The sequence below is a fragment of the Nycticebus coucang genome, chromosome 20 (genome assembly GCF_027406575.1).
Source record: "Nycticebus coucang isolate mNycCou1 chromosome 20, mNycCou1.pri, whole genome shotgun sequence".
Taxonomy (NCBI): Eukaryota; Metazoa; Chordata; class Mammalia; order Primates; family Lorisidae; genus Nycticebus; species Nycticebus coucang.
The window spans coordinates 11,511,924-11,656,102 of record NC_069799.1 but is presented as its reverse complement, the minus strand read 5'-3'; the positions used below and the strand labels follow the sequence as shown (position 1 = coordinate 11,656,102).

The window sequence follows — 144,179 nt, the reverse complement described above, 5'->3', positions numbered from 1 at the left end:
CTGGAAGCACTCTCCCCTCAATGTGCAGCCCAGTGGAGTCTGGCCTATTTCTGAGGGGGATGAGGTTATCCAATTATACTGAGCTACTCTATGGAAGTGGGAGAATTCGCCTCCTGAAAAAGAGATGGATAACTGTTTTTAAAAATACTTGTTTTTGTCGAACTAAGTGGGAGCCAAAGGGGGAAAAAAGACAAACTGGAAAAACAAGTTAGCACCCTAACTCCTGAGCCATGTGATTTAATTTTCTCATTCAGTATTTTTTGAGGAATTTCCATGTGTCAAGTATAATGGTAGGTTAGAGTGGAGAAGCAGAGATGAATGAAAAGAATGTCTGCCTCTTTTCCCTCCTCCCTTTGGTAAACACTTCAGTTTCCCTTTGAGGGATACTCCCCCACCTTTTAGAGCTTATGTAGAACATGATACATTCTGTACAAGTTTTTTTTTTTTTTAAGTGTTAATGCAATGTTTGAACCAGAAGATGAGTTCCCTAAGGAAGGATATACTAGTTAAAAAGAATAACCTGTACCTGTTCTTTGCATTTAAGCTGTTATGTTACTGCTACATGTAAGTTTGTAGAGTCTGAGTTAATATTCAAATGATCAGAATTTAGGTGGTGTCAAGAATATATAATAGCAATTTCATTTTGCTAGCAAACTGATGTGGAATTGATTTAGATTAGAGGGCATGATTCTACAAGGGAAGGTGAGAACTTATTTCCAGCCTTGTCAAGATAAGTAAATTTCCTTACGCTTACTAATTTCCTATTTGAAGTGAAAAGAAAGCTTATGCTTGTGTGATGCTTGAAGTTCCAGCCATCCTGAGAGTATTTTCACAGACCCTTGATGGCAGGTGTTGACAGATCATTCAAATTGAAACCATTTATGGTTTTGATTTCACAAAACTGATTTTTCTTATTTTATTCTCAGTCACTGTTAGGCAAAAACATGAGCTATTCTTGGACATTTTATATTTTCTGAATTTATAATCTTTGTACTTTTTTGGGGGGACAGAGTTTCACTTTGTCGCCCTCAGTAGAGTGCTATGGCGTGGCAGCTCACAGCAACCTTCAACTGCTGAGCTTGGAGTGGCTGGGACTATGGGCCCCTGCCACAATACCGGCTATTTTTTGATGTTGTTATTGTTGTTGCAGTTTGGCAGGGGCTGGGTTCATACCTGCCACCCTTGGTATATGGGGACAGTGCCCTACCCACTGAGCCACAGGCACCACCCTAATCTCTATACTCTTAATAGTAACACCAAAGTGTTAATAGAGATACTTCTAATTTTTTAAATGTACTCTTTATCATATGCATTCATCAGTTACTATTCTGTATCTTTGATTTATGGCCTATGTACCAATTTAAATAGCATGTAAGTTTGCCTGTTGTCCTTGTCTTCTAATAGTATGTCAGGTCTCCAAAATGGAAGCTAAATGTTGAATTTGGCAACTATTCCCCACCCCAGATTACAGAGTTTGTAAAGTTTGAAAAAAAAAAAAAAGAATCCATCCAGGGTTTCCACCCACCCCCCAGAGAATTCATGTCCCTTGGACTGCAGCAGATCTTCTGAATTACAAAACCCCTTTGCCCATGCTTTCAGAAGATCCCACCAAATCTAGAGATGAATTAGAAAGGCTTGTTTTCATTCATAATCTCACTCACACCGATCTTGACTGGTTGCTAATGGGTGTTATTCCCACACATGATTATGCTACAGTCATTAGATAAGCCACAAGGCTTCTAGGAGAAAATCCTATCCATAGAGGAAACAGATGGCCAGATCCTTTTCCTGGATCCCCTACAAATGACCAAGAAATTGCTCAGCTAAATTCTGACATTCAGAGTCTATTAGAAGCAACATTAGAGGCTATCCCTCCTAAAGTAAATTGGTCTAAAGTTGATTTATGTTCTCAGAATGAGGGAAAACATCCTAAAGCCTTCATTAAAAGATTTATGAAATTTTTCCAGAGACATACATCATTTACTCCTGAAGCACCAGACCATAGAAATCTTTAAATATCTGCCCTGCTTGGAAATTTACTTCCAGAAATTAAGAAAAAAAAAAAAAAAAACAAATTCCAAACACTGGAGTTGCTCTTTCTAGACCTGACCAAGCAGATGTCACGATGATATGACTTGATTCACCACAACAAGCACCAAAAGGTTCATTACAAAGAGCCCAAAAGCTAGGTCATTTGCCTAAGGCTGCTGGTCAAGCTGTACAGGTTTCTGGCCAGACACAACTGTACTTTCCAGCAGGTGGTCCTGAAGATGTTGTTTATGAGTCACACCAATTGGCCACCACTATGTCTTTTGTGGATGATCTGGAGCATGAAATTTCCTGGCCAGGAAAACAAAACATCTGTATTTGTGGAAACCAAAACTGATGTTGTGTGGATTCAGGAAGTGACCATCCTGAGAGTATGTGCTTTGCACATGAACAGCTGGGCCCACACCAGCATCCTCAAGACTGGGAACAAGATCCTCACGTTCAGCCAGATGGCCCAGCACTCTCACAAGGGCAGTGGCAGCATCCTTCTTTCGGGACCTCACAAGGGCCAGGAGATGTACTGGCATTTTGACAAGGACACATGAAACCCACACAGGCACACCAAACCCTATGTCCACTGGAAGGGCTGGAAATTCAAGTGTGCCAGAGGCTTATGGGCCAGCAGAAGCTACAAAAACTAACCCTGGAAACTACTGTCTTATTAAAAAGGTTTTGGATGCAAACAAACAAACAGAAAACAACAGTGTAGTTGGCTAGATTGCTCAACCTCTAAGTGTTATCATAGAAACAGCTGCACAGTTTGTTTTTTTTTTTGACAATAACTTACAAGAGAAAAAGAAAAACAAAGACTTAAAATACTCAGTCCCTGGTTTACATATTGAATCATAGCAAAAGCAAAAACAGTTCTCTGAAAATGAATTAAGGTCATCTTGTTTTATTCCTGGGGATATATGCAGATACTGCACAAAATCTGGGCATTGGAAAGTTAACTGTCCGGTCATTTAAAAAAGAGGGGGAGGAAGAATCGGAGCAAGATGTCGGCCAAGTAACAGCTTCCATGCATCTGGACACCATGAGTCTGAAGAGATAAGAGTCCAGGCATCACTGGATGGTGGTCATCCCTTTGAGGATACAGGGAGTCAGTGAGAGACTTATGGACCCCAAGAGGAGAACAAAAAAAGTGGAAAACTGGCAAGTGGTCGCATGTGATTGATCGGTCTAATCCCGCCAACAGCTTCCACAGGCATGGGAACTTAAAGAGCAAGAGCAAGTGAAAGGAAAATTAGGGCAAGGAAACAGATAAAAGAAATCACTCATGAGGAAGAATCAGCAGAAAACTCCAGGCAACATGAATAACCACTCCAGAACAACCACTCCAAGGGACCATGAGGTAGCTACTGCAGAGGATTCCACCTATAAAGAAATGTTAGGAATGACAGAAAGGGAATTTAGAATACACATGATGAAAACAATGAAAGAAATGATGAAAACAATGAAGGAAACTGCTAATAAAGTGGAAAAAAACCAAAAGGAAATCCAAAAACAGAATCAAACAAGAGATGAACGATATGAAGAATATAGAAAGGATATAGCAGAGCTGAAGGAACTGAAGCAGTCAATTAGGTTACTTAAAGATGCAATGGAAAGTATCAGCAACAGGTTAGACCATGCAGAAGAAAGAATTTCAGAGGTAGAAGACAAACTTCTTCATAACTCACATAGTAAAAGAGGCAGAAAAGAAGAGAGAGAAAGCAGAACGTTCACTGTCAGAATTATGGGACTTTATGAAGTGTTCCAACATACAAGTTATAGGAATCCCAAAAGGGGAAGAAGAATGCCCCAGAGGAATGGAAGCCATACTAGAGAATACTATAAATGAAAATTTCCCAATATCACCAAAGATTCTGACACACTGCTTTCAGAGGGCTATCGGACCCCAGGTCGCCTCAACTCTAACCGAGCTTCTCCAAGACACATTGTGATGAACCTGTCCAAAGTCAAAACAAAAGAAAAGATTCTGCAAGCTGCCAGGAGTAAGCACCAGTTGACCTACAGGGGCAAATCCATCAGAGTGACCGCAGACTTCTCTAATGAAATTTCCAACCAAGAACACAATGGTCATCTACCTTTAATCAACTTAAACAGAACAATTTCCAGCCCAGAATTCTGTACCCTGCTAAGCTAAGCTTTAAAATTGACAGAGAAATCAAACCATTTATGCATATACAAACATTGAGAAAATTTGCCACAACAAGACCAGCTCTACAGGAAATACTTCAACTTGTTCTACACACTGACCATCACAATGGATCAGCAGCAAAGTAAGAACTCAGAAATTAAAGGACAGAACCTAATATCCACACTGATGCAAAAGATAAAACTAAGCAATGGGCTCTCACAAATTAAGACGAATAGAATACTACCACACTTATGAATTATCTCAATAAATGTTAATGGCTTGAATTCCCCACTGAAGAGACATAGATTGACTGACTGGATTAAAAAACACAAGCCATCCATTAGCTGTCTGCAAGAAACACACCTGACTTCAAAAGACAAATTAAAGCTCTGAGTCAAGGGTTGGAAGACAATTTTTCAGGCAAATGGAATTCAGAAGAAAGGAGGAGTTGCAATCTTATTTTCAGATACATGTGGATTTAAAGCAACTAAAGTCAAAAAAGACAAAGATGGTCACTTTATATTGGTCAAGGGAAAAATACAACAAGAAGACGTTTCAATTCTAAATATTTATGCACCCAATTTAAATGCTCCCAGATTCTTGAAACAGACCTTACTCAGTCTGAGTAATACGATATCCTATAATACCATAATAACAGGGGACTTTAACACTGTTCTTACAGAGCTGGACAAATCCTCTAAACAGAAATTAAACAAAGATATAAGAGATTTAAATGAGATCCTAGAACAACTTTGCTTGATAGACACATATAGAACACTCCATCCCAAAGATAAAGAATATACATTCTTCTCATCACCCCATGGAACATTCTCCAAAATTGATCATATCCTGGGACACAAAACAAATATCAACAGAATCAAAAGAATTGAAATTTCACCTTGTATCTTCGCAGACCATAAGGCACTAAAAGTGAAACTCAACTCTAACAAAAACATCTGGCCTCACACAAAGTCATGGACATTAACAATCTTCTGTTGAATAACAGATGGGTGCAGGAAGAAATAAAATAGGAAATCATTAACTTCCTTGAGCATAACAACAATGAAGACACAAGCTACCAAAACCTGTGGGATACTGCAAAAGCAGTTTTGAGAGGAAAATTTATTGTTTTAGATGCCTACATTCGAAAAACAGAAAGAGAGAGCATCAACAAACTCAGAATAGATTTATGGAATTGGAAAAAGAAGAATAATCTAAGCCTAAACCCAGTAGAAGAAAAGAAATATCCAAAATCAAATCAGAGATCAATGAAATTGAAAACAAAAGAATCATTCAGAAAATTAATGAAACAAGGAGTTGGTTTTTTGAAAAAATAAATAAAATAGATAAACCATTGGCCAGACTAATGAGAAATAGAAAAGTAAAATCTGTAGTAACCTCAATCAGAAATGATACAGGGGAAATAACAACTGATCCCACAGAGATACAGGAGATCATCTCTGAATACTACCAGAAACTGTATGCCCAGAAATTTGACTATGTGAAGGAAATGGATCAATATTTGCTATCACACCCTGTCCTTAGACTTACCCAGGAAGAAATAGAGCTCCTGAACAGACCAATTTCAAGCACTGAGATTAAAGAAACGATAAAAAATCTTTCAACCAAAAAATGCCCTGGTCCATATGGCTTCACACCAGAATTCTATCAAACCTTCCAGGAAGAGCTTATTCCTGTACTGCAGAAATTATTCCAAAATATTGAGGAAGAAGGAATCTTGCCCAACACATTCTATGAAGCAAACATCAGCCTGATACCAAAACCAGGAAAAGACCCAACCAAAAACGAGAATTTCAGACCAATCTCACTCATGAATATAGTGAGTATATATATATATATATATATATATATATATATATAACAAAAATTCTCAACAAAATCCGAGCTAATAGATTACAGCCTATCATCAAAAAAGTTATACATAATGATCAAGTAGGTTTCATCCCAGGGATGCAAGGCTCATTTAACATACGCTAGTGAATAAACATTATCCATGATATTAACAGAGGCAAAAATAAAGATCATATGATCCTCTCAATAGATGCAGAAAAAGAATTTGATAAAATCCACCATCCTTTTCTAATTAGAACACTGAAGAGTGTTGGCATAGGTAGCACATTTCTAAAATTGATTGAAGCTATCTATGACAAACCCACAGCTAATATTTTACTGAATGGAGTAAAACTGAAAGGTTTTCCTCTTAGAACTGGAACCAGACAAGGTTGTCCTCTGTCACCTTTACTATTCAACATAGTGCTGGAAGTTCTAGCCAATACAATTAGGCTAGACAAGGAAATAAAGGGAATCCAAATGGGAGCAGAGGAGGTCAAACTCTCCCTCTTTGTTGATGACATGATCTAATGCTTAGAGAATCCCAAAGACTCAACCACAAGATTCCTAGAAGTCATCAGAAAATACAGTAATGTTTCAGGATATAAAATCAATGTCCACAAGTCAGTACCCTTTATATACGCCCATAACAGTCAAGATGAGAAGCTAATTAAGGACACAACTTCCTTCACCATAGTTTCAAAGAAAATGAAATACCTAGGAATATACCTAATGAAGGAGGTGACGGACCTCTATAAAGAAAATTATGAAATCCTCAGAAAGGAAATAGCAGAGGATATTAACAAATGGAAGAACACACCATGCTCATGGATGGAAGAATCAACATTGTTAAAATGTCTATACTTCCCAAAGCAATCTACGTATTCAATGCCATTCCTATCAAAATAACAAACATTGTACTTTCAAGATTTGGAAAAAATGATTCTTCATTTTGTATAGAACCAGAAAAAAACCTGGATAGCTAAGGCAGTTCTTAGTAATAAAAATAAAGCTGGGGGCATCAGCATACCAGATTTTAGTATGTACTACAAAGCCATAGTGGTCAAGACACCATGGTACTGGCACAAAAATAGAGACATAGACACTTGGAATCGAATTGAAAACCAAGAAATGAAACTAACCTCTTACAACCACCTAATCTTTGATAAACCAAACAAGAACATACCTTGGGGGAAATACTGCCTATTCAACAAATGGTTCTGGGAGAACTGGATATCCACATGTAAAAGACTGAAACTGGACCCAGACCTTTCCCCACTTAGAAAAATAGATTCAAGATGGATAAAGGACCTAAATTTAAGGCATCAAACAATAAAAATTCTCAAAGAAAGCATACGAAAAACACTGGAAGATATTCGCCTGGGGAAAGACTACATGAAGAAGACTGCCATGGCAATTGCAACAACAACAAAAATAAACAAATGGGACTTCATTAAACTGAAAAGCTTCTGTATAGCTAAGGAGACAACAACCAAAGCAAAGAGACATACTACACAATGGGAAAGGATACTTGCATATTTTGAATCAGACAAAAGCTTGATAACTAGGATCTATAAAGAACTCCAATTAATCCACATGAAAAAAGCCAACAATCCCATGTATCAATGGGCAAGAGACATGAATAGAAACTTCTCTAAAGAAGACAGACAAATGGCTAACAAACACATGAAAAAATGTTCATCATCCCTATATATTACAGAAATGCAAGTCAAAACAACCCTGAGATACCATCTAACCCCAGTGAGAATGGCCCACAACACAAAATCTCAAAACTGCAGATGCTGGCGTGGATGTGGAGAAAAGGGAACACTTTTACACTGCTGGTGGGACTGCAAACTAGTACAACCTTTCTGGAAGGAAGTATGGAGAAACCTCAAAGCACTCAAGCTAGACCTCCCATTTGATCCTGCAATCCCATTACTGGGCATCTACCCAGAAGGAAAAAAATCCTTTTATTGTAAGGACACTTGTACTAGACTGTTTATTGCACCTCAATTTACAATTGCCAAAATGTGGAAACAGCCTAAATGCCCACCCACCCAGGAATGGATTAACAAGCTGTGTTATATGTATACCATGGAATACTATTCAGCTATTAAAAAAAATGGAGACTTTACATCCTTGGTATTAACCTGGATGGAAGTGGAAGACATTATTCTTAGTAAAGCATCACAAGAATGGAGAAGTATGAATCCTATGTACTCAATTTTGATATGAGGACAATTAATGACAAGTAAGGTCATGGGGGGGGAGGAAAAGCAGAGAGAGGGAAGGAGGGAGTGGGGCGGGGTCTTGGTGTGTGCCACACCTTCTGGGAGCAAGACATGATTGCAAGAGGGACTTTACCTAACAAATGCAGTGTAACCTCAATGAATCCCCAACAATAAAAAAAAATAAAACAAAAGGGTGGAGGAAGGGGCAGTGCCTATGGCTCAGTGGGTAGGGCACCAGCCCCATGTACCAAGGTTTGCAGGTTCAAACCCAGCCCCAGCAAACTGCAAGAAAAAATGGCCAGGTGTTGTGGCGAGTGCCTGTAGTCCCAGCTACTCAGAAAGCTGAGGGAAGAGAATTGCCTAAGCCCAGGAATTGGAGGTTGCTATGAGCTGTGATGCCACAGCACTCTACTGAGGACAAACTCAGAGAAAAGCTGCCCCAAGTCTCAAAAAGGTAATATTTTTGGCTCGGCGTCCATAGCACAGTGGTGAAAGCACCAGGCACGTACATTGAGGCTGGCGAGTTCGAACCTGGCCTGAGCCAAAAGGTAATATTTTGGCTCGGCGTCCATAGCACTGTGGTTACAGCACCAGGCACATACATTGAGGCTGGCGAGTTCGAACCTGGCCTGAGCCAAAAGGTAATATTTTGGCTCGTCGTCCATAGCACAGTGGTTACAGCACCAGGCACATACATTGAGGCTGGCGAGTTCGAACCTGGCCTGAGCCAGCTAAAACAGCAATGACAACTCCAACAAAAAATAGTTGGGCATTGTGGCAGGTGCCTGTAGTCCCAGCTACTTGGGAGGCTAAGGCAGGAAAATCCCTTGGGTCCATGAGTTGGAGGTTGCTGTCAGCTGTGATACCATAGTCCTCTATGCAGGACAACACAGTGAGACTCTCTCTCTCAAAAAAAAAAAAAATATATGTAATTACATATATACATATATATATGTAATTTTTCTCCTGTAGGACAGTGTTGGGTCCTTAGGGAAACTTTACCTTTTCTCTTAGGTTGGTTCATTGAAAAGATCAACTCACACTTATGATAGGTTAATAAGAGAAAGATTTGTTTCCAAATACTATTCTCAATTTCTTGAGAATCAAAAATTATTTCTCAAAGTCCCAGGGATAATCCATGGCCTTTAAAGATGCATTTTGGAAGGGAGGGGGGAGAAAAACTGGAAAGTATAGGTGTGGTAAGTGCCTGCTGGGGGGAATGGGTAGATAGAGGGGCAGCAGAAAGACAGGTATTGTTCTACAAATAACCTTATCACAGGTCTATTAGCATGCGATAAGGAGTCTAGCAGCCCTTTAAGAAAGAGGAAAGTCTTCGTTTAAATTTCCCTGATTATGAATAGCCTTTAATTCAAAATAATCTTTGTACCAAGGATTCATATTTTCGGGTGAAATTTCTTAGCTCCTTCATTCCTCTCATCTGAAATTTCCCTAGAAGTTTCACACATTATGAGCTGAGGTAGTAACACTGGAGAGAGAGATCAGGTTAGTAATTTACTAATAAGATGTTCTAAAAGAGATATAAGAACATAAATTACGGGGTGGCACCTGTGGCTCAAAGGAGTAGGGCATCAGCCCCATATGCCGGAGGTGGTGAGTTCAAACTCAGCCCCGGCCAAAAACTACAAAAAAAAAAAAAAAAAGAAGAACATAAATTAAAATGAGAATAAATAAGCAGAAAAGAACAGATGTGAGCACATTTCCCCACACCCTATTAAACCAGTCTCCCATTTCTGGGAAGAGTTCAGTCCGAGACATGGTTTGCTTCATTAATTTGCTGAAGAATGTTTTAAGAGATGTACATCAGCCTCTATTTGCCCTGATTGATTTGCATAAAAACAACATTTTTTCCCAGTAACATCACAAATTCCTCGCTGTTGAGCTGTAAAGGTGTCCAGGATGCGTCAGTTTTGAATTACAAAAGATGGTAGGCTGTTAACCTTTGGTTGGAGTGTTCTCAATGCCTGTATGGTGATGTTGAGCTCTTCTATTACTATGGAGAGATTCATGACCGATCAATTTCATAAATTCTGAATGCTGGGTAAAGGATCCTGAGCATTGAAAAGAACTTTTGAGTTATGATGTACAAGGGGATATATTATAATGTTATGTTTCATGTGCTTACAAGGTACAACCTTATGAGCAAAAGAACCCAAGTTGGTAATTTGACTAGTATTCATAGTGGAGTACTTGGTAACAACAGGGTGTCAAATAAATAAGTTCACAGGATCCTGACCATTTGGGTGGGAACCATTTGTGTACCTTGTTACCACAGAAGATAAAAAGACCAGTGTTATTTATGGATAGAGTCAGGTTAGAACCTGTGACTTTCCAGCCTGGAGTTTGCTGTGTTTTCTTCTTCTCACTGGCACGTTCACATATCTGGTTGTTAGGTGTTCCTGTTAATTTGTAGGAACAGAACAGGTTGAGGAATATTTGATGTAAAAGGCCTTTTGTCTGCGTCTGCCTTTGACAGTTATATGGTTTGCTGCTGTTGCCTAACTAAGACAGTCCAGACTTTTGGTCTATCCAGATGTAATTGTCAGTGCCTGGCAGTTTAACAAAGGGAGAGAGTGAACTATTCCTAGTCTCACAGGCCTGGCCTGTGAATGACAGATGGTGACATCTGTTAATGACAGATGGTGATTTGACATGTATTGTCAATATGTAGGCTAGTGTCGGCATCATCTATGATCTTTGTGAGAGGTGCAAGAATGCCATTTGTGCAATTAAAATGTAGAGTTTGATCAGAATAGTGTTCCAGGATATCACCTACAAAAGATTCAGCATCATCCTGATTTTCAATGCAAAGGGGAAATTTGTTTGCCAGTGATTTTACCTGCAAAAAAGACAGTTCCACAGTTTTTATGTGTCCATTTATCTCCCCAGCAGGTGAAGTCAGAAGTTGCTGCTTCTCTGGTCGTAGATGCCACATCTTATCATTCGTCCATTTTCCACATTGGTTCCACAGGCACTCACATCAGTAGAGATAAAAATGAATTCAGGTCCCTTTGAACGATCTGGATGTTGACATAACCAGCAATCAGATTGATTAGTTAGTGTGGCCAGGGTTTGAAAGACTGGTGCAAAGGGTGCTGGGTCTGAGCTTGACCTGCTGGAGAAATAATAAGGGTTAGTAACAGTAAGGTATAGGTTGAAAGAAAAGCCATAGGGGAAGATTAAAAGAAGAGAGAATGGAATAGATTGAGGCAACCTTCACTCAGCTTTCAATGTGTTAACTTCTGAGAGTGGAGGGGGATGCTTAAAGGTAAAAGTGTTCAAGAGTGACTATTGGAGACGTTCCTATCAGCTCAGGACTGCGGATGTGCCAGCCAGCGCCCAGGTGTGGGGACCGATTCTGCAACCCCTTGGAGCAGTGCTGTGATGATGACACTGTCCTACCCTTGAACTGGATCCGTCTCTGTGGACCTGACTGCACCTTCTGGCCCTGCTTTGAGCTCTGCTGCCCGGAGTCCTTTGGCCCCCAAAGGCAGTTTGTTGTGAAGTTTCAGGTTCTGGGTGTGAAGTCCTAGTGCTCCTCTGCCCCCATCTCTCACACCTGTCAGCTAAAGGAACGAAGGAGGGATGAGCAACACTGCAAGACTTCCTGGGAAAACAGCAAGAGAAAGAGCTACAGCCTCAACAATATCTCCAAGCCAGAATCACATCTTCTGAGATAATCCCATCTTCAAGGAAAGGCAGGGATGGGTGGGAACAAGGAGCCAGCTCTTGGACTTTGACATCCTAGCACGGGTTTTTGTTATCTACTTGCTATGTAGGGATGGAAGGAGGTTAAAGGGGCTACAGGGAGATGGGAGAGAATTATGGTCTTATCCACCATAAGAAAGGGCCCTAAAGTGAAACAAGGAATTTTGAGTGGGTGTGACCTAGTCAACCAAGTATGTGCTGTTCCTGTGAAAGGTAACTTCTAGCCTGTGACCCAGGACCTCTAGCCTGTGAATGATCCCACCATAGAACAAAGATAAGGATCCCTGTCCCAGAACAATGTGCGCCATGGTTGCCATGAACATCGGGAGACTAACAGACCCCATACCATAAAGTAACAGTTAATAATTATTCATATGGAGCAATGAAAATTGGTTTTATGTGACAGTTGACATAATCTATAACCAATGAAACCAGACGTGAAGGCCTGAGGGGAACCAGTAGGAATCCCTATATATGAATGTAGGAGGAATTGGGGTGAAAGTACTTATACTTGGCATCTCCTCTCACCAGGGAGAACCTTTTCTACTCTATGGAAAAAAGCCTATGCTTATCTCTGCTTTCCTTTAAATATAATATACTCTTTATCTTCAGTTTAAATAAAAATTTTACTTCTGTTCTGCCAAAAAAAAAAAAAAAGTGAGTATTGGGGGGTTTAAAAGCAAGGAAAATAGAATTTAAATGAGGTTTCTTGATCTGCAATCTTGGCAACAGCTGTCTACTTCATGGAGTCATCTGTTTCAGGGGCCTGGGGGATTTGCTCTGGAAATCCTTACTTTCAGGTCACCTGTAAGTGTAATCTGGCGTAGCTCATGTGAATCCAGAAGGGTTTTTCTTTTACTTTTATGGCGGTATAGGTGTCTTAGCAGTACTTCAGAAGGGCCTTCCCAGCGGGGTGACAGTGCATCTTGTCTTCTAAAACCTTTGATATATACAAGAACTGGCTGAAAGGCATGGCAAGGCTTGTCAGTTGGCAGAGGCCATGCTCTTTTCACCTGTTGATGATATGCTCCAAGTACATTAGTTAGTGTATATAGCTGGTCATGGTACCAAATTGTTCACTCAGATCCCTATACTTCCAGTCAGCCCAAGAGGTTTAGAGGTACCAATAGACATAGGGTGACCAAACACTATTTCAAAGGTTGTTAATCCATGTCTTCTATTTGGGGTATTATGGATTTTTATAAGCATCAGAGGTAATGCTTCTGGCCATTTAATTCCAATGTTTTGACATGTTTTGCCAAAGTTCTCTTTATGACTAGGTTTTTATGTTCTACCTGTCCTGAGGGTTGAGGGTGATCTGGGGTATGAAATTTTAATGAGTACCCCAGATCCTTTGCAAGTAGATGATTTATTTCTGCTGTGAAATGCATTCCTTGATCTGATTCAATCCATAAAATTATACTAAATCGAGGAATAATTTCAGTTACCAATTTCTTTACTACTGTTGTAGTATCTGCACGTCTGGTTGGGTAACATTCAGTCCACCCACTAAACATACAGACAAAAACTAAGCAGTGAGAAAAGCCTAAAGCTGGAGGTGAATCTATAAAATCAATTTGGTGGGCTACAAAAGCCATGCGGTTCTTTAGGCGCTCCCTAAAGAAGATTTGTCTCCTCCAGAGATTTGTTGAGATTTACAAATAGTACACTGGGAAATTTGTTCAGAGATTTTATAGATTCCAGGGTAGTACCAACTATTTTTTAGTTCTTTAATTATCCCCCGTTTGCACATCTGTTCCATTTGGTGGGACATAAGTGCAAGTTAAAAAGTTAAAAGACAGGGAGATATGGGAAGTCCATTTGGTACAATATATAATCCATTTGATAACTGTTTAGCAACATTATGTATCTATCTTTTTTAGGTTGTGAAGTATTAATCTGATGATTAATGATGTTAGACAAAGATAAGGGGAGGGTAATAAGTTGAATGGAAAAAGGACAGGGGTCCCTTTTTGGTGGTATGTTTTAGAGCTCTGTCTGCTCTATCATTTCCTAAAGATACAGGTTTTGTTTCTTTAGTGTGGGTTGGGTAATGAACAATAGTAACCTCGTGTAAATCGTGGCAATTTTTCTTTTCACCAACGTGCAGGCTCTACTGAGAGCTATAAGTACAGCAGCTTGTGCTGATTTTATAGTAGGTAGGGAGTATGCTTCCAGGGTTTCATATGGGGAATGTACAACCAGCTACTACCTTTGAAATCACATTTGCGAGAGTTGTCACAAAAGAGAATTCAGTCTGGGTTGTCTAAAGGAATGTCTGAGAGATCTTCTTATGGTTTTGAAACCACATCAACAGTTGCAAGGTAATCATGTGAGATGGAGTGGGGGTCTCCATCATCAGGAAGGTGTAAGAGTGTAGCTGGATTTAAGGTGTTACAATGGTGAAAGATAATTGAAGGGTTGGTTAGTAGGGCTTGTTCATAGGTTTGTTGTCTACTGGAGAGATGCTATGTTTTGTGGACTTGTAGGAGATCAGACACAGCATGGGAAACATACAGATGGCAAGAAAACCTAATGTGAGGGTGCCGGCTTTGTCAATTAGGGTGGCAGCTGCTGCTACTGCACGTAGGCAAGGGGTATGCCAGCGGCCACAGGATCTAATTGACATGAAAAATACACTACAGGACAGATTTCAGAAGACAAAGGCCGTAATAAAATACCAGTAGCAATTCCATAGTTTTCATGGCAATATAGATGAAAAGGTTTATTAAAATTGGAAAAACCTAGGAGGAGAGCAAGATGACGGCCGAGTAACAGCTTCCTTGCACCTGGGCACCCTGAGTCTGCGTAGATAGGACTCCAGGCATCTCTGGCTGGTGGGATCTGCCTATTATCACCCACGTGAGGATACAGGGAGTCAGCAAGAGTCTTCTGGACCCCAAGAGGAGGACTAAAACAGTGGAAAACCAGCAAGTGGTTGCGTGTGTTCAATCGGTCTAAACCCACCTGCAACTGTAAGTTCAGTAGCAGTGAGATGGCAAACTGGAAAGGCCTTACCTGTAAACTGTTTTGGTGTCTTTTGACTTGGCACTCAGTTGAACTGCCTTGGGGAGAGCCTGAGCGGGAGTATGGAGAACTTTGGCTGTTGTCTACGGCTCCAGTCTGAGCCGCTGAGCCAGATGGAGCTAATAGTGTTTGGCTGTGGGCCACAGGGAGCCATTGTAAGTGATCTGCCCCAGCAAGCTCCGCCCTCAGGGTCACAGAGCTAGAATCGGGTGGGAACTGGTAACCTAGTGACTAAGTAGCCTAAGGGTGGGATCTGACCTGCCTTGCTGCCCTAACCCTCAGGAGCAGTGTGAGACCAGTTTTGGCACACTGGGTAAGTGGATAGCCACTCCAGCAGTGATTCCAGTGACAAGCACTTTCCTGGGAAAGCTTCTGCTCAACAAGTTTACAAGTTCAAAGTGCCTTTTATGTGGGCTGAAGAGAGATTTAGGGTGTCTACCTGGTGGGGTCTGAGAAATCAGCAGCCTCCAGTCGTATCAGAACTGCGATTAACATCTCATATCCCAGAAGACCACCTGTTGCCCAGACAAAATTCAACAACATATACATACTGCTTTGTGTTTGGTTGTGTTTTGTTTTTTTTTTGTTGTTGTTGTTTGGTTGTTTTTTGTTTATTTTGATGCTGTTGATGTTGTTTTGTTTTTTAATTTCAACCTTTTCCATACAGATCTTTTTTCTTTCTCAATTTTTCTAGTTTAATTATAATTTCCCATTTCTGCCTTTTTCAAGAACTAGAACTGCACTTTTGCTAGTGTTTCTACTGCTATTATTTGGTTTTTCACAAATTTTATCCCGTAAAGTTTTCTGTGTGCTTGTTTTGGTTTGATTTATAGCATTTTTGTCTTTCCTCTCTACTTGGTGGAGGTGGGGTACTGTGTCTGATCAGGTTAGCAAAGAGCTGCTGACCTCAAGGGAACCAGCCAACTGGGCATCCCCAGAAGGTGGGTTTCTTTTTAAGGTTGTGTCAAGTACCCTACTGTACACCTATATTGCTCTGTCTCCCTCTTTCTGTGCCTCTCTTCTTTTTGTCAATATTCCTTTTACCCACCCCCTCTCCTTTCTCTATTTTTTTTTTCTTTTTCACTCGGTCCTCCTTTCTTTCATCCCTTTCTTGCTCTTAAACCTTCTCACCCTTCTGGTCCTGTACCAAAAGGACTCATCAAACCCTTAGTCCACAAGCACGAGAACTTAAAGAGCAAGAGGAAGTGAAAGGAAAATTAGGGCAAGGAAACAGATAAAAGAAATCACTCATGAGGAAGAATCAGCAGAAAACTCCAGGCAACATGAAAAACCAGTCCAGAACAACCCCGCCAAGGGACCATAAGGTAGCTACTGCAGAGGATTCCACCTATAAAGAAATGTTAGGAATGACAGAAAGGGAATTTAGAATACACATGATGAAAGCAAATCAAAGAAATGATGGAAACAATGAAGGAAACTGCTAATAAAGTGGAAAATAACCAAAAGGAAATCCTAAAACAGAATCAAATAAGAGATGAACGATATGAAGAATATAAAAAGGATATAGCAGAGCTGAAGGAACTGAAACAGTCAATTAGGGAACTTAAAGATGCAATGGAAAGTATCAGCAACAGGTTAGACCATGCAGAAGAAAGAATTTCAGAGGTAGAAGACAAAGTTCTTGAGATAACTCAGATAGTAAAAGAGGCAGAAAAGAAGAGAGAGAAAGCAGAACATTCACTGTCAGAATTATGGGACTTTATGAAGCATCCCAACATACGAGATATAGGAATCCCACAAGTGAAAGAAGAATGCCCCAGAGGAATGGAAGACATCCTAGAGAATATTATGAAAGAAAATTTCTCAAATATGAACAAAGATTCTGACACACTGCTTTCAGAGGGATATCGGACCCCAGGTCACCTCAACTCTAACCGAGCTTCTCCAAGACACATTGTGATGAACTGTCCAAAGTCAAGACAAAAGAAAAGATTCTACAAGCTGCCAGGAGTAAGCGCCAGTTGACCTACAGGGGCAAATCCGTCAGAGTGACTGCAGACTTCTCTAATGAAACTTTCCAAGCGATGATGGTGGACAGGACAGACATGTAGCCAACCTCTCCCAGGCCATCAGGTGAGAGGAAAGGTGGTCTGGACCTTCCCTGTGTGTAGATTATTGGAGTGGACAGACAGCTGGAGACGCCCAGCAAAATGGCGGATTGCTATACATGAGGGGTAATTTAAAATCACAGACTCTGTTGTAGAGATTCTTCCCTGCTCGGCGTGCCAGCCAGCAGACTCCTCCCCTATGGAGGTCAGCAGTTTGTAAATGCTGACAAAACCCAATTGACAAATAATTATTCCTGAACTGAGGGAGGCATCTGAAAGGAGAGCCACTCAAAACCATGCGGAGCTAGGCAAACTGTTGGACAATTGAATGGAAGGAATCCTGCCCGGGAAACAGACATTTTGAACTACCCAAAAGGGCGGGCACCTTTCCCCCAGGTATTGGAGGAGGCTGGCGGTTTAGGCTGCGGGGTGAACTGGTGGGCGCCAATCCATAAGAGAAACTCTGAACCATAAAACCCAGAATAAGTCCCCCAAACGCTCCAACCCTGGGACCCGGCTTGAAGCCGTGGACCTGGCTTTGGCTGCTAAATCCAGGAAGCTACTGAAGCCGTGGACCCAGCTTTAGCTGCTGAGGCCGCGAACTTGGATTCAGCCCTGGGAGCCAGCTACAACAGATAAAACCGCAAGCCCGCCAACGACCACGCGAACTCAACACCACTCCCCCTACAGCCGATTGCAGTTGCCAGTTTGTGGGAGAACCTGGGAACAGAGTGGAAAGACTTGAGAAACGTGGACACCTGCACTGAGTCGGAAGGTCAGTCGCAAGTGCTATCTGGAAAAGAACAGCCGAGGTTACACAATTCTTAGGTGACAAACTTTTGCAGAAATTCCAAAATGGGGATCGGCCATGGAACGTGGTTACCATGGTAACAGTATAAACTGTAAATCAGGTATAAGCCTCGGAACCACTCACAGCACCACCTGGTGTCCAGAAAGTATATTGCAGTATGAATATATTCCTACGAACGTTGATCCCTACAGCAGACATATAGATAAATATAGGTATATTTCTACACGCAAGCATATTTTTGTAGTTGGTGGCTTTTTCTTTTATTTTTTGGTTTTCGTGATTTTTTTTGTTTGTTTGTTCTGGTTTTGTCTGTTTTTTCCTCACCATTTTCTTAGAGGAGATTTCGATAATTTTTCATTACTACTTTTTATATAGATTTTTTTTATTTCTTTTATTTCTTCTAATTTTAATTTCTTCTTTCTTCTCATTTAACATTCCTAATAACACCACTTTTTTCTCTATATTTTTTTCCTTTCTTTCAATTATTTTACAATTATCACTATTTTTATTGCAGTTCTTATATTGCTGTTGTCATGGCTGTTACCTGTATGTCTATGTGTTTCCGTCTGTCTCTATATCTATGGGTCCCTGTGCTGGTAACCTTTGTATCTGTTTATTTGTTCAATTGGTCTCAATGAGCTTGGTGTTATGACCTGCAACTCTGAGCTCCTAACACTCCCCTCCACTCTCACTCCGTGATCTGGAGAACTGCTCCCCCCAGGAGTCCAGATTATTGGGTGAACTCTCGAGAGGTGCAGACAGGACCTGGACTGCAGCTGGCCAGTGCTGACTCTGTAGCAAAGGAGCAAGAAGACGATGGTCGGCTAAGAGGGAATTACACTGGGGAGGTGGTGCCCTGCGGTACAGAGCAACAGCTGTCTTCAGCAATAACAAGGCCCACCCCCAGATATCCCATAGCCTCTCCTCCTATCTTCCCAGATGAGGCCGAGCATCTTCTCAGATGACAACCACCATGGAACAGAACTGGGACTGAAACACAGGCCCCGTGAGTAAAGGGTTTGCCTGAGGCGGCACTAAAATGGGTGGAACACGGGGACTGGAAAACACACCCACAGAGCTTTGAAACTCTTAAGGTGGGGCTGATCCAGAGGACTGCTTGACTGAGCCCAAGATGCACCTGGCCCTCAGGTGATCACCAGCCTATAGACAAAGGAGGCCAAGAGGCTGCACCCGACAACTGATCATGCTGCGAATATAAACATGCAGGACTAAAGACAGAGCCTGAGGCACAGGTTCTGGAAACTCAAATCAGCCTCTCCTCTGCAGAAGAATCTAGCAGGGTCAGAAACAAACTCCCACAGGGTTGTTCCGTTCACCCAGTAACATAAACTAAGGGTGGGGCTGGAACTGAGTGAACACCTCCAGCCTCCATCAAGTGCCTGAGGTTGACAGAATAGATCAACCCCCCCAAGGAAAGATATGGCAGAAGTAATTGAAGATCCCATTCACAAACAACGGGCTGAGATGACAGAAATCGAATTCAGAATTTGGATGGCAAACAAGATTAACAAAATGGATCTAGGAATTCATGGAAAAATTCAAAAGCTGTCTCAAGAATTTAACGAATTTAAAGACAAAACCACCAAAGACTTAGACACAATGAAGTAAGAATTTGCAGCCCTCAAAGATATGAAAAATACAGTAGAATCCCTTACCTACAGAATGGACCAAGCAGAAGAAAGGATCTCCGACATCGAAGATAAAGCCTTTGAACGCTCCCAAACTCTCAAAGGGGAAGAGAAAGGGAGAGCAAAAATGGATCACTCTCTCAAAGAGCTCTGGGATAACTCAAAGAAGGCAAATATCCGACTCATAGGAATTCCTGAAACAGATGAAGTGGTCTCACTGGGCGCAGAGGCCCTTCTGCATGAAATTATGAAAGAGAATTTTCCAGACATACCTAGAGAACCTGAAATTCAGATAGCAGATAGCTTCAGAACCCCAGCAGGACTCAACCCCAATAAGACATCCCCCAGGCATATTATAATTAACTTCACTAAAGTTAATATGAAGGAGAAAATTCTCAAAGCGGCCAGGCCAAAGAAAACTATTACCTTCAAAGGGAAGAACATTAGAATGACTGCAGATCTCTCTACTGAAACTTTTCAAGGTCATCAACGTTTCATCTCCTCCAGCAAAATAACTTTCAACCCCAGATCTTGTACCCAGCTAAACTGAGTTTCATTTATCTTGGAGAAATTAAATATTTTAATGACATTCATATGCTACAGAAATTTGCCATAACCAAACCAGCTCTTCAGGATATTCTCAGACCTATCCTCCATAATAACCAACCTAATCCTCTACTACAAAAGTAAACTCACTCAGAAACTTCTGATCAAACTCCAATTTCCACAATGGCAAAAAGATTACAAATGCCCACTGGACTTTCGAAAAACTCAATACCCAAAATTTCACCAAACTTATCAATACTCTCCATTAATATGAATGGCTTAAACTGCCCTCTAAAGAGAGATAGGTTAGCTGACTGGATACAAAAACTCAGGCCAGACATTTGTTGCATACAAGAGTCACATCATAAATTAAAAGGCAAATACAGACTCAGAGGGAAAGGATGGTCATCGATATTTTAGGCAAATGGTAACCAGAAAAAAGCAGGTGTTGCAATTTTATTTGCGGATACAATAGGCTTTAAACCAACAAAAGTAAGGAAGGACAAGAATGGTCACTTCATATTTGTTAAGGTAAGACTCAATATGATGAGATTTCAATTAATAACATCTATGCACCCAACCAGAATGCACCTCAATTTATAAGAGAAACTCTAACAGACATGAGCAACTTGATTTCCTCCAACTCTGTAATGGTCAGAGATTTTAACACTCCTTTGGCAGTGATGGATCGATCCTCCAACAAAAAGCTGAGTAAAGAAATTCTAGATTTAAATCTAACCATCCAGCATTTAGATTTAGCAGACATCTACAGAACATTTCATCCCAACAAAACTGAATACACATACTTCTCTTCAGCGCACGGAACTTACTCCAATATCGATCACATCTCAGGTCACAAGTCTAACCTCAGTAAATTTAAAGGAATATAAATTATTCCATGCATCTTCTTGGACCATCATAGAATAAAACTTGAGATCAGTAACAACAGGAATCTGCATACTCATACAAAAACATGGAAGATAAATAACCTTATGCTGAATGATGGCTGGGTCAGAGATGAGATCAAGAAGGAAATTGCCAAATTTCTGGAACAAAACGACAATGAAGACACGAACTATCAGAACCTCTGGGACACCGCAAAGGCAGTTCTAAGAGGGAAATTTATACCACTGCAAGCCTTCCTCAGGAGAACGGAAAGAGTGGAAGTAAGCAACTTAATGGGACATCTCAAGAGACTGGAAATGGAAGAACACTCAAACCCCAAATCCAGTAGAAGAAAAGAAATAACTAAAATCAGAGCAGAACTAAATGAAATTGAAAATAAAACAATAATACAACAGATCAATAAATCAAAAAGCTGCTTTTTGAAAAGGTCAACAAAATAAATAAACCTTTGGCCAAACTAATCAGAAAAAAGAGTAAAATCTTTAATCTCATCAATCAGAAATAACAAAGACGAAATAACAACACACTCCTCAGAAATCAAAAAAATCCTTAATGAATATTATAAGAAACTTCACTCTCAGAAATACGAAAATCTGAAGGAAATTGACCATTACTTGGAAGCACATCACCTTCCAAGACTTACCCAGAATCAAGTGGAAATGTTGAACAGGCCCATATCAAGTTCAGAAATGACATCAACCAAACAAAATCTCCCCCAAAATAAAAGCCCGGGACCAGATGGTTTTACGTCTGAATTCTACCAAACCTTTAAAGAGGAATTAGAACCTATATTACACAACCTGTTCCGAAAGGTAGAAAAAGAAGGAAGACTACCCAACACGTTCTATGAAGCAAACATCACCTTGATCCCCAAACCAGGAAAAGACCCAAAAAGAAAAGAAAATTATAGACCAATATCACTAATGAATATAGATGCAAAAATATTCAACAAGATTCAAACAAACAGAATCCAGCAACATATAAAACAAATCATACATTATGACCAAGTGGGTTTTATCCCAGGGTCTCAAGGCTGGTTCAATATACGTAAATCTATAAATGTAATTCAGCACATAAACAAATTAAAAAACAAAGACCATATGTTTCTCTCAATGAATGCAGAAAAAGCTTTTGATAACATCCAACATCGCTTCATGATCACAACTCTTAAGAAAATTGGTATAGAAGGGACATTTCTTAAACTGATAGAGGCCATCTACAGCAAACCCACAGCCAATATCATATTGAATGGAGTTAAATTGGAATCATTTCCACTCAGATCAGGAACCAGACAAGGATGCCCATTGTCTCCATTGCTCTTTAACATTGTAATGGAAGTTTTAGCCACTGCAATTGGGAAAGAAAAGGCAATCAACTGTATCCATATATGGTCAGAACAAATCAAACATTCGCTCTTCGCAGATGATATGATTATATATCTGGAAAATACTAGGGACTCTACTACAAAACTCTTAGAAGTGATCAAGGAATACAGCAGTGTCTCAGGTTACAAAATCAACATTCATAAATCGGTAGCCTTTATATATACCAACAGTAGTCAAGTTGAAAAAACAGTTAAGGACTCTATCCCATTCACAGTAGTGCCAAAGAAGATGAAATACTTGGGAGTTTATCTAACAAACGACGTGAAAGATCTATATAAAGAGAACTATGAAACTCTAAGAAAAGAGATAATTGAGAATGTTAACAAATGGAAAAATATACCATGCTCATGTTTGGGAAGAATCAACATTGTTAAAATGTCCATACTATGCAAAGCAATATATAATTTCAACACAATCCCCATCAAAGCTCCACTGTCATACTTTGAAGTTCTTGAAAAAACAATACTTCATTTTATATGGAATCAGAAAAAAACTCATATAGCCAAGACATTACTCAAAAATAAAAACAAAGCAGGAGGAATCACGCTACCAGACCTCAGACTATACTACAAATCGATAGTGATCAAAACAGCATGGTACTGGCACAAAAACAGAGAAGTAGATGTCTGGAACAGAATAGAGAACCAAGAGATGAATCCAGCTACTTACCGGTATTTAATCTTTGACAAGCCAATTAAAAACATTCAGTGGGGAAAAGATTCCCTATTTAACAAATGGTGCTGGGTGAACTGGCTGGCAACCTGTAGAAGACTGAAACTGGACCCACACCTCTCACCATTAACCAAGATAGACTCTCACTGGATTAAAGATTTAAACCTAAGACATGAAACTATAAAAATACTAGAAGAAAGTGCAGTGAAAACCCTTGAAAAATTGGGTTGGGCGAGTTTTTCATGAGAAGGACCCCCCAGGCAATGGAAGCTGCTTCAAAAATACACTATTGAGACTTGATCAAACTAAAAAGCTTTTGCACAGCCAAGAACACAGTAAGTAAAGCAAGCAAACAGCCCTCAGAATGGGAAAAGATATTTGCAGGTTATGTCTCCGACAAAGGTTTAATAACCAGAATCCACAGAGAACTCAAACGCATTAGCAAGAAAAGAACAAAGGATCCCATTGCAGGCTGGGCAAAGGACTTGAAGAGAAACTCCTCTGAAGAAGACAGGCACATGGCCTCCAGACATATGAAAAAATGCTCATCATTTTTAATCATCAGAGAAATGCAAATCAAAACTACTTTGAGATATCATCTAACTCCAGTGAGACTAGCCTATATCACAAAATCCCAAGACCAGAGATGTTGGCATGGATGTGGAGAAAAGGGAACACTTTTTCACTGCTGGTGAAAATGCAAATTAATACATTCCTTTTGGAAAGAGATATGGAGAACACTTAGAGATCTAAAAATAGATCTGCCATTCAATCCTGTAATCCCTCTACTGGGCATATACCCAGAAGACCAAAAATCACATCATAACAAAAATATTTGTATTAGAATATCTATTGCAGCCCTATTCATAATTGCTAAGTTATGCAAAAAGCCCAAGTGCCCATCGATCCACAAATGGATTAATAAATTGTGGTATATGTACACCATGGAGTATTATGCAGCCTTAAAAAAAGATGGAGACTTTACCTCTTTCATGTTTACATGGATGGAGCTGGAACATATTCTTCCTAGTAAAGTGTCTCAAGAATGGAAGAAAAAGTACCGAATATACTCACCCTTATTATGAAACTAATGTAGGACCTTCACATGAATGGTATAAGCCAGTTACAAGCTAAGAATAGGGAGAAGGGGGAAAGGGAAGGGAGGGAGGGGGATTAATAGGATTACACCTGCGGTGCATCTTACAAGGGAATATGTGAATCCTAGTAAAAGTGGAATGTAAACGTCTTAGCAAAATAACTAAGAAAATGCCACAAAAGCTATGTTAACTAGTGTGATGAAAATGTGTCAAACGGTCTATAAAACCAAGTGTATGGTGCCCCATGATCATACTAATGTACACAGCTATGATTTAATTTAAAAATTAATAAATTAATTCAAAAAAAGAAACTTTCCAAGCAAGAAGACAATGGTCATCTACCTTTAATCCACTTCAACAGAACAATTTCCAGCCCAGAATTCTGTACCCTGCTAAGCTAAGCTTAAAAATTGACGGAGAAATCAAATCATTTACAGATATACAAACATTGAGGAAATTCGCCACAACAAGACCAGCTCTACACAAAATACTTCAACCTGTTCAGCACACTGACCACCACAATGGATCAGCATCAAAGTAAGAACCTAACCTACACACTGATGCAAAAGATAAAACTAAGCAATGGACTCTCACAAAATAAGATGAATAGAATACTACCACACTTATCAATTATCTGAATAAATGTTAATGGCTTGAATTCCCCACTGAAGAGACATAGATTGACTGACTGGATTAAAAAACACAAGCCATCCATTTGCTGTCTGCAAGAAACGCACCTGGCTTCAAAAGACAAATTAAAGCTCCGAGTCAAGGGTTGAAAGACAATTTTTCAGGCAAATGGAATTCAGAAGAAAAGAGGAGTTACAATCTTATTTTCAGATTCATGTCGATTTAAAGCAACTAAAGTCAATAAAAACAAAGATGGTCACTTTATATTGGTCAAGGGAAAAATACAACAAGAAGATGTTTCAATTCTAAATATTTATGCACCCAATTTAAATGCTCTCAGATTCTTGAAACAGACCTTACTCAGTCTGAGCAATATGATATCTGATAATACCATAATAACAGGGAACTTTAACACTCCTCTTACAGAGCTGGACAGATCCTCTAAACAGAAAATAAACAAAGATGTAAGAGATTTAAATGAGACCCTAGAAAAACTGTGCTTGATAGATGCATATAGAACACTCCATCCCAAAGATAAAGAATATACATTCTTGTCATCATCCCATGGAACATTCTCCAAAATTGATCATATCCTGGGACACAAAACAAATATCAACAGAATCAAAAGAATTGAAATTTTACCTTGTATCTTCTCAGACCATAAGGCACTAAAGGTGGAACTCAACTCTAACAAAAACGCTCGACCCCACACAAAGTCATGGATATTAAACAATCTCCTGTTGAATAACAGATGGGTGCAGGAATAAATAAAACAGGAAATCATTAACTTCTTTGAGCATAACAACAATGAAGACACAAGCTACCAAAACCTGTGGGATACTGCAAAAGCAGTTTTGAGAGGAAAATTTATTGCTTTAGATGCCTACATTCGAAAAACAGAAAGAGAGCGCATCAACAATCTCACAAGCCATCTTATGGACTTGGAAAAAGAAGAACAATCTAAGCCTAAACTCAGTAGAAAAAAACAAATCTTCAAAATCAAATCAGAGATCAAAGAAATTGATAACAAAAGAATCATTCAGAAAATTAATGAAACAAGGAGTTGGTTTTTTGAAAAAATAAATAAAATAGATAAACCATTGGCCAGACTAACGAGGAATAGAAAAGTAAAATCTCTAGTAACCTCAATCAGAAATGATAAAGGGGAAATAACAACTGATTCCACAGAGATACAACAGATCATCTCTGAATACTACCAGAAACTCTATGCCCAGAAATGTGACAATGTGTAGGAAATGGATCAATATTTGGAATCACACCCTCTCCCTAGACTTAGCCAGAAAGAAATTGAGCTCCTGAACAGACCAATTTCAAGCACTGAGATCAAAGAAACAATGAAAAATCTTCCAACCAAAAAATGCCCTGGTCCAGATGGCTTCACACCAGAATTCTATCAAACCTTCAAGAAGAGCTTATCCCTGTACTGCAGAAATTATTCCAAAAAATTGAGGAAGAAGGAACCTTCCCCAACACATTCTATGAAGCAAACATCAGCCTCATACCAAAACCAGGAAAAGACCCAACCAAAAAGGAGAATTTCAGACCAATCTCACTCATGAATGTAGATGCAAAAATTCTCAACAAAATCCTAGCCAATAGATTACAGCTTATCATCAAAAAAGTCATTCATCATGATCAAGTAGGCTTCATCCCAGGGATGCAAGGCTGGTTTAACATATGCAAGTCCATAACCGTTATCCACCATATTAACAGAAGCACAACTAAAGATCACATGATCCTCTCAATAGATGCAGAAAAATCATTTGATAGAATCCACCATCCTTTTCTAATAAGAACACTGAAGAGTATAGGCATAGTTGGCACATTTCTGAAACCGATTGAAGCTATCTATGACAAACTCACAGCTAATATTTTACTGAATGGAGTAAAACTGAAAGCTTTTTGTCTTAGAACTGGAACCAGACAAGATTGTCCTCTGTCACCTTTACTATTCAACATAGTGCTGGATGTCTAGCCAATACAATTAGGCAAGACAAGGAAATAAAGGGAATCCAAATGGGAGCAGAGGAGGTCAAACTCTCCCTTTTTGCTGATGATATGATCTTATACTTATAGAACCCCTAAGACTCAACCACAAGACTCCTAGAAGTCATCAAAAATACAGTAATGTTTCAGGATATAGAATCAATGTCCACAAGTCAGTCACCTTTGTGTACACCAATAACAGTCAAGATGAGAAGCTAATTAAGGACACAACTCTCTTCACCATGATTTCAAAGAAAATGAAATACCTAGGAATATACCTAACGATGGAGGTGAAGGACTTCTATAAAGAAAGTTATGAAATCCTCAGAAAGGAAATAGCAGCGGATATGAACAAATGGAAGAACACACCGTGCTCATGAATGGGAAGAATCAACATTGTTAAAATGTCTATACTTCCCAAAGCAATCTACCTATTCAATGCCATTCCTATCAAAATACCAACATCGTACTTTCAAGATTTGGAGAAAATGATTCTGCCTTTTGTATGGAACTGGAAAAAACTCCGTATAGTTAAGGCAGTTCTTAGTAATAAAAATAAAGCTGGGGGCATGAGCATACCAGATTTTTGCCTGTACTACAATGCCATAGTGGTCAAGACAGCATGGTACTGGCACAAAAACAGAGACAAGACCCTTGGAATCAAATTGAAAACCAAGAAATGAAACTAACATCTTACAACCACCTAATCTTCGATAAACCAAACAAGAACATATCTTGGGGGAAAGACTCCCTAGTCAATAAATGGTGTTGGGAGAACTGGATGTCTACATGTAAAAGACTGAAACTGGACCCACACCTTTCCCCACTCACAAAAATTGATTCAAGATGGATAAAGGACTTAAATTTAAGGCATGAAACAATAAAAATCCTCCAAGAAAGCATAGGAAAAACACTGGAAGATATTGGCCTGGGGAAAGGCTTCATGAAGAAGACTGCCATGGCAATTGCAACAACAACAAAAATAAACAAATGGGACTTCATTAAACTGAAAAGCTTCTGTACAGCTAAGGAGACAATAACCAAATCAAAGAGACAACCTACACAATGGGAAAAGGATATTTGCATATTTTCAATCAGACAAAATCTTGATAACTAGGATGTATAGAGAACTCAAATTAATCCACATGAAAAAAGCCAACAATCCCATGTATCAATGGGCAAGAGACATGAATAGATCCTTCTCTAAAGATGACAGACGAATGGCTAACAAACATATGAAAAAATGTTCATCATCTCTATATATTAGAGAAATGCAAACCAAACCCACCGTGAGATATCATCTAACCCCAGTGAGAATGGCCCACATCACAAAATCTCCAAACTTAAGATGCTGGCGTGGATGTGGAGAGAAGGGAACACTTTTACACTGCTGGTGGGACTGCAAACTAGTACAACCTTTCTGGAAGGTAGTATGGAGAAACCCCAAAGCCCTCAAGCTAGACCTCCCATTTGATCCTGCAATCCCATTACTGGGCATCTACCCAGAAGGAAAAATATTCTTTTATCATAAGGACACTTGTACTAGACTGTTTATTGCAGCTCAATTTACAATCGCCAAAATGTGGAAACAGCCTAAATGCCCACCCACTCAGGAATGGATTAACAAGCTGTGGTATATGTATACCATGGAATACTATTCAGATATTTAAAAAAATGGAGACTTTACATTCTTCGTATTAACCTGGATGGAAGTGGAAGACATTATTCTTAGTAAAATATCAGAAGAATGGAGAAGCATGAATCCTATGTACTCATTTTTGTTATGAGGACAATTAAGGTTATGGGGGGGAGGAAAAGCAGAAAGAGGGATGGAGGGAGGGGGTGGGGCCTTGGTGTGTGTCATACTTTATGGGCGCAAGACATGGTTGCAAGAGGGGCTTTACCTAACAATTGCAATCACTATAACCTGGCTTATTGTACCCTCAATGAATCCTCAACAATAAAAAAAAAGGGCTAAAATTGGGTAAACCTAGATCAGGAGATATGCATAATGCTAATTTATGAGTTTTATTTATTTATTCGTTCATTTTTTGATACAGAGTCTCACTTTGTCTCCCTCAGTTAGTGCCATGTCATCACAGCTCACAGAAACCTCCAGCTCTTTGGCTTAGGCAATTCTCTTGTCTCAGCCTCCCAAGTAGATGGGACTACAGGTGTCCACCACAGCGCACAGCTGTTTTTTGTTGCAGTTTGTCCAGGGCCGGGTTTGAACCTACCACCCTTGGGTCAGGTTCCCTATATGGGGTTTCCACCCTACTCACTGAGCCACAGGTGACATCCTAATTTAAGAGTTTTAAAAGAATCTAGTGCGGGCACCACATGTGACTTAAGGAGTAGGGCGCTGGCATACCAGAGGTGATGGGTTCAAACCCGGCCCCAGCCAAAACCTGCAAAATAAAGAAATATATAAAATAAAAGAATCTAATACCTCTGGAGACCAGAGGATACACTCTTGGATACTGTCAGAAAGGAGGTAATATACTGATATAGCGAGAGCAGTAAAATTAAGAATCTATTAGCGGCAGTAGCCAGCTGCTCTTAGACATTTTTGTAGTTGTTTTTTAGTTTGGGGAAAGGGGAATAAACAAAATTGACTCAAGGCATTTGGGGTGAGTTTTTGAGTGCCTTGAGATATTTCATGTCCTAAGTAAGTAACAGCGGTCTGTACCCACTGCAGTTTGAACTGAGAGGCTTTATGGCCTTTCTTAGCTAGAGCTTTTAAAAGAATGAGAGAGTCTAAGAGAGCACCTTATTTTGTTTGATTACAGAGTAGAAGGTCATCAATGTGTTGAGCTAAAGTGGACCGAGGCCTCAAGGTTATAGAGTCTAGATCAGCCTTGAGAATTTGAAAATCTCGATGGAGATTCACAGTATCCTTGGGGTATTCAGGTCCAAGTTAATTGTCTCCCTCTGAAGGTAAAAGTAAAGAGAAATTGTTAGGGTGTAAAGGAATTGAAAAGAAAGCTGAGCAGAGATCAATTACTGTAAACCAGGGTATATTAGCAGGAGTGGAGGTAAGTATTGTAGCTGGATTAGGAAGAACAGAGTGTGGAGGGATCACAAAGGAATTTTTGGCTCTCAGATCTTGTACAAACCAGTAGATCTGGTTTCCATCTAAATCAAATTTTCCTTCCCTTTTTACTCCCTGCTGTAGAAGGGAGTCTATTATAGGTTCAATTCCCCATTCTGTATATATTGAGAGGGGGTACTGAACTACAGAAGGAAAAGTTTTGTTTGTTTGTTTGTTTGTTTCCAAGAGATACTTACAGGCTCTGCGCTTAGTAGTAATCTAACTTCATTTACATGTTTTGCCCAAAGGCTGTCTGGGACATCTTCTAGGATTGTGTCATTATGGGAATTTAAATAGAATGTGTTTCTATTAAGGAGACTAAGAAGTCTGGAGTTTGATCTGAGGGTAGAGAAATAAAGATAGCATTTTCATTACATTGTAAGGTAGCATTAAATTTACATAACAGATCTCTACCACAAAGGTTTGCTGGTGAAGAATCAGATATTAGAAAGGCATGGTGAGTATTTAGAGGACCTACAGAGACAAGAGTAGTCTGAGAGATAGGTAATGCAATAGGCTGTCCAGAAATTCCAATAGCTTGGATAGAATGAGAGGTGAGAGGTAGAGACAATTCTGATCGAATGGTAGAAAATGTTGCACCAACGTCAATTAAAATGTCCAGTTCCCGATCCTCTACTTTAAGTTTAATGGTGGTGTTTGGGGTGCGACTGAGTATCGACTGTCCCCATTAATCAACTGGATTTAGTCCTATAGGAAAAAAAATTAAGTTTCTGAGATTTGGGGAGGTTTATCTTTGGGTTTTCCTTTTTCTTAAGGGCCAGTTAGATTTTCAATGTCCAGGTTTTCTGCAGTATCTGCAGACATCTGGAGAAACTACATAAGATTATCTTAATTTATTTTTAGAGAACTATTTTTGTTTTTGCAATGATTCAATTTGTAAATCAAGGACTGCGGATTTTAGATTTTTCTTTTTCCTGTTTTCTTGTAAGTTATTTTCAAAAAACTATGTAGCTGTTTCTATTATAACATTTAGAGGTTAACCAGTCCATCTAACTATACTATTTTTTTTTTAATGTCTGGAAGTAAATTTCAAACTATGGCAGAAATTAAAAGATTTCTGTGCTCTGGTACTTCAGGATCTAATGCTGTATGTTTTTGGAACACTTGGATGAATCTTTCAATAAAGAGTTTAGGATATTCTCCCTCCTTCTGAGTAAATAATTTAACCTTAGACCATTTTACTTTAGGAGGGAAAGCTTCTAATATTGCCCTTTATGGACCCTGAAGGTCAGCAGTTAGTAATTTCTTGGTCATTTTTAGGGGTCCAGGAGGAGGCTCTGGCCACTGTTACCTCCATGGATAGGTTTTCTCTTAGAGGCCTTCTGGCTTGTCTAATAATTCCAGTATAATCATGTGTGGGGAGAACACCCCTCAGCAGCCAGTCAAGATCTCAGTGAGTGGGATTATGAATGGCTATAAACCTCTCTAATTCATCTCTGAATTTGGTGGGATTTTCTGAAAATATACGCAAAAGGGTTTTGTAATTCAGAAGATCTGTTGCAGTCCAGGGCATGTGAATTCTCTGTGGCGGAAAGCCTGGACACATTCTTAAAGGACACTGTATAGAGAGGTCTGGGGCTGATGGGGTTAGATTACACAATCCTGGGAAATAAGAGGCATTATATGCCACGGAAAATCGAGCTTTACTTTGTCTCTGTACCAGGTCTACTTCTTGCTTATCAGCTTTTGTGCAATCAAACTGTACTCAGGAGGCTAAAGCAAGAGGATTGCTTGAACACAAGAGTTAGAGATTGCTATGAGATATGACACCACAGCGGTCTACTGGCACTCTGCTGACGGGGACAAACTGAAACTATCTCAAAACAAAAACAAACAAATAAAACCCTGCTGGACCTACATTTGGAAGTGAGTGTTAAAATAATTAAATAGGGGGCAATTAGACTGAGGTGGATGTTCTACCAAAGGAAACCTAATTCTAACATTACAGTTCACTTCCTGTAAATTACAACTTAGATTTAAAAAGTAAGGCAAATGGGTGGTGCCTCTGCTCAGTGTGTAGGGCACTGGCCACATAACCCAAGCAGGCGGATTTGAACCTGAGGCCAGCTAAACAGCAATGACAACTACAACAAAAATATAGCCAGGTTGGCTCGGCGCCCATAGCACAGTGGTTACAGCACCAGTCACATACAAGGAGGCTGGCAGGTTCAAACGCAGCCTGGCCAGCTAAAAAACAATGACAACTGCAACATCAAATACCCTGGTGTTGTGGCAGACGCCTGTGGTCCCAGCTACTTGGGAAGCGAAGGCAGGAGAATCACTTGAGCCCAGGAGTTGGAGGTTGCTGTGAGCTGTGAATGCCATGGCACTCTACCCACGGCTACAAGCTTGAGGCTCTGCCTCAAAAAAAAAAAAAAAAAAAAAAGAAAAGAAACTCTGCAGCTCATTCTTTCTACCTTCCCTTCCCACTGGCCAGGTGCAGAAAAAAGATCATAAATGCAGATTTTCTCTATTACTTGTTAATGTGGTGGATTAATACACTGAAATGGTAAATTCACTTGTAACAAACCTCATTTGGTCAAGATGTATTATTCTCTTTATATATTGCTGGATATTATTAGAAAACATTTACTTAAAAAATACTGCATATATATTCAAGGATAGTGATCTTTAGTTTTCTTATAATAGTTCCCCTGACTTTGATATTAATGGAACTGTAGCCTAATGAAATGAATTGGGAGCTATTCTTTCCAGTGTTTTTCTTTTTTCTTTTCACATAGAGTCTGATTTTGTCACCCTCATTAGAGTGCTGTGGCATCACAACTCACAGCAACCTCAAACACTTGGGCTTAAGGGATTCTCTTGCCTCAGCCTCCCAAATAGCTGAGACTACAGGCGCCTGCCACAACACCCGGCTATTTTTTTGTTGCAGTTGTCATTGTTGTTTAGCTGGCCCCGGGGATAGCTTCAAACCCACCAGCCTCAGTGCATGTGGCCGGTGCCCTAACCACTATGCTATGGCCACCAAGCCTAAATCTTATTTTCCTTAATAATGGCTTCAAAACACCAGAAAACACTACAAAAAAAAAAAAAAACCTAGAATATATAGGCTTTGGTACTACCTCTGCTTCCAGGAATTCACTGGGAGTCTCAAAATATATCTCTCTCACTGGTCAGGCATGGTGGCTAATGCCTATAATCCCAGCACTCCAGGAGGCTGAGGTGGGTGGATCACTTGAACTCAGGAGTTCAAGACCATAGTGATAAGGATTAAGACTTCATCTTTACTACAAAGTAAGTGGGCATTGAGGTGGGTGCTTACAGTCCTAACTACTCAGGAGCCTCAGGCAAGAAAATCACTTCAGCTCAACAGTTTGAGGTTGCTGTGAGCATGAGATGCCACAGTCCTCTACCCAGGGAAGCAGAGTGAGATTCTGTCTCACTGTGGCTCAGTGAGTAGGGCGCCGGCCCCATATGCTGAGGGTGGCGGGTTCGGACCCAGTCCCGGCCAAACTGCAACAGAAAAATAGCCGGATGTTGTGGCGTGCGCCTGTAGTCCCAGCTGCTCGGGAGGCTGAGGCAAGAGAATCGCATAAGCCCAAGAGTTAGAGGTTGCTGTGAGCCATGTGATGCCATGGCTCTCTACCCGAGGGCGGTACATGAGACTCTGTCTCTACAAAAAAAAAAAAAAGAAAGAAAAAAAAGTAACCTATATTTGAGAATGAAATATGCTCACTGATACTGAGTTTCACTGCTTCTGGGACCCTGGGCAATAAATGAATACATAGATAGATATATACACAACTGCTGAGGGTGCTCAGCAGTTAATGAATAAATAAATACATAAATAAATATACACAGAAGGTGCCTAAAAATGTATACATAATTTTTTTTTTGAGGGTCTCTGAGGCAATTCTCTTGCCTCAGCCTTCCAAGTAGCTAGGACTGCAGGGGCCCACCACAATGTCTGGCTATTTTTAGAGACAGAATCTTGCTCTGGCTCAGTGTGGTCTTGAACTTGTGAGCTCAGGTGATCCACCCACCTCAGCTGCCCATAGTGCTAGGATTACAAGCATGAGCCACTGCCCCGAGCTCCTATACACATTTTAACTAAGGAAAAAACTTTAATAAATTATACTACTCAAGTCACATTTGATTTTTGCAATTAAAAGAGAAAAAAGATAAAAGATAAAAAATGTTATCAGGGTTTGGCACCTGTGGCTCAAGCGGCTAAGGCGCCAGCCACATACACCTGAGCTGGTGGATTCGAATCCAGATCGGGCCCACCAAACAGTGACGGCTGCAACCAAAAAAATAGCCGGGTGTTGTGGCAGCCGCCTGTAGTCCCAGCTATGTGGGAGGCAGAGGGAGGAGAATCAGTTGAGCCCAGGAGTTGAAGGTTGCTGTGAGCTGTGATGCCAAGGCACTATACCCAGGACAACAGCTTGAGGCTCTGTCTCAAGAAAAAAGAAAAAAAGTTATCAGTATATAATGATTCTTACAACTTTAATACAGTTTTTTCCCTTTCTTAAAATATGTATACTGGCTGGGTATGGTTGCTCATGCCAGTAATCCTAGCATTTTGGGAGGCCAAGGAGGGTATATTGCTTAAGCTGCAGAATTAGAGACTCACCTGACCAAGAGTGAGATGCCATCTCTACTAAAAATGAAAGAACTAGGCTCAGCACCCGAACCTTGGTGGTTAGGGCGCCAGCTACATATACTGTGGCATGTGGGTTTGAACATGGCCCAGGCCTGCTAAACAACAATGACAACTGTAACAACAACAAAAAAAGATAGCCAGGCCTTGTAGTGGACAGCTGTAGTCCCAGCTACTCAGGAGGCAGAAGCAAGAGAATCACTTAAGCCCCAAAATTTGAGGTTGCTATGAACTGTGATGCCACAGCACTCTACCAAGGGTGACATAGTGAAACTCTGACTCAAAAAAGTAAAGTAAAATGGATGGGTGGAGCAAGGTGGTGGCCGAGTAACAGCTTCCCTCCAACTGGGCATGGTGAGACTGAGGATATAAGATCCAGGCATCTCTGGCTGGTGGGATCTGCCTATAATCATCCCTTTGAGAATACAGGGAGTCAGCAAGGGACTTCTGGACCCCAAGAGGAGGACAAAAGCAGTGGAAAACTGTCAAGTAATTGCTTGTGTTCTATCAACTTAATCCCGCTGGCAGCCATAAGTACAAGCAGCAGTGAGACTGCAGACCGGAAATGCCTTACCTGTGAACTGTTTTGGTGTTTTTGGACTTGGCACTCAGTTGAACTGCCTTGGGGAGAGCTTGAGCAGGAGTGCAGAGAACTTTGGGCATTGTCTAGGGCCCCAGGCTGAGCCACTAAGCCGAACGGAGCTAACAGTGTTGGGCTGTGGGCCGCAGGAAGCCATTGTGAGAGAACTGCCCCAGCGAGCTCCAACCTCAGAGTCGCAGAACAAGGATTGGGTGTGAACTAGGAACCTAGTGACTCAGCAGCCTAAATGCGGTGACTGAGCTGCCTTACAGCCTTAACCCTCAGGGCCAGAGTGAGACTGGTTTTGGCACACTGGAACCTCAGCCTGATGCCCTAGGTAGAGTGCCATGGCGTCACAGCTCATAGCAACCTCAAACTCCTGGGCTTGGTGCCTCCCTGACCTCCATAAGAGCTGTGGCACAACCCTCAACCTGTGACCCATGCCCACCCAGCCTCCACATGTGACCAAGAACTGTGGGGGCCGTGCAACCCCGGGTCCTCCCTCCTATATGCTCCCTGCCTCCACACTGGCCGGCTCAAATGGTCAAGGACTCTGGTAGCTGTGTGCCCTCCGGAGCCCTCCCTGCCTCTGCACAGAACCCTTCTCCCGGCCATAGACTGCTGGGGCCTTGGGCTCTCTGTGCAAAAGTCACTGGGCACCAGACACTCCCAGAACCATGCGCACCACCTCCTGCACTGTTGCTGGATCCAAGTGTGTCACACTGTGGAGCTGCTTCCATAAACAGAACTCCCTGGCTAGGACAGCCTCAGAGGAACTACACAGGGTCAGTGCCTACAAAGATCCAGCAACTTTAGAGTGATCCCACTGGGGTCTAATCTTGGAGAGACACCTCCCCAACTCTGAGGACGGCCAGAAGCAATGGTGAAAAATAATCATGAGGTGAAATCAACAGAAAAAAATCTGGCAATATGAATAATCAGAGAAGATCAATTCCCCCAAGAATCAATGGAGCAGACACAGCACAAGATCCCATGCACAAATAGCTGAGATGTCAGAAATCGAATTCAGAATCTGGATAGCAAATAAGATCAAATTGGAATTCCAAGCAGTAACCCAAAAGATATCTCAAGAATTCAACAAATTCAAAGACAAAATGACCAAAGATTTTGACACATTGAGACAAGAAGTTGCAGCCCTCAAAGATCTGAGAAACACAGTAGAATCCCTCAGTAACAGAATGGAGCAAGCAGAAGAAAGGATTTCTGACATTGAAGACAAAGCTTTCGAACGCTCCCAAACTCTCAAAGAGGAAGCAAAATGGAGGGCAAAAAGAGATCACTCCATCAGAGAGCTCTGGGATAATTAGAACAAAACCAATATTTGTCTTATAGGGATCCCCGAAAGCGACAAAGTGGCTTCACAAGGCAGAGTCTCTTCTCCATGAGATTATGAAGGAGAACTTTCCAGACATGTCAAAAGATTCTGAAATTCAGATAGCAGACAGTTTCAGAACTTCAGCACGACTCAACGCAAATAAGACATCCCCCAGACACATCATAATCAATTTCACTAAAGTTAATAAGAAGGAGAAAATTCTGAAAGCAGCCAGAAAAAAGAAAACCATCACCTACAAAGGCAAGAATATTAGAATAACTGCAGATCTCTCTGCTGAAACCTTTCAAGCTAGAAGAGGATGGTTATCGATTTTCAATCTCCTAAAACAAAATAACTTTCAACCCAGGATCCTGTACCCAGTTAAACTGAGTTTCATTTATGATGGAGAAATTAAAAACTTCAATGACATTCACATGTTGAAGAAATTTGCCATAACTAAACCAGCTCTCCAGGATATTCTCAGACCTATCCTCCATAAAGACCAGCATAATCCTCCACCACAAAAGTAAACCCACCCAGAAAATTTTGATCAAATTCCAACTTCCACAGTCACAAAAGGATTAAAAATGTCCACCGGACTCTCGAAAGGCTTATCAATAGTCTCAGTTAATGTGAATGTTTAAATTGTCCTCTAAAGAGGCACAGGTTGCCTGACTGGATACAAAAACTCAAGCCAGATATCCTCTGCATACAAGAATCTCATCTCACATTAAAAGACAGATATAGACTCAAGGTGAAGTTATGGTCATCTATACTCCAGGCAAATGGAAAGCCGAAAAAAGCAGGCATTGCAATCCTATTCACAGGCACAATAGGCTTTAAACCAACCGAAATAAGGAAGGATAAGGATGGACACTTCATATTTGTTAAAGGTAATACTCAATATGATGAGACCTCAATTATTAATATTTATGCACCCAACCAGAACGCATCTCAATTTATAAGAGAAACTCTAACAGACATGAGCAACTTGATTTCCTCCAGTTCCATAGTAGTTGGAGATTTTAACACCCCTTTAACAGTGCTGGATAGATCCTCCAAAGAGAAGCTAAGCAAAGAAATTTTAGATTTAAACTTAACCACTCAACATCTGGACTTAACAGACATCTACAGAACATTTCATCCAAACAAAACTGAATACACATTCTTCTCATCAGCCCACGAAACATACTCCAAAATCGACCACATCCTAGCCCACAAATATAACCTCAGAAAATTTTTAAAAAATAGAAATTATTCCTTGCATCTTTTCAGACCATCGTGGAATAAAAGTTGAACTAAATAACAGCAGGAACCTGCATATCCATACAAAAACATGGAAGCTAAACAACCTTATGCTGAAGGATAGATGGGTTATCGATGAGATTAAGAAGGATATCACCAAATTTTTGGAACAAAACAACAATGAAGACATGAATTACCAGAACCTGTGGGATATTGCAAAGGCAGTCCTAAGAGGGAAATTTATAGCACTGCAAGCCTTCCTCAAGAAAACGGAAAGAGAGGAAGTTAATAACTTAATGGGACATCTCAAGCAACTGGATAAGGAAGAACATTCCAACCCCAAACCCAGCAGAAGAAAAGAAATAACCAAAAACAGAGCAGAATTAAATGAAATTGAAAACAAAAGAATTATACAACAGATCAATAAATCTAAAAGTTGGTTTATTGAAAAGATCAATAAAATAGATAAACCTTTGCCCAACCTAACCAGGAAAAAAAGAGTAAAATCTCTAATTTCATCAATCAGAAATGGTAACGATAAAATAACAACAGACCTCTCAGAAATTCAAAAAATCCTTAGCAAATACTACAAGAAACTCTACTCTCACAAATATGAAAATCTGAAAGAAATCAACCAATACCTGGAAGTACGCCACCTACCAAGACTTAGCCAGAATGAAGTGGAAATGTTGAACAGGCCTATATCAAGTTCTGAAATAGCATCAACTATACAAAATCTCCCTAAAAAGAAAAGCCCAGGACCAGATGGCTTTACGTCAGAATTCTACCAAACCTTTAAAGAAGAACTAGTTCCTATGTTACTAAACCTCTTCCAAAATATAGAAAAAGAAGGAATATTACCCAACACATTCTATGAAGCAAACATCACCTTGATCCCCAAGCCAGGGAAAGACCCAACAAGAAAAGAAAATTATAGATCAATATTACTAATGAATATTGATACTAAAATACTCAATAAGATCCTAACAAACAGAATCCACATCAAAAAAATTATAAATCACGACCAAGTGGGATTTATCCTACCCTTGAGGGTCTCAAGGCTACTTCAATATATGTAAATCTATAAATGTAATTCAGCACATAAACAAACTAAAAAATAAGGACCATATGATTCTTTCAATTGATGCAGAAAAAGCTTTTGATAATATACAATATCCCTTCATGATCAGAACAATTAAGAAAATTGGTATAGAAGGGATATTTCTTAAATAGAGGCAGTCTGCAGCAAACCCACAGCCAATATCATATTGAATGGAGTTAAATTGAAATCATTTCCACTTAGATCAGGAATCAGACAAGGTTGCCCATTGTCTCCATTGCTCTTTAACATTGTAATGGAAGTTTTAGCCATTGCACTTATGGAAGAAAAGGCCATCAAGAGTATCCACATAGGGTCAGAAGAGATCAAACTTTCACTCTTCACAGAGGATATGATTGTATATCTGGAAAACACTAGGGACTCTACTACAAAACTTTTAGAAGTGATCAAGGAATACAGCAATGTCTCAGGCTACAAAATCAACACCCATAAATCTGTAGCTTTTATATATACCAACAATAACCAAGCTGAAAAAACAGTCAAGGACTCTATTCCTTTCACGGTAGTGCCAAAGAAGATGAAATATTTGGGAGTATACCTAACAAAGAACTTGAAAGATCTCTCCAAAGAAAACTATAAACCTTTAAGAAAAGAAATAGTTGAAGATGTTAACAAATGGAAAAGCATACCATGCTCATGGCTGGGAAGAATCAACATTGTTAAAATGTCTATACTACCCAAAGCAATATATAATTTTAATGCAATTCCTATTAAAGCTCCATTGTCATATGTTAAAGATCTTGAAATAATAATACTTCCTTTTATATGGAATCAGAAAAAACCTCGAATAGCCAAAACATTACCCAGCAATAAAAACACAGCAAGAGGAATCAAGCTACCAGACCTGAGACTGTACTATAAATGGATAGTGAACAAAACAGCATGGTATTGGCACAAAAACAGAGAAGTAGATGTCTGGAACAGAATAGAGAACCAAGAGATGAATCCACCTACTTGCTGTTATTTGATCTTTGACAAGCCAATTAAAAACATTCAGTGGAGAAAAGATTCCCTATTTAACAAATGGTGCTGGGTAAACTGGCTGGCAACCTGTAGAAGATTGAAACTGGACCCACACCTTTCACCATTAACTAAGATAGACTCTCACTGGATAAAAGATTTAAACTTAAGACATGAAACTATAAAAATACTTGAAGAAAGTGCAGGGAAAACTCTTGAAGGAATTGGTCTGGGTGAATATTTTATTAGGAGGAGTACACAGGCAATTGAAGCAGTATCAAAAATACACTACTGGGACCTGATCAAACTAAAAAGCTTCTGCACAGCCAAGAACATAGTAAGTAAAGCAAGCAGACAGCCCTCAGAATGGTAGAAAATGTTTGCAGGTTATACCTCTGATAAAGGTCTAATAACCAGAATCCACAGAAAACTCAAACATATTAGCAAGAAAAGAACACGTGACCCCATTTCAGGGTGGGCAAGGGACTTAAAGAGAAACTTCTCTAAAGAAGACCGATGCAAAATCTACAAACACATGAAAAAAAGCTCATCATCCTTAATCATCAGAGAAATGCAAATCAAAACTACTCTGAGATATTACCAAACCCGAGTATGAGTAGCCCACATCACAAAATCCCCAAACCAGAGATGCTGGCATGGATGTGGAGAAAAGGGTATACTTCTACACTGCTCATGGGAATGCACACTAATACGTTCCTTCTGGAAGGATGTTTGGTGAATACTTAGAGACCTAAAAATAGACCTGCCACTCGATCCTATAATTCCTTTACTAGGTTTATACCCAGAAGACCAAAATCACAATATAACAAAGACATCTGTACCAGAATGTTTATTGCAGCCCAATTCATAATTGCTAAGTCATGGAAGAAGCCCAGTGCCCATCGACCCACAAATGGACTAGCAAATTGTGGTACATGTATACCATGGAATATTATGCAGCCTTAAAGAAAGATGGAGACTTTACCTCTTTCATGTTTACATGGATGGAGCTGGAACATATTCTTCTTAGCGTAGTATCCCAGAAATGGAACAAAATGTATCCAATGTACTCAGCCCTACTATGAAGGTAAATTATAGCTTTCACATGAAGACTATAACCCAACTATAGCACAAGACTATGAGGAAAGGGCCAAGAAAAGGGAAGGGAGTCGGGAGGTTAGGGTGGGGCCACACCTTAGAATGGGTACAGGCGAAACTTACTAAAGGCAGAATACAAATGTCTACATACAATAACTAAGAAAATGCCATGAAGGCTACGTTGAACAGTTTGATGAGAATTTTTCAGATTGTATACAAAACCAGCACATTGTACCTCTTGATTGAACTAATGTACACAGCTATGATTTAACAAGAAAGGGAAGGAAGGAAGGAAGGAAGGGAGGGAAGGAGGGAAGGAGGGAAGGAGGGAAGGAGGGAAGGAGGGAAGGAAGGAAGGAAGGAAGGAAGGAAGGAAGGAAGGAAGGAAGGAAGGAAGGAAGGAAGGAAGGGAGGGAGGAAGGAAGGAAGGAAGGGAGGAAGGGAGGAAGGGAGGGAGGGAGGGAGGGAGGGAGGGAGGGAGGGAGGAAGGGAGGAAGGAAGGAAGGAAGGAAGGAAGGAAGGAAGGAAGGAAGGAAGGAAGGAAGGAAGGAAGGGAGGGAAGGAGGGAAGGAAGGAAGGAAGGAAGGAAGGAAGGAAGGAAGGAAGGAAGGAAGGAAGGAAGGGAGGGAAGGAGGGAGGGAAGGAGGGAGGGAAGGAAGGAAGGAAGGAAGGAAGGAAGGAAGGAAGGAAGGAAGGAAGGGAGGAAGGGAGGAAGGAGGGAAGGAGGGAAGGAAGGAAGGAAGGAAGGAAGGAAGGAGGGAAGGGAGGAAGGGAGGAAGGGAGGAAGGAAGGAAGGAAGGAAGGAAGGAAGGAAGGAAGGAAGGAAGGAAGGAAGGAAGGAAGGAAGGGAGGGAAGGAGGGAAGGAGGGAAGGGAGGAAGGGAGGAAGGAAGGAAGGAGGGAAGGGAGGAAGGGAGGAAGGGAGGAAGGAAGGAAGGAAGGAAGGAAGGAAGGAAGGAAGGAAGGAAGGAAGGAAGGAAGGAGGGAAGGAGGGAGGGAAGGAAGGAAGGAAGGAAGGAAGGAAGGAAGGAAGGAAGGAAGGAAGGAAGGAAGGAAGGAAGGGAGGGAAGGAGGGAAGGAAGGGAGGAAGGGAGGAAGGGAGGAAGGGAGGAAGGGAGGAAGGGAGGAAGGGAGGAAGGGAGGAAGGGAGGAAGGGAGGAAGGGAGTAAAGTAAAAGAAAAGAAAAGAGAAAAGAAAAGGAAAGCTAGCCAGGTATGTGGCAGGTGCCTGTAGTCCCAGCTACTCTGGAGGCTGAGTCAAGAGGATTGCTAAAGCCCAGCTGTTTGAAGTTGCTGTGAAGTATGATGCCACAGCACTCTACCCAGGGCACAGAGTAGAACTTTATTTGGAACAAAAAGGCGGGGGGAACTTTTTTGGTAAAACTCAGATGTGTGCACTTCTGTATTTCCATTTACCTATCTAGATATAAACACAAAAATCAATATAGATTCATAAGATGTTTTCTAACTCTACTTTAGGACCACAAAATTTACTCTAACATTCTCTTTTTTAAACTCTAGTCAAGTAAAATGAGACTGTCTGTACTTATTTATAATATGTATACTAACTATAAAATAATTTTGGAATGCCTAATTCATACCCTTGTGTGAAACAAAATTACCAAGTAGGACACAGTTTCTGTATACTCTTCTCTCCAAAGTGACTTACGGAGTTGCACAATTAAATTTGTGAACTCATGCCAGAAAAAAATGCTGCACACCTCATTGTTGAATATCGGTAAGTAATCAGGTAGCCTTTGAAGGTGACCATACTGATATTCGGCAATGAAATATGTAGTAGTTTTTCTAGGACAAGTTCATGTATTTTAATTGTTAGACCTCATGGGTTAGGTGCTTTTCATATCCACCCTATTCTAGAGCATTACTGCATCCATTGATATTCCCCGATGTCCTTGCTAATTTTTTAAATTTGCACAATGAAATAAATCACCCTTTGTGTTGGACACTGTATTGAGTTTGTTGTTTTGAGACAGAGCCTCACTTTGTCACCCATGGTAGAGTGGTATGGTGTCACAGCTCACAGCAACCTCAAACTCTTAGGGCTTTAGCGATTGTTTTGCCTGTCTCAGTCTCCCAAGTAGCTGGGACCACAGACACCCGCCACAAGGCCCAGCTATTTTTCTTTTTGTTGTAGTTGACATTGTTGTTTGTCAGGCCCAGGCTGGATCTGAACTCACCAGCTCCAGTATATGTGGTTGGCATGCTAGCCACTGAGCTACAGGCACCAGGCTGAGTTTGGCAATTGTCTATAGCATGTATCCACCTCTACAGTACCACCCAGAACTGTTTTGTCATTGCAGCTGCCCCCTAAACTTTTTCACACTGGCCCTCTGCAGTTGGCTACTTTTCATTATTCTATTAATTAGCAATCACTGATCATCTTCCATCCTTATAATTATGCTTTTTATGTGTCACATAAATGGAATCATGATACATGACCTTATAGATCTAACACCCTGCACTTAGACAAATGCAATTAACATTTATTTGTATTCAACATTTTGGTCCTGTAGGATAATATTTAGAAATAAACATATCCTACATCAAGCACACAAAGAGAGCTCAGTGTGAGTTTAAAACGGTTTGCTATTCTTACAGAGGCTTAAAGGACCTGAGCCCCCCGGGACACACACAGTGTTAGCTTGCCTGGAGTTAAAATTGCACAAGCTAATTCTCTGAAGTTGTGTACCCCATTAAGCCTGAGGCCAAACGGCATGCCACCCTTCCTCAGAGATACAGGCCAGAGGGTTGACATATGTTAAAAACATATTGTCAGAGATCTATAGTACTCTGTCCTGAGGAGAGACACAGTCTCTTCATGCTGAGTAAACTGAGTGAACGCTTGAAGGTACTCTTCCATTAACTCTGTTCCCCTGTGGCTGCTTTCTTCTTTGTGATCTTTATTTAGATACCTGCCCAAGAGATTAGTCAGTGTCTAGAAGAGGATATTTACTGCAGAAGTGATTGTGTTGATGTGGTAACAGGATATTTCCTTACAAGTTAATTTCAGATAGGTAAAATGAGGTAATGGTGAAACTAACAGATGATAGATTAAGTGTGTACGTGATTAGAAATGTATAAAATCATATCCCCGAATAAAGAACTTCACTACACGCCATCCCATTTGATGTAGTCTGTTTCTTGCTCTTATTTCTTAAAATTACAGGAGTGAGCTTATCCCTGAAGGCTGCAGGGCTGTCCTTCTGCAGCACTGGTATTCATTCACACAACAGTTCCCTTTTGTTGACAACTAGGATTCTATTCTATAAAGGTACCAGTCTGTTTATCCATTTGCCTGAAGAAGGACATGTGGTTTATTCCTAACTTCTTGCAAGTACAGTGACTGTACAAATCCACAAAAACATTTGTGTTTAAACATTAGTTTTCAGGCTCAGTGCCCGCAGCACAGTGGATACGGTGCTAGCCACATACACTGAGGATGGCAGGTTCAAACCCGACCTGGGCCAGCTAAACAACTGCAACAAAAAAACAGCTGGGCGTTGTGGCGGGCACCCATAGTCCCATTTACTTGGGAGAATGAGGCAAGAGAATTGGTTAAGCCCAAGAGTTTGAGGTTGCTGTGAGCTGTGATGCCACAGAACTCTAACGAGGGCAACATAGTGACACTCTGTCTCAAGAAAAAAAACACTGAAATGCCTAAGTCTTGAGCACAGGAGTTCTAGAGCAGCCTGAGCAAGATTGAGACCCCATCTCTATTAAAAATAGAAAACCTAGCCAAGTGTGGTGGTGCGTAACGGTAGTCCCAGCTACTTGGGAGGCTGAGGCAAGAGAACTACTCAAGCCCAAGAGTTGGAGGTTCCTGTGACCTGTGATGCCATGGCACTCTACTGAGGGTAACATAGTGAGACTCTGTCTGAAAAATATATATATATATATTATATATATTATTGTAAGATTTTCTTTGTAGGTATTACTGAGAAATGATATTCTTTTTTTTTTTTTTTGAGTCTCAAGCTGTCACCCTGAGTAGAGTGCTATGGTGTCATAGCTCACAGCAACTTCCAACTCGGGCTCAAGCAATCCTCTTGCCTCATTTTTCTATTTTTAGTAGAGATGTGGTCTAGATTTTGCTCAGGCTGGTCTTGAACTTGTGAGCTCAATCAATCCACCTGCCTCAGGCTCCCAGAGAGCTAGGATTACAGACATAAGCCACCACTCCTGGCCTAGAAATGTCATTCTTTATAAATGCCACCATTACATTTTTCTAAGGATCTGTGAGTTAAGAGTTGTAGGTCTTCTATAAGACAAAGTGGAAGGGCTCCTGATCCGAAATCATGTTCTCCACACCCCTGAGAACATCAGGTTGCTCCTGAGTGATGTGACAAATCCCATTTCCAGGTGCTGAAGGAATGCTTATAGTGTTGACAGGCCCTTAAAAGCTACTGCTCATGGGTTCCCAAGTCCAGTTCTGGGCTCTCTGCTGAGAGAGAGAGTTCTGAGTTCTCATGAGTTCTGGCACTTGTTTCCCAGTCCAGTTCAGAGCTCTCTCCTGCTTTGTGCAGGCCACGGGAGGAGACACAGCTGGTATTTTGCCCACCAGTGCCCTTGTTAGAGGCAGGAGGCCTTGATGTTGGTTTGTATGTGTGGGCCACTAATCCCTCGATGCCCTGCCTGCACTTATCAGCCTCTCAGAAGGCTAGAATTCACATCTAATCTGCACAGTCACAGGAATCACATGTTTTAATTGTATATCAAATATGGCATTTCTGGTTTGTAGTATATTTGCAGAGTTATGTAGCCATAATCTTAGAGTCTTATTTTTGGTTCAGTGAGTAATTTCTGGAAGAGGGATGGGCTCCCATCAGGCATCACGTGCAAAGCGTGGTCTGGAGACCCACCAGCTGGACACATCCTCCTCCCAGCCCTCTGCTCTCTCTTGGGGCATCATTTCTCCCAGCCCTGGGCCTTCAGAGCACACTTGAATGAATCAGCCACTGGCCCTGTGGGGCTACTGAGTACCTGAAATATGGCTGGTCTGAAGTGGATGAGCTACTCGCTTAAAACATAGAATGAGTTTCAAAGGGACAATACCAAAAAAAAAATCATAATTTTATGTTGATCAAATATAAAAACATAATTTTTTCTTTTTGAGGCAGAGTCTCAAGCTGTCACCCTAGGTAGTGGGCCATCCATGGCATCACAGCTCACAGCAACTTCCAACTTGGAGTCAAGCAATCCTCTTGCCTCAGTTTTCCTATGTTTAGTAGTGTCGGGGTCTTGCTTTTTGTGAAGGTTGGTCTGGATTTCGTGAGCTCAAGCAATCCACCCACCTTGGCCTCCCCAAGTGTTGGGATTACAGGCGAGAGCCACTGCGCTTGGCCTGCATTTTCAAAGCTCAGGCTGCCTGTTCAAAAGACCAGAGGTCAGAAAGATTACAAAATCTTTTTTTTGGCAGTTTTTGGCCAGGGCTGGGGGCTGGGGGCTGGGGGCTGGGTTTGAACCCACCACCTCCAGCATATGGGACTGGCGCCCTACACCGTTGAGCCACAGGCACCACCAGATTACAAAATCTTAAACGTTAAAATCTTTGTCACGTTATTTTTATGTGAATAAGATACTCACTGTATGTGTGTGCGCGTGTGTATATGTACACACATATAAAATTCACAAAATATGTAATTTATATTGAAGGTTAAATATAAATGTTTTTCAGGCACGCTAGATCTCCAAGCAGAAGCAAATCCCTGTCTAAAAAGAGCTACAAGGTCTAGATAAGCCTGAGCAAGAGCAAGACCCCCGTCTCTAAAAATAGCTGGGCGTTGTGGCGGGCGGCTGTAGTCCCAGCTACTCTGGAGGCTGAGGCAAGAGAATCGCGTTAGCCCAAGAGCTGGAGGTTGCTGTGAGCTGTGACGCCACGCACCCTACAGAGGGCAACAAAGTGAGACTGTCTCTAAAAAAAAAAAAGAAATCACTTTAACCCAAGTGATTGAGGTTGCTCTGTGCTAGGATGCCACGGCTCTCTAGCAAGGGCGGTAAAGAGAGACTCTGCCTCAAAAATAAACACATAAATAAATAAATAAATAAATAAAGCTACCGACAGAAAAATCCCAGTTATTTGGTCTCAGTCCCGTCTGATCACGCGTCTCCTGTCAGTTATAGCCAGAAGGGGTGGGGTCTAGAGCCTTATCCAATCACGGGCAAGGAGATCAGGACTGTCCAATCAGGTTCACAACCGGAAGGAAGGAGGCGGCTTCCGAGATCTGGCGCTGCAGCCTTTCTTTTTGCGGGTGCGGAGCTTCTCTGTCGGCTTCGCTGCTGGTCACTGGGAGCGTTCGTTTGTCTCTACCACCTGCTCTGTCAACCTATGACCTGCAGGTACCGGGAGATTTATAGGGAGGACGCCCGGATACTTTGGCATCTGGGAAATGGTGAGCTCCCCGAGCGGGGGAGGGGTTGGTTGAACTCAAGGAAGCGGCTTGGGCGGGTCCAGGGCCTGCAGCCTCAGCTCCGGGGTCTTGATACTCAGTTTCACCGGTGGCGCCTCTCGGCCCTCGGTCTCCTGTGGTCACAGGGTAAGGCTGGGCAGGCAGCTGGGACAGTGGGCGCCTCGCTGAGTCTCTGCACGTGGACTGCTGCCTCATCCGGAACCTTGTCTGTGTAACTCTGAGCCCACAGCCCCTTGTCTCCCCGCATTGTGATGTGACAAGGGAAGGGTCGCTAGGAGGATCCTGACTCAATTGCTGGGTTCGTGCACGGATATAATTGGGTGGGCTCCTTGAAGTCACCATGATACCGGAATTTCGTTTTTAGTAGGTTCTTGGTCTAGGTGATTCAAAGAATGAATCCATGGATCACAGATCAGTGGTAAGACAGGATTTATTTACAGAAAAGAACATAAAAACAGCAAAGCTTCTGGCAGTTAGAGAAAAGCACTCTGTCTTTCCTGGGACACTTTGTCTTGGAGTTTATATAGTCGCATGGTGTCCTCTGTAGTTGCATGTAGTGATTCTGTGACAGCGTGTCTGGGTACAATCCCTTTCATTCCCAGGCTTAGGCAATTTGCATGAAATTGACCAGGCCTAGAAACCAGGGTTCCCTGTTGAGCCCCAAGTGCAAGGGGAGGGAAACCTAAGGTGCTAGTGTCCCCCCAGCAGGCCCCTCCAGCTACTGGATCCTCCTGCGGGCCATACCCCCTGCCTACCCACCAACCCGCTGGTTCCTCTGCTTGCTGCTACCGCACTAACACCGCCAAGGCTGAGGCAGCCAGTCCTGCTTTTTCCTGAGTTGGGGGATGATAGGAAGGGGCAGTTAGGGTTTCTCTGGAGGGAGAGCAATCCAGGGTGTCTGCGGTAGAATCAGGTCTTGGACTGGAACCATCTTTACTGTGTGTGGCTTGATATTTCTGGAAGACACAAATCTGATTAGCACATGAAAAGGCAAGGGTAGAACAGTGACAGGAGGGGGTTAATTATAGTGTCAGGTTAGAAGAAGAACATCAGTGATGTTGAAAAGAAAACTATATTAACGCTTTTCTTACTGTCTACTAAATAGTAACTTTACACTCTGCGCCTGTAGCTCAGTGAGTAGGGCACCAGCCACATACACCAAAGGTGGCCGGCTCGAGGCCAGCCCGGGCCTGCTAAAACAACGAATGACAAATACCACCAAAAAAGTGGCCGGGCATTGTGGCAGGCACCTGTGGTCCCAGCTACTTGGGAGGCTTGAGGCAAGAGAATTGCTTGAGACCAAGAGTTGGAGATTGCTGTGAGCTGTGACGCCACCGCACTCTACCAACGATGATGCAATGAGACTCTGTTTCAAAATAAAAATAAATAGTAACTTTAAATTTTCTTTAGGCCCACAAGTGTAGGTGGACTGTGGTTGATTCTCTTCATGGTCTGCTTCTGTGGAAGGTGGTGGGTTCCAGGATTTTACTCGTGAATGATGTATCCAGGAAGCTATTCCCATAACTTTTACAGCTGTAGAAGACGACAAGATAACAGAAAAGGTATCTTCCCAAGTTGGGGTTAGGGAAGGTGAATTGGAGGGAAGAGTTGTGATCATGACTAGATCTCCACGACAGAAAAGCTCCTTCAGTGTTGAATGTGAAAATATAGTTGGGAGGTTTCTAAGGCTTTGTTGAAATTTAGCTGAAGAAGTAATATGTTATACTAATTCTGTAGTTTCTTGATCTAATAATAAATTGTTAGTTAAAAAAGGGTCTTCCATAGAATAATTCAAATGGGCTACAACTGAGTTTCTGAGGTAAGTTTCTTATTCTAAGGAGAACAATGGAAAGCAGTTTAGCCCAAGGGAGATGATTTTCTTGAGTTAGCTTTCAGTAACTGTCCTTTGATTTTATCATTCATCTTTTCTACCTTCTCAGAGGATTGGGGCCTCCTAGAGCAGTGTAGATGATATTTTATACCTAGGGCTTTATATATTCCCTGTGTCACAGCTGCCTTGAACACTGGCCCATTATCACTTTGCAAACTCTGAGGGAGTCCATAACTGGGGATAATCTCATGTACTAAAGCCTTTACAACCTCCTCGGCCTTTTCTGTTCTACAAGGGAATGCTTCAACCCAATTAGTAAAAGTATCCACAAATACCAGCAAATATTGTCTACCATGTACTTTAGGGAGGTGAGTGAAATACATTTGCCAATCTTCAGCTGGATATTTATACCTTGTTTCTGTATACATGGGGGAGCTAGATGGTGATTTGAAGGATTGTTTCTCTGACATACCTCACAAGTTCGTGTTATCTGTTTTATGGTTTTAAATAACTTGTTTCCATAAAGAGAGCTTTAGCCATTTGATAGGCACCAAAATGAAAAGACTGATATGAAGTTTTAAGTATTTTCCATCGACTTGTGGCAGGTAATAGCAAAAGTCGACTTCTTTTTCGTGTACAGCCTGATGGAAGTAGTGAATAGTTTCTGGCTGAAGTCCATTCCTTTTCTTTTTTGGGTATATTGAGGTGCATGATTCTTAAGTGATCCCTCCCAAATAAGGGGTGCTACAAGGGGAATTATTCCTTTGTGTGCTGCTATTTTAGCTTCTTTATCAGCAAGTTGCTTATCTTCAGAAATCTCATTTAAGGTCTTTTGGTGTCCCTTACAATGAATAACTGCCACTTCTTGTGGAGCATGAAGGGCTTGTAACAACCTGTCAATTTCATGATGATATTTTATGGACGAGCCATTGGAGGTGAGATATTGTCTTTCTTTCCATATAGCAGCATGGGCATGTAAAATGAGGAAGGCATATTTTGAGTCAGTGTTTCTCCCAATATCTCTTTCCATATAGCAGCATGGGCATGTAAAATGAGGAAGGCATATTTTGAGTCAGTGTTTCTCCCAGTATGTCCTTCCATATAGCAGGATGGGCATGTAAAATGAGGAAGGCATATTTTGAGTCAGTGTTTCTCCCAATATCTCCTTCTATATAGCAGCATGGGTATGTAAAATGATGAAGGCATGTTTGGACTCATTTGTTTCTCCCAATTTGTAAAGCACGGGTTAAGGCTATTAGCTCAACTATTTGCGCACTGGTTCCTGAGGGGAGAGACCCACCCTCAATTACAGCATACTGAGTAACTACAGCATAGCATGCTTTTCAGGTTCCATGTTCTGTGAAAGAACTTCCATGTGTATATAAAACCATGTCAGGATTAGGTGGGAGGTTTTCTTGTAGGTCTTCTCTAGGTCCCTAGGTCTGTGCTATAATTTGTTGGCAATCATGTCCGATTTCCTCAGGAGATTCAGGGAGGAAAGTGGCAGGATTCAAAGCAGCATAGGTGGGTAATTGTAGCCTGGTACTTCTAGTAATAAGGCTTGATATTTAAGAAGGTGGTTATCTGACAGCCAAAGATTGCTTTTTGTATTTAAGGGTCCAGTAAGGTCATGAGAATTGTAAATAATTACATGTCTTCCTAAAGTTAGCTTGGTTGCTTCTGGGGTTAAGATTGCTACAGCTGCTACAACCCGTAGACAGTGTGGCCATCCCTTGGCCATGGTGTCAGTTACTTTATTAAGATATGCTACGGGCTGTAAAACTGGACTGTGATGTTGGGTCAAAACTCCCAGGGCAATTCCAGTTCGTTCTGTAATATACAGATTAAACTGTTGTGCAGTGGGAAAACTCAAAGCAGGGACCTGTGAAAGAGAAGTTTTCAGCTGTTGGAATGCCTTATTTGCTTCCAGTTCCCATTCTAGAGTGACTAGGCCCTCTTTTTGAGCATTTTTAATTAAAGAATAGAGTGGTTTAGCTATTTCATGAAACGTAGGAATTCAGAGTCTGCAAAAGTCTGTAATTCCTAAGAAGCCTGGAAGTTGTCTGAGAGTTCGAGGTTCAGGGTGAGCCAACATCAGTTCTATTCTTTCTTTGCCCAAGGCTCTCTTCCCCTGTGGAAGCTGGAGACCCAAATAGTGAACTTCAGGCACACATAATTGGGCTTTAGCCTTGGAAATTTTGTACCCACAGAGAGCTAGAAAGTTAAATAGAGTTTATGTAGCTTTGTGGCATTCCTCTGCATCTGGTGCTCCCGAAAGAATGTCATCTACATACTGAATAAGAGTCACGTAGGGTATGAAAAATGACTCCAGTCTTTGGCTAAGCTTTGTCCAAACAAGTGAGGGCTGTTCCTAAATCCCTGGGGTAACACAGTCCATGTGAGCTGGGTGTTGAAGTCAGAGGGGTCTTCAAAAGCAAAAAGGTATTGGGAATTTTCATGAAGTCGAATGCAAAAGAAGGCATCTTTTAAGTCTAGGACTGAAATAGGCAGCCTTTTCAGGGATATGAGACAATAAAGTGTACAGATTGGGAACTACAGGATGGAGAGGAATGACCGCTTCATTTATAATGCGGAGGTCTCGGACTAGTCTCCAAGTTCCATTTGGCTTTGGCACTCCTAGAATAGGAGTGGACTATTGCAAGGTATAAATAATTTCTGTCACTTTAGATTCTGTATTATGGGTATTAGTCCATTCTTAGCCTCTGCTTTTAGAGGATGCTGTTTTTGATTGGGATAGATGGTGGGATTCTTTAACTTAATTTGGACTGGTTGAGCATATCTTGCTCTTCCCCCCTGTCCCTCAGTAGCCCACACTTCTGGGTTAATTTCTGTCTCTGATAACGGAAGGCATAATATGCGTTCCTGTCCCAACATATAAATGGTTGTTCCTGCTTTAGTTAGTATGTTCCTCCCCAAGAGGGGAGCAGGACTTTCAGCCATGATTAGGAAGGGGTGAGGGAACAGCCAGTCATCCCAATTGCAACTTAAAGGCTGAGACAAAAATTTGGTAACCAGCTTTCCAGACATCCCCTGTATAGTTACAGATTTGGGGGATAAAAGACCAGGGTTAGAGGGAAGTGCAGAAAGGGTTGCTCCAGTGTTCCGAAGAAATTTTATCTCCTGGCCCTCCACTATGAGGCAAACGTGGGACGCTTGAGGGGTGATGACGCAAGCTGGAGGCATGAGAATCTGCCCCGGGCACCCTTGGTCCAGTTTGGCGGCTGATGGGGTCACTAACCCCGGAGGCCTTTGCCTCGTGGGACAGACCACCCTCCAGTGGTCACCCTTGCATTCTGGACAGGGGCCAGGTTGCTTGCCCAGCCGGTGGTGTAGCTAGGGGCAGTCCTTCCTGAAGTGGCCAGCCTGACCACCTTGGCAGCACTTGTTCTTAGCTCCTCTGGCTTCCCTCTGCCCCTGAAAGTTGCTTGTTGGTTGGAGTGACATTACTAGAGCTGTCATTGTTTTCTTATCCCTTCTCTCTTTTTCCTCCTCTTTCTCCTAAGTTTCTTGTCCTTTCTCACATACCCAAATGCTTACTACATGTACCACTCTCTAACTCATGACATTGTTTTTTCAACTTATCACATTATCAAATATTTGTCTTTTACTTCTTTCTAGACCAGACAGTATTTTAATTTGATTTTTTTCTTTCTTTTTTTTTTTTTTTTTTTTTTTAACAAAGCTGTGAGAAGCCTTTGAAAAAGAATTTCAGGGCTCGCTCGGCACCTGTAACTAAAGCGGCAAGGGCCCAGCCACATACACTGGAGCTGGCAGTTTGGAATCCAGCCTGGGCCTGCCAAACAACAATGGCAACTATAACTTAAAAATAGCCGGGCATTGTGGCAGGCGCCTGTAGTCCCAGGTACTTGGGAGGCTGAGACGAGAGAATCGCTTAAGCCCAAGAGTTTGAGGTTGCTGTGAGCTGTCACGGCACGGCACAGCACTCTACCCCGGGTGACAGCTTGAGACTCTGTTTTGAAAAAAAAAAAAAATTCAGGTTAGTGTAAGGGTACATACATTTAGGTTATGTTGTTTGCATTTGTTAGGTCAAGTCCAAGTTGCAGTTTAGTCCTTCACCCAGGAGGTTTGCTCTATGCCCCTACCTTGTTTGTAAGAGGCTCTTTTAAAAATATTTGTTTTCTTTCCTTCTTTCCTTTTCTTTCTTTTTTAGACAGAGTCTCATTTTATCACCCTGGGTAGAGTGCCGTGTTGTCACAGCTCATGACAGCCTCCAATTCCTGGGCTCAGGTGATTCTTCTGCCTCAGCCTCCCAAGTAACTGGGACTACAGGCGCCCGCCACAATGCCTGGCTATTTTTTGTTACAGTTTGTCTGGGGCCAAATTTGAACCTGCCACCCTCGGTACATGGGGCTGGCGCCCTACTCACTGAGCCACAGGTGCCGCCCATCTTTTTCTTTTTTTTAGACCCTGGGTAGAGTGCCATGGCATTATCATAGGTCACAGCAACTGCAAACTTTGCTTCAGCCTCCTAAGTAACTGGGACTACAGGCATGTTCCACCAGGTTGGTTAGTTTTTTCTATTTTTAGTAGACAGGGGGCCTTGCTCTGGCTCAGGCTGGTCTCCAACTCCTCAGCTAAAGACTGATAGAATTACAGGTGTGAGCCACAGCAGCCAGCCTGGTTTTGTTTCTGCACCTTTCACAGGATAGGAAAGTAGAGAGTAATCACCTGGTACTCCTTTATCAAAACAAAACAAAATAAATGTATTTCTCCACGTTTATATTCCTAGGCATACAAATGTTGCCAGATAGTCTTTAGGTTGATGATGTTACACTTTGGAAACTTAATATCTGGGGATGACCCTGGACGCCCACAACAGCCATGCCTGTTGAAGTCTCTAGTGAACATCAGCCCTGGCTCATCTCTCAGAGGAGTCCTCCTGAGGTGTGAAATTGGAGCCAACGGGGAACCCCTGGATTTCTTGTGGCTGAGATGGGTCTCCAGTTATACCCCTTCATCGAAAAGTCTAACTTCATGGGTCATTGACGTTTATTCTCCCCAACTTGAGTGTATTTGCTGGAGACACATTGGTCCTCTTCCAGTTGGATCCTGGTGTTTAGAGGAAAAGGCAGAAGTGATTCCTATCATTTGATTTTTTTTTTTTTTCCAGAGTTGGGAGGGAGAAAAAAGTATCTTAAAAAACAAGGCGGCTCCCTGAACCCCTGCAGTGCAATAAGCTGCAAAAGCAATTTGCACTTCAGGCACACAGCCTGCACAGTGCAGTGTCTCCTGAATGGTGGTCACTCAGTCTGTCAATGACTGCGAATGTCTGTGTTGCCATCAGCATTTCCTGGATTTATCACCAGTAAAACTGTAAAATACAGTTTATCATTAGAGCTTGGAAGATGAAAAATCCTTTGTCCAGTGTGGCAAGTAAGCTGGCTTCCTGGGGGGTGGGAGGTGGGGAATCTAGTCTTCTGTTCCATTTGTTAGAAATTTCTTTTTCTTTTCTTTTTTTTTGAGACAGAGTCTCACTTTCTTGCCCCTATTAGGGTGCCTTGGTGTCATAGCTCACAGCAACCTCAAACTCCTGGGTTCAACCAATCCTATTGCTTCACCTTTCCGAGTAGCTGGGACTACAGGCCCCTGCCACAAGGCCTGGCTATGTTTTTGGTTGCCCTTGTCATTGTTTTTTTTTTTTTTTTTTTGCAGTTTTTGGCCAGGGCTCCAGCATATGGGGCCCGCACCCTACTCCTTTGGGCCACAGGCTCCGTGCACGCTGTTTTTGTTTTTTTTAATTTATTTATATTTTGCAGTTTATGGCTAGGGCCGGGTTTGAACCCACCACCTCCAGTATATGGAGCCAGTGCCCTACTCCTTTGAGCCACAGGTGCCGCTCTGCCCTTGTCATTGTTTAGCAGGCCCCAGCTTGGGTGTATGTCCCTGGAGCCCTACTCACTGAGCTATGGCTGCTGCCCTTTTATAAAATCTTGCTGCTTTCTAATTCCAATTTGCTCAAGCCTGTAACAATTTTATTCCATGATTTGAGTGTAATAGTTTTGCTTACTTGATAATCTGAGATCGAGTGATGCAAAGAGAATTCTTGATGTAAATTGTTTTATGCTGAAATTAAATAATAAGAATATAACCTTCCCTGGACTCTTCATCCAGGTGAATCAAGAGCCTTGGGTGGTTCTGGTCTACCTTCTGCACCATGAGGTGACTGCAGCACTGAGGCCTGTTATCCTTTGTAGCCTGTCTATATAAAGGAGAATATATATATATATATATATATATATATATATATATATATGAGAATTAAACTTAATTTTGCCTCGTTTGCATTCTCAGTTACTTATGTTAGCTTTAGTATTTAGCTAATATTATGCAGAAACTTTTTTTAATCCTTTCTTTGCCTCAGCCTATTACACACATGGTAATGTTTGCCTGAGTCACCCAGTTTACTCACCCTTTCCACTGCTACTAGGCTTGAGGTGTTTCCAGTTTATTTTTTGATGTTATTGACAATGTCTTTCTTGCTTTTCTCTGCTGTGCTTACACCTTATACATTCATTGACTTAGTGGAAGAAGCTGAGCCACCGGAATATAATTTCAAAGATTTTCCTTTACTCAAGGTGAGATGAGTTGCCTGAAAGACTCATATCAAAGTAATCTTGTATGTAAGCTCTGTTCAGTCTTTATTATAGGTAGATTTTACAAGGCAAAAAGGAGATTATGAAGTGGACCAATACAAAGAAATTTTCAACAGTTTACAAAAATAACATAGATTAGTGATTGGCTACACACCGTCCAACTGTAGTGTGTGAGTTGTGGTGTTCACACATGACACTCTTAGGTTCATTTATAGCTACTTGTGCCCACAGTCAGTGTACTGTCCACATAGCAGACAGACTGGAGATGGTTACTTAGCGCAGTGTCAAGGGGCAGAGTGGGACATGAGTGCTGCCTCATTCCATCGCCTCTCTGGGCCTGATAATTTAGAAGCTTTCGTTCCTCAAATAAAAGTTTCTTTTTTTATTTCCCCTTTGGATCCAAATCTTTCTTTTTACAAGCTTTGATGATCAAAGTCTGACTGTCAGTGTTTCTGGTGCTGGGAAGGCTCATTCCTGTCTGATGCTGGAGAAAGGAAAAGAGGAGACATGTCAGTGAGGAATTTTAAGAGCACCCCAAAGCCAAATGGGGATGGCATCACAGAGTGGCAAAAGAGACTCGAGTCAAGTCATTTTTTTTACATAACTAATATGAAGTTTGTTTGTTTGTTTTTAAGACAGAGTCTCAGTTTGTTGACCTCGGTAGAGTGGCATGGCGTCACAGCTCACAGCAACCTCCAGCTCTTGGGCTTAGGTGATTCTTTTGCTTCAGCCTCCCGAGTAGCTGGAACTACAGGTGCCCGCCACACGCCCAGCTATTTTTTTTGTTGCAGTTTGGCAGGGGCTGGGTTCAAACCCTCCACCTTCTGTATATGGGGCCGGTGCCCTACTCACTGAGCCACAGGCGCCGCCTGATTTTCCTACTTTTGGAAATACCATGATTTTAATTTTCTTGAAGGAAGTAAAACAACTGGTTTGGTGCTCGTAGCTCAGTGAGTAGGGCACCTGCCACATACACAGAAGCTGGCGGGTTTAAGCCCCAGCCTGGTCCAGTTAAACAATAATGATAACTGCAACCAAAAAAATAGCCGGGCATTTTGCTGGGCACCTGTAGTCCCAGCTACTTGGGAGGCTGAGGCAGGAGGATCACTTAAGCCCAAGAGTTGGAGGTTGCTGTGAGCTATGACACTATGGCACTCTACCAAGGGCGACAAAGTGAGGCTCTGTCTCAAATGTTTAGTGACACGTTTTGAAAGGCCTTGATAGTGAAGAATATTACCTGTAAAGAGAGCTGATTGTAGGGTACTTTATTCATGTGTCTGGGCATTTTTCGTATTGTTCTAAAGGGAGAAAGCTAATATTTTCTAATGGCCAGGCACAGTGGCTCATGCCTAAAATCCTAGCACTCTGGGAGGCTGAGGCAGGTGGATCACCTGAGCTCAGGAGTTGGAGACCAGCCTGAGCAAGAGTGAGACCCTTTCTCTACAGGAATAGCCGTGTGTTATGGCTGGGCACCTATAATTTCAGCTACTTGGGAGGCTGAGGCAATAGGATCGCTTAAGGCAGTGGTTCTCAACCTTCCTAATGCTGCGATGTATTTTTATTCTTAACAAGGGGTCATGACCCACAGGTTGAGAACCCCAGGCTTAAGGCCAAGCGTTTGAGATTGCTGTGAGCTATGATGCCATGGCCCTCCACTGAGGATGACAGACTGAAACTCTTTCTGAAAAAAAGAATAACAAAAAACCCCATAAAGTATACCAGCAAAAGAGCCCTAGGTTATGAAAGGTCAAGAGTTTTAATAAAGTTTGCCAGTTGATTTTTTTTTTGAGACAGAGCCTCAAGCTGTCACCCTGGTTAGAGTGCTGTGGTATTACAGCTCGTAGCTACCTCCAACTGCTGGGCTCAAGTGATTCTCCTGCCTCCGCCTCCCAAGTAGCTGGGACTACAGGCGCCCGCCACAACGCCCGGCTATTTTTTATTGCAGCCATCGGTTGTCTGGTGGGCCCAGGCTAGATTCGAACCCACCAGCTCAGATGTATGTGGCTGGCGCCTTAGCCGCTTGAACCACAGGCATGGAGCCTGCCAGTTAATTTTTATTATCTCTTTAGTACATTTCACCATTCAAGAAGACTGAAGGTGATATGCACAATGGACCCTACTGAAAAACTGGATGTATGTTAAAAATGGACAAATGAATTTACCAGTCATGAGGTCTCTCACTCAGTCTTTGTGATAAAAAAGAAAATGTCCAGGAAGGCATCGGATAAGACTTAAAATGGTCATAGTTAAAGGCACAATTGCTGAAGAAATTCGGTTCTTTTAGTTTGCTGAAAAGGTGAACCAAAGTGTTTTATTCTCTCTCTCTTTTTTTTCTTTGAGACCGAGTCTCACTATGTGGCCCTCGGTAGAGAACTGTGGTGTGACAGCTGACAGCCATCTCAAACTCTTGGGCTTAAGAGATTCTCTTGGGTGGTGCCTGTGGTTCAGTGAGTAGGGCGCCGGCCCCATATACCAAGGGTGGTGGGTTCAAACTCCGCGCCAGCCAAACTGCAACAACAACAACAACAAATAGCCAGGCGTTGTGGTGGGCGCCTGTGGTCCCTGCTACTGGGGAGGCTGAGGCAAGAGAATTGCTTAAACCCAAGAGTTTGAGGTTGCTGTGAGCTGTGATGCTACGGCACTCTACTGAGGGTGACAAAGTGAGACTCTGTCTCAAAAAAACAAACAAAATAAGAGATTCTCTTGCAAAACAAAAAAGAAAGAAAAAAAAGAAAAGAGAGAGATTCTCTTGCGTCAAGCTCCCAAGTAGCTGGGACTGCTGGCACCGGCTATGGCACCAGCTATAACACCGGCTATTTTTTTGTTGCAGTTGTCATCATTGTTTAGCAGGCCAGGGCTGGGTTCCAACCCACCAGCCTCAGTGTATGTGGCTGGTGCCCTACTCACTGAGCCATGGGCGCCACCTGGCCTTTATAATTTCAAATTGTTGTGAGGAAAATGGCGATAAAGCAGTCATCGTCCTTTGTCCAGAAACGTTCAGTACAGAGGAAATGGATAAATGTTTGAATCCAGCATGATTAGTCAGTTCAAGGAAAGGAAGATGCGCAGGACACTTTGGCGTTAGGTCACATCCCTATCTGTTAAACAGGCGTTGTAGCAGGTGCCTGTAGTCCCAGCTACTTGGTAGGCTGAAGCAAGAGAATCACCTAAGCCCAAGAGCAGGAGGTTGCTGTGAGCTGTGACGCGACAGCACTCTACTGAGGGTGATAAAGTAAGACTCTGTCTCTAAAAAAAAAAAAAGCAAAATCCCTAGGCTGTTGTGAGTTCTGGTGTCAACCATCAATGGAAAGAAAAACTGTTGCCTTTTCCATTGTTTTTACCATGTTCAGGATAAGTATTTCATACCTAGTTTAATTGTCCTAGAAAATGCTGATGCTGTATGTTAAATTGCTTGTTCTGTTATAAAGTAGATAAGAAAGTGCCTTAAAATGACTAAAAGCACACAGACTCTGGAATTAGAATTTCTGCTTGGCAAGCTTAGAAAAGATTGAAAAGTAAACCAGTAGCACACAGATCAGAGCCTAGGGCCTGCTTCCTGCTTGAGCCCTGCCCAGATCACCCTCTTCTGAGCCTTGTCCTTGTCTAGCCAAGGACTGTATATGTTGGAGCCATAATTTCTCTTCTTTATTGAAACCTGTGCTTCTAGAGACATTCCACCGAGCAACCTTTTTAAATTTCTTTGAATCAGTCAGATGCTCTGCAAGTTATAAGAAAGTAAATATATGCTGGGCTGGGGGCTCACGCCTGTAAACCCAGCACTTGGGAGGCCGAGGTGGGTGGATTACCTAAGCTCACAAGCCTAAGCCAGAGTGAGACCTTGTCTCTAAAAAATAGCTGGGTGTTGTGGCGGGCGCCTGTAGTCCCGGCTACTCGGGGGGCTCACTGAGGCAACAGAATCCCTTGAGCCCAAGAGTTTGAAGTTCCTGTGAGCTATGGTGCCATAGCACTCAACCTGGGGCGACAAAGTGAGACTCTGTCTCAAAAAATAGGAAAAAAGTAAGTAAATACAAACACAACAACGAAAAATCTACTCCTTCACCCTTTCCATGTCTCTCCCATCCTTGAGTATGTTTTATTCTGTACAGTTTTTATTTCATCAGTGACAGAAAGAGGAAAAAAATTGAAAATCTGGACCCAACATGGAAATCCTGCTGGAAATTATGGTATACTTAGACCCTTCCTTACTCTCAGCCTGTTACGAGGATTAACAGAGACAATGTGAGGTTCTCAGCATGGCGCAATGCGGCATCCTTGTAAGCACATAGTGCGTGCTCAGTGAGTACTGTGTTAATGCACACGTACATGTTGTTACCCAAACACAGACTTCCCCAGACATTGCAGCCTTCTCTAGCCTCTTGAAACTTTAAACAGTCAGTAGAGCGTGGTATTTTAGGATGTGAATGCTGGTCTTCACTTGGACCGAAAGTATAGATAGAAGTATTAGATAAAAGGGGCTCTGTGCTGTGGTGCCTTCTGTCTCTAATTAGATCCCTTTTTATGTTTTTTTTTGATAATAGAGTTTCACTCCGTCACGCAGACTGGAGTGCCATGGCATCAGTCTAGCTCACAGCAACCTCATACTCTGGGGTTCAAATTATCCTCTTCCCTCAGCCTCCCAAGTACCTAGGGCTAGAGGTGCCCTCCACAATGCCTAGCAATTTTTTTTTTCTATTTTTAGTTGAGGTGGGGTTTCGCTCTTGTTCAGGCTGGTCTTGAACTCCTGAGCTCAACTGATGCTCCTGCCTTGGTCTTCCAGAGTGGTAGGATTACAGGCATGTACCACCCCACTTGGCCTCCAGATGAGTCTTGTTGATGATGGGTCTGGGGCAGCAATATAAGCGTTACCAAGGGATATGTTAATAAAGCCAATCTATAATCCTCTTTCAACCCTGCAGAAGGACAGACATCATTTAGTGTCTGCCCTGTATTACAAAGTGATTTATATACTCGCTAAAGTTTGAGAGGCAGTGGTCAGCCAAGTGGCTCTCAACCCAGACTTCCAATTAGGATCACATGACCAGTTTGAAAAAAGACCATCACCTATGTTCTCACAAAATCTTTTGTTCTGGGCGGGATCCTCTGAGTGGTTTTAATTAGGTGTCCCACACGATTGTAAGGTGAGGCTCAGGGTCAAACATTGAGGCTTCCAGATCTCTTCATGAGTTGAGTTTAGGCTTTTTTCCGAAGGGAGGTTACAGGGCTTGCTCTGCTTGGGTGTGGTTGTGGCAGGTCAACGTGTCCCATATTTTCCTCGTACTAGTAGAAAACCCTGATGTCTGTGGCAGGGGAGAGCATCTGAAGACAAGAAGAGAAACTCACATTTTGGTCTCTTTTTTCTTTTTCTTTTTTTTTTAATGAGACAGAATTTCACTTTGTCACCCTCTGTAGAGAACTCTGGTGTCGTAGCTCACAGCAACCTCAAACACTTGGACTCACGTGATTCTCTTGCCTCAGCTTCCCTCCCTAGTAGCTGGGACTCCAGGCGCCTGCCACAGTGCCCGGCTATTTTTGTTGTTGTTGTTGTTCCTTGTTTGAACCCACCTGCCCTGGTTTATGTTGCCAGCACCCTAACCACTGAGCTACAGATACCAAGTCCACATTTTGGTCGTTATGTGGGAGCTCAGTGTTCCTGAATTTCTTGTGACAAAGAAAAGGTAAATGTGGCTTTTTCTGCACTTCCAGGTCCCTCTGCCTATGAGTGTGGTGGCAGCAGTTGAAGGGGTGTTCCCGGATTCTTTGAAGTGCATGTTTTCAAGATGAATTTGTGATGTGTCTAGATTATCTATCCTGAGAATTTTAAAGAAGCAGGAAGAAGAAATGGCTGGTTCTGAGGTAAGTGTCTTCCAGGTTCCGTGTTCTGTCCACTTTTACTCCTAGAATGTCCTGTATTTAGGCCTTTCACACCATTACTTCCCCTCTTCTGATGTTCTTTCTTAAAAAAATTGTCTCAGCTACTTTTTTCTCCTTTCTTATGATTTGTAAGGAGCTCTTTTAAAAATCCTTCTCATTATATGTCAGATTCTTCTCTGCATTATTTCTATTTGGGCTTTTTAAATACTGTGAACAATTTTTACCCTGAAGTTATGACTGGCAATCCTGAAAATAATTGCCTTTTGATAGGTCATCATGGGAAGGTCTGGATATTCAAGATTCCTCTTTGGCATAAGTTAGATTCTCAGACATAAGTGAAGAAGGGGAATATGCACCGTGGAGTTTCCCTCAAAATGTCTCGTTATCTCTCTGACAGCCAAACGTTAAAAGTGCACATTTAAAGATGATGGTGTTAGTTGCCCAAGATAAATCAGAAAGTTCTGAGAAACATAAAGTAGAAGAGACGTACAGACGTACTCTGTGGGATGCTAAAGAAGACTATTGAAGTAAACTGTTAGACATTACAGAAAATAGAAATACATGAGCTTTATGTAAACCGATGTTCATGATTAGATTCAGATCATAATTTACATTTTTTTGGCTAATAACCTCATTGCGGTGATGCATTCTGTAGACATCAGGTTCTTATACCAGTTTGTTTTCCTTTTTTGGGGGACAGAGTCTCATTATGTCACCCTCGCTAGAGTGCCGTGGCATCACAACTCATAGAAACCTCCAACTCAGGGGCTTAAGCGATTCTCTTGCCTCAGACTCCCAAGTAGCTGGAACTATAGGCGCCCACCACAATGCCTGGCTATTTTGTTGTTGTTGTTGCAGTTATTGTTGTTCAGCTGGCCTGGGCTGGGTTCAAACCTGCCAGCCTCGGTGCATGTGGCTGGCGCCATAACCGCTGTGCTACGGGCGCCGAGTCCCAATTTGTTAAATTTAATGTTTATTCACTTGGTTAAGGAGCTTTGTGACAGATTGCTCCGCTACAAAGTTTTGTTTTCATTATGTAAAGTATATTGAGGAGATTTATTGACTGATGTACATACACCATCCTATTCAATGTGGTAATTTCTCTTTCTTTATAGTTTTTCTTTGCTTATAGTGTCCTTTGGAAAATTAAGCCTCTCATCTCTCCTTGCTATTCACATGAAGTAGGATGAAACCCAGACTGTCATTATTGTATGTTTGACAGAATATTCTTCTGGGCCACAAGAGTTGGCATTACTGGCGAGTTTATTAGAAGTGCAGAAAATAGGCTCGGTGCCTGTAGTTCAAGCGGCTAGGGTGCCAGCCACATACACCAGAGCTGGCAGGTTCGAACCCAGCCCCAGCCTGCCAAACAATGATAACTACAACCAAAAAATAGCCAGGCATTGTGGCAGGCGCCTGTAATCCCAGCGACTTGGGAGGCTGAGGCAAGAGAATCACTTAAGCCCAAGAGTTTGAGGTTGCTGTGAGCTGTGACTCCATAGCACTCTATCCAGGGCAACAGCTACAGCCCTGGATATGAAAAAAGAAAAGTATAGTACCTATACCTGTGTTGCGGGTCTATTTGTTATCCTCTGTCCTCTAAATTAGAGACTACATTAGTGAATATTACTATGTTAATTACTAGATAATTCTTGTCACTCATGTAAGTCACAGGCAATTCTCCTCACTCCGTCATCTATCTTTAGTGAAATTAGGAATGTTGACCATGGCTGCTTGTTGAATATGTATTTTTTTTTCCCCAGGAAATGCTGATGTTCAGGGATGTGACCATAGAATTTTCTCTGGAGGAGTGGGCGTGCCTGAGTTCTGCTCAACAGAATTTGTATAGGGATGTGACATTAGAGAACTACAGAAACCTCGTCTCCCTGGGTGAGGATAACTTCTCTTTTGGATTTCTAGCATACCATAGGGCTGCAGTCCTCAACTCCTGGGCTGTGGACTGTTAGGAATGGGGCCACCCAGGCTAGGGAAGCTTTATGTGTATTTACAGCCACTCCCCATTGCTCACATTGCCACGTAAGCTCTGCCTCCTGTCAGATCAGAGGTGCATTAGAGTCTGATAGGAATATTTTGAGACTCTTGCATGTTACAAACCCTGCTGTAAATTGCATGTGAGGGATCTCAGTTGTGTGCTTCTTATGAGAATCTGATGCCTGATGATTGGAGGGGGAGCTGAGGTAACGATGCTAGCACTGGGGAGAACTTGCAAAACATTATCATTAGCAAATAGGTTTGACTGTACAAGAAATGCAATGCGCTTGAATCATCCAAAGAAAATACCACCTTGCTTGTGGTCCGTGGAAAAGTTATTTCCATCAGTTTTGGTGCCAGAAGTGGTGACCATTGTCTGAAGGGTTCATTTCCTTTCTTTGTCGAACGTGTTTTGGAATTTCTGTAATGCATGAATGAGTTTCAGATGCCTGAAAACTCGGTGATATGTTCGTGTAGAAAACATCTTCAAGAAGTTTTATCTTGATGTGAACATTCTCCTTTTGAATTGTTCTATGTATTTCCTTCTAGATTGACGATAAGTCAATCAAGCTACGGGTGCCGCCTGTGTTTACTTTTTAAGAACCTACTATAATGTTGTCTCTTCTGTTCTGAACACAGTACTAGGTTGGGAATTGGAAGATCTTAAGAAAAGTCATGTTGGGCGGCGCCTGTGGCTCAGAGGGGTAGGGCACCGACCCCATATGCTGGAGGTGGTGGGTTCAAACCCAGCTCCAGCCAAAAAAACTGGAAAAAAGAAAAAAAAAACAGAAAAAGTCATGTTACTTCTGTTTAATAAAATAGGTCTTGCTGCCTCTAAACCAGACCTGATCACCTATCTGGAGCAGAGGAAAAAGTCATGGAATGTGAAAAGACATGAGACAGTTGCCAAACACCCAGGTAGGTGGGAGTGAATGAAGCAGAGATCCCTAGGTCTAGGAGAAAGACAGACCTTAATGTTGTTCAGCAAGCTCTGCTGCAAAAGAAATGTTTTTCTGAGATATCTGGATTTCTTTTCTTTTCTTTTTTTTTTTTTTGAGACAAAGACTTACTCTGTCACCTTGGATAGAGTGCTATGGCTTCATAGCTCACAGCAACCTCAAACTCTTGGGTTGAAGTGATTGTCTTGCTTCAGCCTCTTGAGGAGCTGGGACTATAGGCACCTGCTACAATGCCTGACTGTTTTTTAGAGATGGGGTCTCGCTCTTGCCGAGGCTGGTCTCTAACTCTTGAGTTCCGGCAATCCACTCACTTTGGCCTCCTAGAGTGCTAGGATTACAGCCGTGAGCTACCATGCTAGGCCTTCCTGGATTTCTTTAACTTGTTTTCACATTGGGGCATCTTTTAAGTCATATGCTCTAAAATTCTACCTCCCTTTAGTGATGATCTTTCTTTGAGGTTGTAGTTAAAGTCCTCTTCGTGGCTTATGAGGAACTGGATCATCTGAATGCCCATTCATTACAGTTGGGGACTAGAAAATATCTATGTATATTTTTGAGGAACACTATTTTAAACATTTTTATGTTCCCTTTTTACATCATTCTAAAACATACGAGTAGTGGTATTGGTGATATTTGCTTTAGAAATCGGAGGAACACCAGGGAAAAATGTATATTTTCTGCTTTATGATTCTTATCATATGATGGTTTCCATTGTTAGTTTGCAGAAATTCATACTCAGTTAATTTATCAGAATGCCAGGAATCTCTGTAAATAGTTAAAAATTTAATATTATTTTACATGGAAATTTTAATTTTTTAGTATGAACTAAGATTAAAAATTTAAATCACTGTTTTCATATTTTTCAAGTATAATATAGTTTAATGTAACATCTCCCTAAATTTCTCATATATATTATATCATTAGAGATAATTGAACATTTCTGAGGCTATAATAAACTCATACTTGTTATATTTTCTTTCTTTTTTCTTTTCTTTTTTTATTTGAGACAGTCTCACTACTGTTGCCCTCAGTAGAGTGCTGTGTCGTCATAGCTCACAGCAACCTCAAACTTTTGGGCTTCTCTTGTCTCAGCCTCCCAAGTAGCTGGGATTACAGGTGCCCGCTCCAATACCTGGCTATTTCTTTTTGTTGTTGCAGTTGTTACTCTTTGGCTGGTCTGGGTTGGGTTCCAACCCGCCAGCCTGGGTGTATGTGGCTGGCGCCCTACCCACTAAGCAGGTGCCACCCAGAATTTCATTTTTTTCAGGCCTGAATGATTTCCTATTGTGTATGTATGTATACGACATTTTGTTTAATCAGTGTTTAAGTTGGTTTCATGTTTTGACAATGGTGAATTAATACTGCAATACTATGGGGGTGCAGGTATTCAGTTTTAATTCTGATTTTATTTCCTCTGATTATTTACAGAGAAATGGGATTACTGGATTGTTGTCAGTGTTTATTTTTAATGATTTTTTTTTTTTTTTCAGACAGAGTCTCAGTTTGTCACCCTCAGTAGAGTGCTCTTGCGTCACAGCTCACAGCAACATCAAACTTTTGGTCTTAAGCGATTCTTTTGCCTCAGCCTCCCAGGTGGCTACTTTTTTTTTGTTTAGCAGGTCTGGTCCAGTACGAACCCACCAGCCCCTGTGTATGTGGCCGGCGCCCTAACCACTGAGCTTCGGGCGCCGCCCTAACCTTTGTAGGCTGTCCATTTTTAGAAATATATTTCCTCTAACTTACCTAGTTTGCTTTTATATGATTGAGAATAGTCTTCTGTTCTTCTTCAGGATGAAAGTTGTTTACTTTAGATCTTTCATTTTTTAAAGTAGGAATTTGTCAGTAGAAACTTCTGTCTTCACGCTGCTTTTTTGAATCCCGTAAGATCTGGTTTATCGTGTTCACAATTTCATGTCTCATGATACGTTTTGTTTTCCTTCTGGCGTCTTCTTTGACCAATTCTTCTTTTAGGAGCTTGTGGTTTAGTATCTACATTTATGATGCAGGAACAGGGCCTTGATGTTTACTTCACTTTTGCATGTTTTTTCTTTCAATTGGCTATTTTAAAATGACCTGTCTTTGAATTTGCTAAATTTTTTCAGTATGATTTAATTTTTCTTAAACTTTGAATTTCATTTTTCATTTCTACAGTGGTTTACTTCATCCAATTTCTGGGGTTGTTTTTATGGTTTTCATTTCTGTGTTAAAACCTGTTTATGTTCATTATTACATAAAACATTTTTGTTACTTCTCTGTGTTTTTGCTTATCTGAGCAAAACTGAGCGCAATGCTCCTGCCTGACCTGAAATCCTATCACTCTAGAAGGCCCAAGAACCAGGATCACTGGAGCTCAAGAGTTTGAGACGAGGCTGAGCAAGAGCAAGACCCTGTCTGTATAAAAAATAACAAAAATTCGCCAGGTCTCATGGCACATGCATGTAGTTCCAGCTACTTGAGAGGCTGAGGCAGGGGGATCAATTTAGTCCAGGAGTTTGAGGTCACAGTAAATTTAAAGATTTTGTAAAGATAATAATTTTAAATTGTTAGTCCTTCCTTCCTTCCTTCCTTCCTTCCTTCCTTCCTTCCTTCCTTCCTTCCTTCCTTCCTTCCTTCCTTCCTTCCTTCCTTCCTTCCTTCCTCCCTTCCTACCTCCCTCCCTCCCTCCCTCCCTTCCTCCCTTGCTCCCTCCTTCCCTCCCTTCCTTTCTTTTTTTGAGACAGAGTCTCACTCTGTCATCCTGAGTAGAGTGCTGTGGCATCGTAGCTCACACCATAGCAACATCAGTCTCTTGGGCTGAAGGAATCCTCTTGCCTCAGCCTCCTGAGTAGCTGGTACCACAGGCACCCATCACAACGCCCAGCTAGTTTTTCTCTTTGTAGTGGAGACAGAGTCTCACTCTTGGTCAGACTGGTCTTGTATTCATCTGCTTTGGCCTCCCAGAGTGCTAGGATTTATGTTTTTTTTAGAGACAGAGTCTCACTGTATGGCCCTTGGAAGAGTGCTATGGCATCCCAGCTCACAGCAACCTCCAACCCCTGGGTTTAGGCGATTCTCTTGCCTCAGCCTCCTGAGTAGGGGGACTACAGGCGCCCACCACAACGCCCTGCTATTTTTTTTGTTGCAGTTTGGCCGAGGCTGGGTTTGAACCCACCACCCTCCGTATATGGGCCGGCGCCCTCCTCACTGAGCCACAGGCACCGCCCCAGAGTACTAGGATTTAAAAGCATGAGCTGCTCATCTGATTCATTTCTTTTTCTTTACAGATGTTTATTGGAACTTTATTAGTTTCTTTTGGTGGTGATTGGGTTTGACCAGTCCATTGTGATTTGTGTATTCTTGTGTTTATGTCCCTGAATCTCAAGTGAGCAACACCCCTTCCATTTATTATAGAGTAGTTTAAAGAGTTAAAGTATCTTTTCCTGATTGTCCTTGGGCTAATTAGATTGGCACTGAGATTTCAGTCACTTAGAGTTAGAGCCAGTTTCCCTGCCTATTTTGTGTCTGCAGTGGATTCCATGATTGGCAGATCAGTTATCAGGCGTAGGCATGGATCCTGTCTATTCTCAGGAAGAGTCAACTTTCGTCAAGATCTTGGTCAGCAGGACTGTTGCTTATACAGGGAAGTGTAGTTTGTTTTATTTATTTATTTATTTATTGTAGTTTTTGGTCAGGACTGGGTTTGAACCTGTCACCTCTGTCATACGGGGCTGGTGCCCTACTCCTTTTTGCCACAGGTGCTGCCCCCATTTATTTATTTTTTTTTTGTCTTTTTATTAAAAGCAAAACCACCATTATAACCTCACTTTAATTAAGAAGCTATGTTTATAATCTTTATAGTATTTCCCCTTATAATACGAATTGTTCATTGGTGTAGAACAGTGACTACCACACCATAGGCACACAATCCAGTTGATGAATTAACCCCTTAGAAACCGACAAAGACTATCAAGAAGAAAAAATTGTCATTATTTCATAGAACCAGCATAAATCATTAAGGAAGTTAAGAGTAAAATTAACACCACTGACAGTGCTCTATGGGAAATCTACACATTGCTGTAATAGAAATGTAATAGAGGGCTTCTAAAGAACCAGTTGCATTACTCTTTAACTTGTGGATATAAGTGAGTCTAAGTGTTGTGTAGGTCAGTCTGAAGCCATGTCACTAACCTGGTGACTGCTTGTGCCATGAGGGCCAGAGCCAGCAAATAAGGTTAGTAGTTATTTTGGTGGGCTTTGGCACACTAAGGCAGTAACCAGTACCCGAGCGTGACTCTAGCCTTGATGGAACTGTAGTTTCTTCTGCAGATGTGTTGGATCTACAGTGGATGGGGACAAGTTTGGCTCCTGACGGGCCTGTGGAAGTGCTTCCTTCAATCTGCATGGGCAGGACTGAGCCCTGATCACAGCTGAAGGTGGCTGAAACTGATTTGTAGGGCTATTGCCTTTGAGACAGAAGTCTTCAGGTCTGTCTATTGGTCCATGACTTGTCTCCCGGGTTTTCGGGTAGTCAGGGCTGCTCCCAGGCTTTGGCTGTCAGATAGTGGAGATACGTTATAGAGCTACTTATGATTCACACTGAGAAGTGTGAAGTTAGAAGGCCTACCTTCATGTCCCCAGATATATGTGCCTCCAAACAGCTTGCAGGTTAGCCAGTCTGCTCCTGGAACAGCTGGAGCCAGCAAGGTTACAATGCTGCTTCCAAATCCACATTCAGAGCAAAGTTGGTGTTCCTACATCTGGGGTCACAGATAGATGTTTCTGTCTAAAACTCCGTGTGGGCAGGACTTTTTCCAGACCATGGGTGAGAGGTGAAGAAGGTGGGTTTGGGCATGATTCAGGGGCCCAGATAAGACCATGGGCATCAGCTCACTCACCCGAGACACAAGTGGGTCTGAAACCTATTGGGTATCCTGTCAGATGGTGCTGATGGCAAGAGCACACCAGATTGGCTACTGCAAGGATTATAGTGTGGTGTGGCCACTTTTTGTTCTGTAGCTGGGACCATATCAATTAAGTGTGTCACACGGGTGAGACTGTCCTACTTGGTCTTGGGCTCTACCACAGGACATCAGAAACTCAGGCCTGGTTTCTAAAGTTGCCATAAAGGCAGGCTTGTTTGGGCACGACTGCCGCGTTGTACTGTGCAGGATGCAAGTGGAGAAGCTGCTGGTCTTTCATCCTTCTTATTCTATGTGTTTCGCCTTTAAAATGCTGTCTAAAAGTTGTCTGTGATTTTTTAGATTTAGCAGTTCTGAAAGGAAATGCTCACATTTGCATGTTATGTAAGAATTCGGTTAGATTAGTAGTGATCACCACATTACTAAATAAAATGTTTGAATTTTAAGGTTTTAAATGTTGAAATTTAAGGGTTTTTTTTTGGAGACAGAGTCCCATTATGTCGCCCTTGGTAGAGTGTTCTGGTGTCACAGCTCACAGCAACCTCAAACTTCTGAGCTTAAGCGATTCTGTTGCCTCAACCTCCCAAGTAGTGGGACTACAGGTGGTGCCCGCCACAACGCCTGAGTAGTTTTTGGTTGCAGGGTCAGGTTCGAACCCACCACCCTCAGTATATGGGGCCAGTATCCTACACACTGAGCTACAGGCGCCACCCAAAAAAGAATTTCTTAAAGTCTAAAGATCACCCTGATTACGAGCAAGACCCCATCTCTACTACAAGTAGAAAATAATGGCTGGGCATGGTAGCACACACCTGTAGTTGCAACTACTCCAGATGCAGAAGTATGGCTTCAGCCCAGCAAGTGGAGGTTGCATTGAGCTGTGGTCACGCCACTGCACTCTAGTTTGGGTAACAGCTTGAGATTCTGTCTCAGAAACAAAGGCTGAATAGTATTCCATCGTGGGTATATGCCCTGTTTTCTTTCTTTCTTTCTTTCTTTTTTTTTTTTTTTGTACAGACAGAGTCTCACTTTATTGCCCTCGGTAGCGTGCCATGCCGTCACACAGCTCACAACAACCTCCAACTCCTGGAGGAGATTAGGCGATTCTCTTGCCTCAGTCTCCTGAATAGCTGGGACCACAGACATCTCTTCAAACCATGTCCTGGTTTGAAGATGGCATATTTTGTGTAAGGGATGTAATACCAGACGTGTGCTATTACTTTCATTGTCTAATCATTTGGTGGCCTATCCAGAAAATCATTGCCTATACTGATTGTAATAGAATCTGCTTTTTCTATATGCTTCCAGTATTTTTACAGGTATAAGTCTTACCTTTACTTCTTACTCCATTTTCTAAATTGACACATTGTAATTATACATATTTACAGGATACAGTTTGGTGTTATTTATATATGTGTTTGTGTGTATATATGTAATAATCAAATCAGCATATTCATTGTATAAATCACCACATGCATTTTTTTTAATGTGGTATTATTCAAAAGCCTCTTTTGTAGCCATTTTGAAATACACATGTACAGTGCCTTACTGTTAATCATCATCATCTACCGTACAGTAGAATAAGAACAGTTATTCCTCCTTTTTTTTTTTTAAGAGTTTCAAAAATTTAATCAAAATCTACTGCACATTTTCTCCATACAAGAAGGGTACTAATAAATTACATTTTGAGCTCGGCGCCTGTAGCTCAAGTGGCTAACCTGAGCTGGCGGGTTCGAGACCAGCCCGGGCCCGCGAAATAACAATGACAACTACAACCAAAAGGTAGCCGGGTGTTCTGGTGGGTGCCTGTAGTCCCAGCTACTTGGGAGGCTGAGGCAAGAGAATCGCTTAAGCCCAGGAGTTGGAGGTTGCTGTGAGCTGTGATGCCACCATATTCTACCCAGGGCAACAGCTTGAGCCTCTGTCTCAAAAGAAAAAAAAAAAAATTACATTTTGGTGTCCTACTCATATATATATGTATTTTAAAAAATCAGATACTTCTCATTTAAGAGAAAGGAGCATCAGTAAAGGATGAGCTATGTAGCCAACTCAAATTACATTAAAAGCCAACTGCAAATGGAAGTGAAATTTTCCTAAAAGGAAATAAATATTCACTATCCCTCTCCTGAAGTAGGTAAAATACAATGAGGAAAAAACCTATCTGGACTGAGACACTTTCTCACTTTGATATAGTAAATAAAAGTAAATTCTATGTTGTCTAAATTTTTAGGGGTACGTAGTTAGAAATATATATTCTACTTTTATAGGCAGGTCAGCTAGAGGAAGTAAGTTAGTACAATCATCTGAATTGGTTGTCTACATACTGGGCAGGGCTTGTTCCTTTTCTTTAGCTCCTTTGCACATGTGAAGCATGCCATAAGGTGTCCTTTTTGTTGTTGTTGTTTTGTTTTGTTTTTCTTTCTTTATTTATTTTATTTATTTATTATTTATTTTAGAGACAGAGTCTCACTTTAACGCCTAGAGGGATGTGGCATCACAGCTCACAGCAACCTCCAACTCCTGGGCCTGGGCGAGTCTCTTGCCTCAGCCTCCTGAGCAGCTGAGACGACAGGCACCCGTCACAATACCCGGCTATTTTTTTGTTTTTGTTGTTGCGGTTTGGCCGGGGCTGGGTTTGAACCCGCCACCCTGGGTATATGGGGCCTGCGCTCTAGCCACTGAGCCACGGGCACCACCCAAGGTGTCCTGTTTTTCCATGGACAATGCAACCATTTTTAGGTCAACCTTGGCAAATCACACAAGGTTCAGTGGCATTCAGGGGAAAGCTGGATTCCATACTTTCTTCTTTGTCTTGTGTTTCTTCCCTCTCAAACTCCTTGACATCGTCTTGGCTGCTGTAAATAATGCTATTAGAAGTTGATGGCTGAGAACAGTCCTCACAGTCACTGTCTTGTGACTGTGAGGCCTGCGTGATTTTGTCATCTTTTTCCTCCACAGATGACTCTTTATAATCACTCCCTGTAGTTTTTTTACAATCCAGAACATCAAAGCCCTCTTCTGCTTGTGTTGAGTTTTCTAGTTTGGCTTTCTCAGAGATAGTCCTTCTATCTTTTCCTTTACCTTCAGGAAGCCAGTTCTCACGAAGGTCGCAATACCTGCAATGTGATGGAAGGGGAGGATTCATTTCATTGCATGAAGTACATTTCCAATAGTCACTAAAGAAATTTCAAGATCTTATTCAAATGAATCTGTATTACTCTCCTCTGCTTGATACACAGTAACTCCATACACCTCATCATCTTCATCTGAGAGTTCTTGTCCTTCTTCACTAAGACTGTAATCTTCCGAATCGAGAGATTCAACTTCAAATTCTACGCTAAAGCGATCTGAAACTGAATCCTGATCCAACCAGTCACCTGAATGTTCACTTACACCAGCATCAAGATCCGGGTGTGACAGTGTCCCTGGAGACTCGCTCGGGCTGCTTCTTTCACAGCAGATTTCCCTGATCACACACAGAGCCAGGCTTTCATGAAAGGAAAGGGAAATACTATCAGATCTGTGACGTTTTCTCTGTCCTTCTCCAGACAATTCGTCTGAATTTTCTTCTGTCTCACTGATGGCTCTCCTTCTAGAATGAGGTAGATGGTCTAGAAACCAAATTTGAAGAGGAAGGTTTCTCTTCCTGTAGCTCTGGCACAAGATCCTTTTGATCACTCCCATCTTCAAGGTGACATTTGATCTCACTCACAGATATACCTGAGTCTGATAATTCCTGCTGATTGACTACTACCAAGTTTTTGTAGATCGTTGTGTATATTTTCCTGTGCTCTTTCACAGAGAAGCTTGGCACTCCAAACAAATCTCCTAGAGGATCATTTGAACAATATACAATGTGTTGTTGCTTTTCATCACATAATCGTTTCGTCATAATATACTGGCCAAGATGAAATATAACCCTTTCTTTATATAAGTGTCTTTTTATGCACCAACAGACTTTAACAACTTCAAAAGCAATGGTTTTGGTCTAACCAGGGTCTCCTGTTCCGAAGCTGGAATCTGTGAGGTGTTTACATCAGTAGATACAGACATGCTGGTATTGCACATTTGCCTTACAGAGGTTTTCACACCCGGAGTTATCGTGGGGGAGGGTCCCTCGAGGCTTCCCAGTTCCCTTCACCCGCGAGGCCCTGGGCCTAGGCAACCATTCCACTCTTGGGCCCCAGCCCGCAGGGAAGCCGGCACACACTAGTCCTGGGAGGAAGGGGGCTTCCGGCTGCAGGACCTGGGTAAGTAGGGTCAGGGCGGCCCCTCCGTTTCGGCATCTGGCTCCATCTTCCTTCCAGTCACACAGGCTCGCGCCGACCCCACACGAGCTCGCCCAGGCTCCGCAGCGCGCGCCCCCTGCCGTCCAGAGGGATCTGGCTGATCCGGGCCTTTTTGCTCACGCTCTTTTTTTTTTTTAAGACAGTATCACACTGTTTCCCAGGCTAGAGTGTCAGCCACAGCTATCTCAAACTTCTGGGTTCAAGCAATCCTCCTTCCTCATCTTGCTAAGTAGCTGAGACCACAGGCACTCATGACAACACCAGCGTATTTATTTATTTATTCATTTATTTTTCTGAGACAGAGTCTCACTATGTAGAGAGAGGTGCCTGGGTAGACTGCCATGGCATCATGTTGTTGCTCACAACAACCTCAAACTCTTGGGATTAAGCGATTGTCTTGCCTCAGCCTCCCAAGTAGCTGAGACCACAGTCGCCCGCCACATCGCCCAGCTATTTTTTTGTTACAGTTGTTGTTGTTTAGCAGGCCTGGGCTGGGTTGGAACCCAGTAGCCTTGGTGTATGTGGCCGGCGCTGTAAGCGCTACAGGTGCCTAGCCAACACCGGTTTTTTTTTATATTTTTAGTACAGGTGAGCTCTGTACAGTTGCTCAGGCTGATCTCCAACTCCTGAGGTCAAGGGATCCTCCTGCCTCAGTCTACCATAGGTTGGGAGTATAGGCGTGGGCCACCGTGGTCAAGCTGGTCCTCTTTTCTAATTGTAACTGTACTTGTTAACCAACCTCTTCTGTTCCCATCTCCTCCATCAGTTTCTGGTGACCATTCTGTTTTCAGCTTTTATTATATCAACTGTCTTTGAAAATATTTCTAGATTCCACGTATGAATAAGATTTTGCCATGGTTATTTTTCTGTTCTGTCTTATTTTACTTGACATACTATCCTCTATGTCCATTCATGCCTTGTAAATGATTGGAGTATTTTTTTTTTATGGCTGAATAGCGTTTCATTCTCTATATAACACATGATCCAGAACCATTTATCTTTTGTTGTGCACTTGGATGGATTTCATATCTTTGATATTGTAAATGTTACCATGGTAAACATGGGAATTTAGATTTTTTCTTTTTTTTTAAATAGAGTTTCACTTTGTCACCCTCAGTCCAGTGCTGTGATGTCATAGCTCACAGCAACCTCAAACTCTTGGGCTCAGGTGATTGTCTTGTTTCAGCCTCCTGAGTCACTGGGACCACAGGGCACCCGTCACAACACCCAGCTATTTTTTAGAGATGGGATCTTGCACTTGCTCAGACTGGTCTCAAACCTGTGAGCTCAGGCAATCCACCTGCCTTGGCCTCCAAGAGTGCTAGGATTGCAGGCGTGAGCCATTGTGCCCATCTTACCTATTTTTCTGACATACTGATTTTCTTTCCTTTGTGTATATACCTACTAGCGAATTTGCTACATTTAAAGTAGTTATATGTTTAATTTGGGGTGGAAACTCTATACTGCAGTAATTTATAGCCCCACTAACAGAGCATAACTATTTCCTATTCTTCACTTTCTCATCAACTTGATTTTTTTGTTCTTTTGATTATGGCCATTTTAACTGATACGCATTGTCATTTGGACTTAACATTTCCTTGAGGATTAGTAATATGGAGGAACTTTTCACATACCTGTTTGTAATCTCTATGTCTTATTTTGGGAAATGCCTGTTGAGCTTTTTCATGCTTTTTAAAAATATTTCAAAATATATACTAAAGGGGTACAAATAATTTTGGTTACATGGATCATGTTTATAATGCTTGAATCGTGGTTACAAGTGTGCCTGTCATCCATATGGTGTTCACTGTACTTGTTAGGTAGGTTCTTGCCTATCTTCTCCTGCCCGTCCCCCAGATTGATTTCCTTTGGGTTTGACTCCCCTCTATGCACATGGATTCTCATTGGAGAGTTTTGATTTGATAGTGAGTACAATGTGGTGTTTGTTTTTCCATTCTCTACATCACTTAGGATAATGATCTCCACTTCCATGGAATTAATTTACTTAATTAATTCACTTAGGATAATGGTCTCCACTTCCATGGAATTGTTGCCGAAGGCATTAAGTCATCATTCTTCCTGGCGGAGGAGTATTCCATGGCATACAATGTGCCACATTTGGTTAATTCACTGATGAATTGACGAACATTTGGGTTATTCCACATCTTTGTAATTGTAAATTGTGCACAGTAAAACATTACAGTGCTGTTGTCTATTTGATAAAATGACTTTTTTAGCTTAGATAGATACCCAGTTGTGGAATTGCTAAATTAAGTGGTACGTCTGCCTTTTTCATACTTTTTTGAGTTCTTTGTACCATTTTCCAGAAGGGCTGTACTAATTTGCAGTGGCACGAACAGGATTTAATAAGCATTCCTCTCTCTCTGCATTTGTACCAGCGTCTATTGTTTTTGGACCGTTTAATAAAAGCCATTCTAACAGGAGTAGGTGGTATCTCATTGTGGTTTTAACTTACATTTCCTGATAGATAGTGATAGTGAGCATTTTATATGTTTATATGTTCCTTTGAGAAGCTATTATTCATGTCTTTTGTTTACTTTTTGGTGAGATTTTTTTGTTTGTTTGCTTCAGATTCTCGTTGTTAGCTTTTTACCCGGTGTATATATGGCTTGTGAATATTCTCTCCCATTCTGTAGGTTGTTTATTTACTCTATTGATCACTTCTTTGTGCAGAAGCCCTTTAATTTAATCAAATCATGATTGTTTTGTTGTTGCTGTGATTGCATTGAGGAGGGTTCATAAATTCCTTGCTTAGGCTGACATGTAACATTTTTCCATGATTTTCCAACATTTTCTATGATTCCAACATTTTTCCAACAGTTTTTCCAACATTGTCCATGATTCTGTGGTTTCATGCCTTATGTTTAAGTCTTTTATGCATTTTGAGTTAATTTTTGTGAGTGGTGTAATGTACAGATCTTGGTTTACTTTTCTGCATGGGGCTGTTCAATTTTCCCAGCACCATGTACTCAATAGGAATTCTTCCCCCAGTGTATACTGTGTCTACTTTGTTAGAGATCATTTGGCCGTATGTGGATGGTCTTACAACTCAAGTTTGTGTTCTGTTCCATTGAGCTTAAGTGTTTCTGTGCTGTTTTGGTTACTGTTGAGTTGTAGTATAAAGTTTGGTAGTGTGATGCCTCCAGTTTTGTTCTTCGTGGATAAAATTATTTTGTCTGTTCACACTCTTTTCTGGTTTCAAATGAAGTGTAGAATTAGTTTTTCTAGATCTGTGAAAAACGACTGTGGTTCTTTGATGAGGATAGCATTCCATGTTTAAATCATGTTGGATAGTATGGATTATAACAGTGTTGATTCTGCCATTCCATGAACATGATATGTTTTTCTATTTTTTGCATCCGTGATTTCTTTTTCCATAGTTTTGTAGTTCTCTTTTTAGAGATGTTTTACCTCTTTGGTTAAGTATATTTCTAGGTATTTTGTTTTCTTTGTAGCAATTATGTATGGTATTGAGTCTTTGATTTGATTCCCAGCTTGACTGTTGCTGGTGTATTGGAATGCTAGTGATTTGTATTCATTGATTTTGTAACGTGAGACTTTGCTGAATTTATTTGTCAATTTCTGGAATCTATTGGCAGAATCCTTAGAGTTTCTAGTTATAAGATCATATTGTCAAAAAGTGATAATTTGATGACCTCTTTTTTGATTTGTAAAGCTTTTTTTCCCCTCTTTTCCTTTCTTTCCTTTTGGGTTTTTGTTTTTGTTTGTTTGTTTTTTGAGACAGAGTCTCACATTGCCGCCCTTAGTAGAGTGTGGTGGCGTCACAGCTGACCGCAAACTCAAAGTCTTGGACTCAAGTGATTCTCTTGCCTCAGCCTCCCAGGTAGCTGGAAAGCAGGCGCCTGCCATAACACCCAGCTAGTTTTTCTATTTTTGGTAAATGGATGTTTGCTTTTTTTATTTAGGCTGGTCTTGAATGCCTGATTACCTGCTTCAGCCTCCCAGAATGGAGAATTACAGGCACGAGCTACAGCTACCTGCCTACCTTCACTTTTTTCTCTTGTTTGTATGCTGTGGCTAAGACTTCTAGCAGTATGTTAAGTGTGAGTGATGTCAGTGGGTATCCTTGTCTTGTTGCAGTTTTTAGTGGACGTGCTTTCAACTTTCCTCATTCAGTACGATTTTGACTGTGTGTTTGTCATAGATGGCTTTCATACTTTTTCAAATTTTGAGACAGTGTCTCTGTCACGCTAGGCAGAGTGCTCTGGTGTCATAGCTCACAGCAGTCTCAAACTCTTGGGCTCAAGAGTTTCTCTTGCCTCAGCCTTCCAAATAGCTGGGATTATAAATTCCCACCACAATGCATATTTTTTTTTCTCTTTCCTATTTTTTTTTTTTTTTTTTTGTAGATACAGAGTCTCATCCCATCGCCGTTGGTAGAGTGCAGTGGCATCACAGCTCATAGCAACCTCCAACTCCTGTGCTTTGGTGATTCTCTTGCCTCAGCCTCCCGAGTAGCTGGGACTACAGGCACCTGCCACAACGCCCAGCATTTTTTGTTTTTGTTATTGCAGTTTGGCCAGGGCCAAGTTTGAACCCCCACTTTCAGTATATGGGGCCGGCACCATACCCACTGAACCACAGGAGCCGCCCGTCTTTTTCCTATTTTAAAGAGACAAGGTCTCCCTCTTGCTCAGGCTGATCTTGAACTCCTGAACTCCTGATCCACCTGCCTTCACATCCCACAGTGCTGGGATTCTAGGGGTGAGCCACTGGGCCCAGCCTGATTGCCTCCTTTTTTATTTCTGATTGCATTTATTTGGGTCCTTTTCCTTCTGTTCCTGGTTAATGTAGCAATAGATCTGTCAATTTTGTTTATCTTCTCAAATAACCGTGTTTTGGTTTTTTGATCCGTGTCAATTGGTTTTCAATTCCATGTGGTTCTGCTTTGACCGTGTTATTTCTTTTCTTCTGCAGGCTTTGGGTCTGGTCTGCTCTTCCTTCTCTAGTTCCTTAAGATGTGTCATTAGATTTTTGTTATGATCCTCCTGTCTTTTTGATGTACACGTTGAAGAGTATATATTTTCCTCTGGAGGCTGCTTTTGCTATATCCTATAAATTTTGATAGCTTATGGGGCGTCTTGATAGCTAAAGAGAGGTTCAAGTAATCTTTTACATTTTCATCTTAATTTCATCATTGATCCAATAATCATTCAGCAGCAGGTTGTTTAATTTCTTTGACTTTGTGTAGAATTGTGTGTTTCTGGGTCATCCAGGTGGCTCATGCCTGTAATCATAGCATTCTGGGAGGCCGAGGCAGGTGGATTGCCTGAGATCACAGGCTGGAGACCAGCCTGAGCCAGAGTGAGACCCCACCTCTAAAAATAGCCGGGCGTTTTGGCAGGTGCCTGTAATCCTAGCTACTTGGGCAGCTGAGGCAAGAGCATCGCCTGGGCCCAAGATTTTGAGGCTTTATGAGTTAATGACACCATGACACCCTACCAAGGGTGACAAAGTAAGACTCTGTCTCAAAAAAACAAATTGTGGGTTCCCATTGGAGTGGATTTCTACTTTAATTCCTTTTTTTTTAAATTGTGGGTGTCTGTTGAGCTTTTTGTTCCTGGATGTCTAAATCTCTGGCTAAACCGGGGACGTTTTCCTCAATTACTGCCTCATTTTTATTGCCCGGCCCTGGAGCATGTTCTTCACCCACAGTGATGTCTGTGATTCTTACCTTTAGCCGTGTTACATAAGCCCATATTTCTCACAGTCTTTATTAGCCCTCTTATTCCTCTGTTCTTTGTCTTTTCTTTTTAAACAGAGTCTCACTCTATTGCCCTGGATGGAGTGCCATGTCATCAAAGCTCAGAGCAACCTCAAACTCTTGGCTTGAGCAGTCTTCTTGCCTCAGCTTCCCAAGTGGCTACAGGCACCTGCCACATTGCCCAGCTAGTTTTTCTATTAGAGACGGGTCTTGTTCTTACTTCGGCTGTTCTCAAACTCCTAAGCTTAAGTAATCCCCCTACCTCGGTCTCCCAAAGTCCTAGGATTACACCCGGCCCCTGTTTATTATTTTTGATTGTGTTAATTTGTAAGGGTTGTCAAGTTCCGAGATTCTTCTGTCTGTGGTAGTCTATTGTATAAACTTTTCATTGTTTTTGTTAAATGTTTTTCCTTCCAGAATTGTATTTGTATTTTTTTAATATGTCGACATCTGTCGACAATTCATTTCCTGAATTGTTTTCTGGTTTGTTTGAGTTGGTTTTCCATTTTTTCTTGGATTTTGTTTAGCTTCCTTACAGCTCATACTTGGACCTTTTTGTCATTTCAGTGTTTTCATTTGGTTGATATCTATTGCCAGAAAGATGGTGTTCCATCTTTGGGGAATGTTCTGTCGTTCTTATTTTCCTATTTCTGGAGTTCTTTGACTAATTTCTTGTCATCTGGGCCAGCTGTTGCTTACATTTTCTTTTGTTTAGATAAGACTTTTTATTTGATTTACAAGTACAGGTGTGTCTGTAGCATATGTTGAGTCAGAACCTCTGGCTTTACTTGGGTCCTTTGCTGGTGGTCTAGGTTCCGTACAGTGCCTCATTTCTAGAGGTCCTTGGTGTGGTGCTTTTCTCAGTTGCCAGTTGTGTGTAGCCTGTAACACTGGTGATCTATGCATGTGAGCACGTTCCCTGTATTTCTTTTAAGGAGATGAAGGAGTCCTTTGAAATCCTTTCTTCTGGGCGTTGCCTGTGGCTCAAGGAGTAGGGCGCTGGCTCCATATACCTGGGGTGGCGGGTTCGAACCTGGCCCTGGCCAAAACTACAAAAAAAACTCCTTTCTTCTTTCCACGCCCTGTCTTTCATGCATTTTTAAATTAGTTATATGTTTTTTGATCTTTGGAATTCAATTTTTGAGTCCTTTTGTATATGTTATGGACATTAACTTTTTAAATTATTTTTGAGACAGAGTGTCACTATGTCCCCCATGGTATAGTACCATGACCTTACAGCTTACAGAAACCTCAAACTCTTAGGCTTAAGCAATTCTCTTGCCTCAGCCTCCCAAATAGCTGGGACTACAGGGGTCTGCCACAACACCCGGCTATTTTTTTTGTTTTTTGGTTGTAGCTGTCATTGTTGTTAGGCATTCCCAGGCTGTGTTCGAACCTGCCAGCTCTGGTGTATGTGGCTGGGTGCCCTAGCCACTGAGCTACAGGCACTGAACCTGGACATTATCTTTTTTATCACATGTATAAGACAAGAGTATTTCATATATTTGGAAGTTCTGATGTTACATGTATATATGTTGCTACTTGTGAAAACATCTTGGCCAGTGGACCACATTAATTAGATAATCCTCTTTTTGTAATTTGATACACTATGTTTGACTGAGTCTCAGTCTGTCACTCAGTCTGGTGTGCAGTATCAGGATCACAGCTTTTGTCAGCCTCTAATTGCCAGTTTCAAGCAATTCTTTCACATTCTTTTAAGAGGCTGAGACTATACGCATGTTCCACCAGGCCTAGCAAATATTTTTTTTTTTAGTTTGTTTAGAAATAGTGTTTTTCAGCTCAGTGCCTGTAGCTCAGTGAGTAGGGCACCAGCCACATACACCGAGGTGGGTGTGTTTAAGCCTGGCCTGGGCCTGCTCAGCAACAATGACAGTTCCAACCAAAAAATAGCTGGGTGTTGTGGTAGTTACCTGTAGTCCCAGCTACTTGGGAGTCTGAGGCAAGATAATCGCTTAAGCTCAAGAGTTTGAGGTTGCTGTGAGCTGTGACACCACCGCATTCTACTATAGGCGACACACTGTGACTCTGTCTGAAAAAAAAATAAATGGTTTCTTACTAGGTTTCTCAGGCTTTTGGCCTCAAGTTTTCTTCCCATCTCAGCCTTCCTAGTCACTGAGATCATAGGCATGAGCCACCGTGGGTGGTGAAAAAATACATGTTACATCAACAGTGGTCACAAGTGTCACTTATAATACATGTTCATATAACTATAAGCATGAGCTACCATGTCTACCCATTTTTTTAATCTTCAGTTGTGATAGGATGTTGTCGTTATTTAGGCTCCTCTCCAACTCCTGGCTTCAAGCTACCTCCCTCTCTGGCCTGACAGAGTGCTAAGATTTCAGGAATTAGCCACCGTACCAAGCCACTTTGGGTATTATTTTGATTGTGATTACAATCCCTATTGCATAAATTTAAAAATATATATAACAATCTATTCTAAGTTGATAGCTTTCTAAGTGTCACTTGTGACCATTGTTGATGTAACATGTATTTTGTCTGTGATGGTATTTGACTTTTCATTCAGTAGCTTTAACCCATTCTTTCCTTTACAGCCCATGTGTCCTTAGACATAAGAGTGTGTTTTTGTAGAATATGCAAGTGGATCTTATTTTGAGGGTTTTTTTTTTTTTTTTTTTTTGTAGAGACAGAGTCTCACTTTATGGCCCTCGGTAGAGTGCCGTGGCCTTACACAGCTCACAGCAACCTCCAACTCCTGGGCTTAAGCGATTCTCTTGCCTCAGCCTCCCGAGTAGCTGGGACTACAGGCACCCGCCACAACGCCCGGCTATTTTTTGGTTGCAGTTTGGCCGGGGCCGGGTTTGAACCCGTCACCCTCTATATATGGGGCCGGCGTCTTACTGACTGAGCCACAGGCGCTGCCCTTTGAGGGTTTTTTTTAAGGTAATTTATATCTTTTAATTGATTTTGTATTTATATATAAAGTGATCACTGCAATGGAACACGTTTATTTTTTATTGTTCCTTTTTTTTTTTTTTTTTTTTTTTGAGACAGAGTCTCACTTTATTGCCCTTAGCACGGTGCTGTGGTGTCACACACCTCACAGGAACCTCCAACTCCGGGGCTTAGACGATTCTCTTGCCTCAGCCTCCCGAGTAGCTGGGACTACAGGCACCTACCTGCCAGAACAACCGGCTGTTTTTTTTGTTGCAGTTTGACCAGGGCTGAGTTTGAGCCAGCCACCCTCAGTATATGTATGGGGCGGACACCCTACTCACTGAGCTGCAGGTGCCACCCATTTTTTATTGTTCTTTTAACAATTTTGTTTCTGTTTTGCTGTCTTCCTTTTTGTATTGTTGTTGTTTGTATTGATATGTTTAGATTTAATTATAATTTCCTTTTGTAATCTATTTGCTATAGGTATTTTTTTGAGACAGATTATCACTCTGTTGCCTTAGCCAGAGTGCAGTGGAATGATCATAGTCACAACTTTTAATTCCTGGACTCTAGTGATCCTTCTGCTTGAGCCTTCCTAGTAGCTGGGAATACAGTGCACATCAGCATGCTTATCTAATTATTTTTATCTTAAGAAAATAAAGCAAACAATTTTGTTTGAGACTGAGTCTCACTCTGTTGCCCTGGGTAGAGTGCTATGGCGTCATTGTAGCTTATAGCAATGGCAAAATCTTAGGCTCAAAGAATCATCCTGTCTCAGACTCCTGAGTAGCTGTGATAACAGGCTTGTGCCACCATGCCCTACTAGTTTTTTTTTTCAATTTTTTATTTTTATTTATTTATTTCATTGAGACAGGGTTCCTACTTTGCTGCCCCTGGGTAGAGTACCATGGCATCTTTTTTTTTTTTTCCTAGAGATATAATCTCAAGGTGTCGCCCTGGGTAGAGTGCCGTGGCCTCACAGCTCACAGCAACCTCAAACTCTTGGACTTTCGCGATTCTCTTGCCTCAGCCTCCCAAGTAGCTGGGACTACAGGCGCCCACCACAATGCTTGGCTATTTTTAATTGTTGTTGTTGCAGTTGTCTTTGTTTTAGCTGGCCCGAGCCAGGTTCGAACCCAGCAGCCTCAGTGTTTGTGGCTGTCGCCCTACCCACTGGTCTTTGGATGCCGCCCAGTGCCATGCCATCTTAGTTAACAGCAACCTCAACCTCCTGGTTTTGAGTGATCCTCTTACCTCAATCTCCCAAGTAGCTTGAGAATATAGGTGCCCACCACAACACTGGGCTAGTTTTGTTGTTTTTTTCTTTTAATAGAGAGGCGGTCTTGCTCTTGCTCAGGCTGATCTTGAACTCCTGAGATTAGGCAGTCCACCTGCTTCAGCTGCGGAGAGTATTAAGATTATCCTGTGCACCTGGCCTCCAGTTAAGTTTTTTCAATTTTTAGTAGTGATGGGGGGTTTCACTTGTGTTCAGGCTGGTGTCAAACTCCTAAGCTCAAGCAGTCCATCCACCTTGGCCTTCCAGAGTGCTAGGATTATAAGCATGAGACACACTGTTCACTCATTTTTTAAATCTTCAGTTGTGATAGGATCTTATTGTTACTCCGGCTCCTCTCGAACTCCTGACTTCAAGCCACCTTCCGCTCTGGCCTGACCGAGTGCTAGGGTTTCAGGCATTAGCCACCATACCAAGCCACTATAGGTATTTTTATTGGGATTACAATACATACTTCATAAAGTTGAAAATACATATATGAATTCTAAATTGATAGCTTTTATTGCATACAAAAACTCTGCCTCCGTATATGCCCCATTGTATTTTGCTAATGTCTGAAAATATGTCATCCTGCACATGTATCATATCTCTATTAAGATTTATAGTTTTGAGCATTTGTCTTTTAAAATTTTATATTAGAACTAAGAGCATTCTTTGTGCCATCATTATTATACTAACACATATTATTTGTGTGTAAAACTTTTCTTACCAGAGACTTTGATATTTTTACATGATTTTTGGTGCTATCTACCATCCTAATGCGTTTCAGTATGAGGAACTGACTCCCTTTAGCATTTCTTGTAGGGATAATGGACATGAATTCAGTAAATGTTTGTTGATCTGAGAAATTCTTTTCTTTTCTTTTCTCTCTTTGTGTCTCTCTTTCAACAGATGCCCTGTGCAAATATTCTTCATTTCTAGTTCATTGTAAAGGACAGGGCATTTTTGGCAGAGTAGTTATCTTGGGTGACAACTATTATTTTCTCAGCACGTTGAATGTATCATCCTATACCTTTATAGCCTGCACGATTTTTTGCTGAAATATCAGTTGATCTTAGAGAAGCATGTGTATACATGCAAGTCACTTTTTTTATTTTTATTTTTCTTTGCACATTACTACTCTATTGTACTGATCTGGAACAAAAATTAGTACAGTTATGCTTCAAATGAGTACTGAGCCCACATGGTGAGACCATGATTCAGAAATCAGAAAGTGAAAGACACATCAGAACATGATTAAGAGGCATTTTACTGTCATAAAACTAGGCCCCGGAAGGATTCTAAGATATGCAAGATGTACTCCTGTTCCATAGAAATCAAGGAATTTGTCCTGTATTAGAGTGACATCAGAAGGACTTATCTTCTGATGACCATATGTGGGACTATTTCAACTGCCATTAGAAACAACAGTGTTTATTTTGTATCATTTTTATATTTCTTACTTTTTTGTTTATAAAAGTAAATGCAGGACAAACTTAATTCAAGATTGATTCTGGCTAAGCGCCTATGGCTCAAGCAGCTAAGGCACCAGCCACATACACCTGAGCAAAAGATTGATCCAAATCTTCAGGAGCCAGCTCCTATGGTATCAGGGAATAAACAACTGTTTTTGTACATCACCTTGTAGGTTACATCTTCCCCTGGAATGGCTACAGTCACCCAGGCAGTGGCCTGATGCGGATGAGTACAGTGCTGGCTCCCGGAGCACAGAGCCTCCCTTGCTTCTTGTCACTGGTCAGGCCAAGGCTAAGCAGGTCCCTAGTAAACACAGCACTGGCAAAAACCCAAGTCACTGCTTCTCAACTCTTGGATAAGAGGAGTCTTCCCTGGCTTGGACTGAGAACCCATGCCCCAGAGTTGCTATCCTGACCAGAATGTATGAAGGGAGTGAGTTCAGGAGAAAAGGTGACCAAGATAAAAATCGGAGCCACTCTTCCCCATCTGCAGCTACCAGATGTGGTCAGGTGTAACATGTATGGAGACAGTGCAGAGGAATGGGAAGGTGCCAGGATGTTCCTTGGCCTGTGTTCTTTACCGTGCCCTGGGCAGCCACACCTTCCATGGCTTTACCATCTCTTTCTCCCGTAGGAACTGCAAGAGCTTGATGAGCTTCAACTTGTTGTCTAATTCATAGCTACCTGATATCCTCTTCAAGCAGATCCTTCAGATGTTTGACAGTTGCCTAAAGGCTGTTGCCATGGGCTGCAATCAGTACCTGTTTCCCCTCTTTTATCTGGGGAACTATTTCTTCATTCCAAAAGGGCAGACTTCTTGCAATAGTGTCTTTTAGACTCTGATAGGAAGATAGCTGGTGTTCAAGGAGACCTGCGTAACTATGATCCTTACTGATGTTACTGGGCCTGATCATGCTTGGCCACAGTTACTGCCTTACTGAGGCCCAGGTCAAGATCTGTTTTTGTACATCACCTTGTAGGTTTCACCTTCCACTGGATGGCTAGAGTCACCTAGGCAGCAGGCTGATATGGATGAGCCCCCTTAGTTCTGCTCATTGAAACACCCAAGTCCTCATTACAGGAAGCCACATCTGCCAGTGGCATCCAGCACTGTCCAGAGGATCCACATCGATCTCTTCTGCACTGAGGCAAAGCAGGTGTCAAACTCAGGCACCAATCTTACCGTGCCTGCTCTACTGTACTTTGAGAGCTCATGGCCTACCATGCTCAGGCTGGCATCATACCAGATGGTAAAGTAGTTCTCCAGGTTCTAGGTGCTCTTGCCAGGGTAGATCAGCATGAGCTTGTAGGCAGCCATGACAGTGGGCTGAGGATAAAATGCAACCAATTTACCTTTTCATTTATGATTTGAAGATTCTCTAATTTTTCGTTTTCTGATTAAAATGTATTTTACTGTGATTGTCTCTGTGTTAGAGTTGGCTAAGCTTCATGATACTTTGTGCAATTTTCTCCCTAAAATACTAAAATACTGAGCCATTATTCATATACTCCCCCCCCCCCTTTTTCCTCTTCTCATTCTGTATATCAGTATAATGGACTATGTGATTGTGTCCCTACACTCTCTTCATTTTATCTGTTTATTTTCCTATTTGGTCTCCTGAGTCTATAATATTAAATTATGTATTATCAGTATTGCTGTCCTTTTTAGTACATCAAGTCTGTTGTCAGCCTCCGCTCGTGTGTCTTTGTTCAGTTACTTTTCATCACATCCTTTGTTTTTATAGTTTTGATCCCTTTTTAGTAATCACATTTTGTTGATGCGTTCCTTCTGTCCTTTTGTGTGGTTATTGTTACTCATGTAGCTTTTTGGCCATCTTTAAGATAGATATTTTTAATATTGTAAAATGAACTCATACATGCCCACTGTTTTTTGTTGTTGTTTTTTTTTTTTTTCTGAGGCAGAGTCTTACTAAGCTGCTTTCAGTAAAGTGCTATCATGTCACAGCTCATGGCAACCTCAAACTTTTGGTCTTAAGCGATTCTTTTGATTCAGCCTTCCTAGAAGCTGGGACTACAGGCACTTGCCAGAACACCTGACCTTTTTTGTTGTTGTTATTGTTGTTTAGTGGACCTGTGCGGGTTCTAACCCCCTAGCCCTGGCGTATGTGGCTGGCGCCCTGGCCACTGAGCTATGGGTGCAGAGCCAAACAGAATGATGAGGATGTGCACTTCTTTAGTGTTACCTGTGTATTTACTTTCAACTTTAGGTTGGGCAATGTTTCTTTGATATATTGCAGGGTTTTTTTGTTCGTATGTTTTTTTTGTAGAGACAGAGTCTCACTTTATTGCCCTCGGTAGAGTGCCGTAGCGTCACACAGTTCACAGCAACCTCCAACTTCTGTGGTTAGGCAATTCTCTTGCCTCAGCCTCCCGAGTTGCTGGGACTACAGGCACCTGCCACAATACCAGGCTATTTCGGGCCAGTATTGAACCCGCCACCCTCGGTATATGGGGCCAGCACCCTTCTCACGGAGCCACAGGTGCCGCCTGATATATTTTACTTTTTATACAGATTTGGTCTTTGAAAAAAGTGGTATCTAGGCTTGTCATCCGCTGCAAAGTAGTTACAGTGCCAGCCACATACAGTGAGGCTGGCGGGTTCAAAACTGGCCCACACCAGCTAAACAGCAATGACAACTACAACCAAAAATTAGCTGGGCATTGTGGCAGGCACCTGTAGTCCCACCTACTTGGGAGGCTGAGGCAAGAGAATTATGTAAGCTCAGGAGTTTGTGGTTGCTGTGAGCTCAGGGTCTATGTCTACTGAGGGTGACATAGTGAGACTTTCTCAAAAAAAAAGAAAAAGTTCTACCTAGATTGGGTGTGTAGGTTCACTCCTGTAATCATATTACTCTGGAAGGCTAAGGCCAAAGGGTTGCTTGAATTCTGGAGTTTGAGACCAGCCTGAACAAGAGTGCAACCTCATCTCTACTAAAAATAAAAAAATTAGACCAGTATTGTGGCAAGTGCCTATAATCCCAGCTAGTTGGGAGGTTGAGGCAGGAGTATCATTTGAACCTAAAAGTTTCAGGTTACTATAAGGTGGGCCAGTGCCATGGCACTCTGGCCTGGGCCAACAGAGTCACACTCAGATTCAAAAAAACTTTTATTTATTTATTTTTTTTTTTTGTAGAGACAGAGTCTCACTGTACGGCCCTTGGTAGAGTGCCGTGGCGTCACACGGCTCACAGCAACCTCTAACTCCTGGGCTTATGCGATTCTCTTGCCTCAGCCTCCCGAGCAGCTGGGACTACAGGCGCCTGCCACAACGCCCGGCTATTTTATTTTTGTTGCAGTTTGGCCGGGGCTGGGTTTGAACCCGCCACCCTCGGCATATGGGGCCGGCGCCCTACTCACTGAGCCACAGGCGCCGCCCTCAAAAAAACTTTTAAAAGGGACCCACCTGTCCCATTCTTTATGAAATCACGTTGTATAGAAAAAATATGGCGGCCGGACGCAGTGGCTCATACCTATAATCCTAGCACTCTGGGAGGCTGAGGCAGGTAGATAGCTTGAGCTCATGAGTTTGAGACCAGCCTGAGCAAAAGTGAGATCCCGTCTCTACTAAAAATATAAAAAACACTGAGGCCAGAAGTTTGATTGAACCCAATAGTTGGAGGTTGCTGTGAGCTATGATGACATGGACTCTACCCAGGGCAACAGCTTGCGACCCTGTCTCAAAAAAAAAAAAAATTTAAATTTAAAAAAGAAATAAAAAGAAAAAATCTGTTAGCATTCAGCCACACTAGACATTCTGTGAGTTTCTCCAATGTGCTAGCAATCTGTGTTCATCTGCATTTTTTAGTTAAAAAGGATTCCTATGTTTTTTTTTTTAAGTATTTAATCTTTTCCTTGGCAGATGTCTTTGTTAATGTCATCTCTGTGTTGCTGAAACAAGCATTCATCTTTTTTCAGTGTACCCATTCTGTCCATTCTGTCATTTCAACTATTTCTCTATTCCCTTCAGCACTCTATGTTAAGGGAAACAATAAGCTATCTATATATAGCTCAAGAAAAACATAGACTATTGAACATATGTCCCATGCTTTTATCTCCTGAGGTACAAACATGAAATTTAAAGATATTTTTCTCATTTTATTCTTCTATGCTGCAGAAAGGTAACAAACTTAACGTAGCTATTAATGTGACTCTTTTTGGCTTAGTGCTTGTGGGAGGTATTGCAAACCGAATTGGTTTTCTTTTAGCATATACTTTTTTTTAAGTTCATATATCACTGCAGAAGCAAAGGCCTTAAGTGTTGATTTAGTCATCATAGTGATGTGCACAGGTTGGTATAATTGTGTATAAGTATTTAGTTGTTAAGTATTTTCACCAAAATGTAGTAATTGAAGTTTTCAAATAATTTAATATCTTTCAGATATGCTTCCCTGTTACGCCCGAGGCCTGTGGACAAAGCAGTGCATAGAAGCTCCGTTCCCCAAAGTGGTAGTGGACATATTTGAGAGTTGTGGTCTTGAAAATTTACACTTAAGGAAAGACTGGAAAAGTGTGACTGAGTATGAAGGGCAGAGTGCATGTTATGATGGGCATAAAAAATGGAGGAAAACAAATAGTTACAAACATATTACTCATATCAGAGGTCAAAAACATAAAACATCTTGGAGAAAAATTTCATATATGTTAGTCACTTTTTCTAAACCACATGTTTCTCAAAGTAAATATCAGTGTCAACTTTTGGAGCATAACTTGTTTTTGAATAGAAATTTGCAAAGTCTAAATAGTGACCTATTCCATGTTGCAAATTACGATTTGGTGGAGCAACGAAAATATAGAATTAGATTAAATGCTCAGTCAAATATTTCTGAAGATCTTAGATTTAAAAATGTAAATATTTCTAAATTTGATCAATTTTATGGGTCCTTTTTTAAATACTTATTATCCTTCCACCACAATATATTACCTTCTTATCCCGAAACCTATTGATCAGTATGAAAATACCCTTACCACTTCATTGTTGCTTACTAAATATCAGGGAATAAATATTTGGGGAAAACATCACACTTATAATAAAAGTTTGATATTCTTTAGCCAGGGTCCTAGTTTAAATAATTTCCAAGATGTTTATATTGAACACATAGCTAATCAGTGCCATAATCTTGAGAGAACCTTTTATCAAGTCTCTAGTCCTAGGAAACATCAGAAACCTCATTTACCATTCAAGACATTCAAATGTAAAAAATGTAAGAAAATCTTTCTTCAATATTCAAAACTTATTCTCCACCAGAAGATCCATATTCAATGTAAGTATTACAAATGTATTAAGTATTTAGAACCTATTACCCAGTCTTCAAAGCATACTATGTATGAAGGAATCCATTCTGGAGAAAAGTCATACAGATGCAATAAATCTGAGAAAGACTTTAATCAGTCATTAAATCTAAGAAAACGTAACATAAACCACAGTGAGGAGAAACTCTACAAATGTAGAGAATGTGGAAAAGACTTCAACAGTAGTTCACATCTTACTCAACATCAGAGTACTCATACTGGTGAGAACCCCTACAAAAGTAAAGAATGTGGCAAAGCCCTTAACTGTAGTTCACATCTTACTCAACATGAGAACATTTATACTGGAGAGAAGCCCTACAAATGTAAAAAATGTGGCAAAGCCTTTAACACTAGTGCATACCTTTCTCGTCACGAGGTAATACATACTGGAGAAAAGGCTTATAAATGTAAAAAATGTGGCAAAGCATTTAACACTAGAACATACCTTACTCATCATGAGATAATTCATACTGAAAAGAAGCCTTACAAATGTAAAGTATGTGGCAAAGCATTTCACACTAGTTCATACCTTACTCGTCACAAGATAATTCACACTGGAGAGAAGCCTTACAAATGTAAAGAATGTGGCAAAGCATTTAACAATAGTTCATACCTTACTCGTCACGAGATAATTAATACTGGAAAGAAGCCTTACATATATAAAGAATGTGGCAAAGCCTTTAGGACTACTGCACACCTTACTCGGCACCAGAGAATACATACAGGAGAAAAGCCTTATAAATATAAGCATTGTAGCAAAGCATTTTGAACTAGTTCACACCTTACTAAGCACCAGAGAATTCATACTGGAGAAAAACTATATAAATGTGAAATGTGCAGTAAATCATTTACTCAAACTTCATATCTTCTTCGTCATATTAAAATTCATAGTGGCGAGAAACCCTACAAATGTCAAGAATGTGGCAAAGCATTTAACCAAAGTTCATATCTTACTCAACATCAGAACATTCATACTGGAGAGAAGACTTTCAAGTGTAAAGAATGTGGTAAGGAATTTAACTGTAGTTCAAATCTTACAAAACATCAGAAAATTCATAGTGGAACGAAACCCTACAAATGTAACAATTGTGGCAAAGCCTTTAGCACTCGCTCAAAGCTTAATCTGCACCAGAGAATTCATACTGGAGAGAAGACTTCCAAGTGTAAAGAATGTGGCAAAGAATTTAACTGTAGTTCAAATCTTACAAAACATCAGAAAATTCATATTGGAAGAAAACCCTACAAATGTAACAATTGTGGCAAAGCCTTTAGCATTTGCTCAAAGCTTAATCTGCACCAGAGAATTCATACTGGAGAGAAACCCTACACATGTAAGGAATGTGGCAAAGCTTTTTGCCATAGTTCATACCTTACTCTGCACGAGAAAATTCATACTGGAGAGAAGCCCTACAAATGTAAAACATGGGGCAAAGGATTTTACTATACTTCACATCTTAGTCAACATCAGATAATTCATACTGGAGAGAAGCCCTACAAATGTAAAACGTGGCAAAGGATTTAGCAGGAGTTCATACCTTCCACAGCACCAGAGAATACATACTGGAGAAAAACTGTACAAATGTAATATATGCAGGAAGTCATTGTCTCATCCTTCAAGTGTTATTCAGCATATGAGAACTCATACTGCAGAGAAACCCTGTAAATGTAACGATTGTGGCAAAGCATTTAGCGCAAGGTCCAACCTTACTCTGCACCAGAGAATTCAAAGTGAAAAGAAACCCTACACATGTAAGGAATGTGGTAAAGCTTTTCGCCATAGTTCATACCTTACTCTGCACCAAAGAATTCATACTGGAGAGAAGCCCTACAAATGTGAAACATGTGGCAAAGCATTTAACAGGAGTTCATACCTTACACAGCACCAGTGAATACATACTGGAGAAAAACTCTACAAATGTAATGTATGCAGTAAGTCATTTACTCATCTTTCAAGTGTTATTCAGCATATGAGAATTCATACCAGAGAGAAACCCTACAAATGTAAAGAATGTGGCAAAACGTTTAACTATTGTTCACATCTTACTCAACATCAGGTAATTCATACTGGAGAGAAGCCCTTCAAGTGTAAGGAATGTAGTAAAGCATTTCAGTGTAGTTCAAATCTTATAAAACATGAGAGAATTCATACTGGAGTGATGCCCTACAAATGTAACGAATGTGGCAAAGCCTTCACCCGTAATTCACATCTTACTCAACAAGAAATAATTCATACTGGAGTGATGCCCTACAAATGTAACGAATGTGGCAAAGCCTTCACCCGTAATTCACATCTTACTCAACAAGAAATAATTCAAACTGAAGAGAAGCCCTACAAATGTAAAGGCTGTAGCTAAGCCTTTAACAGTAGTTCATATCTTAATACTGGAGAATTTCATCATAGACAAAAAGTTTACAAGTGTAAAACATGTAGTAAACCATTTACTCCTTCAAGTCCTGTGATGTATCTTTTTATACTTCAGAGAAACTGTACAAATGTAAAGAATATGCCGTTTTTTACACGTCTCTATGTTAGATAATTCATAGTAGAAAATCTCTAGACGTGAAGAGTAAGGAAACAGAAGTCTAATATATATGATTTAGAAATTACCAGAAAGGGGCGGTGCCTATTGGCTCAGTGAGTAGGGTACAGGCCCCATATACTGAGGGTGGCGGGTTTGAACATGGCCCTGGCCAAACTGCAACAAAAAATAGCTGGGCCTTGTGGCACATGTAGTACCTGCTACTCGTGAGGCTGAGGCAAGAGAATCGCTTAAGCCCAAAAGCTGGAGATTCCTGTGAGCTGTGACGCTGCAGCACTCTTCCAGGGTGACAAAGTCAGGCTCTATCTCTCTTAAAAAAAAAAAAAAAAAAGAAAAGAAACTACCAGAAAGATTATACGGAGAGATAGTTGCAGAGGAAATAAATATAAGAAAAATTAAAACTCAAGGTTAATTGTATCATGTATTCACAGAAAAAAGTTGTAACACACATTCAAAAATTACTCTAAGCCAGATTTCTAAAACAGAAAATAACCCAGAGTCACAGCAATTATATGACTTGTTCGCATGCTTTATTTAATTTTATTTATTTATTTTGAGGCAGAGTTTCGCTTTGTCATCCTCAGTGGAGTGCCATGGCGTCAGCTAACAGCAGCTTTGGGCTCACGTGATTCTCTTGCGCCAGCCGTCTGATTAGCTAGGACTCCAGGCACCCTCCACAGCACCAAATTTTTAGAGACAGAGTCTCACCCTGGCTCAAGGTGGACTTGAAATCCTGAGCTCCAGCAGTTCACCTACCTAGGCCTCCTAGAGTAGTAGGATGACAAGCCACTGTGCTCAGCTGTGTTTACCTGCTGTACTGGAGCAAGAATGTTGATGTGTGGACAGGTGTCATCTATCAGGATTTTATTTGTATTCACAGTATTTCGGGTGTTGGAAAGCAGGTATAATGGATGTATTTCAACTCTCAAATCAGTTCATTCTGTGCCTTAATCTGTAGTGTCTATTATGTTTATTTTTTCCACATTAGGACTGTTCGATGCTATTTCATATTAGGTAGACAACATTAATATCAATTTTTCCATGGATGAAGAAGATCTAAAGGAAGATGCTATTTATGTTTGACTTATAAAACTGTGGCATGTAAGCATATGATATGTGTTCATGGTATTTTACTTTCAGTAAAAGTAAGAGGTCTAGCACTTTGGTAGGCTGAGACAGGTGTATTGCTTGGTCTCAGGAGTTGGGAGACCAGCCTGACCGAGAATGAGACTAAGAGGAAAAGTCTGAATTTTGTCAATAGATCATTTTTCCAATTGCTCCTCTAACAGAAGGAAGTGACTAGCTAAAATACTGTCATGTCTTTGTAACAGAATGATGTAGAAGTTTTGAGTATTATTTGATGAAATAGAACACGTTGTACAGGGGTTGTATATTATTCAATACATAGAGATGAATATATTTTCAAAGGCATTAGAGAAAAGTGAAGATTACTCCCATGTGGAATGTTGCAAATGTGTTGCATATCAACATTCACTGTCCTCCCTTTTTAAAGATTGTGAAATCCTAACTTAAAGATTTTAATGTGAGTGTAGTTACTTTGGATGTTCTTTTACTGTGTTTTGTACAGGAAGCCTATAGTGGATTTTCAGATTCTGTTGAAAGAATATGTGTGAATATAATTGTTCTTATTAATAAAATTATATAATTTTTCATATTTAACATTGATATGAAATGGTACTAGGCATCAGTTTTAAACTATCCCATTATATCCAAGACTGGGGTTATATATGGAAATAAGGCTGGGTGAAGTGGCTTATGCCTATAATCCCAGCACTCTGGGAGTCCATGGTGGGAGGATTGCATGAGCTCAGGAGTTCAAGTTCTGCCTGAGCAAGAGTGAGACCTTGTCTCCACTAAAAATAGAAAAACTATTGGGGCATCATGATGAGTGCCTATAGTCCCAGCTACTTGGGAAGCTAAGGCTGGAGGATTGCTTGTGGTGAGCTGTGATGTCATAGCCCTCTGGCTTGGAAAAACAAAAACATATGGAAATGATACTTTATTGAGTGGCACAGTTGTGTGATTTCTCTAGTAATCCTTCATTCCCGAGGACTTCAGATTTCTATAATTTGGAGACTTCTCATAGTTACTATTTTTTATTATTTTATGCTTTTGATAGCTATTGGAATGTTATGGTTACAATAAATATAATGTGGGATTATAATTAGAAAACATACTTTTTAGGTGTAAAATCACTGTCAATTTCACCTCATTTTTTTTTTCACATATCCCCTTTAGGTCAAATAAATGCACAAATTTTTTTTTTTTTTTTGTAGAGACAGAGTTTCACTTTATTGCCCTCAGTAGAGTGCTGTGGTGTCACACAGCTCACAGCAACCTCCAACTCCTGGGCTTAGGCGATTCTCCTGCCTCAGCCTCCTGAGTAGCTGAGACTACAGGCGCCCGCTACAATGCCCGACTAAAAAAAAATTTTTTTTTTAATTTTCATTGGATGCAATATATAAATCTGATAGTTTGTATAATCCAATCATGGTTAGAAACTATTTCAAAGATACAAGGAATTCTAGTGTCTTCAGTGTTTATTTACATTTTTTAAGTTGTTTATTTATTTGAGACATAGTCTCACTATGTCGCCCTCAGTAGAGCCTCACAGCCGTTCTTCTTTGCCTCGGTAGAGTGCTGTAGCATCTCAGCTGACAGCAACCTCAAACTCTTGGGCTTAAGCAATTCTCTTGCCTCAGCCTCCCAAGGAGCTGGGACTACAGGCGCTTGCCACAAGGCCCAGCTATTTTTTTGTTTCAGTTTTCATTGTTTTTGTTTTTTTTCTTTTTGGTAGAGATAGAGTCTCACTGTACCATCCTCGGTAGAGTGCCATGACTTCACACGGCTCACAGCAACTTCTAACTCTTGGGCTTACGCGATTCTCTTGCCTCAGCCTCCCAAGCAGCTGGGACTACAGGCGTCCACCACAACACCCGGCTATTTTCTTGTGCAGTTTGGCCGGGGCTGGGTTTGAACCCGCCATCTTCGGCATATGAGGCCGGTGCCCTACTCACTGAGCCACAGGCTTTGTTTAGCTGGCCCGGGCCAGGTTTGAACCTGCTAGCCTTGGTGTATGTCACTGGTGCCGAGCCTATTTACATTTTTTTAAAGCTAACACATTTTAGATTTTCCATTTTGGAGGATGAAACTATGTGAAACATTTTTGTTATTGTTTCTTTCTATTAAATGACATTATCAAATGTACTGATTTTACTAGGCTTTTTCAGATGGGAATTGGGAGGGGTTCATAATTCCTACGCTTGTTTTCACTTTTATATAAAAGGAATAAACACAAATAATAGTGTTGTGTATGAAATAAATGTTTCATAGTTAACAGGAAAAATATTCCCAGTGGAGTGAGTTTATAGATATTTGTAAGAAACTAAAATGTCCAGAGTGTGTGGCAGTGCCTGTGGCTCAGTGAGTAGGACGCTGGCCCCATATACCGAGGGTGGCGGGTTCGAGGCCCCAGCTAAACCGCAACAACAACAACAAAATAATAAAAATAAAATAAAATGTCCGGAGTGGAAAAGTAACATCAATTGTATACATGAAGATAGAACAGCTATTCTCAGGCTACACAGATGACTCTCTGTGAATTTAGGGGAGGGAATTCTTCTTTTACTTTCTAATTATCTCCAGCTTTTCTCTTCCTCTTCCTTTCACCACCTGCTACATAAGCCTCACAGCCTTTCTTTGCCTGTGTTAGACCACATTGTTATCACTGCCACATTGTTGTCACCATGTCACATTATGTCCGACGGGATGTTTTCAGTTCTGAGGAGTGAGTTGAGATTTTGGTAATGTAATACTAAGGTGTTTTTAACTGTAGATTTTGAAGATAAATTTTAAACACAAACTTCTGTCCACTTAATTGAAATGAGAGGAAAGTGGGGCAGCGCCTGTGGCTCAGTGAGTAGGGCATCGCCCTATATACTGAGGGTGGCGCATTCAAACCCCAGCCCCAGCCAAACTGCAACAAAAAACAGCCAGGCATTGTGGCGGATGCCTGTAGTCCCAGCTACTCGGAGACTGAAGCAAGAGAATCACCCAAGCCCAGGAGTTGGAGGTTGTCGTGAGCTATGATACCTCAGCACTCTACTGAGGGTGACAAAGTGAGACTCTGACTCTTAAAAAAAAAAAAAACAAAGAAATGCGGGGAAAGTAATGGCAGTAGCCCAGAGTATGAAGTTAGACAGTCAGCACTGTGGTAGATGTGGAAATGGACACAACTTGCCTGTAATAGACTTCTCATAGAGGTAAGCAAGATTTACTGCAAAGAAAATCTGGGAAACACTTTTGAAATAAGGGGAGTTGGTTGGAAATAAGCTTACGTTAGTCACATTGAGTCTTCGGATCAATGAGTCCAACTTTTTGGCTTTAGCTCTAAAATGTCATGTTGCCAGCATAAATGTCTGAGATGAAGGTGCCTGTGGCAGACATTAGGCAGAGTAAGCACACTGTGCTTCAGTCACACCCACAACCCTAGTTTCCCAAGGGCAACTCAGGTTATATCCACTGCAGGAGGTTGGCCTTCCAGGATAACTGACAGACAGGTGGCATAACTGACAAATGTTTTTGTACACACATGATAGCTTAGAAGAAACATTTCAAGAGTTTATGTAACATCTGTATAGATAGAGATGATTGTAAAAATATTTATGAAATTTACCATTTTAACTATGTACCATTCATGTTTTATAAATACACGTACATAGTCCGGGTAGGTGGCTCACGCCTGTAATCCCAGCACTGTGGGAGGCTGAGGCGGGTAGATTGCCTGAGCTCACAGGTTCACGACCAGCCTCTGAAAATAACTGGGCATTGTGGTGGGCTCCTCTAGGCCCAGCTACTTTGGAGGCTGAAGTAAAGAATCGCTTGAGCCCAAGAGCTTGAGGTTGCTGTGAGCAATGATGCCAAGGCACTCTACCCAGGACAACTGAGTGAGATTAAGTCTCAAATAAATAAATAAACAAAAATAAATCAAGTGAACAAAATACAGTAACCCTCAATGAATTCCAAACACAAAATAAGGATCCCTGGAAATACTAAAAAATAAACGAATAAATAAATTAGAAACAATACAGTTATAATTATTGTAAATGTAAAATTGCATAATCTTTGTGACCTCTGGTCTTTTGTTGAGGCAGCCTACACTCTGAAAATGGAGGCCTCTCAGGCCTCAATATCCAATGGAAATAAAATGTGAGTCATGTCTCATTTTAAATTTTCTAGTAACCACATAAAATGAAATGGATGAGATTAAGTGTAATTTCTCCTTTAACCCAAAATGTTTAAATATGTGGTCAATATATCATTAAGGTTTTTGGACGTGTTAAATCTTTCACAATCACTTTGTATTTTCAGATTTTAGCACATGGCACTTCAGGCCAGCCATATTTCAGGAGCTTAGCTGTCCCTTATGACTGGCTGCCACACTGAAGTACAGCTTTGAGAGCTCTGACACCTCTTACTCAGAGAAATGGTCTGTGACCTCATGAAAAAATACCCACCTGCCAGCCAGTACTTCTCAGGTGCAAGTACAGAAGAGACAGTACCTGGAAAAAGAGCAGTGCTTGCAAAGGTAGGGAGTGTTGATAGGTAGAATGCTGCCACCCACCTGTTGCTTGGCAGGGACAAATGTCACTTCCAGTCAGTCAACAAAAGATGTGAGGCTCCAGGAGGAGGGAAACCCATGTCTTCGGATCTGTCTACAGTCTTGTTCTCAAGGGCTTAGATGGTAGGGAGGAATAAATAGAAGGCAAACTTAGGGGTTTGACAGTAAGGGTCAGGTTGTGGTAGTCTGTTTCCTACTGTGGTGTGGGGCACTGTGTCAGTTTAAGCATAAATCACATGCACACACGTCTACATGCATTTCTGTAAAACTCAACACCAAATAAAAAGAGATTCAGCTTTGAGCAGAAAAGGGGTGAGGCATGGCGGTTCACTCCTGTAAACTTAACAGTTTGGGAGGCTGAGGCAGGTGGATTGTTGGAGCTCAGAAATGTATAATAATTATTATCATTATAATTACTGGTAGCAATTTTTTTGCTGCTGCTGTTTTAGAAATGGTGATAGAAACACCCAGTAAAGCTTTGCTGCCTCCTGGTGCTGCTGGCTTACTAGTTTGGCATAGACTTCAGACCTCTTTTGTGAAGCTACAGGCCCTACCATGGATGAAGAAGAGCCTCAGTCAAAATAGAGACCAATCATACTGTGAACTTGAAGTTGGAGGGTGGGACGTTTCTTGGGACACATAATAGATGAGAGTCACAAAGCTCTTAGTGCAGGAAAACCTGTGATGAATCATAGGGTTTGTCCATGAGGCAGATCAGATTCCAGCCACTGAGTGAAATACACTCTCATCTGCAGATCTGGGAAAATGCACAATTGATGTGTTCCAGCAGCAGATAAGACTGTCTACTAAGAAGGAACCTGCCACTTTACCCCACATCTCTGTTTCTACAGACCAAACAGACATTCTCAGGAGGAAAACCTCAACGTGGTTCCACCACATCATGATAGTACAATATCATTTTCTCTGTATTTTTTCACTTTCCCCTTCTCCATTCCATTACTGTATATGGAGTATCTGGTGTAGGTGCACCAGCATAGACTACTTTTGTTTCTTTGTACTAAGTGACCAAGACAACAAGAGTGACACTCTGTCCCCCACTCCCGTCAAAAGGAAAGAAACATCGTATAACAAGTCCTAATTTGGGTATGGATGTCACATCTGTGATTTCAAGCAATGATTGTATGGAAATTGCTACCAATAAAATACTCCAATTATCTTTTCTTTTTTTGGAGGCAGAGTCTCAGTGTTGCTCCGTGCTAGAGTGCCATGGTGTCAGCCTAGCTCACAGTAACCTAAAACTCCCAGGCTCTAGTGTTCCCTCTGCCTCATCCTCTCAAGTAGCTGGGATTTCGGGCACCTGCCTTCCCCTCCCAGGAAAAATATAGATTTTTGATAGAAACTCAGCTAGTCACTGACCCTAACTCATGCTTAATTCACTTCCTTATAGTTAACTTACAGCTACTCTTTAGCCCCGGTCATTATAGTTGCTTTCTGTCTCCAGTCAAGCAGATCTTGTTACAAGGCACTAACTTCTCTTACTAGTTTCTATATGGTAACTGGTTTTTTTTTTTTTGGAAACAGAGTCTCACTATGTCACCCTAGGGTAGAGAGCTGTGGCATCACAGCTCACAGCAACCTCAAACTCTTGGGTGTAAGCCATTCTCTTGCCTCATCCTCCCAAGTAGCTGGGACTACAGGCACTTGCCACAATGCTCAGCTATGTCTTTTGTTGTTGTAGTTGTCCTTGTTTAGCAGGCCCAGGCTGGGTTTGAACCCACCAGCCCTGGTGTATGTGGCCGGCACCTTAACCCACTGAGTTATGGGCGCCAAGCCAAGATAACATCTTTAATGTTAAGAAATCTGAAGTTTCTGTTTGAGGTGTTTTTTTAGATCCTGGATTCCTCTGGGTCTGCTGACACCAACAGCCAGTGTGAAGATCCCCTCTGAGGAACTAACTCAGGGCAAGAATGCAGTTTTCAGTGGCGCCCGTTGCTCAGTGGGTAAGGTGCTGGCCACATACACCAAGGCTAGCAGGTCTGAACCCAGCCCAGGCCAGCTAAAACAACAATGGCAACTGCAACAAAAAAATAGCCAGGGGTGAAGACAGCCCCTGTAGCTCAGTGGGTAGGGCACCAGCCCCATATACCAAGGTTGGAGGTCTCGAGCCTGGCCCTGGCCAAACTGCAACAAAAAAATAGCTGGGCATTATGGCCGGTGCCTGTAGTCCCAGCTACTAGGGAGACTGAGGCAAAAGAATCGCTTAAGCCCAAGAGTTTGAGGTAGCTGGTGAGCTGTGACACCACGGCACTCTATCTAGGGCAACTTAGACTCTGTCTCAAAAGAAAAAAAAAAGTAAAATTAAACTCCCACACTCCAGGCCTCTTTACCCACCAAAATCCCCTCAAAAACTCCAGTGTAAGACCCCTCGGAGGGAGAGTTGAGGTTCCCTCCCACCTCCTCATTTGATACACATTCACTTATTAAACTCTGGTTTTGGTGTATTGGTTTGTTGCAGAAAGGACAAGAACCTGGTAGGTGTATAACAATGACATCACGCACTCTTCCTGTGCCCATCTTATTTCACTTGGTATAATATGTTACAGTTCCATCCATGTTGTCCTAAATAACAGAATTTCCTTCATTTTGAAGGCTTAATAGGATTCTATTGTGTACATAAATGATATTTTTGGTACCATTTATCTGTTGATGGGCACTTTGCTTTGCGTCCATATCCTCACTATTGTGGATAATGCTGAGATAAACTTGGAAATGCAGGTATCTCTTCAACATAATGATTTACATTTCTTTAGATACAGAAGCACTGTCCCAAAAGTAGAAAGCCTTTCTTTCTTCTTCTTTTTTTTTTTTTTTAAAGACAAAAGTTTCACTCTGTCACCTTGGGTAGAGTGCCATGGTGTCTCGGGCCATCCCCTTGCCTCAGCCTCCTTACTAGCTGGGACTACAGGCACCTGCCACAACACCAGGCTAGTTTTTTCTATTTTTAGTAGAGACTGGTTCTCGCTCTTCCTCTTGCTCAGGCTAGTCTCAAACTCCTGAGCTCAAGTAATCCTCCCACCTCAGCCTCCCAGAGTGCTGGGATTACAGGCGTGAGTCACCATGCCCAGCCTCATGCTGGAACTTTAGAACAGTGGGTTCTTGGGTGGTCAGACAAAGAATTGAAAGACACACCACTGGCCGGCGCCTCTTGATCAAAGGAGTAGGGTGCTGGCACCATATACCGGAGGTGGTGGGTTCAAACCCATCCCCGGCCAAAAACTGCACAGAAAAAAAAAAAAAAAAGAAAAGAAATTCAACACAAGAAAGACACACCACTAAGGAACACAGAGCCACAAAAACAGACTGGGATGGGCAAATGTCCCTTGTGAAAAGAGCCAGAAAAAGGAAAACCTGTTTGCCACCTTCATGGGCAGTCTGTCCGGGATGAACTTCAAACCACACCAGGGTGTACCCTGGCCAGAGACTTTAAGTTGATACACCCTTTCTGAGTGGAGAGGCAACCAGGATGACATAAAGAGTACATGCCACGTTAGAGTATTCAGAGTTTATTGATAGACATAAAAAATCTCTACAAAGGTTTAGGCTTAACAGTAAGAGGGGTGGGTGACATTGCTCACCAATCTTTACTCAAATTTCCTTTTTAATTTTTATTTATTATTTTTTTAGACATGGAGTCTCACTTTGATGCCCTCCGTAGAGTGCGGTGGCGTCATGGCTCACAGCAACCTGTAGCTTTTGGGCTTAGGCGATTCTCTTGCCTCAGCCTCCAGAGTAGCTGGGACTACAGGCACTCGCCACAACACCCAGCTAATTTTTTGTTGTTGTTGCAGTTTGGCCAGGGCCAGATTCAAACCTGCCACCCTCGGTATATGGGACCATTGCCCTACTCACTGAGCCACAGGCACTGCCCTTATGTTTTATTGTTGTTTGTTGTATGTTGTTGTTGTTGAGACAAGAGTCTCAAGCTGTCGCCTGGAGTAGAGTGCTGTAAAGTCATAGCTGACAGCAGCCTCCAACTCTTGGGCTCAAATGATCTTCTTGCCTCAGTTTTTCTCTTTTTTTTGTTTTTTGTTTTTTGTTTTTGAGACAGAGTCTCACTATGTCGCCCCTCAGTAGAGTGCCGTGGCATTTTAGCTCACAGCAACCTCCAACTCTTGGGCTTAAACTATTCTCTTGCCTCAGCCTCCCAAGGGGCTGGGACTACGGGCGCCCACCACAATGCCCAGCTATTTTCTTGTTGCAGTTGTCGTTGTTTAGCTAGCCTGGGCTGGGTGAACCCGCCAGCCTTGGTGCATACGGCTGGCGCCATAAGCACTGTGCTATGGTGCCCAGTCTTGCCTCAGTTTTTCTATTTCTAGTAGACACAGGTCTCGCGTTTTGCTCAGGCTGGTCTCAAATCTGTGAGCTCAAGCAATCCACCTGAGAGAGGATACCCAAGAAGGGTGAGGTCTAGGAGAAGCGGTCTTCTCAAGGAGACCACAAGGATACACATGCAGGGTCCTCTCTACGGTGACTCAGCTCTTGCAAATTTGTAAACTTAACTTCCTGAAACTTGGAAATTTCCAAGTTCTGTGAAATCCTGTAGTTCTGTAGGGACGGGAATAGCAACTCCCGCTTGATTCAAACTGGCCAATGGTACCTGTGGGATGGAACTCCCCTTTCCCCTTCCTCTTGGGCTATAATTGGGTTATAGCTTTCATAAGAAAGCTATAAATCAGTTTCATAGTAGGGCTGAATACATTGGATACTTTTTCTTCCATTCTTGAGATACTTTGCTAAGAAGAATATGTTCCATCTCCATCCATGTAAACATATAAGAGGTAAAGTCTCCATCTTTCTTTAAGGCTGCATAATATTCCATGGTGTACATATACCACAATTTATTAATCCATTCATGGGTCAATGGGCACTTGGGCTTCTTCCATGACTTAGCAATTATGAATTAGGCTGCAATAAACATTCTGGTACAAATATCTTTGTTATAATGTGATTTTTGGTCTTCTGGATATATACCTAGTAGAGGAATTGTAGGATAGAATGGCAGGTCTATTTTTAGATCTTTAAGTATTCTCCAAACATCTTTCCAAAAGTACTGTATTAGTTTGCATTCCCACCAGCTGTGTAGAAGTGTTCCCTTTTCTCCACATCCATGCCAACATCTCTGGTTTGGGGATTTTATGATGTGGGCTAATCTTACTGGAGTTAGATGATATCTCAAAGTAGTTATAATTTGCATTTCTCTGATGATTAAGGATGATGAGCATTTTTTCATATGTCTGTAGGCCATGCACCTGTCTTCTTCAGAGAAGTTTCTTTTCAAGTCCCTTGCCCAGCCTGAGATGGGATCATTTGTTCTTTTCTTGGTAATGCATTTGAGTTCTCTGTGGATTCTGGTTATTAAACCTTTGTCGGAGAAATAACCTGCAAATACCTTCTCCCATTCTGAGGGCTGTCTGCTTAGCTTACTTACTGTGTTCTTGGCTGTGCAGAAGCTTTTTAGTTTGATCAGGTCCCAGTAGTGTATTTTTGATGCTGCTTCAATTGCCTCAGGGGGTCCTCCTCATAAAATATTCACCCAGGCCAATTTCTTTGAGAGTTTTCCCTGCACTTTCTTCTAGTGTTTTTATAGTTTCATGTCTTAAATTTAAATCTTTAATCCAGTGAGTCTGTCTTAGTTAATGGTGAAAGGTGTGGGTCCAGTTCCAGTCTTCTACAGGTCGCCAGCCAGTTCACTCAGCACCATTTGTTAAATAGGGAATCTTTTCTCCACTGAATGTTTTTAATTAGCTTGTCAAACATCAAATAATGCTAAGTTCATCTCTTGGTTCTCTATTCTGTTCCGTACATTAACCTCTCTGTTTTTGTACCAGTACCATGCTGTTTTGATCACTATCGATTTATAGTATAGTCTGAGGTCTGGTAGCATGATTCCTCCTGCTTTGTTTTTATTTCTGAGTAATGTCTCGACTATTCGAGGTTTTTTCTGATTCTATATAAAACGAAGTATTATTTTTCAAGATCTTTAAAGTATGACAGTGGAGTTTTATTAGGGATTTCATTAAAATTGTATCTTGCTTTGGGTAGTATGGACATTTTAACAATGTTGATTCTTCCCAGGTATGAGCATGGTATGTTTTACCATCTGTTAACATCTTCGGCTATTTCTTTTGAGTTTCATAGTTCTCTTTATAGAGATCTTTCATATCTTTTGTTGGGTAAACTCCCAAATATTTCATCTTCTTTGGCACTACTGTGAACAGAATAGAGTCCTTGACTATTTTTTCAGCTTGACTATTGTTGGTATCTATAAAGGCTACATATTTATGAGTGTTGATTTTGTAACCTGAGATGCTGCTGTATTCCTTAATCACTTCTAAGAGTTTCATAGTAGAATCCCTAGTGTTTTCCAGATATATAATGATATCATGTGTGAAGAGTGAAAGTTTGATTTTTTCTGAGCCTATATAGATATCCTTGATCACCTTTTCTTCCCTAATTGTGATGGCGAAGACTTCCATTATAATGTTAAAAAGCAGTGGAGACAATGGGCAACCTTGCCTGGTTCCTGATGTGAGTGGAAATGATTTCAATTTAACTCCATTCAATGCGATATTGGCTATGGGTTTGCTATAGATGGCCTCTATCAGTTTAAGAAATGTCCCTTCTGTACCCATTTTCTTAAGTGTTCTGATCATGGAAGGATGCTGGATATTATCAAAAGCTTTTTTTTGATCAATTGAGAGAATCATATGGTCTTTGTTTTTTAATTTGTTTATGTGATGAATTGCATTTATAGATTTACGTATATTGAACCCGCCTTGAGACCCAGGGATAAAACACACTTTGTCATGGTGTATAATTTCTTTGATGTGTTGCTAGATTCTGTTTGTTAAGATCTTGTTGAATATTTTTGCATCTATATTCATTAGTGATATTGGTCTATAATTTTCTTTTCTCGTTGGGTCTTTTCCTGGTTTGGGTATCAAGGTGTTGTTTGCTTCATAGAATGTGTTAGGTAGTATTCCTTCTTTTTCTCTATTTTGGAAAAAGTTGAGTAATATAGGTACTAGTTCCTCTTTAAAGGTTTGGTAGAATTCTGATGTGAAGCCATCTGGTCCTGGGGTTTTCTTTTTAGGGAGATTTTGTATAGTTGATGCTATTTCAGAACTTGATATAGGCCTGTTCAACATTTCCACTTCATTCTGGGTAAGTCTTGGAAGGTGATGTGCTTCCAAGTATTGGTCAATTTCCTTCAGATTTTTATATTTCTGAGAATAATGTTTCTTATAATATTCATTAAGGATTTTTTGAATTTCTGAGGAGTCTGTTGTTATTTAGTCTTTACCATTTCTGATTGATGAAATTAGAGATTTTACTCTTTTTTTCCAGGTTAGGTTAGCCAAAGGTTTATCTATTTTATTGACCTTTTCACAAACCCAACTTTTTGATTTATTGATCTGTTGTATAATCCTTTTGTTTTCAATTTCATTTAATTTTGCTCTGATTTTGGTTATTTCTTTCCTTCTGCTGGGTTTGGGATTGGAATGTTCTTCTTTTCCAGTTGCTTGAGATGTCCCATTAAGTTGTTAACTTTCTCTCTTTTCATTCCCTTTAGCAAGGCTTGCAGTGCTATGAATTTCTCTCTTAGGACTGCCTTTGCAGTGTCCCAGAGTTTCTCATAATTCATGTCATCATTATCATTTTGTTCCAAAAATTTGGTAATTTCCTTCTTAATCTCATCTATGACCCAGTGATCATTCAGCATGAGGTTATTTAGTTTCCTTGTTTTTGTATGAGTATGCAGATTCGTGTTGTTACTGAGTTCAACTTTTATTCCATCATGGTCCGAGAAGATGCAAGGAATAATGTCTTATTTTATTTTTTCTTTTATTTTTTTGATTTTTTAAAATTAAGTCTTTGTACATAGATCATAAATACATTTATGCCCATTTCAGTGTATTGATTATTTGTACAGATTGGAGTACTTAAATCATACTAATCATCATAGCTTTCATCTCATTTACTTATTTATAGCATTAGGACATTTGTGTCCTACACATGATAGAACTAACTTGTACTTGTAATGTGCTCCATAGTTGTGGTCCCCCTACCATCCCCTACTATCCCTCTCACCTCCTCTCCAGCCCTCCCCCTCCCCTTCCCCATAGCTTAAAGTTGTGTTTCATTTTTCATATGCAAGTGTGAGTTATTATAAATTGGTTTCACACTAGTGCTGAATACATTGGATACTTTTTTCCATTCCTGAGATACTTTGCTAAGAATAATATTTTCCAGCTCCATCCATGTAAACATAAAGGAGTTACGTAAAGTCTCCATTTTTTTTTTTTACTGCTAATAATTTCTATTCTTTTAAATTTGCTGAGGTTAGACTTATGACCCAAGATGTGATCAATTTTGGAATATTTTCCATTGGCTAATGAGAAGAATGTGTATTCCGTTTTGTTAGGATGAAATGTTCTGTACATGTCTGTTAAATCCAAATGTTGAATGGTTAAGTTTAAGTCCAAAATTTCTTTGCTTAGCTTTTTATTGGAGGATCTATCCAACACTGCCAAAGGAGAATTAATATCTCTGACTATTATGGATCCAGACGAAGTCAAGTTGTTCGTGTCTGCTAGAGTCTTTCTTATAAATTGAGGCGCATTCTGGTTGGGTGCATAAATGTTAATAGTTGAAATCACATCATGTTGATTCTTATTCTTAACACATATGAAGTGACTATTTTTATCTTTCGTTACCTTTGTTGGTTTAAAACCTATTGTATCTGCAAATAAATTGCAACACCTGCTTTTTTCTGATTTCCATGTGCCTGAAATATAGATGACCATCCCTTCACCGTGAGTCTATATTTATCTTTTAAAGTAAGATGAGATTCTGGTATGCAGCAGATATCTGGCCTGAGTTTTTGTATCCAGTCAGCCAACTTGTGCCTCTTTAGAGGACAATTTAAGCCATTCACAGTAATTGAGAATATTAATAACGCTGGTAGAATTTGGGGTATTGAGTTTTTAAAAAGTCCAGTAGACATATTTAATCCTTTTGTCACTGTGGAAGTTGGAATTTGATCAAAAGTTTCTGAGTACTTTTGTGGTGGAGGATTGCGCTAGTCATTATGGAGGATAGGTCTGAAAATATCCTGGAGAGCTGGTTTAGTTACGACAAATTTCTTAAACATGTGAATGTCATTAAAGTATTTAATTTCTCCATCATAAATGAAACTCAGTTTAGCTGGATACAGGATCCTGGGTTGAAAGTTATTTTGTTTTAGGAGATTAAAAGTCGATGACCACCGTCTTCTGGCTTGAAAGGTTTCAGCAGAGAGATCTGCAGTCATTCTAATATTCTTCCCTTTGTAGGTAATGGATTTCTTATGTCTGGCTGCTTTCAGAATTTTCTCCTTCATATTAACCTTAGTGAAGTTAATTATGATGTGCCTGGGGGATGTCTTATTTGGGTTGAGTCATGCTGGGTTCTGAAACTGTCTGCTATCTCAATTTCAGAATCTCTTGGCATGTCTGAAAAATTCTCTTTCATAATTTCATGGAGAAGAGCCTCTGTGCTTTGCAAAGCCACTTCATCTCTTTCAGGGATTCCAATGAGGCGGATATTAGCCTTCATTGAATTATCCCAGAGCTTTTTAAGAGAATGGTCCGTTTTTGCTCTCCATTTCTCTTCCTCTTTAAGAATTTCAAAAGTTTTGTCTTCAATGTCAGAAATCCTTTCTTTTACTTGCTCTACTCTGTTACTGAGGGATTCTTCTATATTTCTCAGATCTTTGAGCGCTGCAAATTCTTGCTTCAATGTGTCAGAATCTTTGTTGGTTTTGTCTTTAAATTCGTTGAATTCTTGAGACAACTTTTGAATTTCTCCTCGTATTTCTAATTCCAACTTTTGAATTGCTCCTCGAACTTCTAATTCCAACTTTTCCTCCATTGTATTAATCTTGTTGCAATCCAAATTCTGAATTCGATTTCTGACATCTCGGCCATCTGTTTATGAATGGGATCTTCAGCTGTGTCCACCATATCTTTCCTTGAGGGAGTTGATCTACTCTGTTATTCATGTTACTAGAGTTTTTCTGCTGATTTAGCTCCATGATTATTTTACACCATTTGACTAGATGAGCAGTTAAGATGAAGTTGGGTTGGGGTGCTCTTGGAGTATTCATTAACCAGCCCTTTGCCCAAGAGATGGGACTGGTGTCTGTAACTTTTCCCCTAGAGCTTTGCAAAGGACTGTTACAGTGCTATGGCCTGAGACACAGGGGAATTACTTGGTGTGGTGGGGCTAAGTGGCTCTGTCTTGTTTTCAGCTGTTCTCTGTCCTACCCTAGTGAATTAGTTATTCTGGATTGAAGTCTCAGCTGTGGAGTAATACCAGCAGTTAAGTCACCCTGCCCCCCATGGGCAACAACTGGAAAAGAAAAATCAAACCTTCCCACAACCACAAACCCAGGGTACCACTTTGGATAGTCCTCAGGTGATTTGTCCAGTCTGAGAGATCCAAATCAATTGTCCCAGTCAGCACCCAGTCTCAAGTTGGAGAGTTCAAAAGGTCTCCGACAACTAGATAGCAGAGGTCTGCTGGCAGCTTGAGTATGACTCGTTCTGGTGCTCCGTGGAATCAGAAGGACCCTCCCCAGCAAATGAATTAGTCTGGGAAGATCAAAGCCTCCTTTCCCACCTTGCACCTGTGTCACACCAGTCACTGGTAACCCCACAGGGCTGTGACCCAGTTCCCTCCAATGAGCAGATCCTCCTCCAAGGGTTTGTGCCTGCCTGAGTCACAGGGAGATCCAGGCCCTCAGCCAGGCCTCCACACTCTGCCACCATCCGGCGGGGGGAGCTGAGGCCTGACAACCTCAGGTGGTTAATGGAATGTGGGGTGATTCACTCAGTTCCAGCCCCACTCCTGATTGATGTTGCTGACACTTATATTTTCGCAGAATTTGTGATTCTCTCCTGGCTATATTCCCCTGCGGATTGGGCTCTATTTAAGTTCACAGAAACTGCGACTCAGCCCCGGTCTGTGCCACTGCCTCAAGCTGGCATGTCTCAGCTGCAGTTTGCGTTGGAGCGGGTGTGGTTAGAGCTCACACTGAGCTCTCAGTTCCAGCCTCTCTCCACCTGCTTTTGTCTCAGCTATGATCCCGTGGGCTGGGTGTATCTTAGGCTCACTAAAGCAGTCCTCTGACTCAGCCCTGCCCTGGCAGTATGCTGTCTCTGTGCAGGCATCTTCTATTCTCCCTCCCTGCAGCACTCCTTCCAGGCAGGTACCACCTCAGGCATACCCTTTACTCATGGGGTCTGCATTACTGTCCCAGATCTGTTCTGCCAGTGTCTGCCACTGGAGAATATGCCTGTTTTTCTCTGGTTGCCCAGAAAGACAGGTGTGTCTCTCCAAAACATCCCCAAGGTGTAAGCCCTATTGTTCCTGCTGATGCCACTGTTGCTCTGTGCCGCTGGGCACTGCCTCTCCCTCTCCTGTTTGGTTCCTTCAATCCACCATATCTTCCTTACCCCTATGCCACAGAATCAGCATAGACCTGAAACAGCCCATGCCCTGTCCACACCCTTCGAGAAAATGCCCAAGAATCTGGAGTCCATGAGGAACAGCTTCCAGACCTTGGGATGAGAGAGGATGGGAGTGCTGGGAGTTCAGAATTGCAGGTAGAGAATATGTACGGTTTTATGTAGTGTTATGCCTGACAGGAGAGTGCCCTGGCACCCTAGTAGAGGAGGTTCCATTTTTAGAGGGTCTCTCCCATGGGATAAAATGGGAGGATGTTTGAACTCTGCTCACTTATTTGTAGAAAGTATACTGCAAGCCATTCTCTTGGGGGAGGGGACTCCCATCTGCTTGGCGATGGATTTTGTACCTGTTGTTTGTATCCCTGGGGTCACAGCTTGCCTCAGTAGGGTTGATGGGCATTCTTCAACCTTCTCTCTTGGCTCAGCTCCAAACCATCAGCTTACTTGCTAATCTTCTGTCCTTTAACTCTCCTTCTGTATGGAGGCTCTGTGGAAAGCTGGCTCCACTCGGCCATCTTGCCTCCACCCAGAAGGTTAGTTTCTCTCTCTTTTCTTTAGACAGAGTCTTATTTTGTTGCCCTCAGTAGAGTGCCATGGGGTCACAGGTCACAGCAACCTCAAACCCTTGGGCTTAAGTGATTCTCTTGCCTCAACCTTCCAAGTAGCTGGGACTGCAGGTGCCTGCCATAACACCCAGCTATTTTTTTAGACATGAGGTCTTGCTCTGGCTCAGGCTGGTCTTGAACTCAGCTTAAATAGTCCACCCGCCTCAGCCTCCCAGAGTGCTAAGATGAAAGTTTCTTTTTTTGTTTTCTCTTTTGATCATAATCTTTTTACAAGTGTTGATGGTCAAAATACTCTGTCAGGGCATTCCCTGTTGCCAAGAAGGTTCATTTCTGTTTGACATTAATAACTTGAATAGTAAAAACATAATGCTTGTAACAATGAAAAAGAATTGGTATGCAATTCTTTTTCAATAACAAAATATCTTTTGTATTAGAAAACCTACTAAAAATATGATGAAGAAAATTATATGTAAGTTCTTACTTAGATATTTCTTTTTTTTGTTTGTTTCAGGGAAGGAACTAATTATACTGAGTACTGACTGAGTGCTTTAGTACTAATCTTACCATCACCTTTCCAGGAAGGCATTATAAGTGTCTCTAATACACATATAAAGACTTAGAGTCTCAGAGAGGCTGACTGCTTCTTTCAACACATAGAAAGTGATAGAGCTAGGATTTGAACCCAGGTCCACATACCCCAAACTGAAGGCTGCTTCTCAGGCATGTCTATGTGTGTTTGTATCCAGAATGGTGTCCATCAAAAAAGATGGAACTTTCTGCCGAGATGGGTTTTAAAGGAAAAGGTGGACATGGCTTTGTGGTAAGGAAAACATCAGACTACTTAGAGGGATAGACAGTTCATATATTCAAATGCTTTTTCTAAATTTTCCAGGTGAGTTTCTGTTTCTTATGCATACACAACAAAAAGAGGTATATGTGAATAAATATACTACATACTACACACTACCTCCTTGCTTAGCTCAGCTAATATCTCATCTAATGCCATGTGATTGTCTGGTATAACCTCAGCCACTGAATCAGTAGATTTATCTTGAGCTGTGATGTAGGCAGCAGTTTTATCAGCAATCTTCCCTAAAGATATACAAAGAATTCTGACCATGTATTCATGGTAAGTGACAGCTTACCATTGCAAAAGTATTCTTTCGGTGAAATGCTATCTTCCTTTTTTTCTTTTTTTTTGACAGAGTGTCACTCTGTTGCACCAGGCTAGAGTGCCATGGCCTCCTCCTCACACACAGCAACCTGAAACTTTGGGTTCAAGCAATCCTCTTGCCTCAGCCTCCTCAGTCACTGGTACTACAAACACTTGGCATAATTCATGGCTTGCTTTTCTATTTTTAGTAAAGACAGGGTCTTCCTCTTGCTCAGTCTGCTCTCAAACTTTGAACTCTGAAGCTCAAGGGATCATCCTGCTTTGGCTTCCCAGAGTGCTAAGATGGAGTTATCATTTTTTTTTTTTGTAGGACAGAGTCTCATTGTGTCACCCTGGGTGGAGTGCTGTGGCATCACAGCTCACAGCAACCTCAAAGTCACTTGGGCTTGAGTAATCCTCTTGCCTCAGCCTCCCCAGTAATTGGGACTATGGGTACCCACCACTGACACCTGGCTAATTTTTTTTCTATATTTAATAGAAGACAGGGTTTTGCTCATGTTCGGTCTGGTCTCAAACATCTGAGCTCAAGCAATCCACCTGGCTCCCAGAGTGCTAGGATTATAGGTGTAAGCCAACCTGTCTGGCTGGAACTATCTTTTTGAAGGAAGATAATTAGCATCCCCCCCCCAGTAGAATGTCCATCTAAAATAGATTTGTCATTATGCCTAGCGATAATCTGAGGAGAAGTAGTATAGCATTGGCTTTCTTAAGATCTATATATAGATAGAAGGCTGATCAAGTATATTAAAAGACACTGCCCTATAATTTGGCAGCACAGAGACTGTTCAACAATACCTGATATGATTACTTCCAATAGTGTTGGAAGGAGTCTTTTATTTAATGGTTTTCAGATTAGAGGTCATGATGTTTGATGTTTACATCTCTGGGAGCTCACTGTTAAGAATCTTTAATTGTCAGGCAGCGCCATATACCAAGGGTGAAGGGTTCTAACCTGGCCCTGACCAAACTGCAACAACAACAACAAAAATAGCTGGGCTTCATGGTGGGCTCCTGTAGTCACAGCTACTTGGGAGGCTGAGGCAAGAGAATCACCTAAGCCCTGGAGTTGAAGATTGCTGTGAGCTGTGACGCTGTGGCACTCTACCAAGGGGGACAAAGAAAAAGAATATCTTTAATTGGCTCTGTGCCCATAGCTCAATGGGTAGGGCGCCAGCCACATACACCAGGACTGGGGGCTGGTGGGTTTGAACCTGGCCCAGGCCTGCTAAACAACAATGATAACATCAAAAAAAATCTGGGTGTTGTGGCAAGTGCCTGTAGTCCCCGCTACTCAGGAGACTGAGGCAAGCGAATCGCTTAAGCCCAAGAGTTTGAGGTTGCTGTGAGCTGTGACACCACAGCACTCTACTGAGGGCAACATAGTGAGACTCTGTCTCAAAAAAAGAAAAAACTTTAATGGATTTAAAATGTTTGGTGAGAAGTTTTGTAAGGCCTTGATAGTGAAGAAAGTGAAGAATATCATCCTTAAAGAGAACTGATCATAGGCTATTTCATTCATGTGTCTGGGCATTTTTGTATTTTATAAAGGAAGAAAGCTAATATTTTCCAAACAGGGGAAAACAAACTATTCCAACAAAACAGCCTAGGCTATGGAAGGTTAAAAATTTTAATAAAGTTTACCAGTTTTTTTTTTTTTTTTATTACCCCATTTGTACGTTCTACCACTCAAGGAGACTGAGGGTGGTATATATGTACAATGGACATGCTGAAAAACTGGACATATGTTAAAATAGACAAATTAATTTGCCAGTGCAAAGGAGTTCTCATTCTCTGTGAAGGTGAAAAGAAAATGTACAAGAAGAAATAGGAAAAGACTTAAAATGGTCAAGCTGGGCAAGGTGGCTCATGCCTGTAATCCTAGCACTCTGGGAGGCCGAGACGGGTGGATTGCCTGAGCTGATGGGTTTGGGACCAGCCCAAGCAGGTGTCTGTAGTTCCAGCTACTCTGGAGGCTGAGGCAAGAGAATTGCTTAAGCCTAAGAATTGTAGGTTGCTGTGTGACACCATGGCACTCTACCGAGGGCGGTAAAGTGAGACTCTGTCTCTACAAAAAAAAAAAAAAATCCTCTATACATCATATCCTTTCCATTATTTCCATTCAGATTTTTTACATAGTGTGAACAATTTTCACCATGAAATTTTAAGACCTGAATACTGAAAGTGTTTCCTTTCGATAGATCACCATGCATAGATTCTTCTTTGGCATAAACTGGGCCCTCAGATACCAGTGAAGAAGGGGAATATGCACTGTTGATGTTCCACCTAAAAGTCCTGTTAGCTCCATGAGAAAGAGGTTTAAAAATGCATATTTAAAGGTGATGGCATTAATTCTCAAAGAAATATCAGAAACTTCTGAAACAGATATGAACTAGAAGAGATGTACTCTCTAGCATGCTAAAGAAAAGTATTTAAATAGACCTATTAGAAATTATAGAACATGAGCAATATATGTAGTTTGAACTTTGTATAAAAAATTATCTTCCTGGCTTGGTGTCCATAGCTCAGTGAGTAAGGGCACTGGCCACATACACTAAGGGTGGCAGGTTCCAGCCTGGCCCAGGCCTGCTAAAAAACAATGACAACTTCAACCAAAAATAGCCGGGCATTGTGGTGAGCACCTGTGATCCCAGCTACTTGGGAGGCTGAAGCAAGAGAATCGCTTAAGCCCAAGAGTTTGAGGTTGCTGTGAGCTGTGATACCACAGTATTCTACTGAGGGCGACATAGTGACACTCTGTCTCAAAAACAAACAAACAAAGAAGCAAACAAACAAAAAAAAGTGATCTTCCTGACCAGGTGTGGTGGCTTATACCTGTAATCCCAGCACTCTGGACGCGAGGTGGATGGACTACTTGAGCTCAGGAGTTCAAGACAAGCCTGCGCAAGAGGAGACCCCATCTCTACTAAAAATAGAAAAACTAGCTGGGCATCATGGTAGGTGCCTGTAGTTCCAGCTACTCAAGAGGCTAAGGCAAGATGATTGCTTGAGCTCAAGAGTTTGATGTTGCTGTGAGATTATGATGCCATGGCACTCTACCGAGGGTCACACAGACTATCTCAAAAAGAAACAAAAAAACCCTCAAAACTTGTATGCCTATATTTATGACCTTAACACGTTATACTTCATCATCAAGAAAAGTACAATATGCTTGATCTGTGGGTCTATTTGCCATCTTCTTCCCTGTGAATTAGAGAATACATTAGTGAATATTACTGTGTTAATTATCCTCAACTACTGGGCTGTGAACTGGTACTCGCTGTGGCATGTTAGGAACAGGACACATAGCAGGAGGTAAGTGGCAGGCTAGGGAGCAAGCTAGGGAAGCTTTATGTGTATTTACAGCCACTCCCCATTGCTCACATCACCACATGAGTTCTGTCAGGTCAATGGTGGCATTAGATTCTCACAGGAGTGCAAACCTACTGTCAACTGTGCATGTGAGGGATGTCAGTTGTGTTCTCCTTATGAGAATCTGACGCCTGATGATCAGAGGGGGAGCTGAGGTGATGATGCTGGCCTAGGGAGAAATTGCAAATAAACATTATCATTAGCAAAGATGTTTGACTGCACAAGAAATGTAATGCACTTGAATCATTCTGAAGAAGTACCACCTGTGGTCTATGAAAAATTATCTTCCGTAAAGCTTGTTTCTGGTGTGAAAAAGGTTAGGACCTCTGCTTTCAGGGTTTCATTTTTCTTTCTTTGTGGAATGTTTTTTGGGAATTCCTGCTATGTAGGAATGTGTTTGAGATTTCTGCCTTCATGGAAAACTTGGGGATATGTTGGACTAGAAAAAGTCTTCAAGCTGTTTCATCTTGACATGAACATTCTCCTTTCTTCTTTTTCTTTCTTTTATCTTTTTTTTTTTGAGACAGTCTCACTTTATTGCCCTTGGTAGAGTGCCATGGCATCACACAGCTCACAGCAACCTCCAACTCCTGGGCTTAGGCGATTCTCTTGCCTCAGCCTCCCGAGTAGCTGGGACTACAGGCACCCACCACAACATCCAGCTATTTTTTGTTGCAGTTTGGCCGGGGCTGGATTCGAACCCTTCACCCTCAGTATATTGTGCCTGTGCCCTACCCACTGAGCCACAGACACCGCCCATGCCTGGGTTTCTTTATCTTGCTTTCTCATTGGTATATCTTCTGTCCCATGCTCTAAAATTCTCTACAGGATATCCCTCCCTTCAGTGATTTTCCTTTGATGTTACAATGAGTGCGAGGGTCCTCTTCATGGCTTATAAGGGACTGGATGATCTGAGTGCTCATGTATTATGTTTGGGGACAAGAAAATATCTATGCATATTTTTGAGGAACTCTATTTTAAACATTTTTGTTTTTAATTTTTTCTTTTTGCATCATGTCTGAAATGTGTGAGTAGTGATGTTACTGATACTTGCTTCAGAAATCCCAGGATCACCGGGTACAGACGTACATTTTCTGTTTTATAATATCCGGTCATATGAAAGTTTCCATTATTACCTTGCAGAAATTCATACTCAGTAATTTTATCGGAACATCAAGGATCTTCCTAAATATAGAATCATCTAATGTTATCTTACTTAGACATTTTAATTTTTAATACTTGGAGATTAAATAATTGATTAATTATATATAGAATTAATACTCAGTATTAATACTGAGATTAATAATTTAAACATATTTTCATATTTCTCAACCATAATGTAACTTAATGTATCTGTTCCCTAAATTTCTTTTTTTGAAACAGAGTCTGACTTTGTTGCCCTTGGTAGAGTGCCATGGCATCATCATAGCTCACAGCAACCTCAAACTATTGGGCTCAAGCAATGCTTTTGCCTCAGCTTCCTGAGTAGCTAGGACTACAGGCACCTGCCACCATGCCTGGCTAGTTTTTCTGTTTTTAGTAGAGATTGAGTCTCACTCTTGCTCAGCCTGGTCTCGAACTCCTGAGCTCAAGGGATCCAGCCTTGGCCTCCCAGGGTGCTAGTATTACAGGCATGAGCCACCATTTTGGGCCTAAATTTCTTAAATATACTATGTAATTAGATAATCATATATTAAACTCCCACTTGTGTCCTTGTATTTTTTTTTTTTTTGAGACAGAGTCTCAGTATGTCACCTTCGGTAGAGTGCTGTAGTGTCACAGCTCACAGCAACCTCAAACTCTTGGGCGTAAGTGATTCTCTTGCCTCAGCCTCCCAAGTAGTTGGGACTACAGGCACCTACCATAATGCCTAGCTGGGTTTTTTTTGTTGCAGTTGTTGTTGTCTAGCTGGCCTGGGCTGGGTTTGAACCCGCCAGCTTGGGTGTATGTGGCCGGCTCCATACCCACTGAGCTATGGGCACCGCCAAACAGTTTCTTTATTTTTTATTTTAATTCATTTTTTTGAGACAGAGTCTCAAGTTGTCACCCTTGGTAGAGGGCCATAGCGTCACAGCTCACAGCAACCTCAAACTCAGGCGTAAGCAATTCTCTTGCCTCAGCCTCCCAAGTAGCTGGACTATAGGCACCCACCACAACACACATCTATATTCTTTTTTTTTTTTCTTTTGAGACAGAGCCTCAAGCTCTCACCCTGGGTAGAATGCCATGGCATCACAGCTCATAGCAACCTCCAACTCCTGGGCTCAAGCGAGTCTCCTGCCTCCGCCTCCCAAGTAGCTGCGACTACAGGCGCCCGCCACAACGCCCGGCTATTTTTTGGTTGCAGCCGTCATTGTGTTTGGCAGGCCTGGGCTGGATTCGAACCTGCCAACTCAGGTGTATGTGGCTGGTGCCCTAGCCGCTTGAGTCACAGGCACCAAGCCACACATCTATATTCTTTGTTGCAGTTGGTTTTAGCGGGCCAGGGCCGGGTTTGAAACCTCCAGCCTCAGTGTATGTAGCCAGCATCCTACCTACGGAGCTACAGGTGCTGCCCTTGTCCTTATATTTTTTCTAACTATCCTTTTATAAGTTTCCTTGTTTTATATGAAACTTACATACATTGTAAGTTTGTATTGTATGAGATAAAGATACATGAGTTTATATATGTTTGTGTGTAACATGTAGATGTGTATAACTATATGTTTGTGTATAATGATTTATTTATAAATTGTAAATTAAATATCACAAGTCAATGACCATGCCTTCCACCTCACATAGTTTTTGTAGTGAGAGCACTTAAAATTTACTATCCTATCAAATTTTAGGGTACAAATTATTATTATTTACAATAGTTAAAGTGCTACACATTAGGTCCCCAAGTTATTTATCTTTTGGCTGGGCACAGTGGCTCATGCCTGTAATTGTAGCAGTCTGGAAAGCCGAGGCTGGTGGATCACCCGAGCTCAGGAGTTCTAGACCAAACTGAGCAAAGCAAGACCCCATCTCCACTCTAAATAGAAAAACTAGCTGGGGGTAGTGGCAGCTAGAAAAACTAGCTACTCAGCATGCTGAGCCCATGAGTTTGAGATTGCTGTGACCTATGATGCTGGGGCACTCAACCCAGGGTTACAGAGTAGGACTAAAATTATTCAGCTTTGAACTGAAAGTTTATAGCCTTTGGACAGCATCTCTCAGTTTTTCCCCCTCCAGGCTCTGGCAACCACCTTTGTATTCTCTCCTTCTATGATTTCAACCTTTTTAGAGTCCCTGTATAAGTGAGGACATGAAACATTGGTCTGGGTCTGGCCTATTTCCCCTAATGCAGTGGTTCTCGACCTGTGGTTCGCGACCCCTTTGGTGGTCGAACGACCCTTTCACAGGGGTCACCTAAGACCATCCTGAATATCAGATATTTACGTTATGATTCATAACAGTAGCAAAATTACAGTTATGAAGTAGCAACAAAAATAATTTTATGGTTGGGGGTCACCATAAAATGAGGAACTGTATTAAAGGGTCACAGCATTAGGAAGGTTGAGAACCACTGCCCTAGGGTAATAATCTCCAGTTTGGTCAATTTGTTGAAATGGCAGGATTTAGGCTGATGTGGCTCACACCTGTAATCCTAGCACTGTGGGAGACCAAGCCAGGTGGATTGCCTGAGCTCACGGGTTCCAGATCAGCCTGAGCAAGAGGGAGACTTCATCTCTAAAAATAGTCCAGCATTGTGGTGGGAACCTGTAGTCCCAGCTACTCGGGAGACTGAGGCAAGAGGATCAGTTGGGCCCAAGAGTTTGAGGTTGCTGTGAGTTGTGATGCCATGGCATTCTACCGAGGGTGACAAAGTGAGACTCTGTCTCAAAAAAAAAAAAAAAGTAATGGCAGGATTTTATTATATTTATGGTTTTATAATTTTGTATTGTATTTGTATTTGTATATATATTTATACACACATACTATATTTGCATTATCTAATCAGTGTCCATAAACATTTATATATATATTTGTGTATATATGTATTGTATTTGTATATATATATTTATACACACATACTATATTTGCATTATCTAATCAGTGTCCATAAACATTTAGGTTGTTTTCATATATTGGCAATTGGGAATTATACTGCAGTGCCATGAGGATGCAGGTATTCTTTTGAAATTCTGATTTTGAGGCTGGGGGGCCTGTTGCTCAGTGGTTAGAGCGCCAGCTCTGTGCACCAGGGCTGGTGAGTTCGAACCTGGCCTCGGACGGCTTAACAAAAAAAAAAAAAAAAGAAAAAGAAATTTTGATTTTGGGCAGTGCCTGTGGCTCAGTGAATAGGGCACCGGCCCCATATACCGAGGGTGGTGGGTTTGAACCCAGCCCTGATCAAACTGCAACAAAAAAATAGCCAGACATTGTGGCGGGCGCATGTAGTCCCAGCTACTTGGGAGGCTGAGAATTGCCTAAGCTATGGCACTCTACTGAGGACGACAAAGTGAGACTGTGTCTCTAAAAAAAAAGAAAAAGAAAAATTTTGATTTTGTTTATTTTTTGGTTATATACAGAGAAAGCAGGATTGCTGGATTGTATGCTAGTTATTATTTTTTCTTCCTTTTTAAAGAACCTCCTTACTGGTTTTATTTTTATTGTATTTTATTTTTTGAGACAGTCTCACTTTGTCACCCTCGAGTAGAGTGCTATGGTGCATAGCTCATACCAACCTGAAACTTTTGGGCTCAAGCACTGCTCTTGCCTCAGCCTCCCGAGTAGCTGGGACTACTGGCACCCGCCACAACACCCTGCTATTTTTAGAGATGAGGTTTTGCTCTGGTGCAGGCTGGTCTGGAACTTATGAGCTCAGGCAATCCACCTGCCTTAGCCTCCCAAAGTGCTGGGATTATAGGCCTAAGCCACCATACTGCGCCTCCTTACTGGTTTTGATAATGATTCTAGCAATTTACAACTCAACAACAGTGCACTGTAGAGTTTTTTTCCTTCATGCCTTTGGAAACACTTGTTATCTTTGTTCTTTTTTTTTTTTTTTTCAGAGACAGAGTCTCATTTTATTGCCCTCTGTAGAGTGCCATGGGGTCACACCTCTCACAGCAACCTCTAACTCCTGGGCTTAGACGATTCTCTTGCTTCAGCCTCCCGAGTAGCTGGGACTATATCTTTGTTCTTTTTGATTTTACCTTTCCAAAAAGATGTGAGATAATATCTCATCAATGTTTTAATTTGTGTTTGCCTAGTAATTGGTGATGTCAGACAACTTTTTATATTCCTGGCTAGTGAATGTATTTTTTTGGAAAAACTTCTATTTAATCTTTCCTCTATTTTTCCATTGGGTTATCATTATCATTATTATTTTTGCCTTTTATTTTTATGAGTTTCTTATCTGTTTGAGATATTAAGCTCTTATTAGGTATATAGTTTGCACATAATGTATTCCATCCTGTGTGGTTTCTTTGTTCTGTGAAATCTTTTTAGTTTGGTACTAACTTGTTTATATTTGCTTTTGTTGTTGTACTTATTCTGTCATATCCAAAAATTCATTGCTTAGACCAATATCAGGAAGATATTCCATATGTTTTCTTTTAGATCTTATAAGGATTTGTATCTTTCATTTATGCTTTTTTTTAGTTTGAGTTACTTATTTTTTGAGATAAGTTTCATTGTTTTACCCTGGGTAGAGTGTCATGGTGTTGTCGTAACCATAGCAACCTCAAAGTTTTGGGCTCAAGTGATCCTCTTGCTTCGGCTTTCCGAGTAACAGGGACTACAGGCCTGCACCACAATGTTCCATTAGTTTTTCCTATTTTTAGTAGAGATGAGGTCTCACTCTTGCTCAGGCTGGGCTCATATCCCTGAGCTAAAGCAGTCCTCCTGCTTAGGTCTCCCAGAGTGCTAGGATTATTGGTGTGAGCCACTCTGGCTGGCCTCTATTTGAGTTATTTTTTAGGTAAGGTTTAAGAAACATGGTCTAATATCTTTTTTCCCCACGTGTTCTCTAATCTTATTGTATATATTGCCCCATCACCTTTTTTCCATACTGAGTGTCTCAGGTTGCTCCTCTGTGATTTCACAATGTTGCTTCAGAGATGAGGGATCCATACATGGACAGCTGTTTACATTTTTTCACTTCTTTTTTTGGGAGTGGGATGCTGGCAGGCTACTGGTCAGCTGCCAGTTTTCATTTTTATTGATTTTAGTATGTTAAAATATCCTTGGATTCTAGCAATAAATCCCACTTGATCATTTTGTGTTATACTTTCAATGTGTTGTTGAATTTGATTTCTAGTATTTTGTAGAGAAATTTGTCTTGTATTGCAATAAAAAATGTTGGCTTATAGTTTTTATTTCTGTTTTCTTGTACGGTCCTTATCTGGCCGTAGTATGAGAGTCATCCTGGCCTCCTGCAATGAATTTGGAAGCATTTTCTCCCTTTAATTATTGGGAAGTATTTGAGAAGGATTGACATCAATTCTTCTTTATTTTTTTATTTTTATTGGAGATAGTCTCACTTTGTCACCCTTGGAAGAGTGCCATGGTGTCATGGATCACAGCAACCTCTAACTCTTGGGCTCAAGTGATTCTCTTGCCTCAGCCTCCCAAGTAGTAGGGACTATAGGCGCCCACCACAACACCGTGGTACTTTTAGAGATGGGGTGTCAGTCTCGGTCTGGCTCAGGCTGGTCTTGAATATGTGAGCTCAAGCAATCCACCCACCTCAGCCTCCCAAGTGCTAGAATTACAGGTGTCAGCCACCGGGCCCAGCCAATTCTTCTTTAAATGCTTACAGAAAGAATATACTACTGAAGTCCCAGCCTTGAAATTTCTGTTTTAGAGATTTTGATTTATTGCGTCAATTTCCTTTCTCATTGTTTTGTTCCGTGTGTCTGTTTCTCTACTATTTAATCTCAGTAGGCTGTTCATTTCTAGAAAGGTATTTGTTTCTTTAAAATTGTTGATAGCAGTCTTTTAATGTCTTTGTTATTTCTGTGGTAGCATTTGTAAAGTCTTCTCTTTCCTTTATAGTCTTTTGAGGCCCATTGTTATTTCCTGTTGTCCATCTTGCCAGAAGTTTTTCAGTCTTGTTTTAAACACTCAACAATTAGTTATTTTGATCATTTTCATTTCTTTTTAGTCTCTATTTAACTTATTTTCTCCTAATCTTTCTTCTCTTCATTATGCCACCATTGAATTATCTTGTTCTTCTTATTCATGCTCCCTCAGGATTACAATTGTCTATTTTATTTTGTTTCATTTTGTTTTATTTTTATTGTTTGGGATTCATTGATGGCACAAAGAATTAGGTTACAGCCAGGGGCAGGGACTCACGTGTGTAATCCTAGCACTTTGGGAGGCTGAGGTGGGTGGATTGCCTGAGCTCACAGGTTCAAGACCAGCTGAGAAAGAGCAAGACCCCATCTCTAAAAATAGCCGAGTGCTGTGGCAGGTGCCTATAGTCACAGCTACTTGGGAGGCTGAGGCAAGAGAATCACTTGAGCCCAAGAGTTTGAGGTTGCTGTGAGTTATGACACCATGGCATACTACACAGGGCGGAAGTGAGAATCTGTGTCAAAAAAATAAAAAGAATTAGGTTACACTGATTGCATTTGTTAAAGTCCCACTTATAATTATGTCCTGCCTCCAAGAGATGTGCCATACACTGACCCTACGCCCCCTTCCCCCTTCCCCTCTCTCTCATTCCTCTACCCTGCTTCCTTATATTAGCTCATCTACTGCTTTCACATTAGAATCAAGTACATTGGAAGAATATGTTCCACCTCCATCCAGGTTAATACAAAAGATGTAAAGTCTCCATTTTTTTTTTTTTTTTGAGACAGAACCTCACTAGAGGGACATTTCTAGGTCCCGGCCTAGAAATGCCATTCTTTATAAATGCCACCATTACATTTTTCTAACGATCTGTGAGTTAAGAGTTGTAGGTCTTCTATAAGACAAAGTGAAAGGGCTCCTGAACTGAAATCATGTTCTCCACACCCCTGAGAACATCAGGTTGCTCCTGAGTGATGTAACAAATTCCATTTCCAGGTGCTGAAGGAATGCTTAAGCACATGAAAGAGTGCAGACAGGCTCTTAAAAGCTACTGCTCATGGGTTCCCCAGTCCAGTTCTGGGCTCTCTGCTGAGAGAGAGAGTTCTGAGTTCTCCTGAGTTCTGGCACTTGTTCCCCAATCTAGTTCTGAGCTCTCTCCTGCTTTGTGCAGGCCACAGGAGGAGACGCAGCTGGTGTTTTGCCCACCAGTGCCCTTGTTAGAGGCAGGAGGCCTGGATGTTGGTTTGTATGTGTGGGCCACTAATCCCTCGATGCCCTGCCTGCAATTATCAGCCTCTCAGAAGGCTAGAATTCACATCTAATTTGCATAGTCACGGGAATCACGTTTTAATTGTATATCAAATATGGCATTACATGGTTTGTAGTATAGTTGCAGAGTTATGTAGCCATAATCTTAGAGTCTTATTTTTGGTTCAGTGAGTAATTTCTGCAAGAGGGATGGACTCCCATCAGGCATCACGTGCAAAGCGTGGTCTGGAGACCCACCAGCTGGACACATCCTCCTTCTAGCCCTCTGCTCTCTCTTAGAGCATCATTTCTCCCACCCCTGGGCCTTCAGAGCCACACTTGAATGAGTCAGCCACTGGCCCTGTGGGGCTACTAAGCACCTGATATATGGCTGGTCTGAAGTGGATGAGCTACACGCTTAAAACATAGAATGAGTTTCAAAGGTACAATACAAAAAAATAATTTTATGTTGATCAAATATAAAAGCATAAGTTTTTCTTTTTGAGGTAGAGTCTCAAGCTGCCACCCTAGGTAGAATGTAATGGCATCGTAGCTCACAGCAACCTCCAACTTGGGGTCAAGTGATCCTCTTGCCTCAGTTTTTCTATTTTTAGTAGAGTCGGGGTCTTTCTTTTTGCTCAGGCTGGTCTGGAACTTGTGAGCTCAAGCAAACCACCTGCCTTGGCCTCCCAGAGTGCTGGGATTACAGGCGTGAGCCACTGGGCCTGGCCTGCATTTTCAAAGCTCAGTCTACCTCCTCAAAAGACCAGAGGTCAGAAAGATTACAAAATCTTTTTTTTTTTTTTTTTTTTGAGAGAGAGAGTCTCACTTTGTCAGCCTCAGTAGAGTGCCAGTGCCATGGCATCACAGCTCACAGCAACTTCCAGCTCTTGGGCTTAAGCGATTTTCTTGCCTCAGCCTCCCGAGTAGCTGGGACTACAGGTGCCTGGCAAAACACTGGGCTATTTTTTTGTTGCAATTCTCATTGCTGTTTTAGCTGGCTGGGGCCAGGTCCACCCTTGGTATATGGGGCCAGCACCCTACCCACTGAGCCACAAGTGCTGCCCAACAAAATCTTGATCCTTAAAATTTTTGTCACATCATTTTTATATGTGAATAACTATGATACTGTATGTGTGCGTATATATATATATTTCACAAACATATGTAATTTATATTGAAGGTGAAATATAAATGTTTCTCAGGCACCGCTAGGTCTACAAGCAAAGGCAAATCCCTGTTTCAAAAGAGCTATAAGTTCCAGATAAGTCCGAGCAAGAGCAAGACCCTCTTCTCTAAAAATAGCTGGGCGTTGTGGTGGGCGCCTGTTGTCCCAGCTACTCTGGAGGCTGAGGCAAGAGAATAGTGTTAGCCCAAGATATTGAGGTTGCTGTAAGCTGTGATGTCACAGCACTCTAGTAAAGAGTGAGACTCTGCCTCAATAAAAATACATACATAAATAAAATAAATAAATAGAGCTACAGACGAAAAAACCTATTACTGTGATCTCAGTCTCTTGTCTGACCACGCGTCTCCTGTCAGTTATAGCAAGAGGGGGTGGGGTCTAGAGCCTTATCCAATCACGGGGCAAGGAGATCAGGACTGTCCAATCAGGCTTACAACCGTTAGGAAGGAGGCAGCTTCTGGGATCTGGTGCTGCGGTTTTTCTTTTTAGCCGGTAGGCGCGGCCATGTCCGCTTGCTGCTTGTCTCCGGGAGCGCTCAGTTGTCTCTACTACCTCCTCTGTCACCCTGAGACCTGCAGGTACCGGAGGATTCATAGAGAGGACGCCCGGATACTTTGGCATCTAGGAAATGGTGAGCGTGCGGGGCTGGGCTCCCTGAAGGAGGCGGGATTGGTTGAACAAAATGGAAGAAGCTTTGGCGGGATCCGGGCCTCCAGCCTCAGCTCCGGGGTCTTGAACTCATTTTTACCGGTGGTGCCTCTTGGCCCTGGGTCTCCTGTGGTCACAGGGTAAGGCTGGGCAGGCAGCTGGGACCGTGGGCGTCCCGCCGCGTCTCTGCACTTCGCCTCTGGACTTCGGCCTCATCCCAGAAACCTGTGGTTGTAACTCTGAGCCCACAGCCCCTTGTGTCCCCACATTGTGATGTGACAAGGGAAGGGTCTCAAAGAGAAGATTGCTGACTCAATTGCTGGGTTTGTGCATGGATATAGTTAGGTTGGCTCCATGAGGTCACTGTGATACCAGAATTTCGTTTTCAGTAGGTTCTTGGTCTCTGTGATTCAAAGAATGAATCCCTGGACCACAGATAGTAGTAAGGCAGGACTTATTTACAGAAAAGAATACAAAAACACCAAAGCTTCTGGCAGGGAGAGAAAAGCTCTCTGTCTCTGTCTTTCCTGGGGCTCTTTGTCTTGGGGGATATATAGTCACATGGGGCCCTCTGTAGTTGCATTTAGTGATTCTGTGACATCTGGGTACAATCCCTTTCATTCCCAGGTGTAGGAAATTTGCATGAAATTGACCAGACCTAGGAAATGGGGGTTCCCTGTTCAGCCTCAAGTGCAAGGGGAGGGAAACCCAAGGCTGGTGGTCTCCTTAGCAGTTGTCTGGCCCCTCTGGCTACTGGATCTTCTTGTGGGTCCCCTCCCCGCTTACCCTCCAGCCTGCTGGCTCCCCTACTTGCTGCCACAGCACCTACACTGCCAAGGCAGAGGCAGCCGGGTTAGTGCCCCGCTCCCCTCCAGCTCCACCAAGCTGGCTGAGGTGCCACCTGTGGTGTATCAACTCTCTCTCTGAGTAGAAACTAACTCCTGTTAGGGAAAAAGGGGGAAGACTCACTCTAACTGCTTCCTCCTGAGTCCGGTGATAATAGGAAGCGGCAGTTAGGGTTTCTCTGGAGGGAGAGTAATCCAGGGGTCCATGATAAGATCAGGTCTTGGACTGGAACTATCTTTACTGTGTGTGGCTTGATATTTCTGGAAGACACAAATCTGATTATCACATGAAAAGGCAAGGGTAGAACAGTGAGAGGAGAGGGTTAATTATAGTGTCAAGTTAGAAGAAGAAAGTCAGGGATGTTAAAAAGAAAACTATATTAACACTTTTCTTGCTGTCTTCTAAATAGTAACTAAATTTTCAATAGGCTCGCAAGTGTAGGTGGACTATGGTTGATTCTCTCTGTGATCTACTTCTGTGGAAGGTGGTGGGTTCCAGGATTTTACTCCTGAATAATGTATCCAGGAAGCTATTCCCATAATTTTTACAGCTGTAAAAGAAGGCAAAATAGGGGCAGCGCCTGTGGCTCAAATGAGTGGGGCGCCGGCCCCATATGCGGAGGTGGTGGGTTCAAGCCCATCCCCGGCCAAAAACTGCAAAAAAAAAGACAAAATAACAGAAAAGGGACCTTCCCAAGTTGGAATTAGGGAAGGTGAGTTTTGATCATGACTAGATCTGCAGGACAGAAAAGCTCCTTTAGTGTTGAATGTGAAAATGTAGTTGGGAGGTTTTTAAGGCTTTGTTGAAATTTAGCTAAAAAAGTAGTATGTTTTACTAATTCTGTAGTTTCTTGATTTAATAATAAATTGTTACTTAAAAAGGGTCTTCCATAAATAATTCAAATGGGCTGCCACTGAGTTTCTGAGGTAAATTTCTTATTCTAAGGAGAATAATGGAAAGCAATTTAGTCCAAGGGAGATGATTTTCTTGAGTTAGCTTTGGTAATTGTCCTGTGATTTTATCATTCATTTTTTCTACCTTCCCAGAGGATTGGAGCCTCAGAGAGCAGTGTAGATAATATTTTATGCCTAGAGTATTCCCTGTGTGACAGCTGCCTTTAAGGCTGGCCCATTATCACTTTGCAAACTCTGGGGAGTCCAAACGTGGGGATAATCTCATGTATTAAAGCCTTTACAACTTCTTGGGCATTTTCTGTCCTACAAGAGAATGCTTCAACCCAACTAGTAAAAGTATCCACAAATACCAGCAAATATTATATACCATGTACCTTAGGGAGGTGAGTGAAATCCATTTGCCAACCTTCAGCTGGATATTTACCTTGTTTCTGTATACCTGGGGGAGCTAGACGGTGATTCGAAGGATTATATTTCTGACATACCTCAAAAGTTCTTATTATCTGTTTTATGGTTTTAAATAAGTTTTTTTCATTAAAGAGAGCTTTAGCCATTTGATACGTACTTTCAGAGCCAAAATGAAAAGACTGTCTTGCGGCAAGTAATAGCAAAAGTTGACTTCTATTTTGTGGCCAGCCTGATGGAAGTAGTGAACAGTCTCTGAATAAAGCCCATTCCTTTTCCTTTTGGGTATATTGAGGTGCATGATTCTTAAGTGATCCCTCCCAAATAAGGGGCACCGTAAGGGGAATTATTCCTTTCTGTGCTGCTATTTTAGCCTCTTTATCAGCAAGTTGCTTACCTTCAGATCTCATCTAAGGTCTTTTGGTGTCCTTTACAATGAATAACTGCTACCTCTTGTGGAGCATGAACAGCTTGTAACACATGTGTGTTTCCTGATGATATTTTATGGGGGAGCCATTGGAAGTTAGATATTGTCTTTCCTTCCAAATAGCAGCATGGGCATGTAAAAGGCATATTTTGAGTCAGTGTATATATTGACTCGTTTATTTCTCCCAATTTCTAAAGCATGGGTTAAGGCTATTCGCTGAGCTAATTGAGCACTGGTTCCTGAAGGGAGAGACCCACTCTCAATTACAGCATATTTATTCAATAGAGTAAATTTAGCATAGCCTGCTTTTTGAGTTCCATGTTCTATGAAATAACTTCCATCTGTGTCTAAAACCATGTCAGGATTAGATAGGAGGTTTCTTATAAATCTTCTCTAGCTGCATAGGTCTGTCCTATAATTTGTTGGCAATCATGTCTGATTTCCTTATTGGATTCAGGGAGGACAGTGGCAAGATTAATGCAGCACAGGTGTGTAATTGTTGCACTGGTGCTACTAGTAATAAGGTGTGATATTCAACAAGGTGATTATCTGACAGCCAAAGATTGCTTTTTGAATTTAACAGTCCAGTAAGGTCATGAGAAGTGTAAATAATTAGATCTCTCCCTAAAGTTAGCTTGGTTGCTTCTGGGGTTAAGAGGGCTACAGCTGCTACAACTCATACACAGTGTGGCCATTTCTTGGCCATGATGTCAGTTTCTTTACTAAGATGTGCTACAGATTGTAAAACTGGACCCTGGTGTTGGGTCAAAATTACAGTTCATTCTGTAATATACAGATTAAACTGTTGTCCAGTGGGAAGACTTAAAGCAGGGGCCTGCAAAAGAGCATTTTCAACTGTTGGAATGCCTTATTTGATTCTGGTTTCCATTCTAGAGTGACTAGGCCCTCTTTTTGAGCATTTTTATATTAAAGACTAGAGTGGTCTAGCTATTTCACGACATGCAGGAATCCAGAGTCTGCAAAAGCCTGTAATTTCTAAGAAGGCTCGAAGTTGTCTGAGGGTTCAAGGTTTAGGGTGAGCCAAAATTGGTTCTAATATTTCTTTGCTCATGGCTCTCTTCCCCTGTGAAAGCTGGAGATCCAAATAATGAACCCTAATAGGCACACATAATTGGGCTTTAGCCTTGGAAATTTTGTACCCACAGACAGCTAGAAAGTTAAATAGAGTTTGTGTAGCTTTGTGGCATTTCTCTGCATCTGGTGCTCCCAAAAGAATGTCATCTACATACTGAATAAGAGTCACTGTAGGATATGAAAAATGACTCAAATCTTTGGTTAAGGCTTGTCCAAGTAAGTGAGGTCTGTCCCTAAATCCCTGGGGTAACACAGTCCATGTGAGCTGGGTGTTGAAGTCAGAGGGGTCTTCAAAAGCAAAAAGGTAGGGAATTCTGGGTAGATGGCTGACTGGTAGCAACCCTCGTCAGAGGCTTCTGAGCAGAGGAAGAAAAACTGGATGGAATCAGACTCTATGAAGCCAAAGACGGGGAGCTGAGCCAAGAAAGTTCAGCAAGCTGCAAATCCCAAGGAAGAGCATTCAAGAAAACAAATTACAGGTCAAAGCCTATTGATTAGAGGATGGGAGACCCCCTCTCCAAAAGCAGGAGGCCTGCCATAGGTTATTTGCAAATGAGTAGGGAACAAAAGACCTCTCATTTTACCTTGCTGGAGAGAGCTGCTAAACTCCAGGTCTCTTTGTCCAGGGAGGTCCCACTTATGAACCTAGACACCACTCTGCCAGGCATAAAATTGAACAGATATTTTTCCCCACAAGTCCAAACTCCCAGTCCACTCTTTCTCCCTTGCATGGCAGTCTGAAGTTCTTTCCCCCTGCAGAGCATAGAGTGTTTGGTCTTGTCCTGAGAGACCTGGGCATCATGTAGACTGCCAACCATCAGGACAGAATCTGTGACATACAGGGAAGAAAGGCACAGTTGATGGGAGGAGGAGCAGTCCCCTGGTTATGACTATGTCCAGCCAGTGGTGGTGTTGACCCTCGGTTCAGGCTATGTCTGGTGGAATGGGATGCAGAACCCCCGGCTCTGATGGCACCCACAGCAGGAGAGTGGTTGCCCCATGTGGACTGAGTTTGACAGACAGCTGGTCCCTGCTGGGCCTGCAAGCAGAGGTTTGATAGGCATGGACTATGATCCGAGAGCAAGGGCGTGGTCTCCTGATTCAAACAGAACCCTTGAGCAGTAACTTACTGGGTATGAACCAAGACCTGAGAACTAGGGTGTGCTCCACTGCCTCTAGCAGCACTGGTGAGCAGAGGCTTGCCAGGTGAGGACTGAGACCCGCAGGTAGAGTGTGGTGCCCTGACTCTAACAGAGCCTGTGAACAGGAGCTTTCCAGGCAGTGGACTGAGACTGGCAGGCAGTGCGTGGTCCTCTGACTCCAACTGGTCTAGCAAGCAAAGGCTAGCTGTGTGTGGACTGAGACCAGAGGGCAAGCCTGGTGCCCTGACTCCAACAGAGCCTGCATACAGAGACTTGCCAGGCAGTGGACCAAGACTGGCAAGAGGAGTGTGGTCCCCCAACTCCAACTGGCCTGGCAAGCAGAGGCTAGCTGTGTGTGGATTGAGACCAGTGGGTGGGGGTGTTGCCCCTGGCTTCAGCTGGGCCTGTGAGCAGAGAAGCAGACAATAGTGTGGACTGAGCCAGGAGGGTGGGAGTGTGGATCCTTGGCTCCATTTGTGCTTTGAACACCTTTGCTTTGAATTGTCCTTGAATCCCTCTCATTAGACAGGGTTTGCACTGCCAGAGACAATTTTGTTGGAACCTGTGTCTGGGGCTGTCCACTCATGGACATTCTGAGGTTAACCTTCAAAGTTCTATAGTGGAAAATAACTGAAGGTTGGGGGCTGGGGGCTGCAGCTGTTTGTATCTCTTCACAGTTGAGATTTAAATCTAATAGTGTGGTTTCTTAGGATAGGGTAGAGGTTGGCTGATATCAAAACAGAGGTAGCCTGCACTATTTCACCAAGTAGGTCCTCAGAGTTTCTGGCCAAAACTCTGAAAGGGGCCTTTGTAAGGTTGCAGGAGATAAGCCACAATTACAAAGACTAGAGCTTTGGTAAGGGACTATCTCTACTACCTTGGAACCCCAATTCAATCTCACCCTATCAGTTCTGATAACCAAACAGTGGAAAACAAACATGGTGCGGACCCAACAGAAGAACTCTGGCAACATGAATAACCAGAGTAGATCAATCCCCCCCGCCCCCAAGAAATGACGAAGAAGATACAACTGAAGATGCCATGCATAGACAAATGGCAGCAATGTCAGAAACTGAATTCAGAATATGGATTGCAAATAAGATAAATAGAATGGAAGTAAAGACAGAAATTGAATTCCAAAGAGTAGTTCTAAAGTTGTCTCAAGAAATTAATGAATTCAAAGTCCAAGTTACCAAAGATATGGACATAATGCGAAAAGAGATAGCAGAGCTCAAGAAAACGAAAAATTTAGTTGAGGAGCTCCAAAATACAGTAGAATCCCTCAGTAATAGAGTTAACCAGGCAGAAGAAAGGATCTCTGAAACTGAGGACAAAGCTTTTGAATGTTCCCAAACAACCAAAGAGGCAGACAAATGGATAGCTAAAACCGATCATTCCCTGAGAGAGTTGTGGAATCGCACCAAAAGATCAAACATTCATCTTATAGGAATTCCCGAAGGAGAAGAGGATGGTCCTAAAGGACAGATGCTCTACTCCAAGAGATTGCGGAGGAGAATTTCCCAAACATGGCAAGAGATACAGAACTTCAGATAGCAGACAGTTTGAGAACCCCAGCAAGACTCAATCCAAGTAAAGCATCTCCTAGACATATCGTGATTATCTTTGCCAAAGTTAAGATGAAGGAGAAAATTCTGCAAGCAGCCTGATGTAAGAAAAGCATCCCCTATGAAAGGAGAAATATCAGAATAACTGCAGATCTCTCAGCCGAAACGTTTCAAGCCAGAAAAAGATGGTCATCAACCTTCAATCTCCTAAAACAAAATAACTTCCATCCCAGGATCCTCGATCCAGCTAAACTGAGTTTCATTTGCAATGGAGAAATCAAATACTTTAATGACATAGACATGTTGAAGAAATTTGCCATACCTAAACCAGCTCTCCAGGATATTCTCAGACCCATCCCTCACAATGACCAATGTAATGCTCAACCTCAAAAGTCAACTCACCCAGAAATTTTTTGAACAAAACCCAACTTCCACAGTGGTGAAATGTTTAAAATTGTCCACTGGACATCCAAAAATCATGACACCCCAAACACAACCAGGCTTATCAATTCTCTCAATTAAAGTGAATGATTTGAATTGTCCTCTAAAGAGGCACAGGCTGGCTGACTGGATACATAAACTCAGACCAGGTATCTGTTGTATACAAGAATCTCACCTTACCTTACCTTATGAAAATAGACTCAGGGTGAAAGGATGGACTTGTATAATACAGGCAAATGGAAAGCAGAAAAAAGCAGGGGTTGCAATTTTAGTAGCAGATACAATTGGCTTTAAACCAACAAAGATAAAGATAAGGAAGGTCACTACATATTTGTCAAGGAAAACACTGAACATGAAGAGATTTCAATAATTAACATTTATGCACCCTACCAGAATGCTCCTCAATTCATAAAGCAGACCCTAATGGATATGAACAACTTGATATCTTCCTGCATTATAATAGTTGGAGATTTTAACACAGTTTTGGATAGATCCTCCAAGAAGAAACTAAACAAAGAAATAGTAGACTTAAACCTGACCCTAGAACAAATGGACTTTACAGACCTCTACAGAACATTTCACCCTAATAAAACTGAATATACGTTCTTCCCATCAGCCCACGGGTCATCCTCCAAAATAGATCATATCCTAGGACACAAGTCTAACCTCAGCAAATTTAAAAGTGTAGAAATTATTCCTTGTATCTTCTTGGACCACCATGGAATAAACATTGAACTCAACAGTGATGGGAATCTCCATAGTCAAACAAAGTCATGGAAGCTACATAATCTTAGGCTGACTGATAGTTGGGTCAAAGATGAGATTAAGAAGGAAATCACCAAATTTTTGCAACTAAATGATAATGAAGACACAAATTATCAAAACCTGTGGGATATTGCAAAGGCAGTCCTAAGAGGGAAATTTATATATAGCACTGGAAGCTTTCATCAGGAAAACAGAAAGAGAGGAAGCCAACAACTTAATCATCTCAAGCAACTGGAAAAGGAAGAGCATTCCAACCTCAAACCCAGCAGAAGAAAAGAAATAACCAAAATTAGGGGAGAATTAAATGAAATTGAAAACAAAAGAATCATTCAGAAGATCAACAAAACAAAAAGTTGGTTTTTTGAAAAGATTAATAAAATTGATAAACCTTTGGCCAACCTAACCAGAAATAGAAAAGTAAAATCTCTAATATCATCTATCAGAAATGATAATGGAGAAATAACAACTGACACTTCAGAAATTCAAAAAATCCAGAGTTCTTAAGAAAATAGGCATAGAAGGGACATTTCCTAAACTGATAGAGGCCATTTACAGCAAACCCACAGCCAATATCATACTGAATGGTGTAAAATTGAAGACATTTCCACTCGGATCAGGAACAAGGCAAGGATGCCTACTGTTTCCACTGCTATTTAACATAGTAATGGAAGTCTTAGCTATCACAATCAGGCAAGAGATGGCGATCAAGGGTATCCAAATAGGGTCAGAGGAGATCAAACAGACTTTTTGCTTATGACATGATCCTATACCTGGAAAATCCCAGGGACTCAACTTCAAAACTCTTAGAAGTGATCAAGGAATACAGCAGTGTCTCAGGATACAAAATCAACTTACAAGTTAGTAGCTTTTATATACACCAACAATAGTCAAGCTGAAAAAACAATCAAGGACTCAATTTCTTTTACAATAGTGCCAAAGAAGATGAAATATCTGGGAATTTACCTAACAAAGGACGTGAAAGATCTCTATAAAGAGAACTATGAAACTCTGAGAAAAGAAATAGCTGAAGATGTTAACAAATGGAAAAACATACTATGGTCTGGCTGGGTAGAATCAACAGTGTTAAAATGTCCATATTACCCAAAGCAATCTATAGATTTAATGCAATCCCTATTAAAGCACCATTGTCATACTTTTAAAGAATTTGAAAAAAATAATCCTTCATTTTATATGGAATCAGAAAAAACCTTGAATAACAAATACATTACTCAGAAATAAGAACAAACCAGGAAGTATCACATTGCCAGACTTCAGGCTGTAATATAAATCTGTAGTGATCAAAACAGCATGGTACTGGCACAAAAACAGAGCAGTGGATTTATGGAATAGAGAACCAAGAGATGATCCTGGCTGCTTATCGTCATTTTGTCTTCAACAAGCCTATCAAAAATATTCAGTGGGGGAAAGATTCCCTATTTAACAAATGGTGCTTGGTGAACTAGATGGCAACCTATAGAAGACTGAAACTGGACCCCCACCTTTGACCATTAACAAAAATTGATTCTCCCTGGATAAAAGATTTAAACTTAAGACATGAAACTATAAAAACACTAGAAGAGGGAGGCACCTGTGGCTCAGCCGGTAAGGCGCCGGCCCCATATACCGAGGGTGGCGGGTTCAAACCCAGCCCCGGCCAAACTGCAACCAAAAAAAATAAAAATAGCTGGGCATTGTGGCGGGCGCCTGTAGTCCCAGCTACTCGGGAGGCTGAGGCAAGAGAATCGCCTAAGCCCAGGAGTTGGAGGTTGCTGTGAGCTGCGTGAGGCCACGGCACTCTACCGAGGGCCATAAAGTGAGACTCTGTCTCTACCAAAAAAAAAAAAAAAAAAACACTAGAAGAGATTGCAGGGAAAACACTTGAAGAAATCAGCCTTGGAGAATATTTTATGAGGAGGATCCCCTTGGTAGTCACTAAAAATACATTACTGGGATCTGATCAAACTAAAAAGCTTTTGCACAGCCAAAAGCACAGTAAGTAAAGCAAACAGACAACCTTCAGAATGGGAGAAGATTTTTGCAGGTTATGCTTCTGACAAAGGTCTGATAACTAGAATCTACAGAAAACTCAAACTAATCAATAAGAAAAGAATAAATAACCCCATTTCTATGTGGGCAAGAGTCTTGACCAGAAACTTCTCTGATGAAGACAGGCACATGGCCTACAAACACATGAAAAATGCTCATCATCCTTAATCATCAGAGAAATGCAAATCAAAACCATTTTGAGATATCATTTAACTCCAGTAAGATTAGCCCACATCACAAAGTCCCCAAACTATAGATATTGATGTGGATGTGGAGAGAAGGGAATGCTTCTACACTGCTGGTGGGAATGCAAACTAATACATTTTTGGAAAGAAGTTTGGAGAACACTCAAGGAACTAAAAGAACACCTACTGTTCGATCCTACAGTTCCTCTACTAGGTATATACCCAGATGATCAAAAATTATTTTACAACGAAGACATTTGTACCAGAATGTTTATTGCAGCCCAAATCATAATAGCCAAGACATGGAAACAGCCCAAGTGCTCATCGACCCATGAATGGATTAACAAATTGTGGTATATGTACACCATGGAATATTATGCAGCCATAAAAGGATGGAGACTACACATCCTTTATGTTTATCTGGATGGAGCTGAAATATTCTTTTTAGTAAAGTACCTCAAGAATGGAGAAAAAGTATCCAATATACTCAATACTACTATGAAATCAATGTATAACCACCTACACACTCATACAAATGGCAAAACATAACTATAGGCCAGAAAGTAGAAGGGAAGAGGAGAGAGAGGGGAAGGGTGGGAGGATATGGGAGGAGAGGGGTATTTGGGGGACCTCACCTAATGTGCATGATGCAATGGTACATTTCAAAACTATTAAGAAATGAGTATAATTGTGATGGATGTGTTACTTAGTTCAATGTAAACATTTCACATTGTATATCAAAGCATTACCCTGAACCCCATAAATGCATCAATGTACAAAGTTATGATTCAATAAAATAAATAAATAAAAGCAAAAAGGTATTGGGAATTTTCATGAAGTAGAATGCAAAAGAGGGCATTTTTTAAGTCTAGGACTGTGAAATAGGCAGCCTTTTCAGGGATATGAGACAATGGAGTATATTGATTGAGAACTACAGGATGGAGAGGAATGACCATTTCATTTATAATGCAGATGTTTTGGACTGGTCTCCAAGTTCCATTTGGCTTTGGCACTCCTAGAATAGGAGTGTTACATGGACTATTGCAAGGTATTAATAATTTCTGTCACTTTAGATTCTGTATTATGGGTATTAGTTCATTCTTAGCATCTGCTTTTAGAGGATATTGTTTTTGATTGGGATAGATGGTGGGATTCTTTAACTTAATTTGGAATGGTTGAGCATATCTTGCTCTTCTCCCCTGTCGTTCAGTAGCCCACACTTCTGGGTTAATTTCTGTCTCTGACAAGGGAAGGCACAATATAGGTTCCTGTCCCTTATTCATATAAATCGTTGTTCTTGCTTTAGTTAGTATGTTCCTCCTCAAAAGGGGAGCAGGACTTTCAGGCATGATTAGGAAGGTGTGAGAAAACAGCCAGTCATCCCAATTGCAGACTGAGAGAAAAATTTGATAACCAGCTTTCCAGACATCCCCTGTATAGTTACAGATTTGGGGGATAAAAGACCAGGATTAGAGAGAAGTAGAGAAAAGGTTACTCTAGTGTCCAGAAGAAATTCTGTCTCCTGGCCTTCCACTATAAGGCAAATGTGGGGCTCTTGAGGGGTGATGACATAAGCTGGAGGCATGAGAATCTGCCCCCGTGACCCTCAATCCAGTTTTGGCACTGATGGGGTCACTGTCCCAGGAGGCCTTTGCCTCTGAGGACAGACCATACTCCGGTGGTCACCCTTCCATTCTGGACAGGGGCCAGGTGGCTTGCCTGGTGGTGCAGCTGGGGGCAGTCCTTCCTGGTGGGGGCAGTCCTTCCTGAAGTGGCCAGCCTGACCACATTGGCAGCACTTGTTCTTAGCTCCTCTGGCTTCCCTCTGCCCCTGAAAGGTGCTTGTTTGTTGGAGTGCCATTACTAGAACTGTCATTGTTTTCTTATCCCTTCTCTCTTTTTTCTCCTCTTTCTCCTGATCTTGTTTATAAAAGACCACAGTGGCCATTTTAAGAAGATTCTCCAGGTTATGATCTGGGACTAGAGCAAATTTCTGGAGTTTTCTTTGAATGTCTGGGGCTGCTTGAGTAATAAATTTGTCTTTTAAAATAATTTGGCCCTCTCAGGAGTTGGGTTAACATTAACCGAGAATGTTTTCTCATTGCTTCCGTAAGCCGCTCAAGAAAGGCTAAGGAACTCTCATTTTACTCCTGGCAAATAGTAGACAACTTGGAATAATTCATAGGCTATTTCTTGGAGCAATGTAAACCTTCCAAGATACATGTTAGAAAATGTTTACGCCACCAGTCACCTTGTTTCTCAAGGTCCAATTCAGGATCCTCAAAGGGAACTGCCTGTCTTCCCATGGGGTATCTGTCCCTTTCCTCAGGAGACATACTGCCATCAGTATTGGACATGAACCACAAATCACCCCACTTTCTAGCCTCATTTAACGCTTCACTTCTTTCATTAAAAGTTAACGTTTGATCTGGTACTAACATTACATCTCTTCAAGAGAGGTTAAAGCTTTGTCCTAACCCTTGGAGAACATCTGTGTACTTACTGGGGTCATCAGAAAATTTTCCTAAATCAACCTTAATTTGCTTTGAATCTGCCAGAGAATACGGAGTGTATACTCATGCATTTCCTCTTTTACCACCTGCAGTCTCAACCAAGTGACACAAAGAAAGATATGGTTGCCTTCAGGGGGGTGGGGGTGGGTTCCCAGTAGGACCAGAAAAACTCTTGGGATAGCCTCCCTCCTGGGGTTTTCTGAATGTATGGAGGACGAAGGTGTGGGAGAAGTAGATGGTGGGTTTGAACTAGATTGTGACAGCGTCTCTCTTGGGAATCCCTGACCATTTGCCGCAGTTACTACAACCAGGACAGCTTTATCCATCTGACAGGTTTTTTTGTTTTTGTTTTTCTTCTGAGACAGAACCTCACTTTGTCACCCTTGGTAGAGTGCCAGTGGTGTCATATCTCACAGCAACCTCAGACTCTTGGGCTCAAGTGAATCTCTTGCCTCAGCCTCCAGAGTAGCTGGGACTATCAGCACCCACCACAATGCCTAGCTATTTCTTTTTTTGACAGATAAATAGTTTTGTTTTGTTTTGTGACAGAACCTCAAGCTATCGCCCTGGGTAGAGTGCTGTGGCATCACAGCTCAAACCAACCTCCAACTCCTGGGTTTAAGTGATTCTCTTGCCTCAGTCTCCCAAGTAGCTGGGACTACAGGCGCCCGCCACAACGCCCAGCTGTTTTTTTGTTGTAGTTGTCATTGTTATTTGGCAGGCCTGGGCTGGATTCAAACCCACCAGCTGTGGTGTATGTGGCTGGCACCTTAGCCACTTGAGCTACAGACGCTGAGCCTATCTGACAGGTTTTACACAGTTGGTGGTTGTCCCTGAGGAAAAAGAAAGCTTGCACATAGGGCACTTCAGACCACTTTTCTTCTTGTTTACACAATGTATCTAACTGAAAAATGGTGTCATAATTTAGAGTATCCTCTGGGTGCCATTGTTCACCAGTCGAGAGTTGATACTGAGGCCAGGTCTGGGTGCAGAAAAAATCATGTTCTTTTTTCAGCATCTGGGGATCAAACATGTCCCAAGGCTTCAGAATACAGCCCAGTGCGGTGTCTGCTTGGCGAGAGAATATTATTACCCATCTGTGGGAAAGAACAGATGCCCAGTATCTTAATCAATCCCACCCTGTATTCCTGGGTTGTCAAAGTGTCCTCTGACCAACCCAAGAAGCCTTCCCATGAAACCAAAGGAAGCGTCCTTCCAATGCTTGGGGAAGAATCCCACAGGAGAGTGGCCTCCTCTGCCCCTGTTTTTGTCTGGAATTAGCCACTCTTTTTTTTTTTTTTTTTTGCATTTTTTTGGCCATGGCTGGGTTTGAACACCACCTCTGGTATATGGGGCCAGTGCCCTACTCCTTTGAGCCACAGGCACCTCCCGGAATTAGTTTAACCAGTGTAATGCTTAGTACGCCCTGGCTCTTCCATGCTTATAACTTGCCAGCAGCACAGCCCGAGAAATCAGGTATCAGGGATCCTGGTCCCACCTGATGCAAGTTATGCCCCTTTTTGCCCATTGCCCCCACCCAGCTCCAGAGTATGAATCAAAGTGGGGATGAGCCCCGCCCTGGAGAAAATGGCTGTGCATTGCTTGCACATTTACCTCTATATAATCTTTACATGCTTCTTTCAAATTCCCAGTAACAAAGGAAAATAGCAGATCTTACATGCTATGTTTTCCAACCTCCCTTTCATTCCTCAAAATTAGCCAGGCAACAATAATTAAACTCAGTGACAAATCAAAAAAGAGAGACACTGTGAAACTTTTATATTACAATAAGTTACAATTAAAGTCTTAATGAAACCTGGAAGTATTTTAAACTTTCCCATTTATACCAGTAAACCAGAAGAAATCAAATACCAGGGTCATTTTCATTGCCTTTCTTCATTTCAAGAGACTGAACTGTAGCCGATGGTTTAGGACCATTCTTGCCTTGGGGAGTTGCCCAGGGCTTCCCTTCACAGGCCTCCAGTTACCCCCAGAAGCTGTGTAGGGCAGTGTTTTTCCCCTTTGTTTGGAGCTGACTTGTAGTTAACTTGGTTTAACCTTTATGAAAACACCAATTGAATTTAATTTTGCAATGAACGGCAATAAAAAGGACCTTACAACACACCTACAACATTTGAAGCACCCTTAAAACATCTGAAAAATACCAGAATGAGCCCATACAAACTTAACTAGTATATAAGGTAATCCTTTATCAACATTCTAACAAAGCATGCAAACTACAAGGAGAGAGAGAGGCAGAAGAGGTCTATAGAGATAAATAGGAAAAGTTTGAGACCATGGAAGAGAAGAGAAGATAGTAAAAGCTGGTTGAGCATGATTTTCCAAAAGCTCTCCCCTGCACAGGCTGGGCAAGGGATTTGAAGAGAAACTTCTCTGAAGAAGACAGGCGTGCGGCCTTCAGACATATGAAAACATGCTCATCATCTTTAATCATCAGAGAAATGCAAATCAAAACTACTTTGAGATACCATCTAACTCCAGTGAGACTAGCCTATATCACAAAATCCCAAGACCAGAGATGTTAGCATGGATGTGAAGAAAAGGGAACGCTTTTGCACTGCTGGTGGGAATGCAAATTAATACATTCCTTTTGGAAAGATGTTTGGAGAACACTTAGAGATCTAAAAATAGATCTGCCATTCAATCCTGTAATTCCTCTTATGGGCATATACCCAGAAGACCAAAAATCACATCATAACAAAGATATTTGTACCAGAATGTTTATTGCAGCCCTATTCATAATTGCTAAGTCATGGAAGAAGCCCAGGTGCCCATCGATCCACGAATGGATTAATAAATTGTGGTATATGTACACCATGGAATATTATGCAGCCTTAAAGAAAGATGGAGACTTTACCTCTTTCATGTTTACATGGATGGAACTGGAACATATTCTTCTTAGTAAAGTATCTCAAGAATGGAAGAGAAAGTACCCAATGTACTCAGCCCTACTATGAGACTAATTTAGGGTTTTCACATGAAAGCTATAACCCAGTTACAACCTAAGAATGGGGGGAAGGTGGAAAGGGAGGGGAGTGAGGGGGGAGGTGGGTAGAGGGAAGGGGATTGGTGGGATTACACCAGCAGTACATCTTACAAGGTATATGTGAAACTTGGTAAACGGTCTGTGAAGCTAGTGAATGATGCCCCATGATCATATCAGTGTACACAGCTATGATTTAATAAAAAAAAAAAAAAGCTCTCCCCTGTCCTGAGGTTAGAACCATTGCTGGGGACCCCAGGGCCTCTGGGTGCTACCTCTTTGCTTAGCTCTCAACCAGAGAAAAGAAGTAAATACAGAACAGTTTCAAAGTCTTCTAACATTCCTTTCAACTCCTTTCTGGAGCCAAGGGAAGTTAGAAATTTTGTTCCTGGGATTGAATTAAAGATGGCAACCGAGTAACAGCTTCCCTGCAACTGGGTACAGCGAGTCTGGGGAGACAAGACTCCAGGCATCTCTGGCTGGTGGGATCTGCCTATAATCATCCCTTTGAGGATACAGGGAGCCAGCAAGGGACTTCTGGACCCCAAGAGGAGGACAGAAACAGTGGAAAACAGGTGAGTGGTTGCGTGTGTTTGATCAACCTAATCACGCAGGCAACCGTAAGTAGAAGCAGCAGTCAGACTGCAAACCGGAAAGGCCTTACCTGTGAACTGTTTCAGTGTTCTTGGACTTGGCACTCAGTTGAACTGCCTCGGGGAGAGCTTGAGCAGGAGTGTGGAGAACTTTGGGCATTGTCTGGGGCCCCAGACTGAGCCACTGAGCTGGGCGCAGGAAGCCATTGTGAAAGAACTGCCCCGGCAAACTCTGCCCTCAGGGTCTCAGAGCAAGGATTGGGTGGGTCAAAGTAACCTACTGACTGAGCAGCCTCAAGACGGGACTGAGCTGCCTTACAGCCTTAATCCTTAGGGGCAGAGTGAGACAGTTTTGGCACACTGGAGCCTTGGGCTGTTGCCCTGGGTAGAGTGCCATGACGTCACAGCTCATAGCAACCTCAAACTCCTGGGCTTGGCGCCACCCAGACCTCCATAAGAGCTGTGCAGTGACCCCCGACCGGTGACCCGCACCCACTGGGCCTCCGCATTCCCTGACCAGGACCTGTGAGAGCCACGCAACCCTGTGTCCTGCCTCCTGTGTCCTCCCAGCTTCCACACAAGCCCGTTCATCTGGACAGGGACTCTGGTAGCTGCATGTCCTTTGGAGCCCTCGCTGCCTCTGTGTAGAGCTCTTCTCCTGGCCAGAGACTGCTGGAGCCTTGGGCTCTCTGTGCCAAAGTCACTGGGTGCCTGGCACTCCCAGAACCGTGCGCACCACCCCCAGCCCTGTTGCTGGATCCGGGTATGTCACAAACCGGAGCTGCTTCCACAACCAGAACTCCCTAGCTAGAGAAGCCCCAGAGGAACTACACAGGGTCACTCCCTACAAAGATCCAACAACAATAGAGTGATCCCACTGGGGTCTATTCTTGCAGAGACACCTCCCCAACTCTGAGGACAGCCAGAGGCAATGGTGATAAACAATCATGAGGCGAAATCAACAGAAAAGCTCTGGCAATATGAAAAATCAGAGTAGATCAACTCCCCCAAGGATCAATGGGGCAGAAACAGCACAAGACCCCATGCACAAACAAATAGCTGAGATGTCAGAAATTGAATTCAGGATCTGGATAGCAAATAAGATCGAATTAGAATTCCAAAAGTTATCTCAAGAATTCAACAGATTCAAAGACCAAATGACCAAAGATTTCGACACATTGAGACAAGAAGTTGCATCCCTCAAAGATCTGAGAAACACAGTAGAATCCCTCAGCAACAGAATGGAGCAAGCAGAAGAAAGGATTTCTGACATTGAAGACAAAGCTTTCAAATGCTCCCAAACCCTCAAAGAAGAAGAGAAATGGAGAGCAAAAACAAACCACTCTCTCAGAGAGCTCTTGGATAATTTGAATAAAACCAATATTCGTCTTATAAGGATCCCTGAAAGTGGCGAAGTGGCTTCACAAGGCACAGAGTCTCTTCTCCATGAGATGATGAAGGAGAACTTTCCAGACACGCCAAGAGATTCCAAAATTCAGATAGCAGACAGTTTCAGAACTCCAGCACAACTCAACCCAAATAAGACATCCCCCAGACACATCATAATCAATTTCACTAAAGTTAATATGAAGGAGAAAATTCTGAAAGCAGCCAGACGAAAGAAAACCATTACCTACAAGGGGAAGAATATCAGAATAACTGCAGATCTCTCTGCTGAAACCTTTCAAGCTAGAAGAGAATGGTCATTGACTTTTAATCTCCCAAAACAAAATAACTTTCAACCCAGGATCCTGTACCCAGCAAAACTGAGCTTCTTTTATGATGGAGAAATTAAATACATTGACATTCACATGTTGAAGAAATTTGCCACAACTAAAGCAGCTCTCCAGGACATTCTTAGACCTATCCTCCATAAAGACCAGCGTAATTTCCACCACAAAAGTAAACGCACCCAAAAAATTTTTGATCAAATTCCAACTTCCACAGTGGCAAAAGGATTAAAAATATCCATCGGTCTCTCAAAAGGCTTATCAATACTCTCAATTAATGTGAATGGTTTAAATTGTCCTCTAAAGAGGCATAGGTTGGCGGACTGGATACAAAAACTCAAGCCAGATATCTGCTGCATCCAAGAATCGCATCTTACATTAAAAGACAGATATAGACTCAAGGTGAAGGGATGGTCATCTATATTCCAGGCAAATGGAAAGCCGAAAAAAGCAGGCATTGCAATCCTGTTTGCAGATGCAACAGGCTTTAAACCAACCAAAATAACTAAGGATAAGGCTGGACACTTCACATTTGTTAAAGGTAATACTCAATATGATGAGATCTCAATTATTAATATTTATGCACCCAAACACAATGCACCTCAATTTATAAGAGAAACTCTAACAGACATGAGCAACTCGATTTCCTCTACTTCCATAGTAGTTGGAGATTTTAACACCCCTTTAGCAGTCCTGGATAGATCCTCCAAAAAGAAGCTAAGCAAAGAAATTTTAGATTTAAACTCAACCATTCAACATCTGGACTTAACAGACATCTACAGAACATTTCATCCCAAAAAACTGAATACATATTCTTCTCATCAGCCCCCAGAACATACTCCAAAATCAACCACATCCTAGGCCACAAATTTAAAAAAATAGAAATTATTCCTTGCATCTTCTCAGACCATGATGGAATAAAAGTTGAACTAAATAACAACAGGAACCTGCATACCCATACAAAAACATGGAAGCTAAACAACCTTATGCTAAAGGAAACACGGGTTATACATGAGATTAAGAAGGAAATCACCATATTTTTGGAACAAAACAACAAGACACA

General features: G+C 41.6%; 2 protein-coding genes, 1 non-coding gene and 1 pseudogene across 9 annotated transcripts in view; 2 read left to right on the top strand and 2 right to left on the bottom strand.

Moving 5' to 3' along the window:
• LOC128572885 (ribitol-5-phosphate transferase FKTN-like) overlaps nt 1-146 on the top strand; it is a 2,169-nt gene extending 2,023 nt beyond the window's left edge. The window contains exon 3 of the mRNA XM_053573015.1: nt 1-146. This exon is cut by the window's left edge and continues 155 nt beyond it. The gene's annotated coding sequence lies outside the window, so the exon portion shown is untranslated.
• A 46,972-nt stretch (nt 147-47,118) lies between these two features.
• Nucleotides 47,119-90,274, top strand: LOC128572643 (zinc finger protein 722-like). 7 transcript variants are annotated; one of them, XM_053572621.1, is made up of 7 exons: nt 47,119-47,279; nt 48,708-48,859; nt 55,702-55,745; nt 61,467-61,616; nt 63,398-63,524; nt 64,449-64,544; nt 89,585-90,274. In XM_053572621.1, exons 4-7 carry the CDS (start codon nt 61,602-61,604, stop codon nt 90,148-90,150), a joined length of 804 nt encoding a protein of 267 aa, XP_053428596.1. In that variant the 5' UTR covers nt 47,119-47,279; nt 48,708-48,859; nt 55,702-55,745; nt 61,467-61,601; the 3' UTR covers nt 90,151-90,274. The 7 variants fall into 7 exon arrangements, with proteins under 7 accessions (XP_053428596.1, XP_053428594.1, XP_053428598.1 ...); XM_053572619.1 differs by having other exon boundaries at nt 55,699-55,745; XM_053572623.1 differs by lacking the exon at nt 48,708-48,859.
• On the bottom strand, nt 68,740-68,864 carry LOC128573218 (small nucleolar RNA SNORA3/SNORA45 family). Its single transcript, XR_008376375.1, has one exon. It is a non-coding gene; the product is annotated as a small nucleolar RNA SNORA3/SNORA45 family (small nucleolar RNA).
• Nucleotides 71,760-73,551, bottom strand: LOC128573060 (E3 ubiquitin-protein ligase Mdm2-like; annotated as a pseudogene).
• Nucleotides 90,275-144,179: the final 53,905 nt, after the last annotated feature.

Bases quoted from the DNA above. Each gene is read 5' to 3' on its own strand.
- LOC128572643 (XM_053572618.1), top strand. The intron at 63,525-64,448 runs GTGAGGATAACT...TTAATAAAATAG, and splicing joins CAGAAACCTCGTCTCCCTGG to GTCTTGCTGCCTCTAAACCA. The intron at 64,545-89,584 runs GTAGGTGGGAGT...AATATCTTTCAG, and splicing joins GACAGTTGCCAAACACCCAG to ATATGCTTCCCTGTTACGCC.